Consider the following 121,896-nt stretch of genomic DNA (forward strand, 5'->3'; position numbering starts at 1 on the left):
TTCAGGAAACAAGGCCGACCAAAGAAAAGATACAAGGATCAGCTAAAGTCCAACTTGAAGTGGGCTGGCATTACACCAAAGCAACTAGAACTTGCTGCCTCTGTCAGAAGCAGCTGGCGAGCCCACATTAACCATGCAGCCACCACCTTTGAAGATGAGTGACGTCGACGTCTTGCCGCTGTGCGTGAACGTCGACACCAGGACACAACCGCACCTCCCGTAACAACTGGCATTCCATGCCCCATGTGCCACAAACTTTGCGCCTCAGTCTTTGGACTTCAAAGCCACATGAGGGTACATCAATAGATGATAATGCACAAAGACAATAGTCATTCTCGGTCACCGAGAGACTACCACTGAATATATATATATAGTTGATGGTGAAATGGAGGGAAAAGTAAGGGAAAGGAAGGTAGCTGGGGGTTCCCCCTTGCTCCAGTAGGGAAATTGACCAGGCTTTTCTTTTTCTTAGATAATTATGCTAGGGATTTAAATTAAATCAAGACAGAATTCAGGAATATTTAGATATGTTTATTTTTGCTCTGAAAATAAAGGTCTGGAAAGGCTAGAGAAAATTAGATATCCAGCCAGAGGTAAAAGGGTCTCAAGGCAAAAGGTGTTTCTGCAAAAAAGGCACCAAAACCTGCACTTCTCTCTTCTTTTTATATCTTCTCAGACACCTCCCACAGAGGAAGTGGAATGTGTCTGAGTAAGTTGGGGTAGAATGTCCTGGGAGATGTAATCTCTCAAGGTTCAGAGTCATTTTAAAATGCACATTTCCCCTGTTATCCTTTGGGAGACCAGTCTCCCTAATGGATCAAAACAAACATAAATAAGTTTATAATCACAATAAAGGTATATTTGAAGGGTATATATATCAGTTAAAGGGGGAAATGGCAACAATTTTTACAACAAAAAAAATTAAATACTTGGTGTTTTTTTTACAAAGAAATCAGGGGGCAGTCCCCTTCTTCACAACAATATATATAAATATAACAAATGAATTTTTTAAGCCAAAAACAAGTAAAATTCTTAACCCCCCCAAAGTTCAATTTTGTGCATCCAAGTTTTCTCTCAGGAGTGTGCAGTCTCCATGTGGTCGCCAGGGGCATCTCTGTCTGGATTCTTGGAGTCAGTAAATTTCTTTTCCTAAAATAACTTAAAACTTATCATATTAAAAAAAACACTTCCCCCCTGTTGAGGATATAAAGAAACATTTAAATCACACAGGGAAACATGTCTGAGACATAAGGCATATGAATCACTGCCAATTAAAATCATCAGAAAAAATATCACAAAAAGCCAAAAACACAAAATTACAAAGGACTTTGAATAATGCCCAATTAAAGTAATCCATGTCCAACAGCATGCACTTACCCACTCAGTAGCCAAGACCACAGTCAAGTGCTATAGCAAGAAAGTTAGGAAAAAGGCCTAAATTTGTATTCCTTGGTCTCATATATTTCTTCTTTTGTTGTTTCTTCTTAGGGATAGAATATGGAGCCAGAATAGCCAATTGTTAGGTACTTGATATAAATTTCACAAGGAATGTAGTACAAGGAGTCCTGTGTCTTAACATATGTTAAGCACCACTGTAGTAAGGGAATTTGCAAAGCTGACTGACAACTTCCCTATTACACCGCAACCTCAAGTCTCACACGAGGTTCAAGTCCTTCTTTAATTGGCATAGAAGTTTCAACAAGTCTCAGCAATCCTAGCAGGATCCAGGTGAGACAAAGTGAAAACTCTTGTGGAACTCAGGAATCCAAGGTCTGGTGAACAGTTTCTGATAGGAAGAAAAAGCATTAGTATAGTTTGATCACATGAGTTGATGGGGATATGACTAGGGATGAAGACTCTAAACAATCACCCTAATGAAATTACCAATAATATAGAAATAGGTCTTGATTGATGACACATGTAAAACCCAGTGGAATTGTGCATTGGCTGGGGGTAGTGGTGGAAGGGGATGGAAATAACATGAATCAAGTAACCATGGAAAAATATTCTCAATTAATTAATTAAATAAAATTTCCAAAAATCTAAAAAAAAAGAAATGTGGCATTTCGGTTATCTAAACCTTATGATTGATTTCCACATTCTAGAATTAAAACTCAACTGACAGTTATGCAAAATCTTTATTTCCATCTATCAATATTTTTGTTGGCTTTAAATATCCTGGAAAAGTTTTGTCTCTAAATGTGGCCTCTCAGGCGAGAAGCCACAAGGTAGAAAGATAGAAAAATGATAGAAATTTTAGGATTCCGCGAGGGGCGTGGTGGAGCTAAGTTAAAGATATGAGATGGCAGAAATGAGTCATAAACCAGGCCGTATTAATTATAATGGAGCCACAGAAAACCCCGATCTATCTGGATAACACAAGGCAACAGTCATCCAGTGATCCCAAATTTATACCACACAGGTCGGGGACATGATAGAGAAAAGAAAGTGCCTGGCCAAAGGCCAGGTCCCAGGTGAGAGAGATAGAGGAGGAAAGGAATTAAAAATGGAGCTTGGCCAGAGGCCAAGCTCCAGCAAAGACAGACATGGAGAGAGCTAAGATCCAAGAGAGGGTGGAGATTGCTGTGGCTCTGCTTTTAATCTCTTTGATATGCAAATATACACAATACATAGGGATGATTATCATTGGTTAACGACAAGGTATAGGTGTGGTTTATCTTAGCCAGGTGAGCACAAAGAAACCTGTTTTCCCGCCTCACCTGGGGGAAGCTGGGGTCAAGGGTCAGAGGCTTTCCTAGCCATGCGCAAGACTGAGCATGCTCTCTTCTAAGCCACTCTGTACCTTCTAACTGTTTCCCTTGTCCCTAGATAGGTGTGGTCTGTTACACTAAAAAACCAAATACCTAACAACTTAATACATATCCCTCTAGATTTTCTTGTAGGAGGGGATTCAGGGTGGCATTGGACTCAGTCTTTTTGATAACCTACACCAGCTATGTTGGCTCAACAACCAGCTAGCTGCCAAAGGTCAGGATGGTTGTTCTGCAGATGGAGCTGAAGCATGTGTACGGTGTGTAAGGAATTATTGCTACAGAAAAATTTGCAAAGCAGATGTAATGAATGGGAGCTTGAAGATTTGTCCATCAAGGAAAATTTCATAGAAGAATGTGGCCTAGAAGAGGCAGTTGGAATAAGTTCGCTCAGAAACTGTTTGAGTCACTTCTTCTCTTCTTGGACCTGAGGAAGAAAGTAACAGAGAGAATTTTCTCTACCTGTTTGGTTATTGACTTTTCCTTGGAAGATTTAGGATACAGCTCTGAAAATTTCAAGATACTATCAATATCCTTTAAAGACTATTCAATTATACTTACTTAACATTGAATCTATAATAGATAGGGAAATCCTAAATTCCCTCTCTCTCATCCAAATTCCCTTACCCTTCTTTCTTTTAAAATAAATCTCTGTTTCCAGTATTATAGAGAGTGGTTTGTCTGTTAAAAGCTTCAGTCAACTTCCCAATTCTGAATCCCGACTTGAATCCAACTGAAAAGATAGCAGAATTGGGTGGTGGGAGGAGAAGAAAGAATTCTGTCTTTCCTATTACTTTAGTTCTCAGTGTGTTTGCCCAACACTTCCAGTTATCTTAAACAACCCAGTAAAAGAGCCTCCAATACAATTGCTCTCCATTCTTTCAACTTTTTCCACTTTCAGGAGGCCTAGAGGATCCCAGCAACTTATAGCAGCCATGGAAAGGGAAATGTCTCTGTCATCCAGTTCCAAGGCACTGAATTTCATTGTAAAATCACATTTAGGTTCCATGATGTTACAAATGGTTTTCTTAAACTTCTTAGGAACCTGTAGGCCATGAGGCAATTTCCATTGGCCAGCATCCCATCTTTGTTTATGACCAATGACAGCATTGAGAAGAAAGCTTCATAGACTCCATAGTATAATAAAGTCACCTGGGCATTCAGGTCTATGTTCACTAAACCAGGGATGGATTTATCAAACTCCATAGGCTCCAGGATAGTTTCTATGGAGATACATTGGCAGCAATGGAGTATCTGGGGCTATGACTCCTTGTTCCAGATGCTGTTGGCCACCAGTGTCTTTTCTAATGTTATTTCTCATAAACACTTATGATTGACCCTGCCCTTTGCATAACCTCATATTCTTTTGTTCACAGTGTGAGGGTACCAGGCAGCTCTGGGAGCCACATAGGACAGACACTTACAACTTTATCCATAGGGACAGCCAGGTGGCACAGTAAATAGAAACTCATCCTGGAGTCATAAAGACATGAGTCAAATCTGGCCTCAGTTCCTTATTAGTTGTGCAACCCTGGGCAAATCACTTAACTATATTTGCCTCAGTTTCCTTATCTGTTAATGAGATAGAGAAGAAAATGGCAGATGACTTCAGTATCTTTGTCAACAACTCTATCTATAGCTAAACATTGCATTGGCTTCCATTTTTCTTGAAGAGGGAAGAAGTACAAATCTCAAGGACTAAAGTCACAGGAGAGTGAGTGCAAGTCTTGCCAGATGGGCTATTATGCATATAAAGTTTTTTTTAATATCATGGGTATCTTGGAGTATTTGTGTTTATTGATGATCTTTAAATTCATAATAACAATGTAAATAATAATTATAGTATCTACCTTACAAGGTGGTTTTAAGGATTCAGTGATATAATGTATGCAAAGTATAATAAAAATTTTAAAACAACATAAAAATGCCAACTGTTATAATAGGTGTAATAGACAGTATCCCTATGGAAAAGAGAACCAGCTATGATATCAAGAAAGAGATCCTGGGAATCAATCTAAGAAAACTGTCCAATAGAGACACTATCAAAAGGGAAGTTTCATGAAGATTATATTGAAAAGAGCAGAGATTTCCATACCTTACAATACCATAAGTTGTGAGTTGCCTTGGCCACATATGTTCTCTACTTATTAATCTGGTAATAGGTTTTCTTTTTATTTTTTAATCCAATGGTTTGTCTATTTTATTATTCTCTTCATAAACCATCTCCTTGTCGTTCAATGGTCTTCTTACTTTCATTTTTAAAAATATTTCCTTTAGTTTTCAGGATTTCCAATTAATTGGTGACTTAAAATTTGTTCTGTTTTTTTTTTTTTAATTGCATGCCCAATTCATTGATCTGCAATTTCTCTATCTTATTGATGTAAGTATTTAGAGAGATAAATTTCCCCCTAAGTACAGTTTTGGCTGCATCCCATAAATATGTTGTCTCCTTGTCTCTTTAATGAAATTATTGATTTCCCTCCCCCCATGATTTGTTTTTTGACCCATTCATTTTTTAGGATAAGATGATTTATCTTCCAATTAATTTTTTAGTTTTTCTGTTGTCCATTTATGATAATAATTTTTTTATTGCATTCTTGGCTGAAAAGGATGCATCTAATATTTCTGCTTCTCTACATGGGGTTGAGAGGTTCTTATGCCCTATTGTCCATTTTTGTGAAGGTGTCAGTTATTGCTAAAAAAATGGTATATTCCTTTCTATTCCCATTTAATTTTCTCCAAAGGTCTATTATACCAACTTTTCCTAAAATTCTATTTATCCTTATCTTAGTTATCCTATCTATTTATCCTTAACTTCTTTCTTATTTATTTTTTGGTTGGAATTATCTATTTATGAGAGGGGAAGTTTAAGGACCTCCACTAATAAAGTATTATTGCCTATTTCCTCCTTTAACTTATATAAATTTTTTAGGAATTTGGATGCTATACTATTTGATGCATATATGTTCAGCACTGATGTTTTTCATTGTCTATGGTATCTTTTGTCAAGACACCTTATTTTATCAAGACATTTACTTATTAAAACTTCCTTACCTCTTTAAATTAGATCAATTTTTACTTTTGCTTTGTCTGAGATGATTGCTGTCCCTGCTGTTTTTATTTTAGATGATGCATTATATATTCTACTCCAACCCCTTACCTTTAACTGTATGTGTGTGTCCCTGCTTTATATATATATATATATATATATATATATATATATATATATTTTTTTTTTTTTTTAGACAGTATATGTGGAATTTTTTTTAATCCACTCTGCTATGTTTTTCTATTTTATGGGTGAGTTCATCCCATTCACATTCACAGTTATGATCACTAATTGTGTATTTCCCTCCATCTTATTTTCCCCATTTACTCTTCTTTTTCTCTCCTTTTGGCCTTTCCCTATTCACAAATATTTTGCTTCAGATCACTGCTTCCCACAATTCACTCTACTTTTTATCTATCTCCCCTCCCTCTTCTCTTATTTCCCCCTTCCCTCCAACTTCCCTATAGGGTAAGGTTGATTTTTAGAGTTGAGTGTGGGTGTTATTCCCACTTTGAGGTAATTCTGATGAAAAGAAAGTTCAAGCATTGACTGCCACTGCTCCCCATATTCTCCCCCACTGAATCATCTCTTAGGCACCCCTTCAGGTGAAATAATTTATCCCATTCTAGCTTTTCTGTTCTTTTCTTGTTTTTCCTTTTCTCTCTGTGTGGTCCTCTTTCCTGTCCTTTGATTTTTTTAAATATCAAACCATGCTATTCCACTTACTAACTTCATTCTTTCTATGTACACTTCTTACTGTCCCAATACTGATAAAGATCTTAACTATCTTAAGTTATTTAAGTACCTTGAATACTTTAATTACCTTAAGTATCTCAAGATATGAATATATTCAACTCAACTTTATTGAAACCCTTAAGTTTTCACTTTTCTGTTTACCTTTTTATGTTTCTCTTGAGAGTTGAATTTTCTCATCAAATTTTCTTTTCATCTCTGTTTTTTTTGGGGGGGGGGCAGAAATGCCTGCAAGTCCTTATTTTATTAACTGTTACTTTTTCCCTCTGGAAGATTATGCTATTTCCCCAGGTATCTGATTCTTGGTTGTAATATATCCTTTGCCTTTTGGAATATTATGCCTTTTGGTCCTTTAATGTAGAAGTTACCAGGTTTTATGGAATCCTGACTGTGGCTCCATGATATTTTAATTATTTCCTTCAGTCTTCTTGCAATACTTTTCTCTTAGGTTGGGAGTTTTTGAATTGTGCTATAATAGTGTTGAGATGTTTTACTTTAGGATCTCTTTCCCCTCTTATTTGTGGCTATGAGGGCAATTTTCCTTGATGAGTTTTTGTAATATGACATCCAGGCTCTTTTTTATTTAATCATAGCTTTCAGGTACTCTGATGATTCTTAGTTTTTCTCTCCTGGATCTGTTTTCTCAGTTGTATTTGAGAGAAGGTTTTGTCTTTCAGTATAGCGAGAGAGGAGAAAAGAGTGGAAACCTCCCTTTTCAAAGCAGAGTTCAGGGGAGACAGCTGATGTTTAAGGTTGGCTCAGAGAGAGGAGAGAAAGTTTGAAGATTTTCCTCCTTCTGCCTTCCCTCCTTAGCTAAGACTGCTCTCCCAGATTCTTCTATCCCTCTCATCTCCCCTCCACTACTCGAGACCAAAGCTTCTCTTCCCCTTGATCTGTTCACTCACACTTGATTCACAGCTTGGGGAAAAGAACTATTTTAATGTCAACTCAATCAGGATAATACAAAGGAATAATTAGCAGGAAATACTGGGAGAGTAAAGTGGGAGAAAAGGGGTCCCTGTTTCTTTCTAAACCCTTTCTCCTCCCTCCTCGAGTTTGGGGGGAACTCAGGTCTTGGTAGCCTGAGCCCCATGAGAGAAAGTCAGGTTGACTCACCCTGGGTTTGGTCCCTTGGCCACATTTCAGACTCAGGGCAACAGGAGCTGAAGTAAAGTTGGACAGAGATTTAAAATGTCTTTCTCAGGTTTCCTCTTCAATAGTCTTTTCAATTGGGAAATGCTGGGGGGAAAGATTTCCTGTCACAAGCAGGAAAAAGTGGGTAACCCTCAAGAGAAAGTCTTTTTCAACTTTCTCTCTTTGGATTCTCCTGATCTGGGATCAGGATCTCCTGTGCTGGGCTGCAACCTGCTTTGCCCTTTTATTACCTCAGACCACACAGAAGTGCATAGGATTCCAATCTACTTGCCTCAGGTCATGTAGAAGTGCTTCATGCTGGTCTGCTCTTCTGCTGGTTCCCTGATGGGCTCACTGGGCTAACTCTCCCTTCTCACCCCAATGAGATATGCCCCCCCCCTTTGTTTGGAGGTACTTTATTTTCAATTTTTATGTGTTTGGATAGTTTGAGTGAGCTGAGCTTCCCTTACCCCACCATTTCAGTTTCTAGTTGGAAATTTGCACTCTAATATTTTAAAATATACTGTTCAGATCCTTAACTTTTTAATTTATCTAAAAGAGGCATGAAGTCCCCAGCAATTATTGTTTTACCATCTAAATTGCTCTGTAATTCAGATGTGTGGGTAGCCATAGATAGGTATTATATTTAATATTGCTATCAGAATCCATAAATAAATTAACATTGCTAATAGAAAGGATTTGGAATGCACACTGAAACATATTATATTTTACTTTCTTCTTCCATTTTTTTGTTTAAGATCTCTTCCATAATGATTTAACATGTGAAATTTATATCAGATTGCTTACCATCTCAGGGAGGGGGTAGGGATATGAGGGATAGAGGATGAGAAAGAACTCAAAATTGTATTTATTTATTTATTTAAATAATACTTTATCTCCCCCAATTACAGGTAAAAACAATTTTTTTGACATTCATTTTAACATTAATTTTAAAAGACAGTTTGAGTCTGAAATTTTTAACCTCTCTCATCCCATCTTGCCATCCTTCCACTCCAAAAGGATAAGCAATCTGATATAGTTTTTACATGTGTAAGCATGTATAACATTTTTCTATATTATTCATTTTGTGGAAGAGCTCTCAAATGAAACAAGGAATGAAGAAAATGAAATATATGTTTCACTTTGCATTCCGACCCCATCAATTCTTTCTCAGAGAGGGAGTCTCTGGGGTTCAAATGTGACCTCAGACACATCCTCGTGTGAGCCTGGGTAAATCACTTAACCGCCATTGCCTAGCCCTTACCACTCTTCTGTCTTAGAACTAATACACAGTATTGATTCTGAGGCAGGAACTAAGGGTTTTTTTAAAGAATGCTGTTGTGTACACAGTGTTCTGCTCACTTCACTTTGCATCATTTAATGTATGCCTTTTCAGATTTTTCTGAAATCATCCTGCTTGTCGTTTCTTATAGCAGAATAGTATTCTATAACTATCATATACCACAACTTGAAACTCAACATTTAAATTTTTTTTAATATTAAAAAGTTCTTTTTACACGTAATTGGGGAAAACTAAAATATTTTTGTAAAAAGAAAGAATTCAGATTTAAATGAAGAAAGAACAATGCAATCCTAAAGAATGTATTGATCATAGAATAAACTCTAAGAACGATAAATAATGTTCTAAAAATATGGCATGGTAAAACATATCAAAACTTATGAGATGTGACAGAGTACTTGTGGGGGAAATCACATTCACGTGAGCCGTCTCTGCTCTGCTCTGCTAAAGAATTTCTGAAAAATCGAGGGAGAGCTCCTACTACACAAACTGGGATTTCGTACTGGAACTAAGATCTTGTAACTCCCTATTCCGACCGGAACTCTTTCCACTCCCTTAAGCACTAGAAACGGCACCAGAAACATTCTGGGAACCGTAGTTCTGACGGGCTAATGCTTAAGCATTGCAGGGGCGCAGATGCGCGCGCACCATCGTTGTCCTGACAGTACGAATAAGACCTGAAGTGGTACTGGCTTCTTATGAGGTCGGTCTCATGGTTGAGGTAGACGGATCAAACCCAGAGGTACTGATGACCTAGGCGTCCCCACTCCCTCCGCCCTGTCCTCCGAGTCCCCTCAAATTGTGTGTGTATGTGCGCGTGTGTTTCCCGTTCTCGTCCCCGCAGTTTGTCCTGGTGGCTAGAGGAGCCGCCGGAAGTTCGCCTAGAATCCCGGGAGCCTCGCCTCTAGGCACTTCCTGCTTTGTAAACATTTTTGTCCTCACCTGTTCTCCTTATGTCGACCCTCCCCTATGCACTTGAGATTGCGCAGCGCATGTAGGGACCGAGACTGACCTGAGGAGTGGGAGACCTGGACCCGAGATCTAGAGAGATAAGAGGGAGCCGGGGTTGGGGAGGGAGATGGGAAAGATGGGGAAAGAAGCTTGGGGGCATTGGTGCTCCGCCCAGCCGGAGGAATGAGCTTCTTTGAAGGATTGGAAAGAAGCAGAGTTCCGGGCTGGAATTGTGCGACAAGTGGGTCTTTTCTCCCCATTTCCCTCGGGAATGCGAGGCCTAGAATTCATCCTGAAGTTACATTCTCTTTTGTGAGGTGGCGAATTTTCATCAAGACATTTATTAGCTGTATGATCCCAGGCAGTGTCTTCTAACCTAATTTTTGTATTTGTTCACCCGTTTCAGTTGTGTCCAAGTCCTCGTGATCCCATTTGGAGTTTTTTTGGCAAAGATTCTGGAGTGGTTTGTCATTCCTTTCTCCAACTCATTTTATGAATGAGGAAACAGGCAAGTAGGGTGAAATGACTTTCCCAGGGTCACACAGCTAGTATGTCTGAAATCAGATTGTAACTCGGAAAGATGAGTCTTCCAGACTCGATGCTCTATTCACTATACTGTCCAGCTGCTCCAAAGCCTCAGTTTACTCATTTGTAAAAGGTGGGGGTGTTAAGGGGAAAGAAAGGGATAGCATCCCTTCCAGCTTTAAATCTATGACCATATGAGTTGGGTACTGGCCCTGCGATCCTGTCAATACAATATCCTAGTTGGATCTAATATCACACTGCTCTGTGATCCAATCAATAGCTTTCTCGATTAATACAAGTTGTTAACTTCTCTGCAATTTATGTTAGAAAATTGCTTAGACTCTAGGCTCCAGAGCACTGAGATGTGAAGTGACTTCCTGGTCCTAGATTGCCAGCTTTGGAATGGAAAATGAGCTTATTATGCCATAGCATCTTTTTTTTTTTTACCAAGAGACTTTGTACTTTAAACCATTCCGAAGCAGCTCAGGTTTTTCTGTCATACAAAGAAGGACATAGCATGTCTTTTTTCATAACATTCATACATTTTTGATGCCTACTGTGTTTAGGGTTTTATAGGAGATAACAGAGAAAAAATAAGATTGTCTCTTTCCTTATAGAGTTTATGAACCCAGCAAAATGGATATATTTTTCAGCTCTGAGCAGCATGGGTATGGTGGGAGGTATAATCAATTTGTGTAATTTGTCTGCACATATATATTTCTACAAAGAGGCAACTGTACTGGGAGTGCAGAGATCCAAAGTCCTGGTTCTTATGATTTACTTCTGTAGCTTGGTTAGGTGAGTTTCTTCATCTATGCAATACAGATAAATAAGACTTATTCTATCTAGTTGATAGAGTGATTGTAAAGATACTGTTCTGAAATTAAAACACTGCATAGATATGACTATGGGATGAACTTGAGCAAATGCTGAGAGTTTAACCTCTTGTTTAACTTAATATTTCACGGCTGTCTATTACTTACTTTTTGGGTCATTTGTATATTGTTTGTACAAAGCCTAGAAGTCTGAAGATGTGACTGGGACTCTGTGGTCCCTCCAGCTAACCATTATATATTTTTGCCTACAGCTTTTTCCAGAAATGTATTCAGGTAATCAACCTAAGTCTAAAGAGAATTGACTCTGCTGGGAATGCAGATTTGAAGTCCATCCTGATAATCCCATTTAAAAGATGCTGGCCCTGAATAAGATGACAATCTCCTTAAACACCCCAAACCTGGTTATACATCACCAAAACAGGGGCCTGAAAGTAGATGCCTCCCGGGATCAGGTAATCACCCTAGGACGAGAAAAAAATTTTGATCTAGAGACTTCTCGCCAGAGCTTCAGGTATTTTCCATACCCAGAGAAGGCTGGGCCCAGAGAGGCTGTGAACCAGCTTTGGGAACTCTGCCTTCAGTGGCTAAGGCCAGAAATTCACACAAAGGAACAGATCCTGGAGCTGCTGGTGCTGGAGCAATTCCTGACCATCCTGCCCAGTGAGATCAGGATTTGGGTGAAGTCACAGTGTCCAGAGAATATTGAGGAAGTGGTCTGCTTGGTGGAAGATTTGACCCAAACCTTTGAGGAGGAAGGTGAGAGCTGCAGAAGAATAAAGGGAAAGAGCAAAGTCTTGTTAGGGTATGAGAAGGGAGAATAAATAGCACAGATCGCAGAGGGGACTTTAGAAAAACAATAATAAAGGGAGGAAGCAAAAGGAAAGAAAGCAAGTTTCTGAAGTGAATGAGAAAGGAGGTACTATCTTATGGCACAGGTTTACTAGATGCAAAGCACATGACCACAAAATAGGATATACTTTTCTAGTTCTATATTTTTAAGTGTACAAATATCAAGCACAGTAAAAATATTTATCCCTCTTGTATACTTTTCACAGACTTTCCTCCAAAGCAGGGATGTCAAACTCAAATAGAAATAGGATCTATATATATATATGGATCCTTGCAGGCAGCATATTCACTTAGAAAATCACATAGTAACTATTTATGTTCAATTGAGCTTTCATTTATTTTGCTAAATATTTCTCAATTACATATTTTAAATCCTTTTTTCTGTCCTAAAATTGATACTTAGTATTGGTTCCAAGAGTAGCAAAGGCAGTGCATTTGGGGTTACTAGAATATGTCTGTTCCAATTATATTTTAATTGAGTTGTAGTAGTATTGCAGGCAGTATTGTCATGGGAGGTCATATGTTTGATATCTCTGTTCCAAGAATTTATAGGATTCCCATCCACGAATTAATGCCTGAACACTAGGCTCAGCATAATATTTTGCTTTAATAGTTCTTTTTTTTCTTTTAAGGGCCCTTTGAGGTCAGTCACTCAGCAAACATGTACTAGTGCTTACTATGCACCAGATACTGTGCTAACTAACCCTGGGGATACAAAGCAGGAAAGCGTATATGGCCCTACCAGATATACAGAGGGAAAAGATTAGAGTACAGTATGATCATCTGTCTTGCTCAAAGTCACATAAAAGGGAGTGGTTAAGTTTGTTTCTATTTCACACTACTATTATACATAATCTGAATTCTCTAATAGACACAAATACTCAATTTCCTAAAAGCCATTTTCTTTAAGGAAATTGATTCATTTTATAGTCTATTATTTGGGAAAAAAGGTAATTATTTATCAAATAAGTAAGTTACTTTGGAAAGACGTAGAATCACACACTCGATGGCCTATCTGATTGGAGACTGAATGGTTAAATCAGAACATTTGCCATGAACCAGAATTTTGTCCTTAGAAACTTGCTGTGACCACAGGAACAATATTATACTTCCAGCTGTGACTGTCATTCTCTCTAAAAAGTATCAGAACTTTAGGGTTGATCTTATTCCTGTCCTTTCTCAATAGCTTCATGTTCTTATGATTCTTCTCATCTTCAAGAAGAAAACACAGAGAAGGAAGAAATGTTCCCAGTAACAAAATTTCTGGTGAGTTGCAACGTTTTCCCTTTCCTCCTCACTGCAGTCATTAGTATAGGCATCTTTCTTTCCCTTTTCTTGGCTCTTCTGTGCTCAGCCAAAGGTCTTTCTAGAAATCTGATCCTTTGTTGTTTTCTCCTGGGAAGTGAGCACATCCTGGTGGCTAAATATTCAGTAAGGATATTCTCCTTTCTATTGGCATTCCCTGTTTGTTCCAACTTTCAGTAATTCCCGAAAAAAAAAACATTTAATTAAAAACTTGAGAAACATTTACATGTAAAATAATAGAAAACTATTTTATAAAAAACTGAATCTTTTTCAAGTTTGAGTTTTTTTTAAAGAATAAACTTAACATACTCTCAATACTACATTGCTTGTTTGTAGCCCCTGCTGAACTTCTTTCTTCTCTCTTCTTTGCATTGATGCCCTTTACCTTCTCTTCCCCTTTTTTTTGCCTCTCTATCTCTAATAACTTTTTGACTGTATATAACAGAATTCTGTTTTATACAACTGCTTGATTACATGGTTTGATGGGGATATGATTGGGGATGTAGACTCTGAATGATCACCCTAATGTAAATATTAATAATATTGAAATAGGTCTTGATCAATGACACATGTAAAACCCAGTGGAATTGCTCGTTGGCTATAGGGAGAGGGTTGGAAGAAGGGTAGGGAAAGAACATGAATCATGTAACTATGGGAAAATATTCTAAGTTAATTAAATAAATAAACTTAAAAAAATTCTATTTTATGCCCTGTGATCATCCTTTTTACTTGTTGGGTCTCTTTATTCATATTTTTGAAAGACATTCCTTTCCCTCCTCTAATTTTTAATTAAATGATTAAATATTATTCAATAATTTAAATAAAAGTTAAATAAATTTGTATAAATAAAATAATTTAATTTAGATCAGATATCCATTTTGTGGCTTTAAGAAATACATATTTTATTTTTTCCCCAATTAAAATTTTTAACATTCTTTTTTTAAATTTTGAGCTCCAGCTTCTCCCTCCTTCCTTCCCACTCTTACTCCTCTTCCTCCTACCCGTGAAAGCAAGCCTTTTGATATGCAATCATGGAAAATATCTTTCCATATTAGCCATTTTGTGGAAGAAATCTCAAGCAAAAAAAATTTTTTTAAGTAGAAAAAAAGTGAAATGTAGTATATTTCAGTCTTTATTTAGATGCTCAGTTATTTCTCAGGGTCAGATGGCATTTTTTATCATGAATCTCTGGGATTATCTTGGATTACTTAATTGCTGAGAAAAATTAAGTTGTTCACAGCTGTTCATCAAAAAAATATTCCTGTCTCTATATTCTTCTGGTTCTTCTCACTTCATTTTGCATCAGTTCATGTAAGTCTTTCTATACTTTTCTGAAGTTATCCTGCTTGTCATTTCTTATAGCATAATATAGTATTCAATTGCAATCATATATCTCAATTTGTTCAACCATTCCCCAATTGCTGGACAACCCTTCAATTTCCCATTCATTCCTGCCTCAAAGAGGTGCAATAAATATTTTTATACAAATAGGTCTTTTTTTTGTCTCTTTGGGATACAGACCTAGTAATGGTATTGATGGATCAAAAGGTATGCACAGTTTCAGAGTACTTTAAGCATAATTCCAAATTGCTCCCCAGAATAGTTGGATCAGATCACAGCTCCACCAACAACAGTCTATTAATGTCCTAATTTTCCAGCATCCCCTAATTTGGAACTTTTTGTGTTAGATGGTATGAGATGTTGGTCTAAACTGCTACCAAACTACTTTCTAGTTTTCCCAGCATTTTTTTTTCCAAATAGGGAGTCTTTATTCCTGTAGTTGGCAACCTTAGGTTTATCAAATACTGTGTGACTACAGTATGTTCTGTTGCTCCTGGGTCTGTCTACCTAATTTGTTCCTTCTTATCTATTTTTTAACTGTACCAAAGAATTTTGAAGATTAATGCATTGTAATATAGTTTGAGATTTGGTGCTGTTAGGCCCCCCTCCTTCCTACTTTTTTTTCATTATTAGGTTTCTTGACTTTTTATTTTGTATGGTTGTACAAAGTAATTTTCATATTTTTATTGGTATGGTATTAGATGTATAAATTAATTTAGGTAGTATTATCATTTTTATCATATGGCTCAAGCACAAACAAATGAGTATGTTTCCAGTTATTTAAGTCTTCATTTACTTCTGAAAAGAGCTATTTATTTTATGTAGTTTTAGTCACAAAATTCCCATGTATTTCTTGGATAATAATCTTTGATTCATGCCCAAGTAATTTCTGTGTGGTATTCAATTGGAAGTGGAATTGATCAACCAAATACAAGTTTTGTTAATTTGTAGGTTTTGGTCCTTTAAGAGGAGTGTGTATACTCATTTAAAGATTCCTATCTCTGAGAAGATAAGGAAACAAGTTCTTAGGACTAAGGTATCACTGAGCAATACCAACTAGTAGGAACAGATTATGAGAGGCAGTTTCTCACTGGCTAATGAACTTTAGTATTTCTCATGACTTTTTTAAGTTCTTAAAAAGCCCATTTTTGGGGCTGTGTCCTACACAGTAGGCAAACACAGTAGATATCCAAGATAGGCAATAAAGAAATTATTTGGGGTCATTTTTCAACCTTAATGTCAGAATTACTTTCCATTCACCCTAATTATTTTTCTGATAATATCCACTTTTCCTTTTATCAGTAAAATAAGAAAATTATCCTAGGAAAGTATCAATTTGTTTTTTGTTTTTTTTAGGAATCAGTGACATTCAAGGATGTGGCTCCTGATTTCACTTGGGAAGAGTGGGAGCAACTGGAACCTGTTCAGCAGGACCTCTGCAAGGATGTGCTTTTGGAGAACTATAGGAACTTAGTTTTTCTTGGTAAATCTTCCACCTTGTGACTCCAAATTTATACTTTTGGATTTTTAAAAAACATTATTATGGGGGCAGCTAAGTGGCTCAGTGGATTGAGAGCCTGGCCTAAAAATGGGAGATCCTGGGTTCCAATGTGGCACTTTCTAGCTGTGTGACCCCAGATAAGTCACCCAATCCCCATTGCTTAGCCCTTACCACTCTTCTGCCTTGGAACCATTACACAGTATTGGTTCTAAAATGGGACATAAGGGCTTATATTTAAAAAAAAAAAACAGGTTTTTTTAACTATTGCTTTTTAAAGATTGGAATGCTAAAGGTGAGTTTTGTCTTAGTTTGTTGAAACCAGATATTCTTAATCCTTTTTGAGTCAAACCACAGATTTTTTTTTTGCTCTTTGTTCTTAGGTAAAAAATCTTTGTCCTGTAGAACTAAAACTTAGACAATTTTGTTTATTCATTGCTATCTGTGATTTTGACCTTTTCCCATCATGTGTTCAACTGTGTCCCACTTTTCTGTCAAGTACCTAGTTCATGTACTTCCAGGTATGGGAAAGTTATACATTATTATTAGGAGAAACAAAGTTTCCTTGAAATCCATTTCAACTCTGTGATCCATTCCCCTGTATTCTGTGGGAACACAATATGAAACACTCTTCAGAAATTCTTTTATCTACTTCTCAAGCCTTCTTAGTACATTCTCTTTTCACTCATGAATCACTATCAAAGGGATCGAACTGTTCAGTCACTATCAATGGGATCCAACTGTTCTAGAGTGACTTTTTTTTCCTGGTAGCATGCATGCCCATTTACTTTTTCTTTCCCATGATTAGGGCTTTCAACTTCCAAACCAAATATGACCTCACAGATGGAACATATGGAAGTGCCATGGATGCTGGATTGTGAAGAGCCAAGAAGCATCAGTCTATGTGAGTGAATGAAAAGCTAACAGCTGGGAATTTACTACAAGCAATATATCAGCTGGTCAGTCAGGGAGAAAACATCTTTGAAATGTTGATCCAGGAAGCACTTCCCTAAATCTTTCAGGTATTTGGAGAAGGGCAGAGGCTAATTAGTTGTGTCCTGCATAGATTTTCAGTTTTCAACAAGCAGTATTTGCTTATAACCTTTCATTTTCTCAATTCCCATTCTCTTCTTAAACCTGATTTCTATGTTCATTAATTTATTGAAATTGCCACCATTGATTTCTTATACTTAAATCCTGGGATCTTTTCATTATCTTTCAGTCAATCTTTCTGCCTCATGTGACAATCAAGAAATATTTATTACATACTTCCTGTATACCAAGCACTATGCTAGGCACTAGGGATACAAATACAATGAATGAATTGCCACTCAAAAGGACCTTGCATTCAAATGGGGAAAAAAATAAGGTTGTGTGTTTGTGTGTGTGTATATGTAAAATCTACACAAACACACACACATACACAGAATGGTTAAAATGCAAGTGATTTGAGAGGGAGGACCCTGGCAAGAGGGAATCAGGGAAAGTTTCATGTAGAAGTTGATGCTCAAATTGAGTCTTGGAAGGTTTCTAATAATGTCCAATTTGGCTTTGTACAATGAGGTTAGAGAGGTAGACTGAGTAGGATGAACAGAATCTCAGGTTACCAGCATGGAATGGGACTTTACAAGTTATATAATTTAACCTATACTTGAACAAAATACTTTCTGTTAACACAGCCATTATGCTGTCATCCAGCCTTTGCTCGAAGACTTCTTTTAAACCAGTAAGCATTATTCAGCTATGCAGGGCATTGGGGATAGAATTACAAAGAATGAAATAACGAAATAACCCTTACTCTCGAGGAACTTGTAGTCTAAAAGAAGCATACTACCTCCCTAGGCAGCCCATTCCCGAATTTGTCCCAGGTGTTTATTTTGATTTACTTTAAACCCTTCAGTGGAAGGGCGAATAGTGATATTATATTAGTGCTACAATAAACTTAATCTGATAATTATGCACATAGTATATTAGAAAAGTACAGTTACATGTGAAGGTCTTGAAACCTGATCACCTTTCTTGCTTTCTTTGCTTATATTTCCTCAGTATCTCTTTTGTTTACCCTGTACCTTTATTTATTCTCAGAGAACAAATCTCTATTGATAGATACCAATGATGATAATAATTTGCATCATCTATTTAGCTTTCCAAAACTCTTTCTTTGTGAAATAAGAGGTACAAAACTCATTCGTTGTTGTAGTGGGAAAGAACCATGAACTTGATTTTATAAGACTTGCATTCAAATCTCAATACCATTTCTTAGAAGCTGTGTGAGTAGCCAAATCAATTAACCTTTTTGATTCTGTTTCCTCTTCTACAAAAAGATGATGATAATAATAATTTTACTACCTACCTCATAGGATTGTTGTTAGGAAAACACTTTGTTATACTAAAAGTAACTGTAGAAAAATGAATTATTTCATCATAAGCATATTCTATTTTATTATATTCCTAAAGTAACAATTTCCCTTTTTTTTGACAAAGGCTACATTTATATTTTTAAACTTTTTTTTTTCAGACTGGGATAGTGGACCTGAAGCTAAGGAGTTTTTTTCAAAGTGGGAATCTTCTATAGAAGAATCATCTCAAGGAGTGATAATAAAAAGAAATAATTCCTGCAACTTTGAACTGGGAGAAGCCTTCAAATGTTATGACATGTTGGTGAGGCAGCAAGATCAACAGGAAAATCATTTCAAGCTAGGGACAATCACTCATGAGGAAAATCCAAGCCTAGTTAGAGGTTATAAAAGCAATGAATTTGGGAGAAGCTTCAATCTGAGCTCAATGTTAATTACACAACATAGAATTCCTTTAGTAAGCAGTCTTTCTAAATATGATATACATGGGGAAAGCTTCAGAGATAATTCAGAACTAAATAAATGTCCAAGAATCTATTCAGAAGAGGAATCTTTGAAGTATAAAGGATTTGAGAAAGTTTTCAACCAGGATTTACAGCTTAATCTCCATCATACTCAACATTCTAGAGAGAAATCCTATAAATGTAATGAATGTGGGAAAGCCTTCACTAAGTGGGCAAATCTTACGCGACATCAGAGAATTCATTCTGGAGAAAAACCCTTTAAGTGTAATGAATGTGGGAAAGCCTTCACCCAGAGAGCACAACTTACCCAACATCAACTTACCCATAGTGGAGAGAAACCATTTAAGTGTTATGAATGTGGAAAGGCCTTCACTCAAAGGGCACATGTAACTCAACATCAACTTACTCATAGTGGAGAAAGACCTTATAAATGTAATGAATGTGGTAAAGCCTTCACCAATCGAGGAATACTAACTGATCATCAGAGAATTCATTCTGGAGAGAAACCCTATAAGTGCAATGAATGTGGGAAAGCCTTTACCAAGAGAGGAATACTTACTCAGCATCAGAGGATTCATTCTGGAGAGAAACCTTATAAATGTAAAGAATGTGGGAAAGGCTTCAATAGGAGTACACATCTTACTTTACATCAACACACTCATAATCAAGAGAAACCATTTAAGTGTAATGAGTGTGGGAAAGCCTACAGCCAGATTTCACAGCTCAATACTCATCAAAGAGTTCATTCTGCAGAGAAACCCTATAAATGTAATGAATGTGGGAAAGCATATAGTCAGATTTCACAGCTCAAAATTCATCAAAGAGTTCATTCTGGAGAAAAACCCTATAAATGTAGTGACTGTGGGAAAAGCTTTAACAGGAAAACACATCTTACAAGGCATCAGAGAATTCATAGTGGAGAGAAGAACCTTGCCCATAATAGAGACTTAATGAATGTTTATTGAATTGAAAATCAATTGAATTGCTTTGTTGAATTCTAAGTAGCCTAAATAGCATTGCCATAATTTACAAAACTAGCTACTTTTCAAAAAAGAAAATGTTAGTCATGCATGCTTGATGAAGTTATGCTGATCTTTTAATAATTTCTACATCCTTATTATTTTTTATTATTAATTTAATAAGTACATACTTTTCTGTCTACAAAGAAAAAAGATTGTGTAGAACACTGCTAATCTCTGTTATGGATAATGTTTTCAAGTATATATTAAATTTAATATTGCACTACTAGTATAGCTGTGTGTCATGTATTCCTTTCTGAGCTTTCTTTATGTATTTTTTCTAGTATTTTTATTGACATGTTTGTCTTTTACCTCTCTTTTTTTTTGTGGCATAATCAGTACCCTTCCACTTGTTCCAATTCACTCACCTTAAATAAAAACCCTCTCTTATAAAAAATATAGTCAAATAAAATAAATCTATACATTATTCATTTTTGAAAGTGTATGTTTCCAATTGTACAAAAAATCAAGCCATTCTCCAATTGACAAATGGGCAAGGGACATGAACAGGCAGTTCGCAGCCAAAGAAATCAAAACTATTAATAAGTACATGAAAAAGTGCTCTACATCTCTTATAATCAGAGAGATGCAAATCAAAACAACTCTGAGGTATCACCTCACACCTAGCAGATTGGCTAACATGACAGCTATGGAAAGTAATGAATGCTGGAGGGGATGTGGCAAAGTGGGGACACTAATACATTGCTGGTGGAGTTGTGAATTGATCCAACCATTCTGGAGGGCAATTTGGAACTATGCCCAAAGGGTGATAAAAGACTGTCTGCCCTTTGATCCAGCTATAGCACTGCTGGGTTTGTACCCCAAAGAGATAATAAGGAGAAAGACTTGTACAGGAATATTCATAGCTGCATTCTTTGTGGTGGCCAAAAATTGGAAAACGAGGGGATGCCCGTCAATTGGGGATGGCTGAACAAATTGTGGTATATGTTGGTGATGGAATACTATTGTGCTAAAAGGAATAACAAAGTGGAGGAATTCCATGGAGACTGGAACAACCTCCAGGAAGTGATGCAGAGCGAAAGGAGCAGAACCAAAAAAACATTGTACACAGAGACTGATACATTGTGGTACAATCGAAGGTGATGGACTTCTCCATTAGTGTCAATGCAATGTCCCTGAACAATCTGCAGGGATCTAAAAAATACTATCCACAAGCAGAGGATAAACTGTGGGAGTAAAAACACCGATGAAAAGCAACTGCTTGACTACAGGGTTGGAGGGGATATGACTGAGGAGAGACACTAAATGAACACAATAATGCAAATTCCAACAACAGGGAAATGGGTTCGAGTCAAGAACACATGTGATAACCAGTGGAATCGTGCGTCGGCTATGGGAGAGGGAAAGGTGGGGGAAGGGGGGAGGGGAGGAAAAGAAAATGATCTTTGTTTCCAGTGAATAATGTATGGAAATGACCAAATAAAATAATGTTTAAAATTAAAAAAAAAAGTGTATGTTTCATCTAGTATCTCTATTCATCACCTTGTTGCCAAGGTGGCACTTCACAATCTGCACCAGATGGCATCTAAGTCTTCCCAGGTTTCTCTTAACCTTTTGTCACTTCTTATATCTTAGTAATTCTCCATTACATTCCATATGAATTTTCCAGTTGATGAGTTCCTCCTTAGTTTTATGCCCTATTCTACAATAAAGATTGATGTTATGAATATTTTTATACATATGAGCCCTTTCCCACTTTCTTTGATCTCTTTGGAGTACATGCTTATTAATGGTATCATTAGATCAAAATTTAATGACTTCTTGGGCATAATTCCAAATTGCTTTCCAAAATGATTGAATTAATTCAAAATTCCCCCAAGAGAACATTAGAGAACCAGTTTTCCTACAGCCCTCCAATAATTGTCATTTTTTTGGTAGTCTTTGCCAACTTAATGGATCTGAAGTGGAACCTTACAATTATTTAGGACCATTTATAGTCCTTTTTCCACATTACTTCCTGTCCCTTCCTCCACTTTATGGAAACCAATTGCAGTCTTTCAATTTTCCTAGCACTGCCCAGGGGCAGGGCAGTGGCCTCTGGAGTCATCACCCACTTTAGCAAGTGACTTGGTGAACTCTCGCTTAGTGTTAAATAGGGGTAAGATTTTGATTAATTTAAAAATTACTGATTGAAAGACAAAGTTTGATTTGCTCTTCACAAAATTGAAACCCAGATCATCTGACTCTACATCAAGTATTCTTTGTATTTTAACACAAAGTGTTTTGGAGGTAAGAGAAGTAGATGGAGTCATGGTGATGTGGATGACAATATGATTGTGACCAAGTTACAAATTAGAAGCTATCATGAGATGGTTTTCCAAGTTGTTCTAGAAAGAGGGACATTGTATGTCTAATTAGGATGGAGACCTATTTTTTTATTATTTAAACTTGTTTCTGTTAAGATCAGCATGGTGTATTTGGAACTATGCCCAACGGGTGCTAAAAGACTGCCCTTTGATCCAGCCATAGCACCACTGGGTTTGTACCCCAAAGACATAATAAGGAGAAAGACTTGTACAAGAATATTCATAGCTGTGCTCTTTGTGGTGGCAAAAAATTGGAAATGAGGGGATGCCCATCAATTGGGGAATGGCTGAACAAACTGTGGTATATGTTGGTGATGGACTACTATTGTGCTCAAAGGAATAATAAAGTGGAGGAATTCCATGGAGACTGGAACGACCTCCAGGAAGTGATGCAGAGTGAGAGGAGCAGAACCAGGAGAACATTGTACACAGAGACTGATACACTGTGGTACAATCCAATGTAATAGACTTCTCCATTAGTGATAACTCAGTGATCCTGAACAACTTGGAGGGATCTATGAGAAAGAACACTATCCACATTCAGAGGAAATACAACTGCTTGAATATATGGGTCGAGGGGATATGATTGGGGATGTAGACCCTAAATGAACCTCCTAGTGTAAACACCAACAACATGAAAATAGGTTCTGATCAAGGACACATGTAATGCCCAGTAGAATTGAGTGTCAGCTATGGGAAGGGTAAGGGAAGGGAGGGAGGGAAAGAATATGATTCTTGTAACCAAGGAATAATGTTCTAAATTGACTAAGTAATTTAAAACACACACACACACACACACACACACATACACACACACACACACACACAAAAGATCAGCATGCTGTGTTTAGACCTGAGCTCCAGACTTCCTTCATACTGAATTCTCCAATTACAATCTTCTTTTCTTCCAACTTGGCCTTTTGTCTGGAAAGTAAAAAACAATGGGAAATTAGTGTCATGTCTCTTGCCTTTGGAGCTGTCCATAGATAGGACCTTCAATTTGGAGCTAGTGTTTCACAGTATAAAATGCATAAACAATTCTTGTTAGGTAACCAGATGTGGCAAATAAGAGAGATTTTCATCTGCAGGGATCTATGAGAAAGAACACTATCCACATGCAGCAGAAAAACTGTGGGAGTTAAAACACCAAGGAAAGGCAACTGCTTGGCTACGGGGGCTGAGGGGAAATGGTTGGGAATGTAGACTCTAAATGAACATCCCAGTGCAAATACCAACAACATGGTAATGGGTTTGGACCAAGGACACATGCAATACCCAGTGGAATCGCCTGTCGACTATGGGAGGGGAGAGAGGAAAAGAAAATAATTTTTGTATTCAAGAAATAATGTTTGAAATTGACCAAATAAAAAAATGTTGAAGGAAAAAAAAATGAGATTTCCAAACTTGCCTTGGATCTACCTTATCAGGCTAAAGAAGGCACTCATACCTCCATTTGTAATCAATCCAGTTTCAGTTTTTGATTTGGGCTTTATTTTTATATTTAATAACTCACCAGGTAGTAGTGCTGGTGAAGTCTGGGGAGGAGATGAAAGTGTCATATTGGGGGGCTGCTGGGTAGCTCAGTGGATTTAGAGTCAGGCCCAGAGAAGGGAGGTCATGGGTTCAAATTTGACTTCATACACTTCCTAGCTGTGTGATCCTGGGCAAGTCACTTAACTGCCGTATCCCAGCTCTTTACCACTCTTCTGTCTTAGAATCAATACTGATTCTAAGACAGAAGGTAAAGGTTTTTCTTTTTCTTTTTTTTTTTAAAGTATCATAATGGCATAGCTGAATCAGATTTGGAGAAGTATTCCTTCTCTCCCATCTTGTTGGCTCCCTCCCCCAATTTCATGTCAATAACTTATCTTCATACTATAGCAACAAACTAATTGGAGAAATGACTCCTCCAAAATGTGCTAGTGGTTCACCATGTAAAGCTTGCCTATATCTCTCTACCTATAAATGAAGGTTCTTACTGTACTGAATTTTGGGGATACAAATGCAAAGATAGTCCTTGCCCCTAAGACACTTCCAATCTAATAGGTGATCAAACAGGGGTCCTTTGCTTTTTATTTATTTTTATTGTTTTATTTTATTTTGTTTAAGTTTTGAAGATTTTTATTTAATTAATTTAGAATATTTTTCCATGGTTACAAGATTCTTGTTTTTTCCCTCCCCCACCCCCATCTCCTTCCCATAGTTAATGCACAATTCCATTGGGTTTTACATGTGTCATTTATCAAGAACTATGTCCATATTATTGATATTTGCACTAGCATGATCATTTAGAGTCTATATCCTCAATCATATGCTCATCAACCCATGTGATCAAAGAGTTGTTTTTCTTCTGTGTTTCTATTCCCACAATTCTTCCTCTGAATGTGGGTGGTATTTTTCTCATCGGTCTCTCAGAATTGTCTTGCATCATTGCGTTGCTGCTAGTAGAGAAGTCCATTACATTTGATTGTGCCACAGTGTATCCGTCTCTGTGTACAATGTTTTCCTGGTTCTGCTCCTCTCGCTCTGCATCACTTCCTGGAGGTTGTTCCAGTCCTCATGGAATTCCTCCAGTTCATTATTCCTTTGAGCACAATAGTATTCCATCACCAGCATATTCCACAATTTGTTCAGCCATTCCCCAATTGAAGGGCATCCCCTCAGTTTCCAATTTACTTTGGCATTGAAAATTATAAGAAATGGTGCTACCACATGGGAGTATATTGGTGCACTATTCTAAAACAATGACACATTTGACTTGATCATGTTTCCAGAACTGAAAGTGGTTGGGGAAAGTGGGGATATGGGAGGGAGTAGCAGAGGGCAGTAAGGAGGTTGGTGTAGCTGTGGAGACAGGCTAGCAAACAGGGAGTGAAGCATGGCTAGAACTTTCCTAAAATAATGGGCCTGGTTAGTCAGAGCATGGTCTTCAGCGGAGAGCAAGGTAATTGGCCAAGACCTTAAAAGTCCTTTCCCTCTAATAATTGATGCCTCATGCGATTCCCCTTATGTATAGCTCTCTGCTGGGCCCTGGGGGTTTGTGATTCTTAAAAATACATAGCCAAGTCTACCAAGATGGGTGGCTCCCCAAAACTGCAACTGACCTTGGTAATTTTTTCAGCATCATTCCTAGCACCAGTGAACGCTGTTACTGCTGCCATTTTGCTCTATTATTTCCCAGACTCCCAAGATCATGACCTGGACTTCTCACCTTTGAATACTGATTTGTTTAAGATCAAGAAAGCACAAACACTCTAGACAAGTGGCCATGTCCTTACAAGGTGAAAGCTTTTAAGAGTATTGCCTTACTTGAAGCTACAAAGGAGAGGTGTGACTTGGCAGCAAAAGACCAGTCATCCACAGTACTCTTTAAACGATGACTGTCAGTTCACTTCATAGTGTCTGGTTTATGATCTTTTGAATGATATGCATCAATTTATTATCTTTAAATCTGAAGGGCTTCGGTAAAAGATGAATCATGAAGATATTAAAGATGCATTCAAAAGCTGACTAATAGGCAAGGTGTTCATGGATCAGACTTGTGGATATACTTCTGATATTTCACATGATTGATTTCTGAATCCTTAAATTGGATTGGATTAAAATTTTGTTGAACTTGAAAATTAAGCTTGGATTATTATTTAGTCTGAAAGCTAGCGGACAAGTTGTAAAGGTCTTTTGAAATGGCAAAGACTTACACTTAACATCTGAAAAAATGGTCAGATTCTGAAAAAGGTTTCGGCCAGGGTTCTGCACCCTGAAAACCCCCAATGCTAAAAAGGTATAATAAACGTTCAGTGGAGCACTTACTCTGTGAGCTGCCTCGCTGACGCCACGCTGCAGATTCCTCTCTCTGTCTTATCTATTATTTGCCATATGTCTCTCCTTCCCTAGTCCTTAAACTCCTTCCCCATTGTTTGGTAGTCTCTGGCTTCCCTCCAGAGGTAACTAGGACTCAAGCATGGATTTTTGGAGAGGCTGGAACTCTTCAAAATCATAATAATTTATTATTATATATGCATGTATTTATACCTAGAATTTTGTAACTGCAAGTGTCATCCTTCCTCTGGGTGATGCAAATGAATTGATATTTCTTGCTAGACAGAGAATGTATGAATGCACTCGCATTTTCACATAATTCTACTCATTAAGGCTCTTTTCCCCTAGCCAAGATCTTTGTGTATTAGAAGTTTGTTCTTCCAATATGAAAATGTTTTGCATAATACCAGTATAACCCAGATTGAATCGCCTCCAGCACTGGGAGGGAGATAAGTTCAATCATATAACTTGGGAAAATTTGTGTGGAAATTTATTACATGTAATTGGTTATGTGTGTGTGTGCTTTTTCTTCTTCCTCTGAGATATTGATCATATGTGGAGTCCTGAGAGGAAAAGCTATAAATATTTCCATAAATGTATATTGAAAATCCACATGAAAGAAGGGTAGCTCAGTGGCCCAGCAGATAAAGCACCTGGCCTGGAGTCACACTAACCTAGGTTCAAATCTAGTCTTGGACACTTCCTAGCTGTGTGACCCTGGACGAGTCACTTAACCGTTTGCCTAACCACTGCCCTTCTGTCTTAGAGTTGTTACTAAGATAGAAAGTAAGGGGTTTCAAATCAAATTCATATGAAAGAAGGGGAGATAAAACCTTGCTATCTATCTGTCACCATCCTAGAAGGTAGGAGCATCTTTAATAAATCAGAGATGGGGCTTTCTCTGTACAAAAAAAAAAAAAGGAAAGTTGTGAAGTTACCTTTGAATAGTTATACCATCACCCCAATCGGTACGTAGATCTGGAAAATTGCAGCATGAGCTGTCTGTACTGAACATCCTTTTGGGTTCCCTCTATTTCCCTTTCCTAGTACAGATTCTAGGTCCTTATATAGTCATGCATTTGGAGAGGCCTTTGCTGCCAAATGTAGGAAGTGAGGGGTGGAAAAAACTAATCAGGTTTCATTTCAAAACTCCAAAAACTCACACAAGAGCTCATTCAAATTGCTCTAGTGGTTTGTCCAACCTCATGACGTGTCATCTTTTACCAACCTTTGGTTAAACTTCTAGCTCCCATCTCTTACACGTATCCCCATCTCACTGTGATGACCTGGGCTCCCAGACTGTACTCTGTGTGTATATTTATGGTGATGGATGGTCATTTTACTTGACACTAGACTTCTTTGTGCCCTAAGTTGTCATACTAAATAGACCAACAGCTAGCATAGGTCAGCTTCTTGGGCCAGCCCACAGTGGTGACCCGACTCTCCTTTCAAGTTGCAAGGTCTTGTTATGCTTTATTTTTGGAAGCAGTTTGTGTGAACTTTAACTGAGTGCTCTGGAAAAAAGCACATATTGCATGACTTAAGAGAAAAGCTAGAAGAATTTGAGAAAAGCCTTTCAATAGCTAGGCCATGGCTAAAAATATGATAAATTATTGGCAATAATAGATTCAGAATTGGAAGGGACCTCAGAGGCTATCAAGTCTGACTTCTTCATTTTATAGATGCGGGAACTGAAGCCTAAAGAGGCTGTGACTAGGCTAACGTGTCATTAAGTCTGAAGCACAATTTGAACCTAGGTCTTCCTAACTCCAAGGTCAACACTCTGTGAATGACATTACCTAGCCACACTCCCAAAGTCCTAGTAAAAACACATTTGCCTGCTTATCAAATACAGAAGGCTTTAAATGAAAAGGGAATGGAGAAAACTGCCCACCTAGGTCTTAAAAAACCTAGTACTGTAAAAAATAGACTCGAATACAGGACTACAATCCCCATTAGCCTTTGCTCCACTTCCCCAGAATGCCTTGTGATCTCACCTGGGCCAAGATCGAGAAGGTATTTAAGTTGATTCAAAGGCTTTTGAGGGGCTCTTGGCTCTTTTTGGTCTTCCGTTTGGAGCAGGCTTGTCTCTTGCGTGATGTGAGGTTATTTTGTCTAGGCCTCTGGCCTAGGCACATGTTTCTTACTTATATATTCTTTAATCTTTAACCTTTAATAAACCTCTAAAAAATATAATACTCCTTGCAGAGAGAAATTCATTTCTACCTGCCTCACTCTCCCCATCTCCCCTAAATTTTAACTGTTACAGTACCAAAGAGAGCAGCAAGTAGGTACTATATAGAAGGAAGAGCAGAAAAAACTAGTAGCAACAATGGGAAAAATATTTGAGAGCCAGCAACAAATCCACAGTTGCAAGTATCTATGTAAAAAAGTTGCTACACTGAGGCAATTTTGATTTCTTTGACTCTTAAAAGGAAGAGGACAAAAACTTAGTGATTGTATATTAAGAAAAGATGCTTCAAAAAAAAAAATCCAAGATTCTGCGGGGAGAAAAATAGCAGAGAGCATTTGGTCATGATCAATTGAGGTAGACATTTTAAAGTATGCCAGAGGGAACAAGAGTAGGCTGGATTGCCTCTGGGGGAAACAGTTCTTTTGAAGGTTTCCACATGAAAATAAACGACTTTTTAAGATCAATATTCTAGTCATATTTGAGGGCTGAGTGAGTGAGTAATGGATTATTAGTTTTTGAAGAACTAAAATGAAGGATCACTCAAACAGTGGACACATGTAAGCAGCAACAAATTACAAATGCAGCAGCAGTGAGGGATGTTATCAAAGGAACACATGATCTAAACAGATAGTCTGGTTATGTAGCAAGAACAAGAGATAACTCACTAGCTCCATTGTTGTTCTTGGAATGTCAAGAGAACTTGAGGAAATCCCCAACATGGCAAATCTTTGGGAATATATAAATAAAAGTTCCACAGGATGGGCAGCCATAGATGGGTTGTAATCTGCATCATTGAGATCATGGGTCCACTGAAGTATGGGTGTATAATAATATATAGTTGGGTAGAAAAATAAGGTAAGAAATATGGAAAAGTTTACAATGTCATCAGAATACAATGCTAGGGAATTGAGTATCTGCTGGTAGGTACTCTCTGACAAAAGCTCACCGACCTATGATTTACCTTAGGGTTCAATTCATCCATCAAAAAGTAGAAGGGACAGTGAGGTAGCACAGTAGAGAGAGTACCAGATCTGGAGTTGGGAGGACCTGGGTTCAAATTTGGCCTGACATTTCACAGATGTGTGATCCTATGGCAAGTCATTTAACTTCTGAATGCCTAGCTAGTGATGAACTTTTTAGACACTTGAGTGCCCAAATTGCAAACCGTGTGGAGAGAAGGGGAGCACCTCTGCCCGAGGTCCCTCCGACTTTCTAGTAATGAACTCTGGTGAGCTCTGTGCTGGGATGATGGCAGGCATACCCCCAAGAGAGCTCTGAGTACCCCTGTCTGGCACATATGTCATAGGTTCGCCAACACAGATCTTAGAATTGATATTAGGACAGAAGGTTTCAGAAAAAAAAAAAAGAAAAAATATTTCTTTTAACAAGTAGAGGAAGCAACAAGGGCAAGTGATTCTAGACATCATTTTCACCAAAAAGGAAAAACAAGTTACTGAAACAGAAATAATGAAAATCCTGGGAGTGACCAGTCTATCTAAGAGTTTGTAATGAAGATAAAAGAGAAACATGAATCTGATATATAGCTTGTATTTTAGGAGACAGGATTTCTGAAGTTCATAGAAAGAATGTAATACTAATGTTCTATTACATTGAAGGGAAAATTAGTGCTCTTGAGAAAAAAATTCTGAGAAAAGGGGATGGGGCAAGAACATGAAATGATGGAACACACTAATGCAGGTTTTAAGTCATATATAGATGGTAAAAGCAAAGATAAGTAATGGAGATGGAGACTGAATATAAAATTGTAGCATGATCCTATAAGAACTATCTCAGAATGAGAATGCAAAGAATGAGCTGAGGTTAATAGTGAATGCTAAGGAAAACAAAAAAGAATTATTTTAGCTATGTTGGGGGCAAAGAAAGAACAAAAAGAAAAGATTGTAGCTCTACATAAATGGCTGATTGTCACAGGTTAAGGTTGAATTACTTTGGTTTTTACTTTATCCTCCCTCTTTCAAGGAGAATGATCTTTGGACTTGGAAGGACAGAACAAAAATGATTAGTAAGGAAAAGAAACTGGCTAGGTAAGGAAAAGTATCTAGATAACTTTAATAGGTTTAAGTCACCAGATTCAGATGAATAGTATACTAGAATATAAAAAGAACCGACAGATCTGACTGAGCCACATCAATGACATCTGAAAGATCTTGAGGCATGTGAGAGGACTCTTGGGACAAACATTAAAATTTACAGAAAAAGTAAGATGAAACCCAAAATAATGTGAATAAAAAAACACTAAAAGGAATCTGAACTCTGAACAAATAAAACAAATGACAAAACAAGCCTTTCTTTTCACAGCAGAGAGGTGGGGACTACTAGAGGAAAATACTATGTATATTATTATCAGAGGGAGTCCCTTTATTAGATGTTGGTGCTTAATTCTTTTTCTCAAGGGATGATCCAATTTAGAGGGGAAGCATTTTTTTCTTCTAGAAATGACTGTGATGTAAAGACAAAAGACATAATAGACCATTAAAAAAAAAAAAAACCTTACTTTTTGTTTTAGACTCAGTACTGTGTATTGGTTCCAAGGCAGAAGTGGTAAAGGCTAGGCAATGGGGGTTAAATGACTTGCCCAGGATCACACAGTTAGGAAATGTCTGAGGCCATATTTGAACCTAGTACCTTCTCTTTCTAGGCCTGGCTCTCAATGACTATATTTTTAAAAAGGATTTTTAAAAGGTAAAAGGCCAAAGTCTGGAAAGTAGTGAATTTGACTTTTATCAGTGGCAAAATTCTAGAACACATTATTAGGGGATGCTTTGTAAGTAGCTTGAAAAGAAATATTATTTTTAAGTGACAATAACTTCATCACAAATAGGTCATGCCAGACTAAAAAAATGTTTTTTGAACTAAGGACTTGTAGATCACCATGATGCTGTAGACAGAAGCTATATAGATTTCAGCAAAATATTTTAATTTGCTTCAATTTAACAAACATTAATTACACATCTACCATGTGCAAGGACCTTATCTCCAGTATGAATTCTTTGATGTTGAGTAAGGTTTGGTTTTTGGGTAAAGGTTTTGCCACAGTCATTACATTTATAAGGCTTCTCTCCAGAATGAATTCTCTGATGTCGAGTAAGGTTTGCTTGCTTGGTAAAAGCTTTACAGCATTCATTACACTTATAGGGTTTCTCTCCAGAATGAATTTTCAGATGTTGAGTAAGGATTACACGCTTGGTGAAGGCTTTACCACATTCATTACATTTATAGGGTTTCTCTCCAGAATGAATTCTTTGATGAATATTAAGCTGTAAAATGTAGCTATAAGCCTTCCCACATTCATTGCACTTAAATGGTTTCTCTCCAATATGAATATGTTGATGTTGAGTAAGGTTTGAACGCTTGGTAAAGGCTTTCCCACACTCATTACATTTAAAGGGTTTCTCTCCAGAATGAATTTTCTGATGTTGGGTAAGGATTGTCCGTTGAGTGAAGGCTTTCCCACATTCATTGCATTTATAAGGTTTTTCTCCAGTATGAATTCTTTGATGAAGATTAAGTTGTGAAACCTGGCTGAAAGCTCTCTCACATTCATTACACTTAAATGGTTTTTCTCCACTATGAATAAGCAGATGCTGAGTAAGGTGTGCCCTCTGTGAGAAGGCTTTCTCACATTCATTACATTTATAGGGTTTCTCTCCAGAATGGATTCTCTGATGTCGAGTAAGGTTTGCCCATTTGGTAAAGGCTTTTCCACATTCGTTGCATTTATAAGATTTCTCTCCAGAATGAATTCTTTGATGTAGACTAAGCTGTGAAATGTAGCTGTAGGCTTTCCCACATTCATTACACTTAAATGGTTTTTCTTCAATATGAGTATGCTGATGTTGGGTAAGGTGTATCCGCTGGAAAAAAGCTTTTCCACATTCATTACACTTAAATGGTTTCTCTCCAATATGAGTAAGCTGATGCTGAGTAAGGTGTGTCCTTTGTGTGAAAGCTTTTCCACATTCATCACATTTATAGGGTTTTTCTCCAGAATGAATTCTCTGATGACGAGTAAGGTTTGCCCATTTGGTGAAGGCTTTCCCACATTCATTACATTTGTAGGATTTTTCTCCAGAATGATGAGTATAGCGAAGTTTCAGTTGTGAAATATGCCTGAAGGCTTTTTCAAATTCGTTATACATAAAAGGTTTCTGAGCTGTATAGATTTGGGGGCATTTAGTTAGTTGGGAATCATCTTTAAAACACTTTTCATGCATATTATATTTATAGACACTATTTACTATAGGAACTTTCTGTGGTGTAATTAGAATTGATCTCAGACTTAAGTGTCTCCCAGACTCATTACTTTCAGAGGCTTCTTCCTTACTTAGAGTTTTGTCAGGTGTAATCATTACTTGTGTCAAATGATTCTCCTGTTGGCTTTGCTCCCTCACTACTGTGCCTTGAAATTTAAAGGTTTCTCCTAATCTGAAGGCCCAGGAACTGTGTCTTATAGGTCTTTCCATTATTGCCCTCTGAGACAGCTTTTCTATAGAAGTTTCCAACCTTGGAAGTGGCTCCTTTGCATCAGGCAAAGTATCAAAATCTGAAATAAATGAAAAAAATGTTTTCTATATGAGAAAGAAAATTATTTTTGGAATAAGGGGAAAAACGTCTATTCTGAAATAATTCATTTATATAGATGTCCAATGGCTGATGCAGCATTTTCCTTACATCTGTAAATAGAAATACCAATAAAATAAGCAATATTTTTTAGACAAGTAAACTGTGCTTCAAAGAGGTTAAATGATTTGTCTGTAGTCACATGGCCAGCAAGTAAAGGTACTGGCATTTGAATACAAGTCTACTAAACTAACTTTAGAGCTCTTTCCTACTACTGTAAGGAGTATAGATTTTATATTATATACTTCAAAAGAGAGTTTGGAAAACTAAAAATGCTGAGTTATCCTTACTTAAAGTATTCAATTCAATACAATACAATAGAATAAGAATAAACAAAGATACAGGCTTAACAAAGGGAAATTTGACAAAATATTAAATAGAACGAATACTAGTGGAAATAGGATATAATCTGAATTCAAAACCTCTACTTCACACCTGGACTTTTCCACTGTATGTTACACAAAACTTTTATATTAAAGTAATTCTAGCACAAATATCATCATATCATGATTTACTGATGCCTTTCATCCTCACATACAAAGTAAATCAAGACTTTTGGCTCCAAAAGTAAGGAGGAACCTCAAAAAGTGGTGCATTATTCTTCACAAGAGACCTTATGCTGAAAAGCTATATATTTTCTATATTGTAGCAAGGTCTCTTATTCAATAGTAGTAGTTAACATTTATATAAAGCCTATTATGTGCCAGGCATTGTGCTAAGCACTTTATAATTATTATCTCATTTGAGCCTCACAACAACCCTGGGAGGTAATCAGTACCTCTATTTTACAGATGAGGAAAAAAGGTAAACTGAGATTAAGTCACTTGCTCAAGATCACATGACTAGCAACTGAGGCTGAATTTGAATTCATGTCTTTCTGATTCCAGGCTAACCACTCTATACACTTTGTCATCTAGCTGCCCTTGCTATTCAGTATGGATTGGACTAGAGACCTCTCTGAAGTCATTTTCTGCTACTATGATATTCTGTGAATTTGCTCACCACCATCAACTGAGAATAATATAGAATATGAAAATATCTTTATATGTAAGTAGAAGAAATCAAAGATGACTTATAAAACAGCTTCCAGTAAGTATTGATAACTGAAGCTACATTCAAGGAAATTAAAAAGGTAACAGGAATTGAGCAAATGGAGACAATGGACATACACTGCATGATGATAACATATACAGGAATTAAGCCAGTCAGTCATATTTTCCTTTTCCATTGACCTGGAAGATTTAGGAAAGAATTTCTTGGGTCAAAATTTCAAAGATAACTTTCTCCCTGACTGAATTCCCTTGTAGTAAATGTCCATCTGTTAGCTCTTCATTAACTCACATGGACAGATGGTCCTTGGGGCTTCACTCTCCAACATCCATGGCATTTCCCCACGTTCCAACTGGGAGATCACATCTGGTTTGGGAACTGAAAGCCCTGTCAAAGTGGGAAAAAATGAAATGGGTATTTATGCTGCAGGAAAAAAAGTAATTACAGAATAAAATTCAAGGCCATCTTAATCAGAGAAGAGAAAACATACTATGAAGGTCTAGAATAGCTTAAAGGACTTCAGAAGGATATTTGGCATTGTGTTTCTATAATACATAAAGGATAGATCACAGAACTGAAATAAGGTTTGGAAAGATACTCAAGTCATTTGTCCTTTCTGCTTAAAGGCCACAATTACCCCATATTCAATGGTATTTGCATTGGATCTTGGAAAAAATCCTAACTATGGGGAAGTAAATGATGGGAAAATTATAGTATCAGGAATAGCAATAAGGTAATGAAACTGCATCATTTTTAGTTCTACAAGGCAAAGGCTTTTCACTCTGGGGAATACAATAATGAAAAAATCTTTCTAATAGCCAACAGGAATAAGAATCTCCTGTTCTGAATCTTAAGACAATATTCAGAGAAATACTTATAACTTGTATTCTTTAGAGAAACTAGGACATAAAACAGCCTTAAGAATCTGAATCAAAAGGAGAAGTTTTACCAAGAAAAACCAGATTCCTATAGTTCTCCAGAAGTACTTCCTTATAGAGGTCCTGCTGAACAGGAGCCAGTTGAGCCCACTCTTCCAAAGTGAAATCTGGATCCACATCTTTGAATGTCACTGATTCCTGAAACATCAAACATGTTTAAGCTTTCCCAAGACCAGCTCCCTAGACTTAGTGGTAAGGTTGGTAGTACCAAGAAAATGAAAGGAGTATAAAGAGAGGAATTCAAATACCATTCAGGACAAAGGAAACTTGTTGATTGAAGAACTATATAAATTCTAGATATTTTACCATGTATGTCACTTCATTTTTTAAAAACCCTTAAACTTCTGTTTTTGAATCAATATTAATTCTAAGACAGAACAACTTATAAGGGCAAGGCTATAGGGATTAAGTGATTTGCCCAGGGTTACACAGACCCTGAGGTCAGATATGAACCTGGGCCTTCCTCTCTCTAGGCCTGGCTCTCAAACTACTAAGCCACATAGCTGCTCTCATGTGTGTCACTTTTTTTGGTGGACTTGGAAGGAGACTTAACAGGAGATATGGCCCTCTTAAAAAAAAATCTTTACCTTCCATCTTAGAATCAATAATATGCATTGGTTCCAAGGCAGAAGAGTAGTAAGGCAATGGGGGTTAAGTGATTTACCTACGGTCACATAGCTAGGTAGAGTTGAGGTCAGATTTTAATGTAGGACCTCCCATCTTAGGGCCTTGCTCTCTTTCCACTGAGCCATCTAGTTGCCTCTGGCCCTCATGCATGAAGAACTTTTCACCCAAATCCTTCATCTATTTAGATCACTTGGTACAAATGATACATAAAAACTCTCTTCCATCTTATTTTCTTTTTTCCTCTCCAGTAATATTTTATTGCATTCTGCCCCACACCCTATTACATTTAGAAACAATTTTAAAAATTTGTTTTTTGATATTTTGTGATCCAAATTCTCTCCCTCCCTGAGACAATAAGCAATCTGCGACAGTTTGTACATGTGCTATGAAATAATTCATGTTTTCATGGTCATCATGTTCAAAGAATAAAACATAGAAGAAAATCATACAAGAAAAAAACTCATTAAAAAATAAAGTGAAAAATGGTATGCTGATCTGCATTCAGTCTCCATCAGATCTTTCACAGGAGGTACATCATCATGAGTCTTTTGGAGTTATCTTGGATTATTGCATCCATTTTGACTTTATCTTGGTATATGAGTTCTCACAAAAGCTTGGATCTTTGAATTTATCAAACATTGTTAATATAATCATTTACTTTTTTTTTTATGTGTTGTGTACCTATTCCATTGATGCACTGCTCTATTTCTTAGCCAGTTAACAGATTGTTTTGATGACTTAAGATCTGTTACACCTGGGCCATCTTCCTTCTCATTTTTTTTCTTTTACTTCTCTTAATATTTTTGACCTTTGTTCTTCCAGATGAATTTTGTTATTTTTTCAAGCTCTATCAAATAATATTTTGGTAGTTTGATTGGTATGGCAATGAATATGGAAATTAATTTAGATAGAATTGTCTTTTCTATCATAATGGCTTGGCTTACTTGTGAATAATAAACATTTTTCCAATTGTTTACATCTGACTTTATTTGTGTGAAAAGTGTTATGTAAGCATGTTCATATAGTTCTTGGATTTGTCTTAGCAGAATGACTACTAGATATTTTATGTTGTCTACAGTTATTTTATATCAAGAAACATATTGAGAACTGGAGGAGGAGAGATAGATACACAATTTCATTTCTATTATCTAACTTAAAAAACACTTGACAAGTACCATTCATGCTGTAACAGTGTAACCAAGATTAGTTGTAGTTCCATAGGGTATCATACTACTACTAATCAGATTATCATTTTTATTACAAACCCCAAAGTTTTCTCTTGGTCAGGAAAAAAGCCAGGCTCTTTTAGTCAGGAACCCAGAGAAGAGGTTTCTCCCTTGGTCAGTAACCCCCAGAGAGAGAGAGAGAATCCCCCTGGCCAGCTTCCAACTGCATCTCCTGGGAACATTCCATTTGGAATCTTCACTTTGATTTTGCAGATCAGGTCCCCAGCTTTGTTTCTTGCATGCTTGGCTTGTCCTACAAATCCTCCCTTTCTTCATGCCTCTTACACACTTTTCACACACACTTATAAACCAATCAATACCCAGGATATAGAATACAGTGCTGTGGTGGATTGCCTTTCATTCCTTCAGTCAATACAGAAACACCCACTTTGAGCTCAGTTGTGTACAGTATCGCATTACAAAAGTTAATAAGAGTGTAGAAAAGGCTTAGAGGAGAGTGGGAAGGGCTTATAAAGCTTTAAAATATATATAAAAAACAAAATAAATATAACACTGCTACTTCATGCATTTTCACCTATCATGGGGGGAGTATGGAATTTAACTCCTGTGATAGGTGAGGGATCACTATATTTTAGTTAAAATGTTTGCATCAATACTCATTAGGAAGATTGATGTATAGTTTTCTTTTCCTGTTTTTGCACTTCCAGGTTTAGGTATCAATACCATATTTGTGTCATAGAAGGAAATGTTATAGAATTCCTTCTTTACCCATATTCTCAAATAGTTTATAGAGTATTGGAATTCATTGTTCTTTAAATGTTTGGTAAAATTCACTTGTGAATCCATCTGGCCTTGGGGATTTTTTTCTTAGGGAGTTCACTGATGGTTTGTTCAATTTCTTTTTCTGAGACAGGATTGTTTAAGTATTCTATTTCCTTTTCTATTAATCTGGGTGATTAATATGTCTAGAAACATTCATCTATTTTGCTTAGCTTGGCAGATTTATTGGGCAGAATAGTCCTTAAGGGTTGATTTAATTTCTTCGTCATTGTTGGTGGATTCACTCTTTTCATTTTTGATACTGGTAATTTGATTTTCTTCTTTTTAAAAAAAATTTAATCAAATTAAGCAATGGCTTATCTATTTTATTTTTCATAAAACCTGCTCCTTGTCTTATTTATTAGTTCAATGAATTTTTTTTCTTTCAATTTTATTAATCTCTCCTTTGGCTTTCAGAATTTCCAAGTTGTGTTTGAGGTTTTCAAATTTGTTTTTTTTTAAGTTGTATACCTAATTCACTGATCTGCTCTTTCTCTATTTTATTGATGTGAGTATTTAAAGATATAAATTTTCCCCTAAGGACCTTAACTATCTCCTTTTCTAAAATCTCCTTCTATTGTGCTTATGGAATTCTTACTCCAAAGTGGGTAAAGTTCCTTAAACCCTAAACTTTACCCTCACTAAGGCTGGCTCTCCTTATTACTATCTCTAATGCTTTCCTCCTAGAACTTCAATTTCTCTCTCTATCCTTGAGAGACTAGGGAAGTCATTCTGCTTCTTTTCCTCATATTACCAGGTCTAAGTCACTAATTATATAGCTTCTCTCCACCTGCCTTCATGCTCTGTAAATGTTGCAAAATTGTATTATTCTCTTCAAATTGCTGATATCAAGCTATCACCACTAAAAAGCAAATTTGAGTTTTATTAAATTACTTAAGCATGGAGTTCATCATGTTTCTACTCTATTTTCTTCCTTGTGAGACTTGCATGCTATTCCTTTTTTTAAACTATTACTCAAGTAACTTAACCTGCTTGTCTCAGTTTCTTTACTTGTAAAAAGGGGGATTGTAAAAAAAAACTTGTAAAAAAAAGTAGCACCTACTTCTTAGAGCTACTGTGATGATCAAATGAGATAATATTTGTAAAGTGCTTAGCTCTTTAGTAGCCTAGTACATAGCAGAACCTATATAAATGCTGGCTATTATAGTGAGAACCAGATAGCATTTTAAGAAAGAGAAAGGCTACTCCAACTCACCTGAAATCTGGCTAATGGGAGCACTGTTGAGTTTTCTTTCTCTAAGCTTCCCTCTTGGAGAATAGCAGGATCTTGAGAACTTGGAGCTAGGAACAAGAAAAGATCTAGTCTGAAAAATTCAGACAGAATAGGTGTATCAACTAGAGTCCCAACTTTGTACCTGTGGTCACAGCAGATTTCCAGGGACAGAATTTTACTTCAGAGCTTGACATACAGCTGATTTCACAATTCTGTCTTCAATACAATTTAAAAATATTTAATAAGAACCCTTAATTATACAAAATGTGGGATGAACAAATTTGCCAATTTCCTACACAAAATAGCTCTATATGCAAATTAACATCTTATATTGATCAGCTAGATAAATAGGGTCTTTAGGGCAGTATGAGAATTAGAAGAATATGACCAAAAGACCCAGCTTACCTGTTATCTAATTGTATGGTCCTAATCATGGAAAATTAGGATAATTATATCTGCCTTATTTATCTCATAGGGATCTGAAAGGATAAAAATATAATATACTGTAAAAGTATTATCATTGAGCCCATTGCCCAGTCACTGATTTATGGATGGGTTGCCAAGGTTCATTGGGGAGAACTCTTTGTGAGAGGTAAAGGAAGAAGAAATATTTTGTCTGCCTCTGATAGATATTCCCTCATAAGAAGAGCCCATGAAAAATGCTCTCTTATTGCAAATCACATACTTTTCATAAAATAAAACTACAAGGAATAGAATGGGCTGGATGACATAAGACAAAGGAAAATATTATTTAAAAGGTTCTCATTCCCCGTTTCCTGAGAGTAAAGAGTACCTCCTTTCTCATCCTGTCCAATCCAAAGACTTTCTCTCACCTTTTCATCATTATTTCTCCCCAGGACCCTTTTTCTAGGGTTTCTACTCTTTTTTTTTTCTACCCTAAAGAGACTTTGCTCTCTCCCTCTATACTTTTACAAGTCTCACCTTCCTCTTCCAGTATTTGGGTCAAATCCTCCACTAAGGTGATCACCTCCTTAATGTTCTGTGGATGCTGTGATTTTACCCAAATCCTGATCTCACTGGGCAAGATGGTCAGAAGTTGCTCTAGTACCAGCAGCTCCAGGATCTGTTCCTTTGTGTGAATCTCTGGCCTTAGCCACTGAAGGCAGAGTTCCCAAAGCTGGTTTACAGCCTCTCGGGGCCCAGCCTTCTCTGGGTATGGAAAACATCTGAAGTTCTGGCGAGAAGTCTCAGGATTGACTTTCTCTCTTTTTACCACGGTAATCTGTTCCTTAAGAGAACCTTTTAATAATTTGTCTTGTTCATGTACATTCAGGATATAGGGGCACAGGGGAATAGACATCATCTTATTCAGGGCCAACATCTCTCTATTTGGTACTGCAACACTGGGCTTCAGATTTACATTCCCAGAGGGGAGCCAATTCCCTTCAGATTCAAGATGGACATCTGCATACAGTTCATGAGGAGTACTGTGGACAGAAATAAATCATGGTTAGAAGGAGAGACTGATAACAATAAGTACTTATTAAGCTTTCTATGCTAGATACTACAGATACAAGATAATGAATAAAACAATCCTTATTTGTATGGAGTTTACACTCTAATGGAAGAGACAAGAACATGTCTAATTATAAACAGAAAAAAATATTAAAGAGAATATGTACAATATATTCAGAATATCAAACTGTTAAGTATAAGACTTTCATTTTTGTGTTTGTAGTAGGTACTTAACAAATGTTGGCTAATTGACTGATAAAATATTTTGCAGTCTCTGTTACTTTTTAACATATCTCCACAACAAACCTGAGATAAGCAACAGAAATCTCATTATATGTATTACACAGTTCAAGAAACTAAAATTTATTCAGATTATCTAACTCAAAGACATTTAGTAATAAATAAGCAGAACCAAGCCTGTGACACAGATCTCATGACTGCCAGTTCAGTGTTCCTTACACCAAAGGTATCTAACCCCTTTACTAGAATAGCAAGTGAGTTTGTGTGGTTCCTAACTAAACACTTTTTGAAAAAAGGGGAACCATTCTTTTGATTATCATTTTAAGAACAGTAAAAGGAATGGCAATTTTCAATTAGCGTACTGAAATCCAATTCAATTCAACAAGCATTTATTAAATGCTTACTTTGTGTTAGGTAGGGAATAGAATTGATCTAGGAATCAATCAGGAAAGCCCAGGTTCAATTCTGGACCCTGATGCATATAAAATGAGGAATTCTGGGCAAATATCCCATAACCTTCCTAGTCAGTGCCCCAGGCAACAACCTAACACATAAAACTGCAGAATAATCTGTATTGGTATATGGGATTCGTTCACTGGAAGTTTCCATGACAGAATGCTGGGCATGAAATCAGGAAAACACAAGCTGGAATCCTTCTTCAGACAAATAATAGCTTTCTGCATCTGGGCACCTTATAAAATTTCTCTAGGCCTCAAATTCCTCATCTGTAACATGACCCCATGACCTCCAAGCCCCTGCCAGCTCTAAATCTATAGCCTATAATCACAGGTCCAGATCTTCTCCTTTCCTCTAACCACCTCAAATGTGCCAAACTATAGATACATACAAAAAAAACCAAGGGCTATCTGAAACCAAGGAGATATTTTTAAAGTTATTTTAGGTACTCCATGTATCCCCTAAAGACATTTATTACTTCAGGTTCTAGGCTTCAAGTCCTCCTTGCCAAAAAGCTGACCTAAGTAAATATTCTTCTATCAAATTCAAGTCAGTAAAACCTGAGTAGGGTAAAGTCCCCCGTCCTTCCCCTCCCACTTCTCTTTTGACCGGAGAAAAGAGTGCTACACTTGGGAGTCAGGAAGACCTGAGTTCAAATTTAGATTCATGACTAGCTGTGTGACAGTGGGCAAAATCACGTAACCCTTGTTTTCCAGTTTCGTCATCTGAGAAATAACGATAATAACACCTACCTCACAGGGACTCTTGTGGGGAACAAATGGGATAAGATGTAAAGCCCTTTACAAACCAGAAAGTGATAACTGATTAATAAGAAAATACTAATTATTATTATTTTCCATTCTTATTCACCCCCGTCTCCCAACATGTTTGGAGGAACTTCAGTTCTTCCCACGGCTGCAGCAACTGAGTCTAATGACACCGAGTGTTTAGCGGGGAGCGAGAAGTTCGGGTACCCAATACCTGTTCGGAGGCCCTCCGACTGCACCGGAAGCAAACCCGGATCCCCTCCAGAAGGAACCAACACAGTCATGGCGACTCAGATGCATACGCAACCGCGCTATAGCGTTCGTGACTGGCGCAAACTGACAGAACTACAATTCCCAGAGTGTTCCGGGGCACGTGCTGTGCCAAATCTTTGTTTATCAGACCTGTAATTACCGGGCTACCAGTATCCCGAGGCACGCATTCTCTCGGAACTACGATTCCCAGAGTGCCCCGGGGCACGTCCCCTTCGTGATGACTTTTCAAAGCACTGTGGACCAGAAAGAGCCTGGCAAATTTTGAGCTGGATTTTCAACTCAAGACTAGTTGTTTTGCTCCTCTAAATTATGAACTTGAATTAGATGACCTCTAAAGTCTTTTCCAGTTCCAATATGGTAATGAAAGCATTATCCCTGTTTACCAAGAGAGAAATTAAGGCACAGAGAAGTGGAGACTTGCCAGTGGGGTGGCACAGCGACCAAGGGTCAAAAGTGAGATGTAAAACGATGTCTTCTTTCTCTTTCCCCTATTTATTCGCACATTTAGCTATCTTTATTTTTACGTTTCTCTTAAAAGTATTTTTATTTCGTAAAATATTTATCTCGATTACATGTACAATTTTTAACATTTAAAATTTTTTGAAAAAAAAATTGAATTCCATATTCTCTGCTTCTCTCCCGCCTCTCCCTTCCTCTTGAGAAAGACAGAAATTTAATATCGATTATATATGTGAAGACATACAAAAGTATTTGCATATTATCCCCTTCCCCCACCCATGGAGGTAGCAAGTTACATATCATTTAAGTCATGCAAAGCACAAAATCCATTTCTTCTAATGGCCATTTATCAATACAGTGTGCTGTCTCAGAAATTTTCAAAAGGACAAAAAAATATCTAAAGCAATTGTTGTTTTGAGTCTTAGCTTTTCTAAGGGAGGTGAGACCTAAAACTAAAGAAATTCAGGGGATTAGGACAAGTGGTTAATTGGGGGATTTGGGTGAACTACACATCTTTTGACTCAATTCTAATATGGAACTAATTCATATTCTGTCTTGTGAGAAAAGTTTGTTCAATTGTGGGAATTGACAGAAAACCTTATTGCACTGTTTAAACCTAGCCCTGTGTGACTGGGAAACTGGTCTACCTATATATACTGTTTAGAGACCTTTATCCAAAGACCTAGGTTATGTTGACCAGAAATTCTGATCCTAAAACTGATGTAAGGAATTTCCTTATAATTGTACATTTCAAGTAACCTATATGTCTTATCTGAAATCTGTCCCCATACTGGTCAGTTGGTTATTGTTTCTATGAAACTTTGATTGTTTAGAGATACTTGGGGAGGAGTGGGACACTTTTTTTCAAGAATTCAGGAAATTGTACCTGTTCACTCTCTTCCTTCCAACTTGGAAAGTTTTACTCTTTCATCTAATTAAAAATTAGATTACCTAATGTTGTAGTTACTTTTATTTAATTGGTTTTATTTGATTGTTTTTAATAAAAGTTTATCTCCTGTGTTTGAGGTCTAGCCCTTAACTGAGGAAGGGGCTTGATCCTGATTTATTAGGCAATTGGCATACATTGCTTAATAAACTGATATGCTCACATCAAATATTTATGTCTTAACTAATTTTAGTTTTTGTTTGTTAAACATATTTGTGCTTTGTCAATAAATTGATTGTGTTTGGGATGCTGTGCCTGAAGTTTACCTTAATTTCAGTCATAACAATACATTGAGGCTCAAAACAGTTGTCTGTCCTTAGCCCTTCTCCACAAGTCTGGATGGATTTGAAGAGAGCTTCTTTAACTGACATTTTAGATGGAGTTTTTTCTTGACTGATTTGCTGATCTATTCCCTGTAATAATAATACATTTCCATCTCCTAGTTTTTAGTCACATGGATAGCCTTTTTGGGGCTTTGCCCTCCAAAATATTTGAGCAAGTTATTTATTCTTTTTGTTTCCTAAGCAGTTATCCAAGGATGAAGGCTGCAGATGTGGAAATTTGTTTTCCATGAATTATTTTATACAGATACATGGGACACAGAAGACTGTTAGCAGAAAAGTCAGTCAGGAGCTGCAGTGAGCCCAAAGTCTTGCTCACTCCCAGACACCTTTGCATTATGACCAGAGCTTGAACTCTTGCAGTTTCAACCCTGGAACTCTCCTATATCAGTTGGACCCTCCAAAACTCCTTTGTCTGGTTTGTCTTATTTGTGTCTGGATTCCCTGGAGTTAAGGGAGGGTTATGAGATCACTGCTAGCCCCACCTAATTTCCAGTCAAGTATTTTGAATTATTTCCCAGTCCCTTCCTTCCCCTTTACAGTTCTCTGCTATAAAAGGCCTCTATGTTATAATGGATATTGGGTAGTTTAGCGCCCCAGTATTAGTCTGCCCCAGAGCGTATAAGTCCCTAATAAAGACCTTGATTAAGTTCTAAATTCTGGCTTGCCTCAGTTTACATTTATTGTAATTTCTGGCTTTCCTCAGTTTACAGGGAGCAGTTGCTGATGTATACGTATATGTGGTCCTCAATGGCAAGTTATTATTTTTTGTACCAAGTCTAGTACAAAAGTCCTATTTTTGTATAAAACCAAATAACCAAGAATAATGCACAGTACCTTTCCTTTGGACAACGCTGGAGCTGAATGGAACCTTAGAGATCACTTAATCTAGGTGGCTAGAGTACCAGGCCAGGAGTCTGGAAGACTCATCTCCCTGAGTTTAAATCTGGCTTGACATATCCGAGCATAGTGACCGTGGGCAAGTCACTTAACCCGTTTGAGTTAGTTTCCTCATCTGTAAAATGAGATGAAGGGCATGGCCAACTATTCCATCTAGTATCATTGTCAAAAATACCCCCACCCAAATGGGGTCAATGAAGAGTAGGACATGACTGTAAAAAGCCTGAACAGTACAACTGACTGAATTTTCAAAGAAAACTGAGGTCCAGAGACGGGCAAATTTTACTATTAATTCAAGAATGGACGCTGAGGCTGGGAGTCAAGGTTTTTCACTCCATTGCCCCGGTTCTGCCTACTACTTCAAGGATCAGAAAGCATTCAGTTCCGGGAAGGGGCGTGCAGAGAGGATTCTGGGATTGGTAGATCGGAGAGAGTCTGCGCAGCCTGGCCTGAACTACGGAAGCCGGCTTGAGGAGGCCACTTTTTGTTGTCGCCATTACCGTAAATGTCGGATCGGAGGCGGCGTCAGTGTGCGGCCGGTCTCCGCAGAATACAGGTATCGATACCTGGGCGGTCGAGTCCGGAGATAAACCCTGCAGTTCCCTTGAGAGGCGCTCAGTCGTCCCACTCATGTGTGGTCTGGCTTCTCGGTGCTTTATGGTGGGAGGGCACCTTAAGTGTTGTCAGCCTAGGGAATTGGGAACGCGGGGGTAGGCCCTTGTTTACCTTCTCTCGCTTCTCTCCGCTGTGGTGCAAGCCCCCCCCCCCCTCCGGCCCCCCCCTGTAGCCGTGGTACTGACTGTGACTGTGATTTATGTCCAGCTGTCTCCGTGTCTGTGTCCTTATTTTCACTATTGTATCATTTGTCTTTGTAATTTTCTGTTTTATTTTTATGTTCCTAAACGTTCCGAGACGGGATTCGTGACATGCCCCAGGTCTAACGGAAATTTAGCATTTCCTTTAAAAATGAATGTATTAAATAACTATGCCGAGAAGGGGTCCCCCTAGCTGAGGTGATGGACCAAAAAAGCCAAGAACCACTGATGTAATTGAAATTTACCATTTCCTATAATTATGAACATTTGAAAAAATTTCTGACAAGAGTTTCATAGGATTGACCAGATTGCCAAAGGTGTCTATGCCTCTCCCACACACAGTTAAGAAGAAGCTTTGGTTTATAGACAAAAAGTCAGGGAGAAGGAAAGGTAGGAAGGATGGTAGAAAGGAAAGCAAATGGAAGGATGAGCAAAATTCTAATCTGCCCTGTCTCCCCTATGCTTGCCTTCTGACTCCCCTCAATTTGGAAACTTCAGCATACTTCTATTTTTGTACTGTGCCTGGCACATATTGAGAGCTAATGAATTCTCACTATTATTAGTTGAGTGCTTCTGGAATACTTTGGCCTCTTGGTTTATTATCTTCAGTTACCAGGAACTCCATTTTTACTTTACAAAGGCTACATGCACATGGTCTCACCTTTATTTCACCATCACCAATAATTTCCACCTTCATGATCCTTTGGAATTTCTCAGATCATAATCTTTTATCCTTCAATCTCAACTTCAGCCTTACCCTTTAAACTCATTTTTTTGTCTTCTTCCTGATATCTCAAGTCATATTCTCCTTGCTTTTCTTGTTCATCACCTTAGCTAGGTCTCACTTTCCTCCTTTATGAATCTTGAACCTATAATTGATCAGTTCTACTTTGTACTCTCTCTTGTCCTATTGCCCTGTTCCCTTCATGCCTTACCAAACTTTAGTTCTAGTCTTGCCATCTACCTACTCTTGTGCTACTGAACAACACTGGAAAAAGTCATACATTTTTGTTATTTGTCAAATAGATTCTTAGTGTTGCATAATAATCCCTTTGCTTTTTGTTGTAATATACAATAACTTTTCCAAACCCTTTCTTCTCAAGCCCCTGGGTTAGGGGTAGCTAGATGGTGTGATGGTTAGAGATTTGGGCCTGGATTCTGGAAGATTTGAATTCAAATTCAGCCCTAGACTGTGTGACTGTGAGCAAATCACTTAACCTCTACTTGCCTCAGTATCTTCAACTGTAAAATGGGGGTAATAACAGTAATAACAGGTAATTCAAATAGTATTTATAAAATGCTTACCATAGTTCCTGGAATATTGTAGGAGATATAGAAATGCTTATTCCCTTCTGTTCTCCTTTTATCATTCTGTCCCTTTCAACAGTGCTCCTTCTCTACATAGATTTCTTGACAAAGTTAAGGTCCATTCTATTATGTGTTGTCTCCTTTCTCCAATTCTATACCTCAAATCCACTCAGTATTTTCCTTATTCTCTCCTTTTCTCTGGTGTCTGATAAAAATGTGTTAACATATCTATACTCGTGCTTTATTACCATCTTCCCCTTCTCTGGGAGTTTTTCCCTTATGTCATTTTTTTCCTCTCAAATTTTCCATTTCTTCTAACTCTTACAAATTCCTTCTTTTTAGCCACAAACATGTGCAAGTCTCCAAAAACCTACTTGGTTCCCTTATTTCTTCAGAGTTTTTTCTCATCCCTTTCACCACACATCTAGGAAAAGTTGTTTATATACTTTGCCTTTACTTTGTTTCCTCCAAGCTACTTCTTAATTCCTTGCATTCTGGCTTCTCCCCATGAGTCAACTAAAATAGTGCTCTCCAATGTTACCAGTGGTCTCTTAATTGCCAAATCCAGTGACTTTTTCTCCTTTACTTCAATATTTAACCCTATTAACAACCCCTTCTTTGTAATCTGTCCTCTAGATTTTCCTGGTATCACTTTCTCCTGCTTCTCTTTTTATCTATTTGATCCTTTTCATTCTTCTTTGCAGGAGCTTATCCATATCCCACTTCTTTGCATGAGTGTACCCCAGGTCCACTACCCTCTTCTCTTTCTCCTCTTGTTCAGTAAACATTTATTTAGCTCCCACTAAGTGCCAGGCACTGTGCTGGGGCTACCTCTTTCTTGTCTCCTGCCATATCTTACCTCATCAACATTCCTTGGTTTATCTGTTATCTCTTTATAAAGAACTAAGTTGGTTCATTGCTTGCAGGTTAGTTCAGTTTTGTTTGAACCTCGAATTAATTCATTGTTATATTCAAACCCCTGGTTCTTTCCCCCAAACATTCATAAATTAAATAAATATTAGTAGAATATCTGTAATGTTCAAGTCATCATTCTAGTTACTGTGGTAAGAAAGAAGATCTTCTCTTGTAGAATTTTATAGCTCAGGCAAAATACTTATTTTTCATCTTTGAATAACATGAATGTGGTGAGAAACAGATTGTTGTTTCTCTTTGTCTATGTCTATATACAGTAATGGTGATAGCACGTGTATCGCAGTATAAAGATGAAGAGCACTGGTCTTGGAAGTATCTGTTTTCTTCATTTTTTTTTCATCTGTCCAGATAATATTTGTTATACCATGCTTAACATAGTTGGTTCAAGGAAACTATAGAGAACTCTACAGTTCTATAAACTACAATGCACTATGTAATTGTTTGTAGGTAATTTTTATATTGAAAATTTCCCAACAGTCTCTGTAGGACTTATAAATCTAATGGTTTGACTGTAGTTTCTGGATTGTGAGAGTTAACTGTGTTTTATTTTTGCCCATAGCCTTCCTCAGGAATGTGTGCCAGTGTCCAGCCTGACTCCGAAGGGAACTGGCTCCTTTCTGGGGATGCAGATGTCAAGTCCACAGTATTGGTCCCAGATGGAGAGTCATTGTCCCTGAATAAGATGGCTATTTCTCTGAGCTCCCAAATCTTGGATGTTCATAAACCAGACAGAGTACTGAGAATAAATTTCCCCAGGGAAGAGGTTAACATTCTAGAAAGAGAATGGTTTAATCCAGAGGCTTCTCGTCAGAACTTCAGATGTTTTCCTTACCCAGAAAAAGCTGGGCCCCGTGAGGCTGTGAACCAGCTCTGGGCATTCTGCCTTCAGTGGCTGAGGCCAGAGATTCACACAAAAGAGGAGATCCTGGAGCTGCTAGTGCTGGAGCAATTCCTGACTATCCTGCCCAGTGAAATCAGGATTTGGGTGAAGTCACAGCATCCAGAGAACATTGAGGAGGTGATCACTTTGGTGGAGGATGTGACCCAAATGTTTGAGGAGGAGGGTGAGTTAATGAAGGATACTGTAAAAGCAAAAGCTCTTCAGGGTGTGAGAAATAAATAAAAACAAATAACCCAAGAAGAGGGGCCCTGGAGAAAGAAGTGAAAGAACATACTAGGGAGAAAAGAAACTTCTGCATTGGGGGTGGGGAGGTGGGTGGGGTGGGGAATGAAGAAACAGGTACTATTCTGCTTCAATTCTGATTTTCCGTCTTAAGGCAACCAGCCTAATTGCTTCCTTATAACTTGACTGTTCAAACAAATGGGAACATTTCTTCTTGAACTGTTCATTTTGTGCGGTGACAAGGAGAAATGAAGTAGTAAGGCTTCTTCTGAATTTACAGAGATTTCCTCTTGAGGTTGATAGAATCCTTATTCATCAGCCAGTCTGGATATTGGACTTAAGAGTAACAATTTTTATTTTAATAACATTATCTTTTAAGAGTTCTGTGAGATAAGAGACTGATATGATTATCTCAGTTTTGGAGATGAGAAAACAATGGTATAAATATACAAGGAGAGTTGACTTGCTTTTAGAGTTACTCAAATAGATTAAGCTCTTGGATCCCAATCTTTTAACTCTTACTCCTATGCTCATTTATGTAGGTCCTATTTCTTCCCTAATAGAAGATAAAAATTTTCTATGGAATTTTCTAGGAAAAACTCAGCAAAACTGATTTCATCTCACATTCTATAAGAAAGGGAAAAATATTTCCTTGTGAAATGGGGAAGTAAATCACAGATACATTCCCTATGATACATAATATTGGAGACAATTTCTAAATTAGTGCATTCAAACCAGAATTCTGTTATTGGGAACTTGGTATCACTAAAGAGACATTGTTAGAACCTGGGAGCCAAAAGTTACACTGCCCCTCTCTTTGTATTTGTTAGGATGCAGGGGCTGATCCTATTTCCATTCTTTCCATTCTCCCTAGTTTTGCATTCTCAGGATTCTGTACTTCAAGATAGGAACACGGAGAAAGAAGAAAAGCCTGCTGGGTTTCCAGCAGCCAAATTTCAGGTGAGTGGAATATGTTCTCCCTTTCTAAAAATGCCATCTTGTTTTTCAGTGTATTCATTTTCATTCCTTTTTATTAGAGCTTCTGTGTCTGAGCCATGTCCAGAGTTCTAAATCTATTTTATTTTCTCCCAAGAGACTTGACCTAATCTAGCTCACGGATTCAATAGGGAATACATTCCATATCCTGATGCCTTCTCTACTTAATTTGTATTCATTCATTCATTCATTTATGTTTTTGCACTCAGTACTATGCTAGTCTTTCTGAGGGATTCCAAAGAAATATGAACTACAGTCTTTGATTTCACTAAGACTTTATGCCTTTATAAGAATAACAAGGCCATCATTTGAGGAAAAAAAATTGAAGTCTTTGCCATATATGTGCCAAAATGGGTACTGTGGACCACAAGACATGTAAATAATTGTTAATGGAAGAAGTATAACTTACTAAAGTGTAGAAGAAAGAAATAGGATTAAAAGCATTTACTGGGACTGGTTAGTTCTGTTATGTGGGTAACAAAGACTAGAGTGAAAATTATCTTAATGCTCAGTCCTATACTATAGAATTCTTAGAATTCTAATTTATCATTACTGGTGACATTCTAATCATGAAAAGTGGTTTGCTCAGTAACTTGTTAATTGTTATAAATATAGATTTTTAAACATGTTTTTTGGATTAGAAAATTGAAGAAATTGTGTTTTAGTTTCTGGGACCACTTTCTCCCTTAAAATCCTTGTGTCATACATGTTTGTATATACATATATGGACTATGGGTATTTTCTTTTCCTCCAAAGATCTCCACTAGATCATCATAAAAGTAGGAAGTAGAGCCTCAGACTAATTAAATGCTTTCTGCTAACAGTTTTGGATTGAAGGATGTCAGAACTTGTAGTCCATTTCATTTCATTTTCATTTTACATTTCATTCATCTTCATTTTACAAATGAAGAAAATGAGACTGAGAGATTATTTATTATGATTTGTTGGCAAGAATAACTATTATTTATGAATCTATTGAACATGAGTGCACTTTGCTGAGTTTTTAAGTGGATGGCCAAAAGCCATCTTCAAAATGCATATAGTTTTAGTTAGAAAGTCACATGGTTACTGAAGTGATTTTTCTAAAACACAGATTTGACTGGGTCACCTCCCTATTTGGTGAACTTTAGTGGCTCCCTATTATTCTCAGAATCAAATATAAAATCCTTTGTTTAGCATTTAAAGCTCTTTACAGTCTGGTTCTTTCTTATCTTTCCAGTCTTATATGTAACTCCTGTCCAATCATTCTTTGATCTAGCCATATTGACCTATTTTCTATTTTACACATACACACACACATTTTCTATCTCCTGACTTTGTACCTTTATTCTATTTGTTTTACATGCCTGCAGTGTTCTGGTTTCCCTAGCTTCCCTCATGACTCAGTTCAAATCCCACTTTGGGACTTTTCATATTCCCTTCCAACACTAGTGTTTTCCCTCTGAGGTCATCTTCCATTTATATGAATGTATCTTTTATGTACCTGGTTATCTGTATGTTGTCTTTCATAGAATGTGAGCTCCTTGGGAGTAGGGATCATGTTTTTGCCTGTCTTTGTATCCCTTTTTTAGCACAGTGCCTAGCACATAGTGCTTAATAAATTCTTGTTGACTAGATTGATTGACTGACTGGTTTTTTTATATCTGATGTTAAGAAATAATAGTGAACTCTCACTTTTTAATACTGATATGGGAAATCAAATTCTTAAATAACCACTAAATCTTATTTTTGCCATTGACCTTCTGTCACCAACCCTTTTATTAGAATTGTTAGTAAATAGTGAAGTTCTCAAAAATGAGATAGGAGGTGATTATCTATAACTCTCTGTCATTTACAAATTGAATAATATGTCTTTGAAATAGTCTAGAATTATTAATAAAACAATTGGATTGAACAGAGACAAATTTTAGCAAAACTTTTGATTTAAGTATCTCACATTGTTTTTGAGGGGAAGATGAAGAGATGAATTCAGGGGCAGCTGGGTGGCTCAGTGGATTGAGAGCTAGGCCTAGAGATGGGAGGTCCTGGGTTCAAATTTGGCCTCAGACATTTCCTAGTTATGTGATCCTGGGCAAGTTACTCCCACCCCGCTATTGCCTAGCCCTTACCACTCTTCTGCCTTGGAACCAATACTTAGTTTTGATTTCAAGATGGAAGATAAGGGTTTTTAAAAAAAAAGATGAATATAATGTTACTACAAACAGATGGATTCAGAACTACTTTTGGTTAACCCGTAGTGTTAATAATTCATTGTCAAATTGGCAGGAGTGGAGCAACCCATGAGTCTCTGATGGACTCTGTGAATGATGTTGTACATTTTTACCAATTACTTAGATAATCGCATAGATGACATACTCATTAAACTTGTACATTATACTAAATTGAGAAGACTTAACACTGTATTCAGCTGTATTTTCAGGCTACAGCATTGGGCTGAATCTAAGAAATGAAATTTGATATGAACAAATGTAAAGTCTTATTCTTAGGTATAAACAAATCAGCTTCACAAGTATAATATGGGAGAAGGCATTAGGTTAGACAGTAGTTCTGAAGAATATTTGGTTTTAGTAGACTGTAAGTTTAATGTGATTCAGAGATGATGTAGCAGCCCAAAAGAGCTAATGTGTCTTCTTTGAGGGAACTAGTTTTTAGAGAAAGGGAAATAAAGGTCTTTGGTAATAGTGATCTCTCAATTGACATGAGATGCTAAACTCAAGACACTGGAAGCAAAACACCTCTAAATTGTGACTTGACCATCACAATGTGAGAGTTGGTGCTGTGTTCCACAACTTCAATATATAGTTTATTCTTGTTTCTTTTTCTTTGAACAAACCACCAATAGTTCATTTTAAAAGTTTTACTTCCATATAGAAATATAACTTTATTAAATTTTATTTCTTTGTTTGCAAAGAACCTTTATTAAAAAATAACAGCAAATCACTTAACTATGAATGACGTAACCAGATCGTCATGAAAGTATTCCTCTTAGCAGAACCTCTTTATTTTGAATTTTTGGTATGGTCAGAAATTAATATAACTGCAACTGCTTGATGGTTCTTTTGAGTTCTTGTGATCATGGTGGCTTTTTTGAAGGCAGTAAAGAAGTTTATGTTTTCATCCTGGTCCCAAATACCACTATAATTTCAAAAAAGGAATGATATTGGTGATTTCTGTTTTAAGATTATCTTGCTATCTTTTTTAAAAGCTCATTTAAAAAAATCTCAATGATGGTTCCCCCCTCCCCCCATGCCTTTGTCAGACCTCATTTATTATAAATGTTATAGGTTAAGAAAGAAGTGGATATAGTGTCTCTGGATAGAAGTGTCTCTGGGCATGTCACTTCAGTTACCTAGCACTTACCACTCTTTGGCCTTGGAAACTATTTGTATCAGTTCAAAGACAGAAGGTAAAGGTTTAAAAAAAAAAAAAGGAATTGGATAAGCTGGAGAGTGTCTAGAGGAATGCAGCCAGGATGATGAAAGCCTTGATTCTTTGTCATTTGAGAATTGATTGGCAGAACTGGAAATCTTTATCCTGGTGTGAATAAAACACCTGGGATACTTAATAGCTTCTTTAAGTCTTTGAAAGGCTAATAATGGGGAGGAATTAAGTTTGATCTGTTTGGCCCCAGAGGGCAGAACCAGAAGCAACTGAGACAAGTTGAAAGGGGGCAAATTTAGCCTTGAAGACAGGATAACTTTCTAACAATAAGAGCAAATAAAAAATGGAATGTGTTACTTTGTGAGGTAGTGGGTTTCCCCTTCCTAGAGAACTTCTAGCAGAGACCACATGACCACTTGTCAGGCATGTTGGAATGGGATTCCTTCACATAGATTAGAATAGATGGTTGTATAGGTTTTTTCTAACTTTCAGATTCTGTGATGTGAATGATAGTTGCATAAGATGGGTAGCCTTGATCTGAATTTGAGTTCTGACTGTGATACTTCTTATCTATCTGACCTTAGATAAAGTAGTCTCTCTTGGTCTTAGTCTACTTATCTAAAACAATTCATACACATAGTCTCTTCAATTTAAATGACTATTTTCAGAAAAGTTTTTGTAAACCATAACAATCTATTATAATTAGCTATTATTAATAACTTTAGAGAAATTGTCCCCAGTTTGAGGTTGTTTTACTACTTTTTAGCATGTATCTTTCTCTACTATTTTTTTAGGTCTATTTCCTTTATTTTTTTCTATTGCATGTAGAAATTATTTCCAGCAATAATTTTCTGGCATTTTGCCATCCAGATTCTCTTCCTTCTGCTCCCTTCCCCCAGATGGCAGATAATATGATATACATTATACCAGTGCTGTCATGCAATACTTATTTTCATATTCCTCATGTCATGAAAGAAGACATATCACCTACAAGACAAAACTCATGAAAGAAATAAAGCATCTTCATTCAAACTCGGCTATAGATAGCATTTTTGATTATGAGTGTCTTGGGGTTGTCTTAGAACCTTGCATTACCCACAATAGTATAGTTTTTCACAGTTGATCATTGTAATATTTCTGTTACTATATTCAATGTTCTTCTGGTTCTGCTCACTTCACTCTGCATCAGTTTATATAAGTTTCTCCAGGTTTTTCTGAAATCATCCTATCCATCATTTCTTATGGCACCATAATACAATCACATACCACAACTTGTTCAGCCCATCTAGTCAAACACTTTCATTTTAGTGATCTATTGTTGAGGAAACAGGTCCAGAGAAGTGAAGTAAGTAATGCCAGATTATTCAGATAATTAGTTGCAGAACTAAAACCTTAAATTCAAGTCATCTGTCTACCAATCTAATGTTCTTTCTGTTGTACTCTTCTGTGGGCAGGCCATACGTAACATCCCACCACAAACTTTTTTTCTTTGTCAACAAGGATTTGCTCATTTTTTTAGCTAGAGTGGAGTGAATTGATAAAAATCAAGGCCAAACCAGAAGCCAAATAAGAAGATACTACTTGGGGATACAGTAGCTCTCAACCAACTTATTGAAGAAACTTTGAAAAAATAAATAATAAAGTGAAGACAATGACTCTGTCTCACAACATTTCTTGGAGAAGATTAACTGATGTAATAATTCCCATAATGAGGAAGTCAAAAAGTCCCATAAAGTCTTCTAGTTAGGAGTCATTTGATCTTAGCACACAGATAGATATGATTGCCAAGGATAGCACTACTGAGTCTGGGAGGAGTAGGAGAAGTTGTGGCTTTTCCCCAATAAAAACATTGGTGAATATGGTGTGGTTTAGGGAGAACTAGGCATCCATTAAGGTGATCAGTGGCTGGCATACTTGTTCACATTTCACTTGTGTTTGACTCTTCATGTTAAGCAAAGGTTAAATGACTTCCCTGGGGTCATATGGCAAGTAAGTATCTGAGGCCACGTTTGAACTCTGGGAGATGAGTCTTCCTGACTATCCGCTGTGCTGCTTCAGGCCCTTAAGAAATGCTTATGTATTGATTTATTAAGGAAGAGACTAATTTTTATTTTTCTATACTTGGCATTTTCTGATTTTATCCCTAGATTTGAGAATATCTTTAATTTTATAATACTTCATTTTTGCCGTAGGGAAAGCATAACAGATATCCCAACTGCAACATGTTGGGTAGATTTTTTTTGGAGGATTTATGGAAATATTTGGACAAAAATTATATGCCTTTTCTGGTTGCAATATGTTCTCATGTAAGGAATGTATATTTTGATGATATCTTGGCTCTGTGAAGGTTTTTGAAGTAGTACATTTTGAAATATAAACTAGGGCAAAAATAAAAAGGAGAAATAGTATGAAGTTCTAATAAGGAAGCCAAATAATATAAACAGTGAAACATGACTTAATTTGTCAAATAAGAAGGACTTTATTTTTTTTTTCCCATGGTGATCAGCTATTTGGAAAGAAATAGCCAGCATTATTTTAAAGGAAGTGGAAATTAAGAGAGAATTGAAGATCATTGGTCTGTACTTGATAATAGGCAACAAATAACAGGTTTATTTTTCCATTATATTTTGTGGAGTGGGAAAAATTGAAATTTGTACAGATGGTACTGGTGAATATGGTATGGTTTTCAGAAAACCAAGCTTCCTTTGAGACGATACAGAAAGAGAAGAGGAAAAAGTTCATGTTTGATTAAAATTCCTGTTAGTGAATATGGCACAGAGCCCAGAGGAAGGGAAGATATAGGAGAGTACATATCCATCATTTGTATTTGGCAAATTGGCTAGAGCAAGGATTTGAGTAGAGGTAACTGGAGAATATATTTGGACTGGAGATTCACCAGATTTTGAGAAGGAATGTACAGGAAGAAAGGAATGAGTAGAAAGTAATTCTTAGCTTTAGTCTTAGAAGAGCTGTACTTTTAAAAAATCTGATCCTGAGATTTAGTGGAGTGGAATGAGAATTATTATTATTATTATTATATTTCCCCTAATTAAATGCAAAAAAACAATTTAACATTCATTTAAAAGAAATCTGAGTTCCAAATTCTTTGTCTCCTCACTCTCCTTCTGTCCCTCTCATTCTTTCCTCCCTGAGATGGTAAGCAATTTGATATAGATTTTACATGTGCAATCATGTAAAACATTTTTTCATTAGTCATTTTGTGGAAGAGATCTCAAACCAAAAAAAAAGGGAAAAGAAGAAGAAAGAAAGTGAAATATGGTATGTTTTGGTCTGTATTCAGACTCCTATCAGTTTTTTTTCTCTAAAGGTAGATGGCATTTTTTATCATGAGTCTCTGGGATTGCCGTGGATCACTGTGTTGCTGAGAATAATGAGATCATTCATAGTTGTTCATTAGAAAATAATGTTACTGTGTACAATGCTCTTCTGGTTTAGCTCACCTCACTTTGTATCAATCTGTCCATGTAAATTTTTTCCAGATTTTTCTGAAATCACCCTGCTCATCATTTCTTATAGCACAATAGTATTCCATTACAATCATATACCACAACTTGTTCAGCTATTCTCTAATTGATCAATAAACCCTCAATTCCCAATTCTTTGCTATTATAAAAAGAGCTATGACAAATATTCTTTTACAAATAGGTCCTTTTCCTTTTTTTTTTTTAATCTCTTTGGGATACAGACCTAGTACTGGTATCACTGAATTGAAAGGTACACACAATTTTAGAGCCCTTTGGACATAGTTCCAAATATTCTCTAGAATGGTAGGATCAGATCACAACTCTACCAACTGTTTTTTCATATTGCCTCCAGCATTTATAATTTTCCTTTTCTGTCATATTGGCCAGTCTGATAAATATGAAGTGGTACCCCTGAGTTATTTTGATTTGCATTTCTCTACTCGGTAGTGATTTTGAACATTTTTTCATTTGACTATAAATGACTTTGATTTCTTTGTCTGAAAACTGCCAATTCATATCCTTTGACTACTTATCAGAGATACATGCTGTAAAAAATTTCCCCTAGCTGTCTGCTTTCCTTCCAATCTTGATTTCACTGGTTTGGTTTTTACAAAAGCTTCTTAATTTGGTATAACCAAAATTATTCATTTTATATCTTATAATGCTTTTTATGTCTTTTTTTGGTCATAAACTTTTCCTTTCTCTCATAGATACGACAGTAAAGTTGTCCATCATTTTCTAATTTGTTTATGGAATCACCCTTTATATATCTAAATCATGTACCCATATTGACCTTATCTTGGGATATGATATGAGATATTGGTCTATCCCCTGTCTCTGCCATATCTTTTTCCAGTTTTCCCAATATTTTTTGTCAAATAGTGAATTCTTGTCCTCAAAGCATTGCTCTTTTGCTTTATCAAATACTAAATTACCATGACCATTTATTACTAGTTACTGGTCCACCACTCTGTTTCTTAGCCAGTACCAGATTGTTTTGATGATTACCAATTTGTAATGCAGTTTGAGATGTGGCACTGCTAGGCCACCTTCCTTCACATTTAAAAAATTGATTCCCTCGATATTCTTGATCTTTTGTTCTTCCAGATGAATTTTATTTTTATTTTTTCTAGCTCTATAAAATAATTTTTGGGTAGTTTGATTGATTGCACTGAACAAGTAGACTAAAATTTAAGTAAAATTGTCATTTTTATTGTGTTTGCTTAGTCTACTCATTAGCAAATTATACTTTTCCAGTTGTTTAGATCTAACTTTTTTTGTGTGTGTGAAAACTGTTTTGTAATTGAGCTCATACAGTTCCTGATTTTGTCTTGGCAGGTAGACTTCCAATTGTTTTATATCATCTACCATCAACTTAAATGGAATTTCTTTTTCTATCTGTTGCTGCTGGGCTTTGTTGGTAACATATAGAAATGCTGATGTTGTATATTGTTTTATTTCATATCCAACAGTTTGTTTTTATTTTATTATTTATCATTATTTGCTATTATGTATTAATACTGACAGAAATGGAAAAATTTGAAAAGGGCATTTTTTTTGACAGAAGAGGAATTATGGGAGAGTTTTTTTAATGACCATATAATATATTTTGTAATTAGATAATATTGGAGATATGAATGATTCTATTGGATAATAAATAATCTTTGATTAGTATTAGAGGGTTGTTGCTATGCTGTTTTTAATTGGAAATTAATATTTGGAGCAAGGTTGATGCTAGTGTTAGCTATCCATCTTAGTGTGAGTTTAATTTATTCTCTGGGTTTTAGGTGTTTAGGAAAAGTGCATGTCTCATTTAAAATTCACCCTCTCTCCTTAGAAGACAAGTAATAAGGGTGGACTTGAGCAAATTAACAGGATGCTGTATGTCCCAAGGGGATCCTTGAATAGCAACAAGAACTGTGAGACTAATTATTAGAGGTAAGTTCCTGCCAACTAACTGGATTCAGTGCTTCTCAACAAAATTTTAAGTTCATAAAAGTAGGAACCATATATTTTTCTGTTGTGTCCCTCCACCCCAATTCTGATGTGATACATATGATAGCTACATATGGTAGATTACAAATAATTTAGGATTACTCTGCTGTTTGATCAATGTCTTATACCTTATTCATTTCTTCAGTGCTACCAGCCCTACCCCTCTGAGTTATATAGGGAGCTAGCTAGTTCTAGACAAGCAGAAATATTTTGTGTTTCAGGAATCGGTGACATTCAAGGATGTGGTTCCAGACTTCACTTGGGAAGAACTGGTGCAACTGGACCCTGTCGAGCAGGACCTATACAGAGATGTGTTGCTAGAGAACTATAGGAACTTGGTTTTTCTTGGTAAATTTCCCCTTTATGACTCAGATTCACTTATTTTTAAAGACCATGGACTTACAGAAGTATTAAACTCAGTTTATCTTTTGGTGTAAAAGCCAGAGACTCTTGATCCTTTTTGTATTATAGAATGGGGAGTGGGACAATTTCTTTCCCCCATTACTTATCATGGATATGGCCCTTTTACTTCCTTTGCCCTCTTGGGTCTAGATTTTCTGTCAAGAATTCAATGCAATATTTCCACAAGTGGGAAATTTGTGTTCTCCTCAATCTTATGGCCTATTCTCCCATATTTTATGAAGATATAACACTGAGTACTCTTGAAGTCCATTGAATTGCCCTTTGTAATTAATTAGGAAATACTCTCCTTTCTAAATATATAAGCTTGGATTTTATTTTGGAATGATTTTCCACCACACAAATATCCATTTCACTTTTTTTTTCTGTGAACAGGGCTTTTAGCTTCCAAACCAGATGTAATCATCCAGTTGGAATGTGGGGAAGTGCCATGGATACTAGAGAATGAAGTCCCAAAAGGTATTTGTCTATTTTAGTAAATGAAAAACTAGCTGACAGGTATTTATGAAGCAACAGTTCACTTTGTCAGTAAGTGAGAAAACACCTTGGAGATGTTGATCCAAGAAACTCTTCATATCTTTAGGACTGATTGGGCTGAGAGAATCTTCAATTCCTCATCTAGAAAATGGTGATTATAATAATATTTATTATATTAACATATTATATGAATGTATAGTATAGTATGCTGTATTATATTATAAGCCCTACTTAAGGGTTGTGGAAAGAGAGCATTGTTAAACCTTAAGGCATCTATAGAAATATAAACTATTTAATCATAGACATTTTTTTCTCATTTTGTTATCCCATTCCCACTGTAAGAGTTTCCATTTTTCTAGCAAAGGGGATATTTATATTTTTAAACTTTTTTCAGATTCAGACATCAATCCTGAAGCCAACGCATCATTTGCAAAGTGGGAAATACCTATGGAAGAATCACTTCAGGAAGCAATAATGGAAAGACCCAGAAAGCCTAGTTCCTCTAACTTCAGACTGAGAGAATCCGTTCACTGTACTGGCATATTAGTGAGTCAGCAAGGCCTTCATGAGAATTTGAAGCAAGAAACTGGCATACATGAAGAAATTTCCAGTAATGGGACAGGTTTTGAGAATAATGAATTTGAGAGAAGTTTCAATCTGAGTCCAATCCTCGATATAGAACAGAGGGTTCCTATACCAAAAAACATCTATAAATATGATTCCTATGGAAACAACTCCAAAGATAATTTAGAACCAATTAATCATTCAGGAACCTGTACAGGAAAGAAACCTTTTATATATAATGAATTTGAGAAAACGTTTAACCATACTTCACAGTTTAATCTTCGTCATGACTGCCTTTCTGGAGAGACACCCTATACATGTAGTGAATGTAGGAAAACTTTTACCAAGTGGGTAAATATTGCTGAACATCAGAGCATCCATTCTGAAGAGAGATCAAGTCATTATAAATGTAATGAGTGTAGTAAAATCTTTTTTAAGAGGTCAAATCTTACTCAACATCAGCAAACTTATTTTGTAGAGAAACCTTTTAAGTGTAAGGAATTTGGGAAAACCTTTAAGCAAATATCACAACTTAATGTTCATTATGCCAGTCATTCTGGAGAGGAGAATTTTACTTGTAATGAATGTGGGAAAGCCTTCACCAAGTGGGCAAATCTTACTGAACATCAGAGATTTCATTCTGGAGAGAAACCTTATAAATGTAATGAATGTGGGAAAGCCTTTACCAAGCGGTCAAACCTTACCCAGCATCAGCATACTCACATTGGGTTGAAACCATTTAAGTGTAATGAATGTGGAAAAGACTATAGCTACCTTTCTCAGCTTAATCTTCATCAAAGAATTCATTCTGGAGAGAAGCCCTATAAATGTAACGAATGTGAAAAAGCCTTTACCAAGAGGGCAAACTTAAATCAACATCAAAAAATTCACTCTGGAGAGAAACCATACAAATGTAGCGAGTGTCACAAAGCTTTTGCCAAGCAGGCAAATCTTACTCGACATCTTAGAATTCATTCTGGAGAGAAACCCTATAAATGTAATGACTGTGGCAAAGCCTTCACCCAGAGGGCACATGTTACTCAACATCAGAGAATTCATACTGGAAAGAAACTTTATTGAAAGCATCTATAGCCAAAAATTTTTCAATTTGAAAGCACATATTAATGAGCATAAATGAAAGTGTAATGAAGAGAAACCTTGTGAATATAATGTGATATTTATGAATATTTCTTGTCCTTTTTAGAATTACAGAATATATCAGACTCTAAAATTTATACTCTGTTCTTGGTTCTTTTGTCTAGGGCCAAATTGAACAAGTTTCATAACAGAAGAACAGAATTAGAAATTACTTCAAAAACTATCCAGTTCTATCTACCTAGTAGGTGTCCCTGACAAGTGGGTTTTCCATCTTTTTAACAACTCTAATGAGAGTGAACCCGCTGTGTCCCAAGATAGCCCACTCTACTTTTTGTTAGCTCTCCTTGATAAGAATTTTTTATGTCCACCAAGTTTAAACCTGACTGTAGTATCTTCACTTTGCTCTCAATTCTGCCAAATGGGATCAAGTAGAACAAATCAAATCCCTCATCTATATGGTAAACCATAAAATATTAGAAAAATAGTTATGGTCCTTCTGTGTTAATTTCTTATGACTATATGTGCCTAGTTTCTTTAACCAGTCCTTGTTTGGATATTTTCTAATCTTCTTATCCTCCTACTCACCCTCTACTTGAAAGTTTTTCTATACCTAAATATGAAAGGCATCTAAAATGTCATCTAAATATGACTTGATAATGATAGAAAGTAATGGAATGATTATTTGTTCTGAATGGTATGCATCTTTTAATGCCACCTGACATGCTATCATTAAAAAAACTCTATCATTTATTGTTTCCAAGGGTAGAACTTTATATTTGTTTCTCTTCAGTTTCATATTATTAAATTCATTCCATTATTTTAGCCCATTGAGACTTTCTTAGGTTGGTCTTTATCATCTTACATGAATGTGTTAGCTATACTTGCTTTCATGGCATCAATCATCAGACATTTATCAGGTATGTTCTATATGCTAGACACTGTTAGGGAGACAGATAAAAATAAAGTAATCTCTTCTCTCAAGGAGCTAAAATTATAGCAAGGAAATAAAAATATGTTTATAAACATATTGAGAAAATACAGAGACACTAATATGGAGGAGGATCAGGAAAGATCTTCTATAGGAAGTGGCATAAGCAGAGGGCACATGTTTGAACTTTGAAGGAAGCCAGGAATTCTAAGAGGCAAAGGTCAGACAATAAATACAGTAGTCAATTTCAGGCATGAGGAACAGTTGGTAAAGAGAGATGGAAGATGGAATGTCATGTTTGAAAACCAGCAAAGTCAGTTTGTGTGGACAATAGGATAAAAGGTAGGTTGGAATCAGGTTATGAAATCTCCTGGGTGAAGCTTAACAAAGGAAGAAAAATAAGAATTTTGTTCTAACTTTATAGTTCCTTGATTTCCTCACATTCATTTTTTCTTTTTTTTTTTTAATACAGTTGCCTTTTGTCTCAGAATCATGTATTGATTCTAAGGCAGAAGATTGATAAGGGCTAGGTAATGGGGGTTAAGTGACTTGTCCAGAATTGATCCCAGGACTCTTGTCTCTGGGTCAACTCTATCCACTGAACCACCTAATTACTCCTCCCTCCCCCCATGCATTTTCAATGGTACTCCATGTACCTCCCCCCTTTCACTTATCTTGTTTCTTTTGAATGAGATATACCCTTTCAGAGGAATATTCTAGTCCTGAATATTGTCCAACAAAATCTTTGCAATACCCTATATATTCTAATTTGTTCCTTGTATTAGAATTCTTAAATTCACCTTTGTTAATCCATACCTCCCATATTTGCATATGGGACATTTGAGGCCATGAGTTTTGTCCCCATTTTTATAGATTTTGTATCCTGTGAAATTCTGGATGTTTCTATTTTTAGTCTTTTGAGAAATGGTTAAAAAAAAAAGATACCATTGAAGACATGTTTATATGGAAAAGGAGTTAGATCTATCATGTAGTAAGAGTGAGGAAAACTGACTGACAGTACAAATTTTGCCCTAATATCTGTAGCTCTTAAAACTTTAGTAGCTTAAAATGATGCCAAAACTTTTGGGATACTTTGTGTTAGAACTACAGGAGGGATTCTAGCTTTTTAGTAGATACTTTAGAAGATTTGTGAAAGGATAAATGAATTATATCAAATAAGAAGTCATGGATAGGTTTTGATCTTTGTAAGGAGAGGTATCCACACTTATAAGACCACAAATCCTTCAAAATAAAATTATTATATTGACTTTTAGAAAGATGATTATTTTATTTGGATTAGCTTTTTGGAAATGTTGGCTGAAGTTTAAATTCTTAGTGTAGTGGAAGGAGCAGCAACCTAAGAACCATGTGGCAGTTAATAACTAAGGGAAACATTCTGAGCTATCTGATTTATTAGCAAAACAGGTGAGTAACTCTCTAGTCAGCCCAAAGACCTTGAATATAACCTGAGATAGACTTTTATGTATTGACAACAATCGAATAAAACAATTACAAGAAAATAACCAGGATACAAGATTAAGTAATTAATTTTTAATTGAAGGAAAGATTAGGAGCTTTCCAAGTTGCGAGGGGGACAAGTAGGTTTGGGGTCTTTTGATTCATAGAATAGAGAAATATTAATTAATTGCATCTACCTGTATTTATGAAACAATAGATGATAAATGACATCTAGTTTGCCATGGATGAATAACAGAAAAACAAGATGGAGGAGAGTGCATGTGGAAGCACAAGATGGAATCAATGTTCATGAGATAGAATCTAATTGGTTCTTTTGATATCCATACCAAACTTCATTCTTTACTCAATCTCATCAGCCACTATGTCTGGATTCTAAACTTTAGTGTTAAGGGTAAATTTTAGGGTTGAGACTGAATATATTAATTAATGGTCACCAGGGATTTAAATTCTAAATCCCACTGAAATACTTGTCAGAATAGAATTTTATGGTGTTTTATTTACAATAGGAGGAAGAATTTAAGAATGAGGGAGAAAGAGAAAAAGGGGAAGTGCTACATCGGTCTGGCCTGAAGCAGTGGGAGTTCAGAGGCCTCAGCCAAGGGGCCTTCTCAGAAGATTAATCTAGCTTGGCTTCCATCCATGAGGCCTCCTCCAAGATGAGGTGCCTCCTCCAAGGCTAGTGCCTTCAGAAAGATCAAAGGAAAGGGGAGTCAGCCTTATTACTCACCACGTGGCTGTTTAGGGAAGCAGTCTCACCTAGGCCCACGCTTCAGAGCTCCTCCCAGTCAACTCCACTGCCAAAGTCTGCCAAAAGCCTCAAAGTTGCCAAAAGCCCTTTTCACAGGAAGTGACACGAAATATATAGGCAGTTCTTTACATCACTTCCTGTGTCTCACATGTACCAATGGTGCCTTAAACTTGGCTTAGGACAGCCCAGGGGGTCAGTCAGTTGTTTCTGATTTGTCACTTTCTAGTACATGCAGGTCATAGGCCATCCTCCCTTACAGTTAATCCTTAAGTAGTGGTATACATTCCTGGTTGCTAGAATTCTAAAGACTAAGCAGGGTGGAGTAAATCTAAAATTTACAGTAGTTACTTTTATGTTTTTCAGAAAGTGGCTTAGCTCTTTTTCATGCATAAATTAAGAGTTTTGAATGAAATTAAAAAATATCTTGTAGAGACCAAATTAATATAATTCCAAGAATATAAGACTTCTGGGCTACTCTACTATAGCATTATGGGCAAAGCAATGGGTTTATCATGAAGGTGAGTCAGGCCTTTTGAATGTAGGATGCAAGACCATTAATATACAATCTCTTTTTAATAAGTAATCTCTAGAAAGTGGATTGCTTGTCCTTTCTGCCTTTTTACTACCATTCCCATTCCTCTCTAGTCCAGGTTCCCTATATCCAAGTTGACAGCTTACAGAAAGGCCTTAAAACATTTTTTTGTTAGTATTCTTGAAAATAGTACTCAGCACTTTGAGTGTTTTAAAGAATCTTCTCACTAAGTTCCAAGTGGAAGTATTGAGGGATTTCTAGCATAAGGTAAGTTTATAAGTAATATTATATGAGTTAATTCTGGTTTCAGATGCAAAGTAGAGGAGATTAGTCCCTAATTTTATTTATTTGGTATTGGCATTGTGTATGGGCAGATTACATGGCCAGGCAGATTTGGATGCTGTTTGAAGTAGCATCAATATAACCCTTCATTTGGCAGAAGAAGTTAAGGTGGAATGTCAAGCTCTTTATACTATACCACACATCTTTCTCTCCTAGCCTTTCAGCTTGATGCCATGATGAGAAGAAATCAAAGGGTAAAATACTGTGCACATGTATCCAGGAGGACTATAGGGCATGAGTGCTTACAGGCACTCTCATGAAAGTAGTGTATTTGCTAAGTCATGGTAGCTGCAGTGAGTCAAATGGATTGGAATGAGCAAGAAGGTGAGCCCAGAAAGTAGAACACACAGAGAAGGATCTGCCAGGTAAATCATGGGTCAGAAGCTGGCTAGGCAAACAGAAACAAGAACAACAAAAATATTTAAGAGCAGAGGACTTGGCTTCAAATTCAAGTAATATTTAGATTCCACTGAAGAGAATAAAGTGGAACCATACTTTAGGAATGAAAAAGAAATTGATCTACAGTATTAAGTTTATAGAAGAAAGTCTCTTTGCTTGTCATACTCATGTGCCCATCTCTTAGTGACTTCCTTCCACCAGGCTGGCTTATCCGCTACTGAAGTTTACCAGCTGGCCATAGACCTGTTGAGTTTTCTGTGCTCATCTCCACTGTGGATGCAAATGGCTAGATGCTGTAGTTGGCTTGCTCTAGAAACTGCAGAACCTCTCTCCAATATGCATTGTGATGTGGGTGTTGAGAGCAGCTTTTTAGGTGAAGCTTTTGCCACATTCATTACAGGAAAATGGTCTTCCCCACTGTGATTCTGGAGGTGAATCTTCAAACTTCCCCTTAGATGGAAGCTCTTATCACCTTCAGAGCACTTAAAGGGTTTCTCCCCACTATGAACTCTAATATGTTCAGTGAGTTCATGTTATTGAGTAAAATTCTTGGCACCTTTTACATAGGAAGATGACCCTTTGACCTTCAAACTCCTTTTTATTCAAAAACTCTTATCACACTTAGGTCACTGGGAAGGATTTCCCCCCACTGTTGGTGCAAGTGGGCCTTCATACCCCTCTTTAAATGAAAATTCTTGACACATTTTGGACATTGGAAGGGCTTCTCTCTGCTATACTCATCCAGGAACCTTTGAAGGCTGGGTGAAGTTTCTATTGCATACCCCAAGCGAATGGCTTCTTTCCTCTATGCACTCTTATATGTTCAGAGAGCTTTAGACTAATGGGTGAAGGTTTTGCCACATGCAGGAAAAGAACCTCCAGTGTGAATGCTGAGATGCCTGCTGAGCTTTGATGCCATGCTTACCACATAAGAAAGGTTCTCTCCACTGTGGACTTTGATGGGTTTAATGGGATGAGAGTGCCAGAGGAAGCTCTTGTCACATTCCCCACAGGAAAATGGTTTCTTTTCACTGTGTACTCTGATGTACTCAGTGCTCAGAGCTTAGACTGATGAGTAAAACTCTGGATCTACCACAGGAGCAGCCTATTCTTTCTTTGTACCTGCTATTGGGCTATCCTGGCGGTCTTCCAAGAAAGACCTTTGTTACACTCAAGACACAAAGGCTTTCTGCTCACCGTGCTGGCACAGATGGGCTTTCAGATTTCTTTTCATTGAAAAACCTTGTTACATTCAGGACATGGAAAGACTTCTCATAGTACATTCTGAAGTGCTAAGTGAACTTGGACTGATGAGTAAACCTGTTGCACTCATTGCAGGAGAATGGCTTCTCTCCACTTTCTACAGTCTTATAGAAGGCCTTCCAAGAGAAAGTCTTATCACGTTCAAACATGGAAGGACTTCTCTCTGATGCGAAGGTGCAGGCAAGCCTTCAAACTTTTCTTCTGACAAACTTTCCTCACAATTAGAACATTGGTAGGGTTTTTCTCCAGAGTGTAGTCTAATATGTTCAGTAAGTTTATATTGCTGTACAAAACCCTTGCCACACTCCCTACAGGTGAACGACTTCTCTTCCCTGTATAGGTATAGGCATTTCTTCCTGCTAACTTTGTAAAAGAAGCTCTTCTTATACTCAGGATGCTGCAAAGGTCTTTGCCCAGTGTGCACAAACTGATAGATAATCAGGCTACCCTTCAGGAAGTAGCTTTTCTCACATTCACTGCACTGGAAATACTTCTTCCCGTAGGAGATACTCTGGATTTTCTTATGACTATGATATTTCTTTTTATATATTTTATATTTTCAAAGTTGATTATTGGCATGATTCCTCTGGTGTTTCAGCAAGTGGCCCTTCCCCCAGATGATTTTCCCATAAAAAATGGCAGGTGTGCCAGACTCTTTGTTCTGGAAGCATATCTTAGTTTCCAGAAGGGTTCTGTCTTTTTTGATTTGGATTTTTCTCCCTCTCAGACAATATATTATTTTGTACTTTTCAGTATCAAAGGCCATGTATAACTTTAATAAACAGATATCCCAAGAAATGCTTTTGTTCTAACCCAGAGGAAACGTTTCCTTTTTTCTTTGGTAAGGATCCAGATAAATCTTTGTTTTGAAGACTATCTAAATTACATTTCTTTTCTCATATTCACAGTGTCTTGGTAACCCCCAAATGACTGCTCCTTAGTGATCTCAAAGTCTAATTGGGGATGAGAGGTTATAATTTTTTTTCTCAAAGGCCACCTGTCTTCTAATGGACAGCTCTTCCCCATGCTTAGTACAAGATATCACATCTGGTTTAGAAGTGGTATAATCATTTTAATGTTTCTCTTGAGTCTTGAATTTGCTCACTGAATTTTCTTTTCAGCTCTGTTTTTTTCTCCCCAGGAATGCCTGGGAATCTCTTTCATTAAATATCACTTAACTTCCCTGGAGGATTGTACTCAGTTTCCTTGGGTATGTGGCTCATGTTTGTTATCCTAGATCCTTTGCCTTTTGGAATATCATATTCCATGCCTTCTAGTCTTTTAACACTGCCAGATCTTGTGTAATCCTCGCTGTGACTCCACGATATTTGAATTGTTTTCTTCTGGCTGCTTGCAGTACTTTTTCCTTGTCCTGGGAGTATCTAAATTTTGCTATGATAGTCCTAGTATGTTTTATTTTAGGATCTCTTTTGGGAAGTGATCGGTAGATTTTTTTTCAATTTCTATTTCCACTTACTTGTTCAAGGATATCAAGGCAGTTTTTTTCTGATGGTTTCTTGTAATACAGTTTCCAGGCCTCTTTAACATTTTTTATTTTTCTCATAGCTTTCAGGTATTCTGATGATTCTTAGATTGTTTCTCCTGGTTAAGTTTTCCAAGTTGGTTGTTTTTCCAGTGAGGTATTTCAGTTTTTCTTCTATTTTTTTCCCATTCTTTTGATTTTGTCTTATTGTTTCCTGTCATTTGCTCAATTTTAATTTTTAGGAAGTTATTTTCTTTCAACTTTTGTGTTTCCCTTTCCATTTGATCAATTCTCCTCTTTAAGGAATTGTTTTCTTTAGTTTTTTGCTTTGCTGTTTCCTTGCCTCAGACTACATGTAAACATGTCAGGCTACTCCCTTACTCTGCTATTTTGTTGCTTCTGGCCACATGGAAGCTCTTTGAACTGGTCCTGGCTACTCTCCCTTATCACCCTAGTGAGATTTATTCCTTCTGCTTTCCTTTATTTTGGGGTGGTTATTTTCTATTTTTATAAATTTGGTTGGTTTGAATGAGCAGAACATCCCTTATTGTGCTCTCTTAGCTCCTAGCATCTTTCTAATGTTTTAAATTCATATTGCCTGCTTTCCTGACTAACTCAGATCCTTTTCTCAAAGTCAGGTCATTTTCTTCTCCATGAACTGTATGATAGAACAATTCTTGATTTCTTTCTTCTGGATTTGGGTTGGCAACATTATTTGGTATATTATCTCTTCTAGAATTTGCTTCTCTAGCCATAACTAATATGAGTATAGGAACCCTGTAGTAAAAACTTCCTCTCTTTGTCATCCCCTTTTTTCCTATGATACTGGCTACCCTATAATGGCTTCCTTACATTAGATTCTAGCCATAGGTCTAGAGAAGTAATTTCTTTCCCCCTGTTTTTCTATACTAGAATAGTCAACCCTCTCAGACCTGCCTAGGTTTTCTTTCTTTCCTTTTTTAAGGATTAAATTGTATATTTTTAATTAATTAAAAAAAGAATGTTTTCCTTCCTCTGGAAAAAAGAGAAAAACAAGACCTTTGTAACAAATATACAATCTAGCAAAACAAATTCCTAAATTGGCCATGAGATACATGTCTCTATCTATTCTCTTTATAGATATAGATCTATAGATATCTGTGTTTCTCTTTCTATATATATCTAGCTATATTTATATATGTATCTCTATGTAAATATATATACTTAAACACACATATACATTGTGAGTCCTTTACTCTTCAAAGAGTAAGTAGCATGTTCCACATAAGCTTTATGAAATCATAATTAGTTATTGTGTTGATCAGCTTCTTAAGGCTTTCAGAGTTGCTTTTATTTATATTATTGTACAAACTGTTCTGGCTTTCCTCACTTTATTCTGCATCAGTTTATATCACTCTTCTCAGATTCCTCTGAAACTGTCCTTTTCAGCATTTTTTACAATAGTATTCTGTTACAGTCAAAAACCATAATTTGAGCAGACATTCCCTACTTTTGATGGGATGGTTTAGTTTGGCTTTCCCTTAGTTCCTAGTTCTTTGTCACTACAAAAAGAGCTGCTATAATATTGCTATACATATGGATCCTTATCCTTTTTCTTGATCTTTTTGGGTTTTAGGTCTAGATGGTATTGCTAGGTCAAAGGGTCATGGTTTAGTGAATTTGGGGGCATAGTTCCAAATTGGTTTCCGAAATGGCTGTATCAATTCTTAGTTCTACCAGCAATGCCTATTTTCCCACAGCCCCTCCAATAATGTTGTTCATTTTTTGTCAATTTTAGCAATATGGTAAGTTCAAGGTGGACCTTCAAAATTGCTTTAATTTTCATTTCTCAGTTAGTAATTTGGAGCATTCTTCTTATGGCTTATGGATTATGTTTATTTCTTCCTTTGAAAATTGCCTATTCATATCTTTTTATCATTTGTCATTTGGAACTTCTCCAAATTTTCCAGGCTTCATACTTAAGAACCTTTTGGTATTTCCCACATTCTTTCATGGAAATATCACTACACATGCTCTGGAAACTCTTTTGCCCTAAACCTGTATTGGTTAGTCATCTGAAGGAAAGTCCCAATAGATGGTTTTGTCCATTGTAGAGAATCTTGGTTCTTCAGCTGTTGCCCTAGACTGGCATCTAGAACATAGATAGAAAAGGCCACTTCACCACAAAAGAAAAATCTCTTGGTCTAGACACTACATGGTCTAAGACCAGTAGTTAGTCAATGATCCTTTCCCCAGACTATTCATATCATGAATGTATCTCTCAGACTTTTTCTGTCACTTTATTGACACTGAGTCCCTTGGTAGCCCTTCCCAAGTCACTGGCAAAGTTAAGATGTCAGACATGCCCAGGGAACAAACATGGGGCCATCTTCTGACTTAAACTACTCTCCTGATAGCTAGTTTCTGCATATGGCTTGTCCTTTCCAGAAACATATTAATATATAGTACTTAATAATATAGCTTTTCTCTCCCTGCATTCACTTGTTAATGACACAACAGAAGGCAAGTTTAGATATGGAAGCTCTTAGTCATATAATATGTAATATAATACATATGATCAAATCATAGAAACCATAGTGATTTCTACCTGTAGGACAGCATCAAGGACTGAAACAAAGGTGTTAACACAGCACACTCTTCAAGAATCATGTGGTTTGTCAGCATGAATGCTATTGTAGTGTGCTCCCAAGTCATACTTTTCTCTTTAATTATTTTATTATTATGAACCAAATAAACATCAATATTCAAGTGAGACCAGGGACTTTAGGTTAATACATTGTAAATATGTTATTTCTTAATGCTTAATTTTAGTAGGGATTACTGATATGTCTCCACATACTTCTTGACTTTCTTCAAGACTTGGCTCCTGTTTCCTTTTGTTATTAATACTCACTTTCCCCTCAAATTATCTTGAAATTGCTATTTATGCTATATGCCATATCCTATGGTAGAATATAACTTCCATGAGGGCAAGGACTGTTTAAGAAAAATGTCTCTGGGAGGTGGAGTCAAGATGGCGGCATAGAAGCAGCAAAAGTTCAGACCTCTGAAAACCCTTCCTTACTGATCACAAACTGAATGCTGCTAGGGGACTGAAAATCAAACCTAACAACAAGACAGAGCCAAGGAACACTCCTACTGTACTCAATTCAAAAGGTATGCCTCCCCCCACCCCATCAAAAGGCCTGAATCTGAGAACACTAAGGTTTAAGGGAAAGGCAGAAGGAAGGTCCCAGGACCCTCCCTACTCCCACACACATATAGTGCTAAGCCTCCAGTGTCAGCGGGAACCTCTGGGCGGGCAAAGGCACTGGTCTGGAGAGTGGACCTTGCGAGCAGGGCTGTGCCAGGCTCAGAGTATCGAACACAGGTGGCAGGGAAGGAGCTGGAGAGGGAGCAAAGAGCCGGCATCCTGGTCAGAACAGCTGAGACCCTCCATATTGCTCCAGCCTTCCAGGAGGTTTTGGCTTCAGAGCACATTCAGCCCAACACAGCTGAACTTAATCCTATCAAAAGTCTTCAGAGGTCAGGGAAGCCCAAGCTCCAACACCCCTCCCTCACAGACTGCACTGAGAGATCTGACAAAGCTCCATGAGGGGAGACTGACAGAAAGCCCCATAACAAAAAAAATGAGAGGAGCAAGAACACAGACAAATAAGGGGAGCAAAGAAGGGGTAAATATAAGCAAACAACAGAAAAAGAAGAAATTACAATTGATAGATTCTGTACAGGCAATGAAGAAATAGCAAATGGAGCAGAGGAGGAGGAGGCAAGGAATAAAACAAATCCCAGTGAATTGGATACAGGCTTTGGAAGAACTCAAAAGGCAATTCAAAACACAATGTAGAGAGACTTAAGACAACTGGGACAAGAATTTTAAAACTAAGATAAGTCATCTGGAAACAGAAAATAGTGTCTTGAAAAAAATCAACCAGCTTGAAAATGAGGCAAAGGAGATGAAAGATGAGGCAAAGAAGATGAAAGATGAGGCAGAGGAGATGAGAGATGAGGTAAAGAGACTGAAAGATGACCTCCAAAGAAAATCAGACCAGGATGAGAAGGATGACCAAAAAGCCAGAGATGAAATCCAATCTTTAAGAACCAGAGTAAAACAACTAGAATCAAGTGACCTCACAAGGCAGCAGGACACTATAAAACAAAACCAAAAGAATGAAAAAATTGAGGAAAATATGAAGTATCTCATTCACAAAACAGAGGGATTTAGAAAATCATTCCAAGAGAGACAATTTAAGAATTATTGGTCTACCAGAAGACCATGACAAAAGAAAAAGCCTGGTCATAATACTACAGGAAATTATCCAAGAAAACTGCCCTGATATTCTAGAACAAGAGGGAAAAGTGGAGACTGAAAGAATCCACAAATCACCTCTTGTACTTAATCCCCAACTGACAGCACCCAGGAATATTATAGCCAAATTCAAGGACTATCAGACCAAAGAAAAGATATTACAAGCTGCCAAGAAGAAGTCATTCAGATAACATGGAACCACAGTGAGGATAACACAGGATCTGGCTGCATCCACACTGAAGGACTGAAAGGTATGGAATATGATATTCCGGAAAGCAAGGGAACCAAGTCTACAACCAAGAATCAACTACCCAGCAAAACTGACTATATTCTTACAGGGGAAAGTATGGTTATTCAACAAAATAGAAGAATTCCAAGAATTTGTAAAGAAAAGACCAGACCTGAACATAAAATTCAATGCCCAAGCACAGAACTCAAGAGAATCATCAAAAGGTAATTAAAAAAGAGGCGAAAAGAAAAATAAAACAAAACAAACTTTTTTTTAAGAGACTCAATAAGTTAAAATGATGTGTATCCCTATAAGAAAAGAGGTCATTGGTAACTCTTAAAAATTATTATTATCACTTGGGCAGCTAGTAGAATTACACTTAGAGGGAACAGTGACAAACTGTATAGGATGAAATGATAAGAAATAAATAGGTATATAGATATATGTACACATAAATGCATATACATGTATATATATATATACAACTAGAGCTAAAATAAGAGGTTAATACTAAAAGTAATCGGAAAAGAAACAAAAGGGGGTAAATATATATGTAACAACATCAATACAATAGAAGGGTAAAGAGGTTGGAGATAGGAAATACTCAACTCTTATGTGCATTGAAATTGACCCAAAGAGGGAACAACAATACAATCCATTGGGGCAGAGAATAGATTTGCACCCTATAGGGGAGTGGAATGGCAACAAATGAACTGGTGGGGAGGGAAGCAGTACAAGGGAGGGAGAGGGTGGGGGGGTAGTTTTAGAACAACTGCAGGGAAAATAAGGGAGGGAATAAGAAGGGAGGGGGGGTAGAAAGGGAAGTCAAATAAGGGTGGGAACTAGGAGGACTGAGTAAAAACAAACATTGGTGTAGAAGAAAATAGTGAAAGAAGAAAAGGAAGGACCAGGAGTAGAAATCAAAATGCTGGGAAATACACAGCTAGTAATCATAACTCTGAATGTGAATGGAATGAACTCACCCATAAAACACAAGCGAATAGCAGAGTGGATTAGAATCCAAAACCCTACCATATGTTGTCTGCAAGAAACACACATGAGGAAGGTAAATATGCATAGTGTGAAAGTAAGAGGATGGGGCCAAATCTATTTGGGCATCAACTGATAAAAAAGACAGGACTCGCAATCATGATATCTGACAAAGCCAAAGTAAAAATAAATCTAGTTAAAAGAGATAGGGAAGGTAATTACATCCTGATAAAAGGCAGTATAGACAATGAGGAAATATCAGTACTCAATATGTATGCACCAAATAGCATAACATCCAAATTTCTAAAGGAGAAACTAGTGGAGCTCAAGGATGAAATAGATGGAAAAACTATACTAGTGGGAGACCTGAACCTTCCTCTATCCAAACTAGATAAATCAAACCAAAAATAAATAAGAAAGAGGAAAGAGAAGTGAATGAAATCTTAGAAAAATTAGAGTTAGTAGACATGTGGAGAAAAATAAATAGGGACAAAAAGGAATACACCTTCTTTTCAGTGGCACATGGTACATTCACAAAAATTGACCATGTATTAGGGCATAAAAGCATTGCAAACATGCAAAAGAGCAGAAATAATAAATGCAACCTGTTCAGATCACAATGCAATGAAAATAATGATTAGTAAGGGTTCATGGAGAGGTAAATCAAAAATTAATTGGAAATTAAACAATTCTCCAAATACGATTCTCCAAAACCGGTTATTTAAAGAACAAATCATAGACACAATAACTTCATTAAAGAAAATGAAATGATGAGACATCCTTTCAAAACCTATGGGATGCAGCCAAAGCAGTACTCAGGGAGAAATTTATATCCTTGTTATATATTAACAAATTAGGGTGGGCAGAAGTCAATGAATTGGGCATGCAAATTAAAAAACTAGGAAGTGAACAAATGAAAAATCCTCAGATGATGACTAAATTAGAGATACTAAATTTCAAAGGAGAAATTAATAAAATGACAAGGAAGTGGGAAAATGGGAGCAAAAATTTAAAGCAAAACAGATTAATGGAGTATGGGTATCATCTGAAGGAAAGCCCCTGCTCCCTAGAAGTTTTTATCAATAAATTTGCCAATCTATTCATAAAAATGGTAACTTTGGCACCCAGGGCATCACAGACTCTGTTAAAAGAGTATGGATAGTCGCTGGTATAACTACTATAGTCTCTAAAGTATGTACAGCCTGCCCTACCTTCCAGGCCTTTAATCCATATGCCTTTCATGGAAAAAAACTTTGGTGGATGTCCCCTTGCTTACATACTGTTTGAACATCTACAGATCAATTTTATATCTATAACAAAAGGTAGACAGTATAAATTTTGTCTGGTCATAGTCAATCAGCTGACCAGGGGGCCTGAACCATTTCCTACTGCTCGGGCCACATCTGCTTTTGTTGCCAAAGTGCTTTTAATAGAAATTGTTCCTTGTTTTGGTCTGCCAGCACATATTGACTCAGATAGAGGAACTCATTTTACTGATTCAGTCTTATCACAAATTTATTCATGGTTGGGGATAACGCCTACATTTCATATACCATATCATCCCTAAAGCTCTGGCCAAATTGAATGAATGAATAAAGAACTTAAAACTATGATTGGCAAATTGTACATGGAGACTCCGTTAAAATGGCCTGAAATTCTCCCTCTGGCCCTATTTTATCATAGAAGTATACCCAGAGGTGATTTATACATCTCACCATTTGAGATGCTATTTGGATATCCACCTATTCAGGCACAAGTATTTACCCCTGACTATACCTCATTGTTAGGAGGGTATATAGCCATTGCCACATATATCAGACAACTACAGACAAAATTGCGAGAACTTCATAACTCTGGAGCTGATGTTCAGACAGGCCCCATAGACTTTTTGCTTCATTATTTAAACCCAGGTGATAGTGTGTACATAAAGAATTTCAAATGTTCTGGGTCGACTGAAATTGCTTATGATGGACCATTCCAAGTCCTATTAACTACACCAACAGCTATTAAAATTGGGGAGAGGGACTCATGGATTCATTGTAGCCATGTAAAATGAGTATCCTCTTTTGATAATGAATAATTACTTGTACTGATTGTGTTTGATCATTGATTAGGATAGGACTTCCCTATTGATGGATCTCTCTCTTTTTAAAATCCTTATTGGTTCTAAGGCAGAAGAGTGGTAAGGGCTAGGGAATGGGGGTCAAGTGACTTGCCCAGGGACGTACTGCTAGGCAATGTCTGAGGTCATATTTGAACCCAGGACCTCTCGTTTCTGGGCCTGGTTCTCAATCCTCTGAATCACCCAGTTGACCCAGTAGCATGTTTCTTATTGTTAAATTACTCTCAAAAGAATTTAAACTTTGCAATTTAGAATAATAATCATAATAATAATAAATTTCCTCCTGAAGAGGATGTTGAAAAACACAGGGATCACTTGCGAGTGCATGGCTGAGTTATGAGGTATATGAATAAACTGGCAAGAGAAATAAAAAATATAAAAAAAATCCAAAAAAAGAAAAAATAATTTGTGAATGAAATATAAACTATCACAATCTTATATATAAAAATTCTAAGTAAGGGAAAAATATACTTATAACAGGTCCTTGCATCAGGGCCGAATTAAAATGATTTAAGTAATTATGCACGTACCTAATCAGTAGCCAGGACTACAGAAAGTTTGCCACACTATGAAAGACAGAATAGGGACTAGATTATAGGAGCCAGATAGGAGTAAAATTTGAGATACTTGGTAGAATGTGGGACAATGAAGACCTGCCTTTGACACATGTCATAACAGCTTTCAACCTCAAACCCCAAACAAGTTCAAGTCCTCTTGTCTTGGTTCAAAATTTCATTAATCTCATTGGGGTCGGTTGGCACTATGCAATTTAGCTTTGTGCTTCTTTGGCACTGTGTAATGGCTCTTTTTGTATTCCTTTCTCCTGGAATCAGACAAAATCATTAAGCAAAGTCCCATAATTTTTTTTAAACCCTTACCTTCCATCTTGGAGTCAATACTGTGTATTGGCTCCAAGGCAGAAGAGTGGTAAGGGCTAGGCAATGGGGGTCAAGTGACTTGCCCAGGGTCACACCTGGGAAGTGTCTGAGGCCAGATTTGAACCTAGGACCTCCAGTCTCCAGGCATAGTTCTCAATCCACTGAGCTACCCAGCTGCCCCTCATAATTTTTTAAAACAATCAGTGGCATCATTTTTATAGTCTAAAGCTTTTTGGGTATGCATTGACATTAGGGCAAATATATTTTAAAACTTATATTACTACAAAATCAAAAAAGTTGAAGAAAATCATCAATACTGTTGATATGTGCTTCAAATACAAAAAGGAGAGAAAAAATAAAACTGAAATAGTATATAGCACATGCAAGCAAAAACAATAATAAAAAGTTTTAAAAATAAAAATATATAGCTTACAATCATTGACGCATTGTGTCAGCTAAGTAAAGGTAGAATACAAAAGTTTCTCACAGAAAAATGAAATCCATTTCCTCTTCAAACTTGGCCATGAGCCACTCTGTGTGAGTACAGATGATTTTCACAAAGTAACAGTTTTTTATAAAGAGCAGTAGTACAATAGGTAATGCACATTCAAAAAGTATCAAAATCCCCAAAGTTATAATAGCCCATTTAATTACAATAGCAAACAAACCAACTATCATTAGGATTCACATGAGTCTGCTGTGTGACATTAAAAGATGACAACAACAAACCTTAGAAACTAATGGATACTTGTCATAAGTTTTTTCAGGTGTAGCAATCTTTCAACCTTGGCTGATATATATATATATATATATATATATATATATATATATATATATATATATATATATATATATTTAACATTATTTTATTTGGTCATTTCCAAACATTATTCACTGGAAACAAAGATCATTTTCTTTTCCTCCCTCCCCCACCCCCCCACCTTTCCCTCTCACATAGCCGACGCACGATTCCACTGGTTATCACATGTGTTCCTGTTTCTAACCCATTTCCATGATGTAGGTATTTGCATTAGAGTGTTCATTTAGAGTCTCTCCTCAGTCCTATCACCTCCACCCCTGTAGTCAGGCAGTTGCTTTTCCTCGTTGTTTTAACTCCCACAGTTTATCCTCTGCTTGTGGATAGTATTTTTTAGATCCCTGCAGATTGTTCAGGGACATTGCATTGACACCAATGGAGAAATCCACTACCTTCGATTGTACCACAGTGTATCAGTCTCTGTGTATAATGATTTCCTGGTTCTGCTCCTTTCGCTCTCCATCACTTCTTGGAGGTTGTTCCAGTCTCCATGGAATTTCTCTACTTTATTATTCCTTTTAGCACAATAGTATTCCATCACCAACATATACCACAATTTGTTCAGCCATTCCCTAATTGATGGGCATCCCCTCGTTTTCCAATTTTTGGCCACCACAAAGAGTGAAGCTATGAATATTCTTGTACAAGTCTTTTTTCTTATTATCTCTTTGGGGTACAAACCCAGCAGTGCTATAGCTGGGTCAAAGGGCAGACAGTCTTTTATCACCCTTTGGGCATAGTTCCAAATTGCCCTCCAGAATGGTTGGATCAATTCACAACTCCACCAGCAATGAATTAGTGTCCCTACTTTGCCACATCCCCTCCAGCATTCATTACTTTTCATAGCTGTCATGTTAGCCAATCTGCTAGGTGTGAGGTGATACCTCAGAGTTGTTTTGACTTGCATCTCTCTGATTATAAGAGATGTAGAGCACTTTTTCATGTGCTTATTAATAGTTTTGATTTCTTTGGCTGAGAGCTGCCTGTTCATGTCCCTTGCCCATTTATCAACTGGAGAATGGCTTGATTTTTTGTACAATTGATTTAGCTCTTTGTAAATTTGAGTAATTAAACCTTTGTCAGAGGTTTTTATGAAGATTGTTTCCCAATTTGTTGCTTCCCTTCTGATTTTGGTTACATTGGTTTTGTTTGTACAAAAACTTTTTAATTAGATGTATTCCAGATTATTTATTTTGCATTTTGTAACTCTTTCTAAGTCTTGCTTGGTTTTGAAGTCTTTCCCTTCCCAAAGGTCTGACATGTGTACTATTCTGTGTTCGCCTAATTTTCTTATAGTTTCCTTCTTTATGTTCAAGTCATTCACCCATTTTGAATTTATCTTGGTGTAGGGTGTGAGGTGTTGATCTAAACCTAATCTTTCCCACACTGTCCTCCAATTTTCCCAGCAGTTTTTATGAAATAGTGGATTTTTGTCCCAAAAGCTGGGATCTTTGCGTTTGTCATATACTGTCTTGCTGAGATCACTTATCCCGAGTCTATTCCACTGATCCTCCTTTCTGTCTCTTAGCCAGTACCAGATTGTTTTGGTGACCTCTGCTTTATAATATAGTCTGAGATCTGGGACTGAAAGGCCCCCTTCCTTTGTATTTTTTTTTTCATTATTTCCCTGGATATTTTTGATCTTTTGTTCTTCCAAATGAACTTTGTTATGGTTTTTTCTAAATCAGTAAAAAAATTTTTTTGGAAGTTCCATGAGTATGGCACTAAATAGATAGATGAGTTTGGGTAGGATGGTCATTTTTATTATATTGGCTCATCCAACCATGAGCAGTTAATGTTTTTCCAATTGTTCAAGTCTAGTTTTAGTTGTGTGGAGAGTGTTTTGTTGTTGTGTTCATATAGTTCCTGTGTTTGTCTCGGGAGATCGATTCCTAAGTATTTTATTTTGTCTAAGGTAATTTTGAACAGAATTTCTCTTTCTAGTTCTTGCTGCTGAGCTGTGTTGGAATTATATAGAAATGCTGATGACTTATGTGGGTTTATTTTGTATCCTGCAACTTTGCTAAAGTTGTTGATTATTTCAATTAGCTTTTTGTTTGAATCTCTAGGATTCTTTAAGTAGACCATCATGTCATCTGCAAAGAGTGATAATTTAGTCTCCTCCTTGCCTATTGTAATGCCTTCAATTTCTTTTTCTTCTCTAATTGCTACTGCTAGTGTTTCTAATACAATGTCAAATAATAGAGGTGATAATGGGCATCCTTGTTTCACTCCTGATCTTGATGGGAATGGATTTAGTTTATCCCCATTGCAGATGATATTAGTTGGTGGTTTTAGATATATACTGTTTATTATTTTTAGGAATGGCCCTTCTATTCCTATGCTTTGCAGTGTTTTTAATAGGAATGAGTGTTGTATTTTATCAAAGGCTTTTTCTGCATCTATTGAAATAATCATGTGATTTTTGTTGGTTTGCTTGTTGATGTGGTCAATTATGTGGATGGTTTTCCTAATATTGAACCAGCCCTGGATCCCTGGTATGAATCCTACTTGATCATGGTGAATGAATCTTCTGATCACTTGCTGGAGTCTTTTTGCTAGTATCCTATTTAAGATTTTTGCATCTATATTCATTAGGGAGATTGGTCTATATTTTTCTTTCTCTGTTTTTGGCCTGCCTGGTTTTGGAATTAGTACCATGTTTGTGTCATAAATGGAATTTGGTAGAATTTCCTCTTTGCTTATTATGTCAAATAGTTTGTATAGTATTGGAGTTAGCTGTTCTTTGAATGTTTGATATAATTTACTGGTGAATGCATCAGGCCCTGGGGATTTTTTCTTAGGAAGTTCTTTGATGGCCTGTTGGATTTCTTTTTCTGATATGGGGTTATTTAAAAACTCTATTTCTTCTTCTGTTAGTCTAGGCAATTTATATTTTTGTAAATATTTATCCATATCACCTAGGTTGGTGTATTTATTGCCATGTAGTTGGGCAAAGTAGTTTTTAATGATTGCCTTAATTTCCTCTTCATTGGAGGTGAGAACCCCCTTTTCATCCTCGATGCTGTTAATTTGCCTTTCTTCTTTCCTTTTTTAAATTAGATTGACCAGTACTTTGTCTATTTTGTCTGTTTTTTCAAAGTACCAGCTTCTAGTCTTGTTTATTAGCTCAATAGTTCTATCACTTTCGATTTTATTAATTTCTCCCTTAATTTTTAGGATTTCTAGTTTGGTTTTCTTCTGGGGGGTTTTAATTTGTTTGTTCTTAAGTTTTTTGATTTGCATTTCCAATTCCTTGATCTCTGTCCTCCCTAATTTGTTAATATATGCACTCAGGGATATGAATTTTCCTCTAAGTACTGCCTTGTCTGCAGCCCATAAGGTTTGAAAGGATGTCTCACCATTGTCATTTTCCTCAATGAAATTATTAATTGTTTTTATGATTTCTTGTCTAACTAACCGATTTTGGAGTATCATATTATTTAATTTCCAATTAATTTTTGATTTGGCTCTCCATGTACCCTTACTGATCAATATTTTTATTGCCTTGTGATCTGAAAAGGCTGCATTTATTATTTCTGCTTTTCTGCATTTGTATGCCATGTTTCTGTGACCTAGTGTATGATCTATTTTTGTGAATGTGCCATGTGGTGCTGAAAAGAAGGTGTATTCCTTTTTGTCCCTATTTATTTTTCTCCATATGTCTATTAACCCTAATTTTTCTAAGATTTCATTCACCTCTTTTACCTCTTTCTTGTTTATTTTCTGGTTTGATTTATCTAAATTTGGTAGTGGTTGGTTCAAGTCTCCCACTAATATAGTTTTACTGTCTATTTTCTCCTTCAATTCTCCTAGTTTCTCAATTAAAAATTTGGATGCTATACCATTTGGTGCATACATGTTGATTAGTGATATTTCCTCATTGTCTATACTCCCTTTTAACAGAATATATTTACCTTCCCTATCCCTTTTGATGAGGTCTATTTTTGCTTTGGCTTTGTCAGATATCATGATTGCAACTCCTGCCTTCTTTCTATCAGTTGAAGCCCAAAAGGTCTTACACCAACCTTTAATTCTAACCTTGTGAGTATCGACCCGCCTCATATGTGTTTCTTGAAGACAACAGATGGTAGGTTTTTGGGTTCTAATCCAATCTGCTATTTGTCTATGTTTTATGGGTGAGTTCATCCCACTCACGTTCAAAGTTATGATTGTCACTTGTGGATTTGCTGGCATTTTGATATCTTCCCCTAGTTCTGACCTTTCTTCTTTAGCTATATCCTTTTGAACCAGTGATTTACTTTGGGTCAGTCCCCCTAGTCCCCTCCCTTGATATGCTTCCCTTTCTAGCCCCTCCATTTTTATGCTCCCTTCCCCTCCCCCCTCTCCTTCACTCCCTTTTTATACTCCCTCCCCCCCTCCTTAATTTTCCTTTCTTTCTTGCCCTGTTGGATAAGATAGAATTCAGGATCCCACTGGATCTAGATGTTCTTCCCTCTCAGATTTGATTTCACTGAGAGTAAGGTTTAAGTAATTCCACTTCATGCTCTCTTCCTCTCCTTCTCATATGAGAGTTCTTCCCCTCCCCTTCCCATGTGTATCTTTATATGGGAAAAATTATTCTATTAAATCTTTATATGGGAAAAATTATTCTATTAAGTCCCCCCCCCCCTATTTCTTGAAGTAAATCTTAGTATTATCGATGGTCCCCCCTCCCTTTTCCTTTCTTTGCCCCCACTTTCACCAAATCTTCTTAATGCCCCATGCATGTTTCTTCTAACTACTCTTATGATGCATACAATTTTTGAGAGTTACACAAAACATTTCCCCCACATATTAATATATATAATTTGATGTAAATGTAGTCCTTATAGAAGAGAGTTTGACTTAAAGGAAAAGATAAGATTTATCTCCTTTTCCCTTTCTTTCATATTTACCTTTTCATGTTTCTCTTGCTTTCTGTGCTTGGATATCAAATTTTCCACTAAGTTCTGGTCTTTTCTTAGCAAATACTTGGAAGTCTTCTATTTTGTTGAATGCCCATACTTTCCCCTGGAAGTATATAGTCAGTTTTGCTGGGTAGTTGATTCTTGGTTGGAGACCCAGCTCTCTTGCCTTTCTAAATATTGTGTTCCATGCTTTGCAGTCTCTTAGTGTGTTAGCCACTAAGTCATGTGTGATCCTTATGGGAGCTCCCCCATATCTGAAGCTCCTCTTCTTGGCTTCTTGTAGGGTTTTCTCCTTTTCTTGGAAGCTCTTGAATTTGGTAATTACATTCCTGGGAGTTGTCTTTTGGGGATTTAGTATAGAGGGTGTTCTATGAACGCTTTCTATTTCTATTTTGCCCCCTTGCTCCAGAACGTGTGGGCAATTTTCTTCAATATTCTCCTGTAGAATAACATCGAGGTTATTGTTTATCTCTGGTTTTTCTGGGAGACTGATAATTCGGAGGTTGTTTCTTCTTCCTCTGTTTTCCAAGTCTGTGACCTTTTCTGTGAGATATTTTATGTTTTCTTCTAATTCATTAATTTTTTGGCTTTGCTTTATTGATTCTCGCTGTTTTATGATCTCACTTTCTTCTAGTTGCTTAATTCTGGTCATTAGGGACTGGTTTTGCTTTTCAGCTTTGTCTGCCCTTCTATTGGATGCTTCCTGCTCTTTCTCCAATTGTGCAGTCTTATCTATCAGACTGCTGATCTCTTTCTCCCATTTTTCTTTCCAGAAGGTTTCCATCTTTTGGGTAAGCTCCATATTGAGATCTTCCAGAGCTTGTTGATAGTTTCCTTTTTTGGGAGGCATGTTCTGATTTTTTTTGGATTTCATCCTCATTCTTTTCTTTCCCTTGGGTACTCCCACCATAAAAGTTTTCAATAGTCACCTTTTTCCCTTTCTTCCTGGAGGCTTGATTTTGGGCCATGTGATCCATCCCTTTGGTGGTTTTATTCCACTTTCTTTTTTGGTCTGGGGTCTGGGTGATGTGTGTGTGTGGGATTTCTGTGAATTTAGGTTGCCTCAGACTAGTTCTTCCCAGCCTCTGAGGTTTCTTAAAGCACTGGGGCCCTGATCACAGCCAAACTGCCCAGGTGTTCAGCTCCGCCCAGATAATCAGCACGTGGTCCGCCCCTGGTGTTTAGCTCTGCCCAGATACTCAGTGCAACCACCCCAAGTACAGCTCTGCTGCCCCTGTGCTCAGCGCAGGATTTTCCCGTGAAACTGCCCTGAGATGTTGTTTCCTGGCAGCCCCCAGATCCCAAGGACCCTGGAGTGACCCCCCAGACAGAGGCGTGCCCCACTCACTTGCTGTCCCAGTGAGCACTCCGGTAGCTCACTCTGGTTTGGTGGGGGAGGTTTGTGTGTGTGGGGAAGGGCGGCTCAGTTCACATTTCTGTGCAAGCTTTTCCTCCTTATTATAGTGTGGAAATGTACTAGAGTAGGAAGTCAGATGAGAATAGGGGCAGTGGAGAGATTTAAGTCTAAGCTGAATAGGGATAAGAATTCAGCAAGATGTAAGATTCATAAAGATGAAAGGAGTAAGAAGAAGGAATTTTTGACTTTCAGGAGAGGTCAAGTGTTAGTTGAGTAGACCTTTGACCATAGAATTCTACTCTGTGAGCCAGTGACACTGGCCTCCTTCCTGTTCCCTGCATAAGACACTCCCTTTTCCATCTCTGCTCATTTTCACTGACTGTCCCCCCCCCCCCCAACTACTCATGCCTGGAACACTCTCCCTTTTTGTTTCCACTCTTTCATTTCCCTGACTTCCTTTTAAATCTCAGCAAAGGTTCTACCTTCTCAAGAGTCCTGCCCCAGCATCCTTAATCTTAATGGGACTACCTCAATTTATCCTCTATATATCATGTTTATGCCTAGTTTGCATGGTGTCTTCTCTATTAGACTCTGACTTCCTGGAGAAAATGGACTGTTTTTCTCTTATCTTTGTATTCCCAGAACTTTAAGGCAGTGCCTGGCGCATAGTTGGCATGTCATAAATGCTAGCTAATTGGTTTAGCAGGGCGCAGTCCATGGTGATCTCAAGTAATCTTGATATTACCATTTAGCTGATACCAATAACCCATGTTAAACTGTCTTGACTGAAAAATTACTAAAGAACAAGCTTCTAAAATATTCCTTCAGGCTATTCCCAGAATGGCTCAACCAAAACCAAGAATAAAACTAAATTCTGATTTTATTCTTTTAGCATATTATGAACAGAGGCAAATTAGAACTGCTGCCAACGTGATACTTTGAAATTATAAGCCTCAGCATCTTCTGAACACTAAACTCCAATGGCTCCTTATGATATTTAAGAATAAATACTAACTTTTCTGTTTGACACTTACATTCATTTCCAATCTACCCCACTCCTAACTTTACCTTTCCAGCCTTATTATACAATACTCCTTTTCACGTACTCTATGACCCAGGGAGACTAGCTTTGCTGAATGCCACCCCTGTCAGTCCATTTCCCTTATCTATGCTATTGAACAGATTGTCCTCTACACCTGGAATACATTTCCTCATCACTCCTCCCTCTTAGAATCTCTCTTCTTTCCAAGCTCTATCTCTGATGAGGCTTTTCTTGATCTCCGAATCTTCAGGTTTTCCTTCATCACTCTCCAATCTCACTTTACCACTATTTTGTATATTACATATATATGCATGTTGTCTCCCTCTATCAAATGTAAACTCCGAGAGCAGAGACTTTTTGATTTTTGCCTTTGTATGCCTAGTGCCTACTCATGTTTTCCTGACTGCCCAGTGATCTATCCACCATGCTACCTAACTGCTCCTTATGATGGGAAAATGCCTTGATCCCATACTTTAATTATGTATGGCCAATTTTTTTTAAAAATAAGTTTTTATTGAAGTCTTCTGTTTCTTACACCATCAGGGTAATCCCCAGTTCCCAGTTTTGTTATGATCTGTGTGTTCATATTTAACCTCTCTTTAAGCCTCCATTCCCTCATATGTGAAATGGGGAGAAATAAACCTGTACTCTCTGTCTCAGGAGAGTGAGCAAAGGGCCTTTGAAATGAACAGAAGCGGTTATTAAAATTCTTAAATCCTGCAATTAGACTATCCCAAAGAGGGCTTTAGTTGAGAGGTAGGATTGATGGTGTTCATTACCTAAAGAATTTCCATTTCTCGTTATTTTTACATGATAAAATTTTAATAAATTTTATTAAGTAGATATACACAGAATTAATTATAGTCAATGTTTCTTAGTTTTTTATAGGCATACATTTCCACCAGATTGTAGAAAACTTGAAATAAACACACCAATATGCTCTTTATATTTCCAGTGTGATGTTCTCTTGGATCCCTTATGCTTTCACTATTGTTTTGCCCACATTATCTCCCTTTAACATTCCTATGAATGCCATTGGCATGCTTTCAAAACCTTCACTGACGTGTTCTTTGTACTGGATTTTGCCCTGTGGGAAAAGAGGACAAACAAAATGTTAAAGGGAATAGACCGACTTCAAGTTTCCACATTTTCCCAGGTAATAAGTCAGTAAATATTTCTTGAAATCCTATTATGTACAAGGCCTCATGGAGCACACAAAACTATAAAACATGCCATATCGATACTGTTAGATTGTAAGCTCTTGGAATGTAGGGATGGTGCTAGTAGATCTTTGATTTCACTGGCATGGGGATAACTCCTGTTGAGTAAACTCCCTCTATCAACAAAGGTTGCTACCTTATCTGTGACTTATAGTTTTAAAGGAGTACTATTTTCTCTTGGTTTTATCACTTATTACACTGTTCCTCAGTCTCCTTTGCTGGCACACACTCCAAACACAGGTGTCTCACATGGCTCTGTCCTGGGTTCTCCTCTATTGCTATATTATAACTTTCTTCTTTAAGAATGTATTCATGTGGGGCAGCTGGGTGGCTCAGTGGATTGAGAACCAAGACCAAGGCCTAGAGATGGGATGTCCTGGGTTCAAATCCAGCTTCAGATACTTCCTAGCTGAGTGACCCTGGGCAAGTCTCTTAACCTCCATTGCCTAGCCCTTACTGCTCTTCTGTCTTGGAATCAATTCCAAAATGCAAGATAAGTTTTTTTAAAAAGACTATATTCATGATATACTGCTGTGATTTATCTGAGTAGTCTATAAACCTTTGATCTCTTTCATATCATACTTTTGGCCCCTATTTTCCAATTTATATTTCACCATTTTTTCCCAGTGTCCTCCTCTGGCATTACCAAGTTATATATTGTTTAATTTGGATGCTCTTATAAAATTCTTCATATCTTCTCCTTTTGTATCCTTTGCAACAGAAGCTAACACACAAGCCACAATTCTTTTTCATGTTGGCCTTTTAGAAATGCTCATCTTGCGCACTTCAATATCATGTCTACAATACCCCCCTAATCTTTATTGTAACCTTTGAATGCATAATCTACCAATTCCTTTAATTGTTTTTTCCAGAAATACCCATGAGCCAACCTTCTCTTTAGCTACTATTTCCATTAAAAAAAAAAGAACATCAATTCTGATATGATTATTTATGTTCTCCAGTATTATGGGCATTTGTTCACTGGCCAAGGATTTCACACATGTAATAGCTCTAACAGTTAAATTAATATTTATAAAGAGTCTATAAATGATGTAATTCTTAGAAATTTCTTTTCCCTCCACTCTACTTCTGAATCACTGAAGAAGTTAAAAGGGGATCCCCAGGACTGAGTCTTATTTTGTATTTTTCTTTGCATTGTGATTTGACATTGCTAAATGATCCATCATCTAGAGTCCATCCTTTTTAGATAATGACTTTCTCTGTTTACCTATGCTATTCCTTACAGAGCAGATACTGAATCCAGCCAGGATGGTACTCAAAGCCTTTCTAGCATAGTAGAAACCAGTTGAGCTTGTAGTTCACAGAAATAATCAGTTATCTTCATATCAGCATGAGGCTTTTTGAAGTAAATTGGAAGTTTTAACTTTTAAGAAAAAAATTATATTCCTGTTTTCAAAGGACTTGTGAGAGTATAAGTTGTATATATTTTGCCAAGAAACTCCATTGCTAATAAAGGGTTCCAGATATAAACGAATCATGTAGATATTAAAGATGTATTGAGAAGGTGTCTCTAATGAGCAAAGTGTTCACGGACCAGACTTATGGATGTATTTCTAATATTTCACATGTTGATTTCTGAATCCTTAAATTGAATTGGGGCTCCAATTTTGTGGAACTCAAGCCTCTCCCATTGTCTGCAGTCTGGAAGGCTGGCATGCAATTTCAATAGCTTAAAGACACATACACTCAACATTTGAATGAGATGATGCCAGGAGGAAATGCTCTGGAGGACTTTCAAATGAGCTTCTGGTCTGGGCACTGGCTATGTGTTGGTAGCTAATCTTTTGTCTTGTTGTTGATTGCCAATATGATGCTAAAGTTTCTATCACAATCCCAGGTCCCCCATTCCTTGAAACCGCAATAAAATTCAGTTCACCAGTCTGACTCTCTCTAACCATCAGAGGAAGAGCTGACAGGCTGAATGGGATGCTGAAGATCCCTGTGTCTTTTTGTCTATTTTCTCTCCCGTGTCCTTTATCCCTTAATCTTTAACCCTTCCACCCATATTCCCATAGTCCCTAACTTCCCTTTTAGGTGCTCAACCCACACAAGAAGATCTTGTAACAGGAGGCTGCTACAGCTAAAGCTTAAAGATTCCAATCTCATAAGACTCAGACTGAGTATAAAAGAAATCTGTCTATGGGAAGAATTGTGGTAGAAATTTACAGCAAAGACTTTCAGAAGAGAGAAACCTCCATAAAATTAGACTGTCTTACCTCTAAGACCCATTTCAGCAAGTCTTTTAGACCCTTCTGGCGGATGTCTCCTTGCCAGCGATGGACAATAAATCCTTCCATGCGTATCTCATTATAGATAAAGGGATGTTGAATATAGATTCCTGTAAGGAGGAGCACATGATATATTTATGTCATTAGTGCTGAGGTTTTATAAGCACACAGGAAAAGAAAAGGTTATGAAAACCAAAGAAAGTTTAATATGTTCCAGCAAGCATCATTTTCATTCTAAATGGTCAATATGCTTTGACCCATTAATCTCATTACTGAGCATCTAAACCCAGGAAGTCAAAGATCAAAACAACAGGTCAAAGTATACCAAAATATCAATAGCAGTACTCTTTGGAAGCCCAGTGGGTATTTACCTACTGGAGAATGATTGGAAAAAAAGATACAGCATATGATTGTGGTAGAGTATTATCATATGGTAAGAAATGATAAATATGAAGAATTCAGGAAAACATAGGAAGATTTTTGTGGATTGGCATATTAGTGAGCAGAATCAAAAAAATAATATAGGGGCAGATAGGTGGCTCAGTGGATAAAGATTCAGGCCTGGAGATGAGAGGTCCTAGGTTCAAATCTGCCCTTAGACACTTTCTAACTGTGTGATCCTGGGCAAGTCCCTTAATCCCCATTGCCTACTATTTACTGCCCTTTTGCCTTGAAACTGATACTTAGTATTGATTTTAAGAAAGAAGGTAAGTGTTTAAAACTAACCAAAAAAATACTATAAATTATTATTGTTGTTCAGTTGTTTCAGTTGTGTCTGACTCTTTGTAACTTATTTGTAGTTTTCTTGGCAAAGATACTGAAGTGGTTTGCCATTTCCTTCTCCAGCTCATTTTACAGATGAGGAACTGAGGCAAATAGGCTTAAGTGTTTTGTTTAAAAGATTACTCTGTTACAAAAATGAATAATATGGAAATAGCTATCATCATAATACTTGTATAACCCAGTAGAATTGCTTGTCTTACTATGTGAGAAGAGAGGTGAGAAAGAAAATGAATTGTGTAAACATGGAAAAATATATTTTTTAAGAAAAACAAAAGCCTCTGAGAGGATCTGAATCACTACTTTTCTACACCATTTGGTCCCTTGCACCATAACTTAGGGGCAGATTGGCATAGTGGATAGAGAGTTGATCTGAATAGGAAAACCTGGGTTTAAGTTCTACCTCTTAAACATAGTTAATGTGTGATTCTGGGCACCACTTAAGTTCTCAGTACTCCAGACACTCTCTTAAGATTATAAATGTCAATCTTCATTGGTCAAGGGGGTTTATCATCTGAAAGTTTGGTATGCTAATAAAATCACAGGCCCCTGTCACCTTAGACAGAGCTAAGGCGCTTAAATACTCTAGGAAGAGTTTGAAAATTGTGTCTCTCTAATTGTAATATGGGGGATTGGGCTTGGTCCTTTAAGAAAAGAACCAGGATAGCAAAAATTTTCTGACATTAAAAATATATGCATTAATAAAAAGTAATATGAAAAATAATCCTTGTGCCTTCTACTATCCTTTTTCCTCTACCCCACTCCCAGCATATTATGTGCTAGGTAACGTCCTACTTTTGTTTCTAGTCTTGTTTCTGCTCCCTAATTTTAGTTCTTCTACCTAACTTAATTTACTCCTGCTTCATTTGGTTCCAATTCATTTTGTCTTTAGTAGACATGAAAAACAATCTGTTGGTGCCCTCTGGGGGGGAAATGTCTTTTCATATATTTGAAGATTCTTAGCAAGTCATCCCATATTTTGGAAAGGAGGCATTCATATTCTATTGATGGTAAAGAGGAGATAATATTGTGTGGAAGATGTATTTCCCCTCAAATGCTAAGTCATCAGATTTGTACTTAAAAAATAGCTATGAAGTTAAAAGGTTCTAAATTGGGCTGCTAAGTGTCACAGTAGATAAAATGCTGGGCCTGAAGTCAGGGAGATTCCTCTTCCTGAATTCAAATCTGGTCTCAGACACTTACTAGCTGTGTGACCCTGGGAAAAGTCATGTAACCCTGTTTGTCTCAGTTTCCTCATCTGTAAAATGAGCCAGAGAAGGAAATGGCCAAGTCAAGAAAACCCTAAATGGGGTTCCAGAGAGTTGGATATAACTGGAACAAGAACTCTGTTGAGATGCCTTCCAAAGATATGGGGAATATCACAGAAGAGGACAGTTTTGGCTTCCTCCATTTTGTTTTCCACCACTCTCTTATAGAAGAGAAATTAGAAAGTGGGGTAGAGGAAGAGAAGGAGAAAACCAGAGGCTTTGAAGCTGGCCACACTCAGAAATAAAAAGGTAGATGGAATCATCAGAGAGTGTGGTATTTGGGGAAAATACTAATATCAATTAAACTTTCATGACAAGAAAACTCAATTACAAATTAGGATGCAAGTCAGTAAAAAGAAATTATTTTGTCTATAGGAAGGAGAAAAATAAATTAGTCAATAGGGAAGGTTGATCCTTATAAAGCAAATAGCTTCTCAGTAAGAACCATTTCTCACAGATTCTTACATTATACAGAAAACACATAGCCATGCTGGCCTTGGGGCATTTTGTTATGTTTCAGATGAGGAAGCAGACACTCTGTAATCTGCTGGTCTGTTTTTGACCCCAGGAGTCTGAGAGAGGGTAGATTATCTTTTCTGACTTTCTTCACACAAGAACTGAAATAGAAGCTTATCCTAAAATGGAATTATTCCCTATAAAATAGCTATCGATGAACAAAAGGATGGGCATATAATTGCATATTCGTTTTTGATGCATTTTTACTTGTTCAACCCACATCCGTGATAGTACATGATTACCGTACCTTGTTGAGGCTCTTCACTATTATATGTAGAAATGGCCCCACATATAGCAATTCTTCCATATTTCTTCATCTGGGGGATAACTGCATTTGTAAATGCTCCACCTACCTAATTACCAAAGACAAAACCAGAGAATGAAAGTCAATATTCATAAGTATCTTTGTAACTCCTGTCTTATGGTCACTGAGATTCCCAAGGAGCTAATGATTTAATAATAAAGCAAAAGAAGAATAGAAAAGTAGTCTGTCTTTTCTATTCTAGCTATTTTAAACATGCCAGTTGTGGGTAGCTCTGGCACTCCATGACTAAGCTGTTATGTTAAAAAATGCATTCATGAGATCTGTGAATTATCTATGATACACATGTGATGGAAAGTTGATTTGGTGATCTCTTCTTCCCTCCTCTAGTAGATGTAATTGTGGGAAGTGGTCACAGATGATATGATTTTTTAAAATGTGTTTAGTAAGGTATTAATACTGTGTTATTATCATATTTTGCAATTTTTTGAGAGAATTTTTAGAATAAGAGACTTTCTACCTCCCAGAATCTGGAAAAGTGAACTGCTTGCAGAAGGTGCCATGAAGATGCCTGCAGAGACCACATGCTGCTCCAAAAGAGTCTAAGAGAACTTTTGAATGTGCTGAATGGAACTTTGGGAGGTTGAATGCATTTGTTTTGAATGTGCACTTTCATGCCAAAGGGGACTGCCCCCAATTGGTTTTGTTCTTTTTCTCTCTCTTTCCCTCTTATTCCCAAATTATTGTAATTTTCCCTTAGAAACTGCAATGCTGTATGTACCTGTAGTTAAAAATCTTTAGAGTTAAAAGTTGATTATGTTTAAAATGATCCATTGGGGAGACTGGTCTCCCAACAGATCCCAGTGGGGAAAGTGTGTTGTAAAAAAAAAATTGTAACCCGGGGACTAAATCCCCCAGTATTTCCTACTCTTCCCAGGGTTCCCTTTCTTAAGTCCTGGAATGGGTTTTTGTATAAACGGTAGGATGCCAAGCCAGGAGGGGTCTTTGGCTTTTGCTGGGGCTCTAGTAGGCAGGCTGCTGGGACTCTGGCTTTTGTCTCTTCTAGCACCCTTTCCTCTTCCCTTACTCCTTTCTCCTTTACAACAATACTCTGTGATCCCTGTATGAAGTGTCAACATTTTTCTTTGATGAGTTGGTAAGGGAGCGATTTCTTTGGACAAGTAAAATATTAAGCACTCATTTGTCAATAGTTAAGCAGTTAAGCCCTAGGTGAGTTCAATAGTTTAGGTGAAGAGAGAAGGAAATGTATCTTTCTTTCCCTCTGGCCATGGTATCTAGCAGTCAAGCTACTCCCCTCCAAAGGAATTCCCCTTTCATCAATATAGTCAGGCATAGAGAATTTGACACATGATGATGGAAACTGCACTGCATACTCTATCCAGGGCAGCTCTCTATCAATAACTCCATGTGGCCTCTCTTTTGAAGATCACATGCTTGGGAAATCCAAGAACCCTTTAGACCTTGAAAGTAGCAGTTACTATCTGGGGACTCGACCATAGTTGCATAGAATAATGCAGTTTCTCTGTCTGTCTGTCTGTCTGTCTGTCTTTCTTTGCTTGTTCATCAAATGCTTTTACTCATCATTTACTTAACACTGGTTTATCTCATCAAAGAAAAATGTTGACACTTCATACAGGGATCACAGAGTATTGTTGTAAAGGAGAAAGGAGTAAGGGAAGAGGAAAGGGTGCTAGAAGAGACAAAAGCCAGAGTCCCAGCAGCCTGCCTACTAGAGCCCCAGCAAAAGCCAAAGACCCCTCCTGGCTTGGCATCCTACCGTTTATACAAAAACCCATTCCAGGACTTAATCACCTCAGGATGATTTTTTTCTGGCTTTCTTTCCTAGGTTGTTTCTTCTGCTTTTTCTAGAAACATTGCTTCTCTCAAATAAGCCAAAGAATGGAGATGAATAGACGTACTTATTTTCAAAAGGGAATAATTTATCTTCTCCAAACTGTAGGCCAGTGTGTTTAACTTTGGTTCCTAACAAAATTCTAGAATGTATTGTTATGCGTTGTTAAAGGAATGATCTGTATACAAATACAAGGGAAACAGACAGAACTTCATTAAGAATTTGCTAGACTAACCTCGCATACCTCTTACATTGTAGCTTGATTGATACATCAGAAAAGACAGTATGTTTCTATTTTAGCAAAGGACTTGATAAATTCCTCCATAATCTCTTTGTGGAAAAGATGAAGGGATGAATATTAGATTACAGTAGCATTTGGTAGACTTGGGTCTAGTTGAATGATTGCATGGAAAAAGTAGTTGTTGAAGAAGTCTTCAAGAGAGATCTCTAGAGGACTGCCTCCTTGACTTTGTGCTGATCTACTCTATCAGTAAAACAAAAGAAAACATGTTACTTAACATATATGTTAACAGATTTTTAGCCTGGAGTCCTCTCCTCCTTTGCTTCTTCCTTGGCTTCCTTAAATAAATTGACTAAAATTTTGTTTTCTGAAAGACTTTCCCAATCTTCCTTAACGCTAGTATCTTCCCCCAGAGATTATCTTTAGTTTATCCAATATATATCTTATTTGCACAATGTTATTTAAATGCTTTCTTTCCTTTGAGATTGTAAGCACCTTGAAGGCAGGGATTTCCCCCCTACATTATATCCCCATTGCTTAACACAGTGCCTGACATATAGTAGCCACTTAATGAATTTTTGTTGACCTGATAACACAAAGTTAGGAGGCATAGCTAACACATTCACAAAAGGGGAAGAACCTCAGATGTTCTTAAAAAAATTTTTTTTAAACCCTTACCTTGTCTTAGAATCAATACTGTGTATTGACTCCAAGGCAGAAGAGGGGTAAGGGCTAGGCAATGGGGGTCAAGTGACTTGCCCAGGGTCACACAGCTAGGAAGTGGCTGAGATTTGAACCTAGGACCTCCCATCTCTAGGCCTGGCTCTTAATGCACTGAGCAACCCAGCTGCCCCAATCTCAGATGTTCTTGACAGGTTTGAATGATGGGCTGAATCTAGTGAGATAGAACTTAATGAGGAGAAATACATTTTTAAGGAAAAAAATCAGAATTTTAGTGAATTCAAGCCCAATAGCCACCAATAATATGACATGGAAGCAAAAACAAAAAAAATGCTAATTCCATCTTATGCTGCATTGATAGCTATATATCATGTTCAGAATGAGGGAGTTGATAATCCTTGCTATATTCTGCCTTGGTCAGACTATATCTGAGATACTGTGCTCTGTTCAGAGGACCCCATTTTAAGGATGTTGGAGATGAATACATGCAGAGGAGGTAGTCAGAATGGTAAGGCCATAGAAACAATACCATATGAGGGTCTGTTGAAGATCTGTGAATGTTTGACTTGGAGAAGCGAACACTCAAAGGGTTAGGTGGGACATACTAGTTGTCCTTAGATATTTGAAGAGCAATTATATGAAAAGGGGACCAGACTTGTGTAAACCTTAAAATTTCTTAGACTTATGAATGTTGGAAATTTCACCATTGGGAAATTTCATACTTGAAAAAATTTCCTACTGATAGTAAGAACTCTATTGGAATATGAAACTCCTTGGCATGGGAGGATCCTTCTCCTCCCTACTTAAGACTACTTTAGGACAGAAACCTTTTGCTAAACAATGGAAAGGGCTTTGACCTATTCTTAAGCATAGAACAGGAAGTTGTTTGAGTCATGATTGATTTTAGAATTGATACAATAGAGATACTTGGAATGACAGAACCAGGTCTTGGAAACTACAATCTCCACCCTACTCAGAGTAACAGGATTTAGGAAGGGCTGCAGCAAAAATCAAGATTTAATTATTTGAGAATATGACCTTCAACAGACATGTGCAAAGGGGGCAGACCTCTGGGTGGTCCTGGGTTAAGCTAGAGCCACCATTGGCACAGGGGAGACATCGACAGTGATTGGTAGATGTGAGAACTGAGGGGAGGGGACTTAGATGGTTTCCTTAAAGATAGCAGGGTCTGAGGACAGAGGAGGAGGAGGTTTTGCTCTGAAGAGGTTTTGCTCTGGAGGAGGTCGGAGAGGAGAGAGTTCCTGGAGGGAGAGCTGTTAGAGAGGTCTTGAAGGAGGCTGTGGAAGGAGAACTCAGGAGGAGTCAGGAGGAGAATTCTCTGAAAACATTTCTTGAAAGGAGGCTCTCTTGAAGGTGGAGCCTGAGGTTGGCATGAGAAGCCTTACCTAGAGAGATCTTGGGTGAGTGATAAAACCAACTGACTGATTTATCTCTTAGGACTGAGGTCTAGGCCTTATTGGCTTGAGACCCTTCATTTTTATTCCTTTCTTACTTTCTCTCTTTTTCTATTGATTAATCAGTGTATTATAAATTAAATTTCTCTATAAAACCCAGTTGGTTTGGGCATATTCATAATTGGGAATATATTCCCTGGCAACCATCTTATATTTATATAAACCCAAGATACAGTAGAAAACATTTCAGTGGTCATAATTGATATATATATTTCCCTTGCTCCCAAACATTTTAATTATCACAGTTTATGGCTCCCACTCTCTTATCTACAACAATTTAAACCTCAAAACTAATTTAAATCTAACACTTGGTCTGTTTGACCCCAGAGGACAGTACTAAGAAAAATGCACTGCAGAGACACAGATTTTTGCCTTGAAGCGATGAAAAGCTTCTTGTCAAATAGAATTGTTCAAAGGTTGAATGGGCTGCCTTGAGAAATAGTGGATTCTCTATCAAGAGAGATCCTTGAGTGGAAGCTAGATGGTCAGCAATGTTGTAAAAGGATTCCTTTTTAAGGATAAATTGGACCAGATGGCTTCTGAGGTTCCTTTCAATTCTGGAGATTATGTGAATAGATATGAGTATATTATGGTTTCTTTACTTCACATGTGTTTTAAGCTCTTACTAAGTGCAATTTCCATTGCAAAGATAAGTAAGGCATAATACTTGCCCTCAAGGAACTTACATTAGCATTCACTGAAATAACTATATGTAAAACCTTGGAAGTAAATCTTTTTCTTGAAGGGTTCACTCTGTTCTTTGTCCAGTTCCTTGGGTAGGCCTATGAATGAAACTTATTATGGGCTAGAACTTAGAAACTTCCGTAGTAGAAACTGATGCCTGAAACCAAATGAGGCAGGATTGAAGTGTGAGGTTTCTCACTCATAGAAGGACTAGAACTCTTCAGGGAGAACAAGAGTTGATTTTTCTGAAATAGTTGCAGAATTCCCTCTACTTCTCCCAAACATCAAGTTTGTTTATGAATAATTTTTATTTCACAGGCAAATCAAAATTACCGACTCCTTGATTTTAATTTTTATAAGTAACCCAGTTTTCTATCTATAGATTAATATCTATCTATAGATTAATAATAGAAGAAATCATCATTCCTTTATCTCACACAAGGACATGGCAACAAATACTAATGGGACTTTGTATAACCCTCATACAACTCTTTCATACAACCTTTGCCCCTTTTACAGATGAGAATCCAAAAAGTGTCTCTCCAGTGTAAAATGGAGATTTGAACCCCTGACTTCAATTCCCAGGAGTCCTTAGTAGCTCCCAGAATTCCCTCTAATCTCCCTGAGTCCTTACCCAGGCTGAGAGCAAAAGCTCTCCCTCCTTCCCTCCCTCTCTCTCTCTCTCTCTCTCTCAGGTTGCACGTGCTTTCTTATTTTGTATTTTCTGTAATTTCTTTATTTCTTAATCTTTAATAAACCTCATAAAAATATAATACTTTAGCAAAGAAACTAAATTTTAATTGTAACACTAGGCACATTGCTTTGTTGTGATGATTTAAGATGGTACCTTTGTTGGTGAAAACAGTTTGAACTTACATTGTCAAAATAGCAATCGTAGCCTTCTGGAGCAGCTTTCTTTAATGTATCTTCCAAAGATTTTACTGTCTTATAGTTAAAGGCAACATCAAAACCAAGTTTTTTAATGTATGCGACCTTTTCTTCTGAGCCAGCAGAGCCAACTACTTTGCAGCCCTAAAGAAAAAAGGAAACCCTTGACTTAAAAAAAATTAATTTAGATTATTTTTCCATGGTTACATGATTCATGTTCTTTCCCTCCCCTATCCATTGACTTTTAAAAGGCTCAAAGATGGCCTATAACTCAGTCCTACCTAACCCCAGAAGACTTAACCCTAAATATCAACTCCCTTTCTTTGGAAGAAAGGTTTTAGAAATTTTAACTATTCATAGAATCCTCCACCAGGAGGCAATGCAAGCCCTAAAGCATTTCAAGATCATTTGATCCTTCACAGTTTTGTTTATGAAGCAAAACTCTAGAATAGAGATGTCACCATTCCCTTGGTAGGCTGTTAGGATGTTGAATGTACACTAACTTGCAAAAAAAATGGGTTTAGGGGGCAGCTGAGTAGCTCAGTGGATTGAGATCCAGGCCTAGAGATGGGAGGTCCTGGGTTCAAATATGGTCTCAGACACTTCCCAGCTGTGTGACCTTGGGCAAGTCACTTGACCCCCATTGCCTAGCCCTTACTACTCTTCTGTCTTGATTCTAAGGTGGAAGGTAAAGGTTAAAAAAATGGGTTTAAAATGGAGCAAGATAGATTTAAGGTTGGCATAAAGACAGTTGATTTCTTCCTTGCAAAACATCATTGTGGTATCAATAGGGGTTCTTAAGATCTATGGATCCCTTGTGGACCCATCAAATATGATGGAGTTCATGAAGGTTGGATAGGGAAGAAATTAGTTTTATTTTCATTGACCTTTGGTTTTTTTTGAAACCTTATGTATTTTTAAAATGCATTTGAAAACATTCTGAGAAGAGGGCCACCAGATTGCCAGAAGATCCTATAACACAAAAAAAGTTGAGAATGCCCATGTTTGAGAAATATAATTTCTAATTTGGCCTTGAGTGTAATGATTGCTTAAATAACAGCGTGCAACTTATCTTGAAAGTACTCTGATCTTCTCATGTTTCCTGACTTCTATCTTATCCTCCAATCTGTATTTTGACAGACTAACTGATCTCTTCTCTTCAAAGTAAGCGATGAAATAATTTCATAGTCATTGAGTTTTTGAACTGGAAGGGATCTTATGGATAATTTTATCCAGTCCTTTCATTTTGTAAATGATAAATGACATCCTGACATATAAAGTGTCTGTCCTTTCCACTTACTTTGATTTTAGCAATCTGTCCCACCACTGAGCCCACTGCTCCTGATGCTGCATTGACGATCACAGTTTGTCCCTCTTTCAGATCACAGATGTCAAGGAGGCCAAAGTAGGCTGTTAAGCTGAGGAGAAACAACCAAACACTTTGGTAACTACAAACTGTGGACTTTGCCAACCAAATAAAGCAATACAAACTTCTTCCTTTAGTTCATTTAGAGGAGTGAGAGGGGTAGGATAGATGGGAAGAGGAGAGGGGGAAGAAAAAAAGGAAGAAGACATTGAAAAAGCAATCTTTACTTGTTATTCCCTCACACTGACAATATTTTATATCCTCCAACTTACCCCTTTATACTTCACAGAATAGATGATATATTATTTTTTTAAACCCTTACCTTCTGTCTTGGAAATAATACTCTGTATTAGTTTCTAGGCAGAAGAGTGCTAAAGTCAAGGCAGTGAGGGTTAAGTGACTTGCTCAGGGTTATACAGCGAGGAAGTATCTGGGGTCACATTTGAACCCAGGACTTGGCCTGGCTCTCAATTCATTGAGCTTCCTCCATATATATTCTTTTTAGAAGCAATTGTGCATTTAAATCTTGGAGAACTATTGTTTAGAAGTTGTTATTAAACCATTTAGAAATAAAAGCACATTCAACACAAATCTGTTATTTCACAGTAATGTTCTTTATAATAATTCAAGTGCCAACTGAAATATGCTTTGACATGTGAAAAGGAATTCTGTATTCTCTTTGTCTATTTTTAAATTAGTCAACCCCAAACTTAAAACATCCCTACCTAACACTAAGTAAGGGAGTTCCTAAGTCACTTACTAAAATGGGTGACAACTCCAGAAACTTGTGAATCCTTTGATAAGAGTTTACACCCTCAGAGGATGAGAGGTGGATCCCACAGACACTGCCCCCTGGGAAGTACTAGGAAATTTGGAAGCTGTGATTGGCCCCTCTGAATAGTGGAAGGGACAGGAAGTGATGTGGAAAAAGGACTATAAAAAGTTCTGAACTGCTCGTCCAGGGAGTGTTTGGCTTGAGTCTTTGGCTTGAGTCTTTGGCTTGAATCTTTGGCTTGGAGCTTCAGCGGGTGACTTGCCTCTTGGAGGTGGCTTTGGACTTTGGCCCCTGCTTTGACTTGGGTCCTTGGCTTCTTGGACTGCTCCTGGATCTTCTCCTTTGGACTTCATTTTGGGTGAGTGAGTAGCTGGCCTTCCCTTCATGGCTTCTGGAGAGATTAGTTCTGGAGAGGCCTCTTCCTCCTGGAGGAGGTTGTGTTGGTAGAACCTTTGCACAAAACACCACTGGGTCCTCTGGCTTAGGGTTAACAAGCCTTGCCAGGGCTGAGCAGGACACTGGAGTGACATTTAGTGTGATAGGCTAGACATTTTCTATACCTTCTTCTTACATTTCTGTACTTTCACTCTTTCCACCTTTTTGTAAATAAAAGCTACTAAAAGTCACTTGATTTGAGCTATAATATTTTTAAATCGGTGACCACAATATTACTTAGAATTCTTATATTTTAGTCAAATTTCTAAATTTTAATCCCTACAGAAATATCCCCAGAGGTCAGCCTGGGATCCTAGTTACTATTTCAGTTCTTCACTAGGATCTTTAAATATCATAAAAGATCTTAAATTCTTTACTTAAACAGGTTGAGTCCTATTCACAACAAAGAAACTTCAAGTTCATTGTTCCACCTATTTACTTTTGAAACATAAAGGAAAAGAGAAAAGAGGGAAAACCTTCAGCTTTTAACAGAATTTTGCCTGATTTGTACAAGTTCACAGTTGTTAATCCCTTTTGTTACTTTGGTCTTATAGGTTCTTGAATAAGAGGGATTTGGATGTTGAACCTACAAGCTCCGACTCTAATCAATTATTCTCTCTAGCTTCAGTGTTTTGTACTAGGGCCCAGCATTTTCCCATTGCTCTGTTCCTCTGGGGGAAATGGATCTAATTTAGCTGTGGGAATTTAAAGTGTTTATTTGAGGAACAATATTAAAAACTTTCTAGGCATCACATTTTATGAAGGCTATTGGTTAATGTCCAGAGGAATGCAAGCATAGTGATTAAGGGCCACAAGGTTATGCCATATGAGAACTAGTAGAAGGAAGTAAGGACTATTAGTCTGAAAAAGAGAAAAATTAGGGGTACCTGATGTTATCTTCAAGTATTTTTGTCAACTAGAAGAGGGATTAGACTTGTTCTGGTTCCCTTCCATTCCCCCTTTCTTATCCCCTCACTTAAGACCAACAGTTGGGAATGTCAAAGGGTTAGTTTAGATTTGATTAACTTGCTAATAACCATATCTATCCAGCAGTAGAACTGGATTTCTTTGGAGATATGGTATTACCTTTACCAGAAGACTTCAGTGAAAGACTGAATATCTTGTAGCTCTGAAGTTCCTTCCAACACTAAAATATCCTGTGATTTCTAGCTAGATCTTAAAATAGAATTTAAGATTCAGGGAGAGGAAAGAAATAATTTATCTTCTCATTCTCTTTCTAAGACTCCATTATGCTCTTTTTTGCAACTAGGTTTATATTTTGGATAGATCATTGAACTTAGAGGTCTGAGTTCAAATCTTTCCTCAGACATTTATTTAGCTTATGAACAAGTCTCCATTTTCTCCTCTGTAAAATGAGGATAATAACAGCACCTTGCTTATAAGTTTGTTGCAAAGATCAAAAGAGAAATATTGTACAACACTCTCCAAACCTTAAAGTGTTATGAAAGTTAGTATTATTATTGCTTAACTTCTTTGATAATTTACTTTCATGTGAATTCCTATGATTCTCATCTTTTGAGCTACAAACCTCAGGGATCTTCCTGATGACTTGAGCTTCCCAGTTTCTTATTACGTCTGTTGGTATATCAAGTCTTCTTCACCCAACCCACTACCTATTTTTCCTTAATATGGTTTCATATCTTTCCTTATGAATTTGTAGCCTGATTTGACTGCTTAGAATCCAGTTTTCCATTTATAACATCTTAGTTATGGAAAAATTACATCATGTAATTGCTTTCTACCATGTCATTTTCCTTAGTCTATTAATTTTAGGCAGGTGAATACCTAATTTCACCTAATTTGGCACCTGAAATAGAAAGCACAGACTAATGACTGATATAACATCTGTCTAAGTAGCATCTTTAATATTTGGGAAAGAGAAGAATCCAGCAAAGTATGTGAATGTGAGAGGAGGGGATGTTCCCAGGGATCCCGGTGACTATGTTTTGTTGGTCAGAGGAAAGGAACATTTTAGGGAGAAGTGAATGGGGATTAACTTGGTACAGTGATGTCTCCCAAGATAGCTTGTGGGAATTTTGTGACACGAATTATCACCACATTTTTTTCAAGCAGAACTTGGATGAAACAGCCAGTTATAAAGGTTCATCAATTGAGCAATGGAAGGTAGAAAGACAAAAGCTGCTGAAAATAACCTCAGTGTATGTAAGGCAATAGCTTCTTTCCTACTCTCAGATTGTCTGTGGGAAGCTTGAAGAGTTTCAGTTATAATGGATCATGAAGGTATTAAAAAAGGTATGACTCAAAACCTGACTAATGAGCAAAGTGCTCCTGGACCAGGCTTAAGGATATATTTCGAATATTTCACATGATTGATTTCTGAACCCTTAAATTGGATTGTACTCAAATTTTGTGGAATATGAACCTCTCTTATTATGTGCAGTCTGGAAGCTGGCAGACAATTTGTAAAGATTCTTTGTTACGCCAAAGACCTACATTTGGCATCTGGATAGCTTGGTGCCTGTGTTCTGGAGGAAGAAGGTTTCATGAGTGAGCTCTTGCTATCCATTCCTTTATCTTGCAATTGATGGTCAACATTCAGTTACTACTTCGGGGGTTTCCTTTGTTTGATTGACGTCTGGCCCGCCCCCTCCATCCCGGAAGCATATAATAAACAACGCAGCTCGCTCAGCCCACTCTTGGACTCTCCGCCTCCTGAGCGCTGACCACGCAAAGGTTCTTTCAATGCGTTCCGTGTCTGTCTGTTTCATCTATGGCTCGATTTCTCTGATTCTTAATCTTCACCTGCGACTTTCTGGGCTTTCAGCCTCCTCAGGTGATTAAAGCCGCAGGAAAATTGTCTGTAGGGGCTGCGCCACTACAAAGCTGATGACTAGAGTGAGTCCAGGGCTTTGGGCTCGTATTCCTAAACTGGCGCTTAAATAACGGCTACAGCTGATGGTATGGGAAGGAGGAAGAACACGAGCACCAACCAAGAGCTTTTCATGGCACAGCCGCGCCTCGTCTCGTTACCTAAGTGACTTTCTCTAAGTTTCCATTTTTGTTAGATGTGTCCCCGAGAAAGTCTGCTAGCTGACCGAGGAACAAATTACCTCCAAGGTTAGAGAACAGTGATTACCTTAAAGTCCACTAACGGGTTCATTTCTGATCATCCCTTTCAAGCCCTTCTCTCAGTAGGTCACAGGATCCTCTTAGTCAATGCTCAGAGGACCATGATACTAATTAGCCTTTTGAACTACTTTTCTCTCACCTCTGCTAAGGTCCTTTGCTCTATCAAACTTATTTTCTCTAGGCCTTCTCTTGTTCTCGTTCCTTTTGTTTTGCAAGGTGCAATATTCATTCCTTCCAGACAATTTTTATTTTTTGGGGAAGTATATTTTTCCAGGTTAATAGCCTCAACGTGTGGAATTTTTCTGTGTCAAACTTAATGAAATAAATCCATGTGACTCACCCTGTCATGCCGATGGTCCCCAGAGCCAAAGATACAGGTAGTGTGTTTGGCCACCCTTCAGGCAACGTCTCTAGGTTTTTCCCATCAGAGATGGAGTGGGTTGTCCATCCTGAATTAGCCACCACGATGCTGCCTACTGGAAAGGCTGAGTTCTTACTTTCCACAACTCTGAAAGAAGAAAGGATCCAAAACCAATTAAACACTCGGAAAATTCCCCACCGCTCTTTTAAAAAGAATTGGGAAGATAACTGTTTATTGTTCACAAGAACTTTGGTGGAATGTAACTATTGAGCGTTAAGGGTTATTTAAAAACCATGTTAACAGTAACTTTGGCTAACTGTTGATTTATTTGCTTATCTAGCAAAGTACCAAACTATTTATTTTTGTAACATTTAGTTATTAAGAGGTCAATGGTGATCTTAGAAAAAGCAGTAGTACACTGGGAGGCAGAAGACAAATTAAAAAGGTTTGAGGACAGACTAGATAAGGAAGTGAAGCCAACTTTGTAGATAATTTAAAAAAGTTTAGCAGTGAGGTTTCTCTAAGAGTACACAGATAATAGATCATTTTTAGTATAAATAGAAAAGACATCAAAGAAAAGATTAGAAGGGAAGCAATGAACTGGGAAAAATTTTCTAACAAATTTCGCTGATAAACGTCTAATTTCTCCAATCTATAGAAAACAAAGTCAAATTTATCCATTCTCTATCTTGTTTCCCAGGGGTGGTAGGTGGCTCAATAGATAAAGAATCAGGCCAAGAGACAGGGGGTCCTGGGTTCAAATTTAACCTCTCAAATTTCCTAGCTGTGTGACTCAACCCCAATGCCTACTGATTCTAAAGTGGAAGGTAAGGGTTTAAAAAAAAAGGAAATTTCCCTCAAAATCTTGGGTAGGTGAATAATGAGTCAGAGAGAGGAGAAAAAGCCTCTTTTTTGGGTATGGCTCCCTGAAGACTTTTTTTTTTTCCGAACACACAGATTAACCAAATGTAGTCACATACCTGGCAACTTGGCTTCCCATCATTGAATCACCCTCTTTCAACAATTTCTTCACAGCAACTCTGAAAAATACAAATGTCAATAGTCATTTTTCATGTGTCCCCTTGAAAAATTGGAATATTTTACTTTGGGGGGCAGCTGGATGGCTCAGTGGATTGAGAGCCAGACCTAGAGATAGGAGGTCCTGGGTTCAAATCTGGTATCAGACACTTCCTAGCTGTGTGACCCTGAGCAAGTCACTTGACCCCCATTGCCTAGCCCTTACCACTCTTCTGCCTTGGAACCAATACATAGCATTGATTCCAAGATGGAAGGTAATGATTTAAAAAAATAACAACCTAGAGATGGAATATTTTACTTTGGGTTTAAAATAACAGTGATGAGCCCTTTCATAATGAATTTATGGTGATTTAATAAAATTTGGAAAGAAGGAATCTGTAAGCTGTGTGACCCAGGCTAAGTCACATAGCTCCAATTGCCTAGCCCTTACTGATCCTCTGTTTTAGAAATGATACTAAGATATAAAATTATATATAATTTTTGCCTCAGCAATAATATTAGGTTTATTTCCTAAGGAGATCAGAGAAAAAGGAAAAGAAGTGATATGTTCTAAAATATTTAAAGCAGCTCTCTTTGTGGTGGCAAAGAACTGGAAATTTGAAGGGATGCCCATCAATTGGGAAATGGTTAATCATCCTCTGGCATATGAGTATGATGGGATATTATTGTCCTGTAAGAAAGGACAAACAGGGTTTGTTTTGAAGAAACCTACAAAGACATGAAGTCATGAAGAGTAAAATTAACAGAACCAAAAGCATATTCAAGAATCAGTTGAGAATTACTCGTATATGTCCACCATCAGAAAAAAGAATAAATAAATTTAAAAAGAAATAAATAAGACATAGTTTTATATAAACATATGTCTTTTTGTAAAATGATGCCTTCTCTAATGAGGAGGGGAGGAAGGGAGGAAGCCAACTGTGTATTTTAATGTAACAAAGAAATTAATTAAAAAAAATAAATGTTTCTGCTGTGCTGGATACTGAAGAATTGCTGTTCTTCCTGAAGTAACCAGTCAGTTTGACATCATTTGCCCTCAAAATAAGTTTCTAACAATATTCTTCAAGATGTAGCCTTTGGATGGATGTGGTGGCACACTCTTATAATCATTGCTATTGAGGAAACAGAGAGGCTAGAGGAGTGAAGGAGGTCAGGGTTTCTGAGCTACAACAGGGCTTAAGCAAATCAGGTGTTTTAAGCAGCAGGGAGGTTAAATCATGAATTGCATTTCAGCCTGAGCAAGATAGAGAAACCCACTCTCCAAGATCTATCCTTCCATCTCTCTCTCTCTCTCTCTCTCTCTCTCTCTCTCTCTCTCTCTCTCTCTCTCTCTCTCTCTCTCTCTCTCTCTCTCTCTCTCTCTCCCCTCTCTCTCTCTCTCTCTCTCTCTTTCTCTCTCTCTCTCTTTCTCTCTCTCTCTTTCTCTCTCTCATCCATCTATCAACCCACCCGTTTATCTATCTGTCTGTCTTTCTCTCTCTCTGTCTGCCTAGCTATGTCTATCCAATCATTCTTCCATCCATCCGTCTATGTCTCTGTATCTATCCATCCATCCATTCTTCTACCTATCTGTCTATCTGTCTGTCTGTCTGTCTGTCTATCTATCTATCTATCTATCTATCTATCTATCTATCTATCTATCTATCAATCTAATTACCCGTCTGCCTGGCTATTTACCTATCTAGCTGTGTCTGTTGTGGAGATGGTTTCTCTGTATGTGTATGTGTGTACACACAGGTATAGACCATGAAAATAGATATGCAAATCTACACATGTGTACACCTATAATGTGCATATATAACATGTACACACACCCAAACACAACCTATATTACTTTTCTCATGTACCTAATGTGCAGAGAAGAATAATTGAGAATATATAAACATATATACATATGTATGTGTATATATTCCATGCACCAAATAGATTGTTTTCTAAAGAGTAGGTCTGATCCTGTCACCTTCCTGCTCAATGAGCTCCAATGACTTTCTGTTACACATAGGATCAAAAGTATCCTCCTTTAGATGGCATTTAAAGCTCTGGGTCCTTCTTTTCTAAACTTCTTTTATCAGTGCTCTTCATATGCTCTACATTCCTACAACATTGGCTTCCGTACAGTTCCTCAAATATGCCATTCCATCTTCTTTGGCCTCAGGCACTTCCTTAGCTCTATGACTAAGCAAGTCATTTCATGACTGTCTGCTTTAGTTCCTAACCTATATTGTTGTTGCATACTCACGTTTGACTTTGTAAGCCTATTTGAGGTTTTCTTGGAAAAGATTTGGGATTTTAGCTTGCCATTTTCTTCTCTAGTTCATTTTTCAGATGGGAAAATAGGTCAACAGGATTAAGTGAGTTGCACAGGGTGTCTGAGTGTCTGAGGCTGGATTTGAACTCTGAAAAGTGAGTCTTTCTGATTTCCTGACTCCAGGTCTGGCATTTTATCCACTGCACCACCTTTTCCCTCCCTTCCTCTCTTCCTTTTTTTTTTCTTCTCATATACTGGCTGTTTAGAATATTAATTCTATTCCACTCTAATAAAAGACAGCCAATCATTTCTAAAGGATACACAAAGAAACAAATATTTCTGTGAACTATTTTGACAAATGCATGAATTACCATTTTAAAATGCTTAATAAATATTGTAAAGAAAGGGTATATAAAACAGTCTTGACAACTTCATCATGCAACCAGATGGCAATGAGCTAATTAACATTTCCTTATTTAGGGCATTAAAGAAAATCTTAGAAATTTGATTAATTAAAATAATTTCATTTACTTGCCCACATATTTCTTCATTTGGTTAAATTTGTTAAAACCAAGAAAGGGTTCATGTGTTTAACTAAACTTGAATATTCACTTGACTTAAATTTTATATTAGAACTGAATAGACTCAGAAAAATCATTAGTAATTTAAATTTGTATGATCTGTACTAATTTTCTTGAAAAATATACCTAACATGAGGAGTTTTGTTATGGAGAGAGTTACATAGGCAAAACTATCAGATCTCATTAGGCTTACTGGAGATAGCATTTCACTCATGAAATTAGGAATTTTGCAATTCTAGTTTTCTATTGTATTTATTTCCAAGCAGAAAAGAATCATGGGATAGTTTAAAGGTGCTTTCCATGAAAACACATTTTAAAACCTGGAACGTGTATTATTAAAGGAATTACCTTGTTCACATATATTTAGACATTATTTTGACAGATAAAAAAGACAATTGATATATTACCAAGAGATTGTTTTGGATTTGTTGAGCTACTCTCTAATAGACCTCAGACCTGCTTGGCAGTGCCTTTCTTATTGCTTGAGTTTTTGACTATCTATTTATTTTTATGGATGTCCTTATTATGTCAAAGGTGTTTCCTTTTTTCTTTGCATCCATCATTTGGTAATTAATACCTTAGGCTTTAAAAACAGCTAATGTGTGTACCTATATCATAATGTGCAATATTTTTAAATAGTGAAAAATGATTTCCCCCCAGATTTAATTTCTTTGTATAACTTCTCTGTATAGTTTTATGAAAATTTCAGTTCTGCACTTTTATACATCATATTTTGTATGGGTATTAATCATATCAGTATATATGTTGACAAAACTAGCACCTATCATAACACATGTTATATGTGAGTGAAAAAATACAATATTCACAACTTGGATGTTCTGTTTATTCATAGGTACTATTGTGAAGTATTTATTTTCATGCCATTAAAGCTACAAAATTATTTGTCCAAAATGCTAGGTAAGTAGAATTTGGAAGTTACCAGTATTTTACTTTAAAAGGGAACTAATAAAATATTTTAAATGCCTGAAAATAAGCTTCAGATGATTTAATCTACAGATTATTTTATTTTGAGAACTAAGATTATTGAAAATGGGAATTTTCTTATTAAATTTAGCATAATTTGCTCTGTAAGTTTATTTTGCTTGCTATGGTCCCTAACCATTCAATTTTGAGATTATGGCTAAATATTAAATATCACCAGTAGTTGTTGTATATGTGTGGTGAAACTAAAATTTCAACAGAATTGGTTAGGGAATTGGGTATTCTGGTTAGCTGAGAGTCAGATAAGCCACTTTTCCATAAACAATTTTTAGAGATGGAAGAGGCAGTAGAGATAATGTAGTCTACAAAGGTTAAAATAACTTGATCAAGGGCACACATCTAATTGTTGATAGTTAAATCAGTAATGGAAGCTAGATTGTACTCTTTCTAGTATTCTGTCTTACATCAGTTTGTTTGAACTTGTATTGATGAAAGTCTTTCTAAACTGTATTAGTCTTCCTTCCTTCCTTCCTTCCTTCCTTCCTTCCTTCCTTCCTTCCTTCCTTCCTTCCTTCCTTCCTTCCTTCCTTCCTTCCTTCCTTCCTTCCTTCCTTCCTTCCTTCCTTCCTTCCTTCCTTCCTTCCTTCCTTCCTTCCTTCCCTTTAATTCTATCTACTTTAGGAGACTTTTCCTAATTCCCTTGGCCACTAATGCCACCTTCTTTCAGACTGCCTTTCCTCTACTCTATAGATATTTTATTTATGCCTAGTTGTTTGCTTGTTTTTTCCTTCATTAAAATGTAAGATCTTGGAAGGCTATGACTGTGTTTTTGCCTTTCTTTGTATGTCCAGAACTTAACATAATTCTTGGCACATAAAGAAATTTAATAAATGCTTGTGGATTTGAATTATCTCAAATACTATACTCCTGAAAATATAGGGGGTTAAAAAAAAAAACCTCTTACCTTTGCTTAGAATCATTACTATATATTGGTTCCAAGAGAGAAGAGCAATAAGAGCTAGGCAATTGGGGTTAAGTGACTTGCCCAGGGTCACGTATCTAAAGAAGTATTTGAGCCAGATTTAAGGATGTTTTAAAAAAAGAATTTTCTATTGCAGATTTGAATGTACAAAATGAGCACAATGAAACTTATGGAGACAATTGCAGCTGATTTGTTTTGCAAGGTGGGAGCTTTAGTGGGGGAAGATGTATTTTTTTTTCCTCTAGTAGCAAGAGGGGATAGGTTCCTAAAGTGATCTTCAGTCTAAAGATTTGAGAAAATAAATGTTTATAGCAAACAGCTTAGATTGTGTGAAAAGGGAAGGCTACTAGTACAGATAAATGAAAGTCTTGCAGTAATCTTTTTTTTTTTCCTCTCCCTGGGATTTATTTAAATGTTCAAGCCCTTGGTTCAAACAGAGCCCAGCAAGGAAGGCCTGCTGGTCTGAATAAAAGGGCCAGGACACCAAACACATTTTTTTAATGCCTCCTGGACATCAACATCCTCAGGAGTTCTAGATGAATGTGGTGAGATGGTGTCCACTCAGGGTCTTTGGCCCATATTCTTTAGGGTTCGATTGAGCTCCTCAAATTGATGGATCTGTCGGATGAAGACATCTCCATAGCAGTGGGCCATCTTGGTATCTGCAATATGGATTGTCTTTGTCGATGTAGAAGTCCACTTGGATGCTGACTAGAACTCTCCATCCAGGGCAGAGATGCCACTCGTCCATACCAGGTTCTCATTCTTGTGTTTGAAGACCAGCAGCTGGATACGGAACTCCTGTTCAGTGAGGTCCAAGAAACCAGCCAGCTTGGCCACGGGCATGGTGGTATAGAGCTTCAGGAAGCTGTGAATGGTGGACAGCTGGGCCTGCTCCTGTACCTTATCTGCAAACACCTTCAGCTGCTGCAGGAAGGGCTCCTTGTGGTAGTTGGGGTGCCTGTTGTTGTAGTCGGGCATGATGGGAGACAGGAACTTGGGGCAGGAGTAGCTAAAGAGCTCCTCATATACCTGGGGGTCCCCCTTCTGCATGCGTAGCATCTTGTCTCCATACTTCTCTCGGAGCTGCAGGTGGATGCTCTCATCAATGAGCATGGGGTACATGGTCAGGGCAATAGCTAGCAGGGCGTGCATTTGCTCATTCTGCTTGTTGATCATCTCATATTTGTATTTTGTTCTTTGAAACATGCTGAGCAGGATGTTGGCAAAAAAAAAAAAAACTCCTGGTACCGGAGTATCATCAAGTAGGCAAACCCCACATAGTAATAGGTGGTGACCTGGCATTCAGGCACCTGGAAATATATGCTCTTCTTGTTCAACTCAATGTTCTCCAGCACCTTGATAGCCTGGTAGTAATCCCCAAGAGGGAGTGGAGCCAGAGCAGCCCCACCAGGATGAAGTAGCCAAGCATCTTGTAAAGGGAGTGCTGGCCATACTCACCAGCCACACTCTCAGGGTTACCTCCACTGGTGTAGACTTCTAGCTGCCGGTTGATGTTGGATTTGTCTACAAGGGAATGAAGCACTTTGAGGATGCTGTGGACATTCCAGACCTTGGGGTTGGAATAAAGAAAGTCAATCTCCTCATCTGACTTTTTAGCCGTCTTCCACCAGTATTGACTGAATGACTGAAACTGGTAGATGAATTCATCAATGATATCCCACAGCCACTGGTTGGGCAGTTCAAGGGGGACAGGTCCATCAGCATTGAGAATGTAGTTGAAAAGGTTGCAGTAGTTGTAATAGGACTCAAACCTCTGTTCCAAGGAAGACCCGCTGCTGACTTTGGCATAGATGTTTCTGTAATAACGTTCCTTATACAGGATCAAGAAGACAGCATCGTTGCCAACTTGTGGGGCAATGGCCTCTGCTTCTGGCCAGGGGGTATTCTTGAAGAACCTTTCAGTCAGCTTGGTCCAGCTGTTCTCATAGATGCCCTGGATCTCATACACCTTTTGGTTGATAACGTCGCTGGACACCCGGCTTGCCTGGAGCTCATACACTTTCTGGTCGATAAGGTTGGAGACGGTTTTATGGAAATATTGGATGAAATCCTTGATCACGTCTGGAATTACTTGATAGGTCTCCTGCTCATATTGTTGTTCATAGGCTAGGTCCTGCTTTGGGTCTCCTGTGTGCATGTCATAGTTGCCAGGGTAAGCATAGGGATCATATGCAGCCTCGTCGAAATCCTTGGACAGGTAGGACATGGCGGTGGGTTGGAGTCATGGCTCAAGAGAGAGAGAGTGAGCAATCATGGAGCAAGCGCTGGCCTCTTGCAGTAATCTTAAGTAAATTATCAACCTCTCCTTTTGGAAGACTAGGACAATGCTTGATTCAGTGTTGGGCTCTTTGATGGCCTCAGAATGAATTAGCTAGTTTAGAACAATCCCTTACTTCTTTTATTAAAGGGTGAGCTTTAGTGATTGAGTCTGTTATCATGATTATTTAATTAGATGAGATTCGTAGGAAGATGAATAGATTGTCAGAATGACTTGCTGTTCTGTTCTGACCCACAGACCTCTTCTTTTTCTTTTTCTTTTTTGAAGCAGCTAGGTAGCATCATGTTGGACCTGTGGTCAGGAAGCCCTAAGTTTGAATCTGACCTCAGCTATTTATTAGTTGTCTGTCCTTGGACAAATCATTTAACCTCATCTTCTTCAACTGTAAAATGGGGATTATAATAATATCTACCTTCCAGGAATTGTGGTGAGGATCAAATGGAATAATGGTTTATAAACAGCTTTGTAAAACATTTCCCTTTTCTTTTGCATCTTTCTTCCTTAGTATAAGTAGATAGGTAGGAGGGAATTTTCTTTTCTTCCCTCACCAGGAATCACTAATATTTGTCTTTCAGCAGAAACTCACAGGAAGCTGCATGTTCTTATTGGCAGAGTTTGAGAAGGGGCTTCTTGGTTCTTACGTGCCTTTACCTTCTGATTCCATTTCCCTTTCAGAGTATAGTTCAAAGACTGGAGAAATGGGGATGGATTTTTCCAGTTCCAAAGATGGCAGCAGCCTGGGTGGTGGTGGAACATCAAGAGTCCTTTCGCAAATGCATAGCAGAAGTTGGTTTGTGCTTTCCCTCTGGGTCTGACAGGGCAGTTTATGAATTCTGTTTCTGAATTCCAATCTCCTATGTAGGGTAGTGTGGGTGAGGAATTTTGATTTTCTAGAAGGCCTTCCAGAGAAGGGAGATTTCTTGGGTAGTGCTACCTTTTTGGGGTTGCCTTGTATATTAACCCACCCCCTTTCCTTTCCCTCTTCCCAGATTGAGAAATATTAGGGATTTAAGATCACAATATGGCAGGGGAGAAGATTTGTATTTTGCTCCCTATTATGTCTGTGAGTGATTCATGGATTTCAGCAGTTACAGAGTATGCTTACTTTCCAGGGGTAGTCCAAACTATAGGGTGACACGAGTCTGGGAGGTACTGTGTAAGACCCTTTGGAAAAGTAACATTGACAAGAAAAGGAAGAGAATTGTTCCGAACTATTGTGAATATTTGTTGTTCAGTTTTTTCAGTCATGTTCAATTCTTTGTATTTGGGGTTTTCTTGGCAAAGATATTAGAGTGGTTGGCCATTTTCTTCTCCAGCTTATTTTACAGATGATGAAACTAAGACAGACAAGGTTAAGAGACTTGTCCAGGATCACATAGCTAATAAGTGTCCGATACTGGATTTGAACTCAGATCTACCTGGCTCTGGGCTTGGTGCTCTCTCCACAGGATACTTAATTGCCCTGTGGATATTTTATTTTTTCATATTTGTTTTTAGCCTCTTGTGAGGGTCCCCTTTGCATATACTTCATTCTTTATGGCAACTGTTCTCAAAGTATGGTCTAGTGAACTCTGGGATCCTTGAAGTTAAAACTATTTTTCATAATAATACTAAGATGTTTAGTTTCCAACATGGCCAATAAGCAGCAGCTAGATGGTACAGTGGATAGAATGCTGGGCCTGAAGTCAGGAAGACTCATCTTCCTGAGTTTAAATATGGTCTCAGACACTTATTACCTATGTGTCTCTGGGCAAGTCTCTTAACCCACTTTGCCTCAGTTCCTCAAATATAAAATAAGTGGGAAAAGGAAATGACAAATTCTCTGATACCTTTGCTGAGAAACCCCAAAATGGGATCATGAAGAAATGGATGCAACTAAAAAACCACAACAATTTGATATGATATATGCAAATATATATATATCTGTATCTGTATCTATATCTATGTGTAACCATTTGCATCAAATACTTGTAGAAGAACTAGGGACACCGTTACATATTTGTAGGAATTTTTACACCCACTGGACACAAAGTACATGAAAACACTGCCCCAAATAGTTAATATATGGTGGGGTATGGGGGCAGCTGGGTAGCTCAGTGGATTGAGAGCCAGTCCTAGAGACGGGAGGTCCTAGGTTCAAATCTGGCCTCAGACACTTCCCAGCTGTGTGACCCTGGGCAAGTCACTTGATCCCCATTGCCTAGCCCTTACCGCTCTTCTGCCTTGGAGCCAATACACAGTATTGACTCCAAGATGGAAGGTAAGGGTTTAAAAAAATATATATATATATACATATATATATATATATATATATATGGTGGGGTATATTCTGCCAAGGATATTAATTTTTTCTGAGACAATTCTCAAGGACAAACCTAGTCTAAGTGAAACCAGAGCATTGAGGACTCTGAGTTACAAGTTATATTGGAAAGAATGAATAGACTACTATAAGAATATTTTTATGTCATACTTATTTTAAAGGATTTGATGATTTTAAAAAAGAATAATACCTCATGTAGGGATCAACGCTGAGGAATAAGGCTTCAAGCAGAACCTCTGCAAAACAAAATTTCAGACCTCATTAATAAAAATGCTTCTTATATAACATGCTTACTTACAACAGAGATTCTTGAAGTTTTTCATGTCTTGGCCTTTTTTTTTTTGCAATATGGTAAAGTTCACGACCCCCTTTACAAAATACTGTTTTTAAATGCATAAAATAAAATGTATAGAATTACAAGGGAAATTAATTATTTTGAAATATAGTTGTTAAATTTTTTGAGTTCACAGACCCACAGCTACAAACTCTTAACTTAGAAGATAAAAAAATATAGTTTTCCATTGGAAGTTATTATAGTGGACTGCCACTAGAGAGTTCTGTTTTCTTTCTAAGGAGGGTCACAGGTGAATAATAAAACTCTCACAGCTATAGGAGATGTGTTCTTAATCAAAAGATATAGCAGCAATTACAAAAGATAAAAATACATAATTTTGATTACATGAAACCAAAACCACATATAGTACTAATTCATGTAATATGAGGCAAAGTAGGGGGCAGCTGGGTAGCTCAGTAGATTGAGAGCCAGGCCTAGAGATGAGAGGTCCTAGGTTTAAATCTAACCTCAGACAGTTCCCAGCTGTGTGACTCTGGGCAAGTCACTTAACCCCCATTGCCTAGCCCTTACCACTCTTCTGCCTTGGAGTCAATACACAGTATTGATTCTAAGATGGAAGGTAAGGGTTTTAAATAAAGAAAAAAATGAGGCGAAGTGGTCAAATGGGAAAAAGAAAATATCAATTTTTTAGCAGAATTTGATATTCATGATATATTAATAATTAATAGATATTTATGACTAATAGGCATTCCTCAATAAACAAATTATTCAAGGATATGAACTGTTCTCAAAAGAATTGCAAAATATTCATAACCACATCAAATAATGTGCTATGTTACTACTAATAAAAGACATATAAATCAAAATAATTTTGTTTTCATCTCACGCCTTATAAATTGGCAAAAATGACAAAAAATAGCAGTAGTAAATGCTAGAGCAGTTGTAGGATGATAGGTAAATTAATATATTTTTAGTGGAGCTGTGAAATGGTATAAATCATTTTGGAAAGCAACTTGGAATTATACAAATAAAGTAACTAAGTTGCCCATACTCTTTGGTTTTTAAAAAATAATCCTATATTGAGCTTCTTAGAAAAGTGTTGGTCTGATCATATACTTCTCCTTCCATTTAATTAACTACAATGGCTCCCTATTACCTCCAGGACCAACTAAAACAATTCTCTGACTTGTAAAACATCTTGTAATATGACCCATTCCTACCTTTCCAATCTTCTTACTCCAACTCCTATCCACATTCTATAATGCAATGACTCTGGTTACTTCTTGTTTTTTGAGTAATATATGCTGTCTCCTGAATCTAAGTATTGTGTCTGGTATTCTCTTCCTCTTCATTTATGCCTTCTGGCTTTTCTGGCTTCCTTCAAGTCTCAGCTAAGTTCTCACATCTTGGAGAAGTCTTTTTCAGTCCTCCTTACTCTTTCCCTGACATTATTTCCAATTTAGCCTCTATATATCTTGTTTGTACATAAATGTTTGCGTGATGTTTCCTCAGTTAGATTGTGAATTTCTTGAGATAAAGAATTGTTTTGTCACAATCTTTGTGTCCCTGTTACTTGACACAATGCCTGGCACATAGTGGATTCTTTAAAAAACTAAACAAACCTTTACTCTATGTCTTAGTAACAACTTTAAGATGGAAGGGCAAGTGGTAGACAGTTGGAGTAAGTGACTTGCTCAGGGTCATATAGCTAGGAAGTTTAGCACAGATTTGAACTCAGGTTCTTCTAACTCTAGGTCTGGTACTCTATCTGCTGGGCCACATAGCTATCTCACAGAATAGTTTATTTTTTTTCTTTAAAAAAAACTCTCATCTTCCTTCTTGGAATCAATATTAAATATTGGTTCCAAGACAGAAGAATGGAAAGGCATAGGTAATTGGGGTTAGACTTGTCCAGGGTCACACAGCTGGGAAGTGTCTGAGGCTAGCTTTGAACCTAGGAACTCCTGTCTCTAGGTCTGGCTCTCAATCCATTGAACCATCTAACTTCTCCCATTGTAGATTCCTAATAAATGTTAATTTATTTGAGTTTCCAGAAATGAAATACTACTTACCTCCATTTTTTAGGGCTGGTAGCTCAACTTCCTTTAGCTCAAAGTTACTTTTGGTTGGTGGACCTTCAAAGTACTTCTTTATTGTCCAGCATTTAGCAAAAACCATCTTGAAGCTTCTGGAATGGAATTAGAAACATACTATTAAAACAAAACCCAGAAACTGGTTACTCCATGGTTACTCACCTTTTATCAAAAACTCAATTCTATATTTTTTGAGACCTCTGATTGATTCCATACAAACATAAACTCTGAAAGGATCATAACCCACATTGTGGCTATAAGAGCACTTCCCACAAAATAGGCTTGTGCCTGTTGTGAAAAAATACTGTACTTAGCCTCAGAAGACGTGGGTTCCAGTCCTGGCTTTGCCCCATTTCCCTGGCCCTAGTATCCTCATCTTTGAAATGAGAGGGGAATAGTAGATCATCCAAAAGAGGATTTTTCCTTTTGTTTAGGCAATTTGGCTTGGGCCTTTCCTCCTCCAGTGGTCTATGGTCTAGCCAATGGCTTACTTGATGTTTCCTTTACATAAAATTACGTCTTCTACCTCTACCCTCATTCCTTAAATGCCCTCACTTTTTTGACTCTGCCTCTTGGAACTGCTCTCTTCCTTCAACATTCAACTAAAGTGACATCACTTATAAGAGTCCTTTCCTAGGGGGCAACTAGGTGAGTCAGTAGATTGAGAGACAGCCCTAAAGATGGAAGGTCCTGGGTTCAAATTGACCTTAGATACTTCCTAGTTGTGTGTCCTGGGCAAGTCACTTAACCCTCATTGTTTCTCTTACTGCTTCCTCCCCTTTATTGCTCTTCTGCTTTGGAACCAATACACAGTATTAATTCCAAGACAGAAGCTAAGGGTTTAAAAAAAGAAGTGTCCTTTCCTGATTCCTCAAGTTGTTACTTCCCTCATCTGTTCAGTCATTTTTTAGTTTTCATGCCCCTATTTGAAGTTTTCTTGGCAAAGATACTACAGTGGTTTGCCATTTCCTTCTCCAGGTCATTTACCGATGAGGAAACTGAGGCCAACAGGATTATGTGACTTGTCCAGGGTCATGTACCTAGTAAATGTCTGAGGCTATATTTGAACACAGGTCTTCCTCACTCCAGCTGAGCGTCGAATCCACTGTACCACTTTGCTGTCTAGCCTTTTGCAACACGGAAGAGGCAACTGTCAAGAGAATTTTGGATTTGGAGTCAGAGGACCCGTATTATAATCCCAGCTCTGAAACTGACTGAAGGCGACACTTTGTAGAAATCCTTTCTGGACTTGGTTCTGTTCATCTGGAAAATTTGGTAGGGTAAGAATTGGGCTAGGTGCTATGCATGTCTCTTCCAATTGGGAATCCTATGAACGTTGCCTTTGTGAGCATGAAGACACTGCTAGTTTTTCTATTTCCTAACCTGTCAAAATAATGTGCTTAGATTAACCTTGGCACCAGGCCTCTCTCCCTTTAAGAATCAGCTCTAACTTCTAGGGAGGAAGTCATTAATACAACCTAACCACAAGATGGCACTGCCTACTTTCAATTCACACCACCAGCTTAACTGGTTTTTATTCCACAAATTTGAAGGGCAAAAATAGCTTTCATGTTTTATTTAATTTATTTTTCAGTTAGTTCATGGTATTTCTCCCACTTAAAATGGGAAAGAAAACCAAACTAACTTCTTTTATATTCTTGCTTTGTTGCCATTTTCTTTTAACAAAAATAAAACTGAGTGGCCAAGAGAAACAAGAGTAAAAAATTATTTTACTTGAAACCATAAACTTCAGTGTTAAGTTAAATATATATATATATGTATATATATATATATACATGTTAACTTTAGCAAGATCATAACAAAACGTCCCTTCGAACTTTCACATCTCCCTTTGAAAGTTATTCCTTTGTGTATTTCTCTGATTTTTCCTCTATTATTAGACATAAGTCTAGTCAGTATTATATTGTTCTGATTCTCTCTGAATTACTTTTCATAAAATTCTCTGAATCTCTTTGCATTCTTCACATTGGTCATTTTTGTAGAACACAATCAAATTCTATTGCATGGGGACAATTAGGTGGCTCAGTGGATTGAGAGTCAGGCCTAGAGATAGGAGGTCCTGGGTTCAAATATGGCCTCAGACACTTCCCAGCTGTATGACCCTGGGCAAGTCACTCACCCCCCATTTCCTAGCCCTTACCACTCTTCTGCCTTGAAACCAATACACAGTATTGACTCTAAGACGGAAGGTAAGGGTTAAAAAAAAAAACTCTCTTGCATGCAGGTACCATAGCCCCATGCAGTAGCATGAGCCCTGAAACTGGAATCAGAGCTAGAATCAAATGTGGACTTTGCCACTCATTACTTATGGAAGCCATTTAACTGATTTCATTGGTCAATGTTAGTTTGCACTTCTTAACTACAAAGGAGAGCTCTATTAAGGCAACTTGGTGAGAGAGCAGGATTGGGAATCAAGCAACACTGAATTGAAATACCCTTCGACATTTATTTCCTAGCTATGTGAACTCAAACCACTTACTTCACCTCTACCTGTAAATTAGGGGAAATAATTGCGTCTTTCTCCCAAGATTGTTTTGAGGATAAAATGAAATAATATTTATAAAGTACTCTGGTAACTTTTAAAGCATTATATGAATGTTCTTCTTCCTCTTAGAGACAGATAAAGGTTGGGAAATTATGGTTGTCAAGTCCCCTCTTCCCCCCATTCCTGGGCAAAAATACACCAAGAACAAACCATCTAGAAAAGAACTCCAGATTGATTTCATCAAAAAGAAGCCACGCTAATGAATGGGTCAGGTCGTTAAATGATCAGGTACTTAGTAGATACTGCTTACCTAGAATGAACAACATTTGAAAAGGTAGCTCATTCTATTTTCGGGGGAAAGAGGGCAGGCTGTGGATCAGGTAACAAGTATCCTTCTTCATGGGGGGGTATAGAAGAGGGTGACTTAAGTAATAGTGTAGCCACCAGGTTGCTGTGTTGCCACAAGGTATTTACTTTTCCATACTTGTGGATTAGTTTTTGATTTGTATCTATCCTTATTTTATGGCCAAAGTCCCACCTAATGAGTCATAGGGAGGTTATGTCTTTAGCATGAAACAACAAGCAAAATGGTAACAGAGAATTGATTTCAAGAAAACAAAAGAGTTTTTCAGAATTTCAAAAGTGGAATTGTTGCTAAAACTTTTCATTGTGCAAGCTGCTGCGATGCACTTCCTTCCTTCCATTTCTCTCTCCAACTATGAGGTCTTTTGCTTTTTTATTTTTCTTTTTAAATAAAAATCTTGGGGCAGCTAAGTGGCTCAGTGGATAGAGAGCCAGGTCTGGAAGCGAGAGGAGGACTTGGGTTCAGATGTGGCCTCAGACACTTCCTAGCTATGTGACCCTGGGCAAGTCACTTTACCCCAATTACCGTTCTACCTTGGAACCGATAATTAGTATCCATTCTAAGACAGGAGGTAAGAGTTAAAAAAGATCATACTACTTCCGAAATCAAACCAAATGGTAGGAAACCAATTAAATGAGAGAACTCCCATAGTTAATCATATTTCAGAGAAAGTCTGAATGAGGGCTTTGTATGACCAAAGTATTGAGAAGGTACAAGTTTCTATTTTAGCCCACAAGAATGTTTTCCTCTCCTAAACATAATGGCTCTGATCAGTAATTATGGCAGTACAGTTAATGCATGTAGTCTTTTCTGTCAGTAACTTCTCATTTCCTTCACAGATATAAAAAAGAAGATAGGCATAACCTGGACCCTCAAGAGAATTGTAAATAACTAAACTGTAAAAGCCCATCCTGTTCATCCCTCAGTTCATCTGTTTATCTGCCAATCCATTAACTAAGTAGTAAAAAAGAAAAATGAAGAGAAACAGCAGGCATCATGAATATCAGGCTTTTCAAATTTTGGTAAAAGTTAGAATAAACTCCTGCCTTTGCCACATGCTAGCTGTTTGCCTTTGGCTAAATCTCTTAACTTCTCCTTGGCCTTAGATAACTTTCGAAGATGATTAGTGCTTTGGTAGAATGACCTTCTTTGAGGGTGCCTAGACCAAGGATATCACAATTCTGGCTTCCAAATGAAATATACAATCAGAAATTAAATGACATCATCAGCCCTTCTTCAGCACCATTTGTAAGAATAACTTTATAGAGATTAGTGACTTTTATAAAAGTTCCCATATGTAAAAAAGTGAGACCCAGACATAGTCTTGGGGATTGTCTTATTGGTCTGAGGTTAAAGTAAAGATCTCTGTGTAGAACTTAGAAATCCTGCCTCTAGAACTAGCTAAAGGCTGCATCTCTTATACTTTTCAAAATATATCGGAAAAAGTGTTTACTTACATCACGCTTCAGGTTAAGCAATCCAGAGAAAGGAGCAGCAAGAAAGAGCTTTGCAGACTACACACAGCACTGTGTATTTATACTGTCAGGAAGAGGGTGGGGCTTCTTCCGAAGCTTGCCCTAATTTCCCACTCTCCAGTAACTTGAGAGCAGATGTCTCAGTAATTTTTTTTGGTGGAGGAACTATTTTTTTTTTCATTTCCAGTGGAATCATCATTCTAAAGGAAGGTTTAAGGAAAAGGAGGGAGGAACGCCAACAGAATTGAAAGGGAATTCAGAATTTTACCCATACTTGAACAAGAATCCTCTGTACAAAATACCACTTTATTTTTTTTTACACAAGGGAACTTTTACACATATTGTTGCTTAGGTCACTAGTCTCTATAAATTCATTACAATTATTCTTTCATGAGATACTAGAAAAGTGATGATGTCTTAATTTCTGATTGTATATTTTGTAGGGCCAGAACTGTGGTATCATTTGTACAAAAAGATATTAATTTTGAGACCAGAACTGTGATTTGCATAGGCACCCTGAAGGAAGTTCACTCTGCAAAAGTATATAGTCAACTGTTTTAAAATTAATAATCTTAGAGAGTTGTCTGAGAGCAATGAGAAGTTAAGCAATTTATACAAAGGTACCCAGCCAGCATGTGTCAAAGGCAAGAGTTTAACCCAATTTTACCTTAGGATAGCTCTCATTTTTAGCAAATTTTTCTTTACATTAAATCTAATGTATTTCTATTTATAATATCCATTGTTCCTAGTTCTGTCCTTGTGGATCAGAGATAAATCTAATCTCAATTCCTCTGTAATGGCCCATCAAGTAATGAGGACAGTTAACTTGTGTACCCTCCCTGAAATGTCTTCTCTTTTCCAGGCTAAATATTCCAAATTCTTTACCATTGGTGAACCTTTTAGTGCCCTAACTATAACCCTCCCATTGCATGTAAACCTCCCCCCTTCCTCCATACAGGGGAGGGAGGAAGTATTCCCATTGGTCTGCTGGGCAGAGGGTTGGGTCATGTGAGAAATGTCCTCATGCATATGTGAAGAGGGGGAAGGTAGCAGCCTCTGCCAGGCCATGTGCCATAGGTTCACCAACATGAACACCTTACTTTGATCCTTCACCATTTTAGTTGCCCTCATCTGGATGCTGTCCATTTTATCAATATCTTTCATTAAATGTGATATCCAGAACTTTAAATACTTCAAATGCAACCCAAAAAATTATATATTATATTATGTTATGTTATGTTATATAACATTATTGTAAAGGGTGTGGAATCTGGCAGCTCCATTCTTTTCTTTCTG

General features: G+C 37.2%; 5 protein-coding genes across 6 annotated transcripts; 2 read left to right on the forward strand and 3 right to left on the reverse strand.

The window, feature by feature from the left end:
• Positions 1–9,636: 9,636 nt before the first annotated feature.
• Positions 9,637–21,622, forward strand: LOC103104191 (zinc finger protein 287-like). 2 transcript variants are annotated; one of them, XM_056806627.1, is made up of 7 exons: positions 9,637–9,749; positions 10,365–10,466; positions 11,571–12,075; positions 13,355–13,434; positions 16,171–16,297; positions 17,121–17,216; positions 18,831–21,622. In XM_056806627.1, the coding sequence occupies exons 3-7, from the start codon at positions 11,673–11,675 to the stop codon at positions 20,096–20,098; spliced, it is 1,974 nt and encodes a 657-aa protein (XP_056662605.1). In that variant the 5' UTR covers positions 9,637–9,749; positions 10,365–10,466; positions 11,571–11,672; the 3' UTR covers positions 20,099–21,622. The 2 variants fall into 2 exon arrangements, with proteins under 2 accessions (XP_056662605.1, XP_056662604.1); XM_056806626.1 differs by lacking the exon at positions 9,637–9,749 and adding an exon at positions 9,818–10,275.
• Positions 21,623–31,409: 9,787 nt separating this feature from the next.
• LOC100024441 (zinc finger protein 879-like) lies at positions 31,410–42,274 on the reverse strand. Its single transcript, XM_007498131.3, has 6 exons — positions 42,142–42,274; positions 39,931–40,436; positions 38,971–39,056; positions 35,133–35,259; positions 34,475–34,570; positions 31,410–33,056 (listed from the first exon to the last, which is right to left on the reverse strand). The coding sequence occupies exons 1-6, from the start codon at positions 42,225–42,227 to the stop codon at positions 31,444–31,446; spliced, it is 2,514 nt and encodes an 837-aa protein (XP_007498193.1). The 5' UTR covers positions 42,228–42,274; the 3' UTR covers positions 31,410–31,443.
• Positions 42,275–44,659: 2,385 nt separating this feature from the next.
• LOC100024422 (zinc finger protein 287-like) lies at positions 44,660–70,210 on the forward strand. The gene is made up of 6 exons (XM_001375655.4): positions 44,660–45,402; positions 48,462–48,966; positions 49,900–49,985; positions 59,104–59,230; positions 59,678–59,761; positions 60,174–70,210. The coding sequence occupies exons 1-6, from the start codon at positions 45,352–45,354 to the stop codon at positions 61,421–61,423; spliced, it is 2,103 nt and encodes a 700-aa protein (XP_001375692.4). The 5' UTR covers positions 44,660–45,351; the 3' UTR covers positions 61,424–70,210.
• A 15,862-nt stretch (positions 70,211–86,072) lies between these two features.
• On the reverse strand, positions 86,073–120,665 carry PTGR1 (prostaglandin reductase 1). Its single transcript, XM_001365518.4, has 10 exons — positions 120,583–120,665; positions 116,235–116,350; positions 114,058–114,103; positions 104,435–104,494; positions 103,434–103,601; positions 98,707–98,824; positions 97,395–97,550; positions 91,550–91,655; positions 88,727–88,848; positions 86,073–86,356 (listed from the first exon to the last, which is right to left on the reverse strand). The coding sequence occupies exons 2-10, from the start codon at positions 116,338–116,340 to the stop codon at positions 86,246–86,248; spliced, it is 993 nt and encodes a 330-aa protein (XP_001365555.1). The 5' UTR covers positions 116,341–116,350; positions 120,583–120,665; the 3' UTR covers positions 86,073–86,245.
• On the reverse strand, positions 109,749–111,475 carry LOC100017335 (eukaryotic translation initiation factor 3 subunit L-like). The gene is given in 3 exon segments (XM_056806628.1): positions 109,749–110,480; positions 110,483–110,632; positions 110,635–111,475. Coding segments are annotated over 3 exon segments (1,665 nt in total). The 3' UTR covers positions 109,749–109,806.
• Positions 120,666–121,896: the final 1,231 nt, after the last annotated feature.

This window comes from Monodelphis domestica, chromosome 7 (genome assembly GCF_027887165.1).
Source record: "Monodelphis domestica isolate mMonDom1 chromosome 7, mMonDom1.pri, whole genome shotgun sequence".
NCBI lineage: Eukaryota > Metazoa > Chordata > Mammalia > Didelphimorphia > Didelphidae > Monodelphis > Monodelphis domestica.

What these genes read in the sequence shown, in the direction of transcription:
- LOC100024441 (XM_007498131.3), bottom strand. Translation starts at nt 42,227, where the DNA reads ATGCATCTGAGTCGCCATGACTGTGTTGGTTCCTTCTGGAGGGGATCC. An exon ending in CCAAATACTGGAAGAGGAAG is followed by an intron (nt 39,057 to 39,930) that starts GTGAGACTTGTA and finishes TCTTGTTCCTAG; the next exon opens with CTCCAAGTTCTCAAGATCCT. An exon ending in CCCAAGGACCATCTGTCCAT is followed by an intron (nt 33,057 to 34,474) that starts GTGAGTTAATGA and finishes CATTTATTTCAG; the next exon opens with ATTTTGATACTTTGCCTGAT.
- LOC100024422 (XM_001375655.4), top strand. Translation starts at nt 45,352, where the DNA reads ATGTCGGATCGGAGGCGGCGTCAGTGTGCGGCCGGTCTCCGCAGAATA. An exon ending in CCAAATGTTTGAGGAGGAGG is followed by an intron (nt 48,967 to 49,899) that starts GTGAGTTAATGA and finishes CATTCTCCCTAG; the next exon opens with TTTTGCATTCTCAGGATTCT. An exon ending in TTCCAGCAGCCAAATTTCAG is followed by an intron (nt 49,986 to 59,103) that starts GTGAGTGGAATA and finishes TTTGTGTTTCAG; the next exon opens with GAATCGGTGACATTCAAGGA.
- PTGR1 (XM_001365518.4), bottom strand. Translation starts at nt 116,340, where the DNA reads ATGGTTTTTGCTAAATGCTGGACAATAAAGAAGTACTTTGAAGGTCCA. An exon ending in GACAGATTGCTAAAATCAAA is followed by an intron (nt 97,551 to 98,706) that starts GTAAGTGGAAAG and finishes TTTTTTCTTTAG; the next exon opens with GGCTGCAAAGTAGTTGGCTC. An exon ending in TGCTGAAATGGGTCTTAGAG is followed by an intron (nt 86,357 to 88,726) that starts GTAAGACAGTCT and finishes CTTTTCCCACAG; the next exon opens with GGCAAAATCCAGTACAAAGA.
- LOC103104191 (XM_056806627.1), top strand. Translation starts at nt 11,673, where the DNA reads ATGCTGGCCCTGAATAAGATGACAATCTCCTTAAACACCCCAAACCTG. An exon ending in CCAAACCTTTGAGGAGGAAG is followed by an intron (nt 12,076 to 13,354) that starts GTGAGAGCTGCA and finishes CTTTCTCAATAG; the next exon opens with CTTCATGTTCTTATGATTCT. An exon ending in TCCCAGTAACAAAATTTCTG is followed by an intron (nt 13,435 to 16,170) that starts GTGAGTTGCAAC and finishes TGTTTTTTTTAG; the next exon opens with GAATCAGTGACATTCAAGGA.